We start from the raw sequence: 126331 nt of genomic DNA, 5'->3' as shown, positions 1-126331 counted from the left end.
ACATATTTCCCACATATTGCCCATCTTATCATGTTACGATCTTATCCTCTTATCATATACCTGATGGAGGTTTGCACTCCCTTGGTTTCCTCCAGTCTATTCAAATCTGTTTTGCCCTAATTTGATACTCAAACAAGAAATATTGTGGTTTAATGCTCATGCCTATGTATAGGTTCCAAATAACGAGATAGAACAATGAAGAAGCTCTCCTCTCTGGTTTCAGGAAGATGTGAAGGAAATAACATGTGGTTCATCCAAATGTGAGGTTCATCCCACACAGTCCTGCTCGGCAGAGCCATAGAGGGACAGGAATAGCTAGCATCCACCTCCACAGCTCTTGCAAAAAGCTGTTGAACAACAGCAAGCTGAGTCAGTGGTGGTTAGTCACAGGTCCCTGTGATCTCTCCCTGCTCCCAGGCTCTGTGACGCCGGGCCCCTGATAGCAGTTCCTCCCACCAGGTGTGAGAAGGGCTAAATTCACCCCGGAACCTTCTAGCAAAAGCCGGTCGCACATCACGGGGATGGGATGAGTCACATGTGGGCTCACCTCGGGAGCAGATACATGCTGGGCCCACGGGAGAGAGAGGGAATAAGATAAAAACACAGTGTTTCAGTGGACTGTGCGTATGATTGGCATAGATTGGGATACGCAACATGGTGGGTCTAACTCAACATAGGGTTAGACCCACCAAAATGCCGTGCCAAACTCTCCACGAACATCTGCTCCTTTTGAATGTAAGCGGACCCCTGCTCAAAAAGGACAGGCAGGCTGGAGAGCATGATGGGAGGGCCAGGCTGGTCCAGAGGAATCTGCTGCCCAGTTCCAACTGGAACTCTGGAATGGCCTGTTAGAATAATTAAGGGATTAGCCACTAAATGGGCAGGGTAGTAGCCATTAGCGTGACACTGGGACTTCCCCGCCGACAGCCACCATACAGGTCTCAGAGTCCTGCCGCTGAGGGCAGAGAGGACACGCTGAAGGTCGCGGGCGCCACGCCCAGCCTGGTGGCATGCTGAGGGGCTTGGTGGCCTGGCGACACTGGCAGCACGGGTGTTGCTAACGCTAGCTCCGGCGGGAGGCATTCCGGACGGGAGCGAGCGCCCACGTGCGAGTGCCGAGGCAGACAAAGAAACACCTCAGACCGGCTGCAGCCCAGACAAGCTCTGCCGCCGCGACAAACCCGACACTCCACTTCTAATGAATCTCATTAGGTGGCTCGCTGTGATCTCATCAAAATGAGCCGAGTTCCCCTGTCAGCTACGGGGAACACAGACGGAACGACGTGGCTGTGACGAGGACGCGGTCTAGCTGCCGCCTTCCAGAACAAAGACCAGCGCCGGCACCACACTCTCTGCCGCACTCCATCCTACTCTACTCTATTGTCGACCATGATACCGCCTATGTCCTGCTACGAATGTGGGGATGGTTGTCAGGCTGTGTCGTACTGTGCCAACACCCCTGCCTCGTCCCATCTGGGGAAGAGCGTTGTTTCACCCATCTGACCCGTTGTTTGTGAAATAACCATTTCTGTCATTTCCATTGGTCTGACTCTGTCGAGTGTGGAGGCTGTGTGTCTGTCACACTGTAGCCATGCTCCCTCTGCAGGGTAGCAGCACACAGGCTGTCAAACTTAGATCCAGGCTCTGGCCCTGCTCAGTTTAATACCCTGATGTTTTCTCCAATATCATTCCAAACTCCCTCCAGTGACACACCCCCCCCCACACACACACACACACACAGTGACTCAAAATGTCCTCTGTTAAACTATTCCGGTCAATAAACACTCGTCAATAACCCAATAATTTGTCAGACCTATTGTTCAATAACAAAAGCATTTTTCAATACCCCCCCAGTCACTCCCTGACCCCTCCTCTCACACACATAGACACACAAACACACACTGTGATTAGAAATAGGGCATTTGTGTGCTATTAAACTGTCTGTAGGGCCAGATGACAAGTGATAAATCAGTCCTACCTTTAGACAGTGGTCTAAAGGTAACAACAACCCCCTCAACAACCCCCTCACACCCTAACCACATCACCAGTCCTGGAGTGTACAGAGCCGGCAGAAGTCAACTGGAACAAAACACACAGAAGACCCCGCCCTTGTCACCCCCCCCACCCCCCACCCCACAGTCACCCCGTCTCTTCAACTGTCATCCCAGGAAAGGCCTCTTTCATGTGACCGCAAACTCCCCTCCCTCACAACCTCCTAAAACCATCCTGGGCCTGATGGGTGTCCCTGGGGGGCTCTGATATCCTGTCAAGAATGAATTTGGTCTCTTAAATTCTTTATGTTGTGTTTGTATTAGAAGAAAGGCTGGGGGTGCTGGTCACCAGGGAAATGTAGTAAAAGTAGGCCTGTCTTTCAGAATAGAACCATGCCTGGAGCTGGAGACTAAATGCATTGAGAAGCTCACAGTTAACAGGTTCACATCAAAATATCCCTCAGTACATTTAAAGACTGTATGTGTGTATAATAGAGGTGTGGATCTATTACTCATGCGGCCTACATGTTACTGTGAGTGACATAGACTCTTATTATACTGTAGACTGAGATTTGGCCCATGTGGCTGGGGCAACTTTTAAAATAGCCCATAAACCCTTGGCCCTAAATTTAGCCGCACAATTATTGGATTTCTAGGTGTTAGATCTGGGCTTGTCAGTTTGATTATCGGTGTGGCTGGAATCCACTATCTGGAATAAACAAGCAGCTCCTAAGAGCTAGGACAAACAGAGCTTCAGCTGAGCGCAGTGTCCACTTACAACTGGAACTAACACTATAATGTAGGGCACATCTGATTTGGTTTTAATAACAGACCTCTAACCCAACCACACTGAGGGAGTTGTGCAATATTGGACACACAAAGCCTTGGTGATACATTAGAGGTTGATAAGATGGCTTTGACACAAGATTGTTTATGAAATGATTCAGTTCATTATGGCCATTAGTGCTGGTGTAGAGGCTGCTATCTGAGACATTTCAATCAGTGACTTGTGCTGTTGGACTGAGTCCAAGCCTTCAGCACAGGATTGGAGCAGCTTTTCCAATTATGCCTGGCCACTTCCTCCCAAATCCTTACCTAGTGACTGTGACCATTCCTCCATGGCCACAAACAAAGACACTACTACACCTCTCCACACCCCATCAAACCCCTTGTCTCACACACATACACACACACAAAAGGAATTGTAAACATATGAAATGCGAGTAGACCAATTTCTACACAAACAGTGGAGTTGTGTAGAGTACAAGTTTTGTGGCAACGCCCCACAGTGAAAGCCCTCAGCAGCAGAGGCACAGCGCACATGGAACACTGCTGATTTATATCTCTGCCATTAAATCCTCCTACAGCACAATCACATGTGCCCCCCCATCGCTAACCCCAACCCCCCCCCCCCCTATCAAATACAGACTGCAGGAGTTTGAATAGAGAGGACCACTTTGTTACAGCCCAGGGATGCTGAGAAGTCCCTCCCCCTCCCCTGCCCAGCCATGCGTCTGACTGGAGACTGATGACAGCCCGGGTGGGGGGAGGGACCGGGGGAGGGACCTGGGGAAGGACCTGGGTGGGATGGGCCCTCCCCAGCTGACTGGGGCCAGGCTCCAGGGCCCATCTGCTTCTCTAATGGGCAGAAGGTAAATCACTGACTGACCCTTCCCCAGTCCCACGTCATCCAGGACAGCCCATTGTCTCAGCGAGGCTGCCTCGGCCCGCCCTCATGCTTCTCTCTACCACCACCACCACCGCATCAGTACCATACAGAACCATAACTACACTGACATGCATTTGAGTATTTTTGGGCTGATTTTACATTTCTGGGTGTGTCCACACACATTCAGAATTATCAGCAATTATTGATTATTCTGCCAATAGGCAGCCTGCTATCACAAGACATAAATCCATTCATTCAGACATCATCATTCTTCCAAGACCCTCACAACCGGTGTTCTGCTGTCAGGGACATTCAGAGACTTCCCCATGCATGCCCCTGCTGCATAGTGAAGCAGCTCACCACAGACATGTCCAACTGACACCACAGACATTAGGCTGGGTCTATCACTGATTCAGCCACACATAGAAAAGCACATAGACTTCTGATCCTGCGCAACAGTGCCGGCATAAAATTATGTCAATCCTAACATCCCTATTAGAGCTGATCTATGTCTTATCTAGTCACACTAAGCCAGTCTGAGCTGGTTTTAAGTCATATTCAAAAAGCAAAAAGTTTCAGGGCACTCCTTTTATCATTTCTAGTTATCAGAGATTGATTTAGCATAGACTGAACTCACTGACCTGACCTAAGCTCGTCAACGTCCAGTCTATTAAAAACAATTATTTGTCATCATAAGGACTTCGTTTACATTACTTGTACAACCACCTGCTCAATTGTGTTACATTCGAAATAAAACTAAATACAATTTCAAAATGATTCAATAAATAAGCAAACATCAGCGACACATAACACGTTTAAATTCTGGCGTAACTGCTTTTTACTTGTCAAATGATTTTAGACAAAATATGTGAAGCCTTGTACAGAAGATTACTTACTCACCCGCGTTGGAGCGTGTGGAGTAGAGTGGAGTGGGTGGGTGTGGATGCTGCAGGATAGCGGCACGAGCTCTCTCTCTGCCTTTGTCTGTTTCACTCACAGTCCACGGGCTGTGCCTACCTGACCGGCAGCACTGCTGGGTCCTAAAGCCGACCCCGCTGTCTGAACCCGCCCTAGCATGGCAATTGCATGGACCGGTATTTGGGGTATTTCTCACAAAAGGATGACGTAATCCCTACCATATGCACAAAATGGTTTGTCTTGAAAGCATAATAAAATAGGTCAGACCTTTAGATTTAATTTCGATGTTAGATTCGATATTTGAATTATTTATTTGTATTAGATGGTCATTAGCTTGGCTCATTAGGGGATAAAAGAAAACTTATAAAGTGTGTGTGTGTGAGAGAGAAAGAGAGAGAGAGAGAGAGAGAGAGAGAGAGAGAGAGAGAGAGAGAGAGAGAGAGAGAGAGAGAAAGAAAGAAGAGAGAAGAGAGAAGAGAGAAGAGAGAGAGACTGAGTGTCTGTGGGGAAGAGGTTGGCAGCAGAGGATAAAAAACCTTTCATCAGATAAACTTCCAAGAGTGAGAGGGGTGAGCAGTAAAAGCTGATGTCCTTCCAGATAGGAGTCTATGAAAGAGAGGGTTATTTTCCTCTTAACCACTGGTGTTTGTAGATGTATTAACCATGGGCACCTGTTTATCTCTGTCTGTCTGTTTGTGTGGGTGTGTGTGTGCGAGTCTATGCACACCTGAATATAGGTATTATCCTTATCAACAAAACAGGCCTTGTGTTGCCCCTGTGTTTAATCCACTCAGACAAAGGAGAGTCATTATAGTGCACCTTCAAGAATAATCAAGACTGACACTGTCATGCTGCCCCTCTTTAGGGAGGTCAGATGAAAGCCTGATCATCTCCGTGCTGTAGCATCTGGCCTGCTGGTTGGCCTTTGTGAAGTCTTCTGGGGGATGGGACATTCAGGACAGCCGGACAAGCTCTCTGGATCAATACAAACATGGCTTACTCAGCAGTAAACCACCTCATCTTGTGCTCGCAGGAGGGAGTAATGTAATGTCAAATAAGCATCAACGCCTCACGAGACACCCGTCCGATAACGTTTGTTGGATGCTGTCCCAACAACCCCCTGCAGAGCCGGATGTTGCTGTGAGGTGATTCTGTGTCACCGGGATGTCTTGTTAGCGTGTTCCAACCTAGCAACTGTCAGAAAACCAACACAACTCTGGTGTGGTATTGGTGTCATTCATACCACTGATAGGATAGCACAGACTTGCTGCTTGGTGTCATGGGAAAGGCGGTTGAGATGTACCCTGAGCGAGCTTATCAGGCGGGCATGCCTGGACACCTTTGTTACCTCCACTGGAGCCCGGTCCCACAGCTTCTGAGACTCACCAAGTGAGCCAGAACACAAGACAACAACATTGTAATTGATGTTCTCCATTTGTGAACCCGTCCGAGTTGGTTAGAGGCCGCTAACACATTTCCAAAGACCTGCCATCACTCACGTTCACAGGAGATGAATTCCAATAAGAACCAAGTTTCTCACTGTAAGTTATGGCCTGTGGCCTTGGTTTTCTCCCTTCCACAAACACTACCGATGCGCCCACATGACCCACCAGCGCTGCTGTGTGGTGTTTTCATGCCCTCGGTTTCTGCTGTTGTACAAAGGAAAGGGTGGAGGGTAGATTGCCTTGTATAGTTTCCACCAGACTCCATATTCCACAGAGTGGTGGTCATGTGGCCTTTATTTTTGAACGAATGGGATGACCGTTAGCTAAGCTGCAATGTATCAGGTTTGAACTCTTACTTATAGCAGTTTTCACAGATTTCACAGTGAGATGTTTCAATACAGATGAGGTCATTTCTGATCCCCCTCCAAAAAATATATGCAGTGAGTCTGTTTAAAGAGCTAGTATTAGATATCCGAATTGTTTCTTTACAGAAGGGGTCACTCTCAAATGTTTTTAACCAGACCCCTCCCTGCAGGCTCAAAAAGCCACACTTTTGAACTCAGCTGTTGTTGCCTTCTGGATCCGCTGCTGTGCATGTCACACATATCTTTAATTCACCATGACCACAGCCTCCTCACCACCACCCTCAGCTGTCTGAACCGGCCACCGCCCGCTGCCTGACGACCCAGCAGCCAGAGGGAGGGGCCAGGTCAGGGAGAACAGGCTGGGGGTACATTTGGTAGGAGGGAAGGGCACATGAAAGGGAGGGGTGGGTGGCAGATTTGGACATTACCCACTCTGTGGGGTCCAACGTCACACAATGCTGCTGCCAAATGGAACCCACACTGGGCCTCATTCAAAAGCTGTTGTGGATTAGGCCTGCATGGTTCAGATACACTTCAGAATCTCTTTGAGTACATTCATAATCTCTCAGTCCCTGAATAACCGGGGTTAAGCTCGTTTGTATTTCTTTGACTCCTTATTGTAGCAAAATGGGGGGGGAGTTGTGGAAATGACCAAGTCTGATCAGCAGTAGAGCGTGTATCTTGTGTGAGGGATGCACAAGGCAAGAGGTGGAAAGTGACAGAGAAAGTTGTACTGTTCATCTGACAGGAGAGACAGAGAGAGAGAGAGAGAGAGAGAGAGAGAGAGAGAGAGAGAGAGAGAGAGAGAGAGAGAGAGAGAGAGAGAGAGAGAGAGAGAGAGAGATGAGGAGTGTTGTAGAAGTACTGTAAGACAGAGAAGCTCACAGCTGGTGATTTGGGGAAACATGAGAAAAGGATGCAGGGTATTCAAGAGGAGGGGCTTGAGTGGTGAGTGGGGTGGGGTTTGGGTGGGTGGGGGGGGAGGGGAGGGGAGGGGGGGGGTGGAGGGGGTTGTCTGCCATAGCAACGGGTGCACAAGGATGTAAACATGGAGGCAGATGTCTACATGCAGGCTGGCAGAGATATAACCAGGCCAGGCTGATAGAGACTCAGAGTGAGAGGTGGAGAGGAACACAACTCAGACCCCGTGGTGATTGTGACACCCAGCAGGATATGACATCACAATCCACATATGCCCGCCCCAGAGTTACCACTTACCCCCACCAAAGAGTATAGGATATAAGTTCTTTGTCCTCACTACCTTTTCAGACAGCAGAAACAGAGAAAGTCTGTCAGGGAAAAGTAGAATCTGGGGATGCAAATGTGTTGTTTTCTTGGCTTGTTTACACTGGATGATGACCGGATATCAAACAGTTGGTTATTTTGGATTTGGGATGTTCTCAAAAGGATGTGATAATATGACATCAGTGGCAATAAACTCGTGAAAACAATCATATCCATTTTAGCACTGATCCAATAAGGACCCCTCAATCTAATCTTGTCCTGGAAATGGATCTTATAACTCAGTTAGAGCTGATATTTCATTTCATCAAACTGGTATGGTGGGTGTTTCTATAAAACCAGCTCCAACAAGGAAGTCAGGTGGCTGAGCGGTTAGGGAGTCGGGCTAGTAATCTGAAGGTTACCGGTTCGATTCCGGCTGTGCAAAATGACGTTGTGTCCTTGGGCAAGGCACGTCACCCATACTTGCCTCGGGGGGAATGTCACTGTACTTACTGTAAGTCGCTCTTGATAAGAGCGTTTGTTAAATGTAAAAACCTTCCCTCTTTCTCGTCTTAAACTTCTACATAGACTTCATGATGCATGACCTGTTAGGATCCTGTTAAATATTGCAGTAAGTTATGTACATAACTCTGCTTTGTTTGAATATTGATGAGATGTTGCATTTTGAGGTGTTACGCTCTAATCGCTTAATGAGAAGAGAGACCAAATCAAATTCAAATGTATTTGTATAGCCCTTTTTACACGCAAGCATGTCACAGACCACACTCCCAGACCACCTTCTGCTCCACACGGTCCACTTACTGATCGTGGTGAGACCACCAGTGATCAGAATCAACACAATCCATGAACCTCAATCCATGAACGGTCTGCAGTCTGTACGATGACCGATAATGAATCTCGTTGTCATCATCAGCAGGGCTCTGATGCAACTTTTATTGATCGGCAGTTTAGCGACTCTGTTTCGACTCAGGGAGGATTGACGGGCTGAGCTGATGGGAGGCTGAGTATGCGATAAGCGCTGTGAGAACAGCTTTCCTCGTCTTGTGTCTGAACAGATACATCAGCCCTCCTCCTCTCACTCTGCTCAGCACTCTGGGACATCACACCGCTGAGGGGCTGACTGGGGGGCGCCATGACGTCATCCCATAGACTAGCGGCCTGACAGGATATGAGGGGGGGGGGGTTGCCGTGGAGACTAGGACACTGAGGGTACAGGATCGCTTCCTGTTGATGACTGCAGGGCTATGATGTGATGACCCCTCCATAGGCTTAGACGTGAGGATCATTCGTGCCTTAGGACATGCCGGGAGCTTGGGCCAGTAACTGAGCTCAGTCACACTGCCAGGAAACCACAAAGAAGGCCAGTACAAGTGGATGACATCATCATGTGATCATCATGTGATCAAGCCTATTATATTTTCCCCTCTTAGTTTCAAGTTTCAAACTGTGTTTGCCTTAATGCTATTTGTGCTCTTGCTCAACATGAGCGTGAGTTTGTAATATTGAGCCTCTGCAGGGAGATAGCAGGTTCACAGTAAGGGTCATGCCTGGCCAGAGGTCAGAGGTCAGACAGAGAGGAGAACAGAGCCTCCCTCTGACTCCGGGAGGTAAGGAGTTACAGCGAGGTCACAGCAAGTTCACTCTGCTTCTCAGTTTTGGCAGACGGCCCCCTCCTCCCCCTCCTCCCCCTCCTCCCCCTCCTCCCCCTCCTCCCCCTCCTCCCCCTCCTCCCCCTCCTCCTCCCCCTCCTTGTTACTGTAAGGAGGGGAAAAATGAAGAAGGAATTACATAAATTCAAGACACATTAAACACAGATCTTTTAATGGCTACTCTGATTCATTTTTCCCAGCCAGACACTGTCTCAGTAAACGGATAGATGTCTGCGGCAGTAACCGGGGGGGGTGGTGGACCCCTTGCTGGTATGTGGGATGCAAAAAGCGTTATGTCCATACTTACCAAACGGTGCAGAGGAAAAGGAACAAGGGGATGGTTTGGTGGGTGGTTACAATAGATGGAGGGGCAGCATTGGTGGGGGGGGGGCTAAAGAGAGAGACATGACCTGGATTTCCTTCATCCGCTCTCCCATCACTATGGTTACCACAGCCGGTTACCTTTTTTTTGTGCAGAGAAACAAGTAGCCTTGTATCTTTAGCGTGTTTTCTAATGAGGGGGTTTTGGAGAGGGATGACAGGGCACAATGCACACCCACAGGGGAGGATGGGCCGTCAAAAGGGAGCGGGCATTATCGTGTCCCCAGGACCGCCTCAGACTGGAGCCCCCCTGCCCTGCCATCCTGCTGGCATCCTGGCACTGCCATGCAGACAGACCGGGGTGGGTGGCATTAGGCTGCAACACCCATTTAACACGCTGAATGTCAGGCCTAGTGAAAGCCTCTAATTTAGACTCAGGGAAACGCTTTGGAGGGTGGAATTATTCTACTTTAGGTTCCGGGGAAGAACTGTTTCACTTCTAGTGGCCAATAGGACAAAAGTCCCATTTACTGTAGAGAAGCCATGTCTATGACCTTGTAATGAGACGAGGCAGTTGTCTAACAATTGTCACTGACACGTGAATCTTGTTTGATGGACAGGTCTATGTTTTTCTCTTAAATGAGTGATGAAGCTCATCTCCCATATTGTACTCCCAATAATACATCCCTCAGTTCAACTTCAGCCAGACAGTGGACCTCAAGTACTCTTTCAGAGAAACCTTCTCAGCAAATACAAAAGCTTGTACTACATTTGGTGTGCCTCTGGGTCTTGCTCCACAATATTAATAGAATCAAATCTAAAGCCCTAGGATTTGATGCAGGAGGCAAACCGGAGGGTGTCCTCCATTTTAAATGCCAAACAAAAGAAGAAAAAAAACACCCTGCTATTACTGTGGCACAGGACTGGCACCCCATCGTTAGCAAGGTCTCAGCCCCCTAATCTAAACTTTCCATTGAGACGTTTTTGGAGGAAACAATGTCCTACTTTGGGCTGGCAGCTGTGTGAGATCCACCCATTCAATCCCTCATTTACTCAAATGTTATGATGTGTTTTCTTAATAAAAGAGACAAATAAGATGTTCATTACAAATAGTTTAGGGATTAAATGAATGGAAAGCTCACCGACATAGCAGGCATTAACTTGCTTCAGTAAAAGAGAAACTGTATGAATTCAGTTCTGTTTATTCAATGTATTTAAGACAAGCTTACAGACCACTAAGTCTTTGCCCCAGTACTGACAATGTGTGGATATTCCCATTGTTGTTGCACTTTAAAAACAGCTGTGCCCTTAAAAATACAAGTGGGACAAAAGTGGCCCACATACAAGGAGTGTGGCAGGTGAGCTCATCCCAGCCACACCTTGGTTGTGACCTGTATGTCATAAACATGTTTCCCAGGACGGAAACGACTGTCTCAATGGGGTGTGTTGAAAAGCTCACGACAGATCGAGCTGGGAAAGAGGATCAAATAGGATGGCCAGTGATTGTTGTCCAACTTTGTTTTTCTCTGAACTTGGGTTCTTTTTGTAACTCCAAAGGAAGAGTTCACTCTCATCTGTTTCATGTTGACATCAATGGAGGTGATCCATCAAACTTTACTGATAAGGGCAAATATACTGTTGTTGCTGTCCAATAGTAGGTGTTTTTTTTTAAGGCTCCAACTTGTGTCCACTGAACGTCCAACTCCAAAGGACATTCAGTAGGTCAATTCATCACTGGTGACAACTGTGAGACTGAGATGCCACCTGGTGGGGAGTTAGGGAACTTGTAGTCCTCGCTTTATATGAGATTCTAGGGAGAGATCACATGATCTTTTTCATGGTTATATTGGGTAAAACACATTTTTCATCAAATCTTTCATTCCATCATGTCTGTCAAAGCAATTTTATTTATTAATCAAAAAAAATATTCAGAATTTTTGTGTTCATTAACAAATGTTGTGAGTGATCTATTCAGACCAACAGTGGAGATTTGATAGGCCGTTCAGCTCATAAACAGGTTACACTGGCGCCCCCTGGTGTGAAGGTTCATACCTACAGTGGGAGAGCTACCGTTCTGTATGTTTAGATTCTGACCCCAATCCAGCACAACTAATAATTAGTCAATTGAAAAGCTGGATCATGTTTTTTATAGCTCTGGTGAAAGTGAAAACCAACAGGAGGGTAGATCTCCAGATGCAGGGAGGAACAATTTTGACCTTTAGTATTACAAGAACAAACCAGAAGCTCTCTATAGACCATGAACCAATCCCTTGTTCCAACCACACTTTAATTTACACTTTAAAAAGCCGGTTGGTAGATTGAGGCATCTCAAACCATGAAGAAATTGTAATAACACCAGGCAAAATCTATGTCCATCAACCAAGTTTGAACCTATAGAATCAAACCAGAATACATTTTTATTTCCCTGTGATGGCCACAAACATCTCTTTCACAGCTCTTATCACTTACTGTGAATGAGCGTTGCCATGGAACACCGCGGTGCAGGACCGGTTATTCACAGATGAAGGTTTTCATCTCCTTTATTAATCTGAAAAGGATGTGTCCTTTTCTATTCATGACAGGACTAAGTCTCCCATCATTTCAGCTGCTTGGTCTCACAGTGATGATGCAAGCGGCACCCCAAGGTCAGAGAGCAGGGAAAGTAATCACTGAAAGAGAGCAAGCAAATACAGCCGTCTCTGTCAGTGGAGAAGGTGAGATTGGGGTGCTTGGATAGGGACGATAAACACGGTCATCTCCTATGCTGCTGCACTGTGAAAGCCTGTCACGGTTCTACGGGCTACTTTAGAAACGCCTGCTGTTATTTTTCAGATAGTGTAACAGATTCAAATTGTATCTAAGATTTACACCACAAAAAAAATTATTTTCAAAAGAATGTGGATGTGACAAAAGGAAAATCATTTAAAATATTTCAGAATTCACAATCACACATTGAGCACATGAAACACATGAGTTTTCTACTTTACAGGAGAATTGTGGTCATTTACTGTACACACCAGAGAACAACAGATAGAGAATGCTATAATCAACATAACAGTTAAAATAGCAAAAACAAGTTACATGTTAAACAGCAAACTGACAGGAACCACACATTGTGATAGGATCTTCCAGTAGTAAAGAGAGTGCAACCAGAAAGGCACATTGCAAGTGTCTAAAGAAGTGTCTACAAAAGCAAGGCTCAGAAGGTCAGAAAGATCATTTTCCTTTTTATATTTATATTCTTTGGGGCCCTTCATGTTCATCAACACTCAGAGTTTGTTGTGACACAGACAAGCTGACGCACCTGCCTCTCTGGAACCTTCTCCAACAGCCGTCTCACTGATCACACAGGGATGTTGGACCAACGTCCTGTTATGCGAGCTACTTCTCTCCACATTGTGTCTGTTTATGAAAATATAACAAGGAAGGAGGGGGGCTTTCATCACAGAGGGTTACTCAGCCCTCAACCCAGGCTCTCTCTGTGCCCCAATTAGCTTTCATGCACTCCAGAACTGATCCATTAGCTACCCACCACATCTCCTTCAGTCAGACAGATCTAAGTGTAGTAGAGGAATAATTTAACATGAATCCCCTGTCATGGCTTTAATTAAGCATTTCATTAAAACAAGATGAAAGAAAGTGCACTTGATAAAGATGCAGCCGTCTCCTGGCCAGCGTGAATACAATGATTACCAAACTGCCGTTGTTAATAATATTGGTCCATTGTAGTACGTAATGTTTTTTTGAGGGTTTTAATTTCACCAAAAATGGCAAATGATTTACATAATAAAAAGTATTTTACTTTTGTACATACACTGGTTATTTTGATAACCATTCTGTAAACTAGCCTACATACTACATATTAAATGTCGTTAATTTATCAATTTGGTGCACTTCACGAGCTATTAACTTGGCACTTGAGTGTGAAGAATAGTATTCCTGGGTCGATATGTAATCCTACTTTTACCTAGGAATACTTCCGCAAAAAAACATTATCCTCCTGTATATTGAGTCTTGAATAGGCCTACAGGCTAGGAATTTTTAAATCTAAAATCTTGAAGGGATCGTCACATCGCCTCTGCTTTAAACCATGCTGAAGCTGTAATATTCTACCTTTGGGTTTGAAATTAAAGACTGCCGAAGCGAACAATAAAAATGAACCCAGCAACAACATTACAATATGTCAACAAAATTCTCATTATCACTGTTCATCGTCACTTTAGGCTAAACCTGTGTCGGTTCCATAAGCTCTACATCTGGGAACATCTCTGTGTGACCTGCGCTCTCCATATCCGACGGCAACGGTGCAATGGTGTGTTTCATTCGGTAAAGCATCACTATCACCAAGGCCAGTAAAAACAATAGCAGACAAACAAAAAGTCCGAGGTATGTAGATAAACTTGGTAGCCTTGGGTCTTGACGCCCTATTTGCGCGATTGTTGTAGTCCAGATGTGCTGGTTGCTGGAATTGAAAGGTGGCTTTGAATAGCCTTCGGGAGATGGAGTGAGAAAGTTCCTCCAGATGATTTCCTCGTCCAACATGGTGATCTGTATAGTCCCTTCTCTGAACTGTCGCTGTCAGTGTTGAAATATATGAAATCTGTCAGTTGCTTATGTCCCATCTGCATGGAAATGTGCTAGAAGTCCGTTGTGGGAATTATGTGTAGCTAACGGGCATTCCGAGGTTTCGAAGATACACGGTATTTTGAACGAGCGTATAAGGCTGGGTCTCCTTGTCACGCCAGAAGAGTGCGTGAGATCTCCAAGCGCTTTCTTTATGTAGGACAGCCGCGCACATCTGCTGTATCTCAAAATACACCGTGGAAGGTAGCTACAGAAATACATTAAATACATATTTTACAATAAACCTCTGATTCTCTAATCGGATCTAATGGTAAAATAAGATGTGTTTTCTTCAATATTATTTAATGGCTTTTCGCTATGGTGTTTATATATATGCTTGCCTCTTGGCGACGAATTAACAATTAATGGAGTGGTTGCATGGACGAAATAAACAGTGACAGAATGTTGGGAAAAATGTTCACAGAATGTTCCAGGCAGCTCACCACACAGATCTTGTCCACAACCCTGAGTGTTAATCATAGACTTTTGATACAGTCGAATTCAAAGCAGGTTGCTTTCATGTACTATCTTTTCAGTGTCAGGGCTTTAATGGAATGTTTATCCAATCCAAGTCTTTTCTGCTGAATCGCCATCGATCTTAGAGGGCCTAATAGACTGTAGCCCATTGATTATTCAGCCAGCACACAAGCAATGGGTCTTGATTGATACATTTAGGCAATTTGCCAAACCATTGAGAGTGGGAAAAAAACATCTTGTAATTTGAAGAAACTGGATTTCAAATCACCCAGTTTGCTGAATTATTTTTCAGATTTGACAGCCTGTTATGTAAGGGAAAGAACGATTTCTACAGCAAAAAACTATCTTCTTTTATTAATCAGTTGTGTTGATGATGTGTTGAACTGCAAAATAAGCATGAATTTTGATTTTTTTAGGCAACTAATTTTGTGTTGCATTTTTGATTAGGTAGACCTCATGCATCAATAATAGAGTGGGTAAACCATGGTCTCAACTCCAAGGCCTACAAACACAGACTAAGCCTTTGGGTTCGTAAAATGAAATGGCAAGTGGGCCTATGCTGGGTGTACCTGTCAATGTCTAATAACATGACTCTGCAATGTCCAACTTAAATAATTGGATGTAATAAATAGACTTCTGTCAGAAGTCTTTGGACTGAAGTTCTGACCAACAGTAAGAAAACTACAGAACAATAATGACTGAGAGAGCGTCCTTATCCACTTAGCGGGCCTGTTCTACCCTATTGCGGTATGTCCCCCGTAGAGCCAAATATTCCTCACAACATGAAGCCTTGTGGCAGGAGCTGTTCAGGCATGTGATGGTTCATGTTTTCCACCTTTTTGTTATTGGGACCTTCATGGCAGTCCTAATAAACTATTGTCACGGTTGGCCAGACGGGGGCGCACGGTAGCTAACGAAACGCATCGTACGCACATACTTTTAGCACAGACGCGGTCTGTGTGGGATGGTTCACTCTATCCAAACTAGATGTAAACGATTCAGAACTTTCAGACCTGCTGAAAGGAACGTGTGTACTAGCCTCCTCCGCGGATTTCGTTGGTTAACTTATTATGAAAAAATGTCTGTGAATGAAGTGTACGTTTTCCGACCGTTCAAGTTGATCGCTTTACTTTGTGTTTTTCTTGCTCTGTGTTTGGACATCGTTGCGTTATTGAGCCCCGCTTGGGTAACGGCGGATCGTTTTTCTTTGTCGCTATGGGAGGCATGCACAGAATCAGAGGCGACGATCGCATACTCTCGCTGGAGTTGCAACTCCACCCTCACATCTGGTAAGAATAAACAATTCTCTTCAAACCAGCGTTTTAAATAAATGCACACTTCTGGCTGCAAATAAAGGCGCTTTGCCATGGCCAATTAACCGATGTCAATAACTCCAGTGCCTTGACGATTAGTCTACATAAATGTTACTCCAACTTTTTTATAGCCAATTCCCAGGAATGCGATTTTTGGTTTAGAAAATTATGTAGGCCAGAAAAAGTAGATTGTCTCTGTATTATAGCTGCAAAGGGAACAAGGATGAGTATCATGATAGGTACAATCAGTATCGTGAGCCTAGGGAAACGATTTGGGAACGATTATTTTGTGGGTGGGTGCTGCGGCCGAGATAAAACAATGGACCATTATCAATTTACTGTACTGTGATTGGCATTAGCTCATTGTCCGATGCCGATGTTTTCTTTTCTGGGATTTCTCGTCCGCCTTTTTTCTGTTTTTCCGAATTACGAGACCGCGTTGATTTATCTGGGATTGCCTGCAAGTGACTAATCTATGATATCTAATAACGTCACGGTTTGTTGATCTGTTGCAATGAGTTTTTCTCTCTCAGTAAGCAGTTGCTGAGCGATTTGTCCCTGTGACACTGTGCCATATGGGTGCTCCACTGACCTCTCTAGCCATTGTGAATGCAGGTGGGTGTGTACCACCTATTGTTGTGACTCTGGTGGAGAGGGCACACCAGCGCTTTGTTATCCGTGTTACCGAGTCCGTCGCTCTCCCTTTGAATTGGGGGATGGGGCTGGAAGGGCTGAAGCACACAAAGCATGATTAGATACACCGTTTACAGCCCCTGAGAGGAAGAGTATCTTCTCAGGCACAGATACATGATACAAGACAAGACATTGAGACCAAAAGTTGCTAGGCTAAATCTAGAAAGCCCTAGAACGACCATGAAACCATCCTCTGAAGCGAATGGCATCCAGTCGGCAGCATGTCATCATCATGCTGTAACGGCCTATTGTTGCATTGTTGGAGCACCCCATTGCTTCCCTTTCCTCCCACAATTAGTCAGCCCACAACTGAGGAATGTAACAATCTCCCAGTAGCTCCGCCAGCTTAAGGGTTCCAGAAGTGTCGGTGTTGTGTTTGTGCTACCAGCAGGGAGAGCCTCAGTAGGTAACTCACGCAGCTGTCTTCATCGCTGCCTCCAGCTCAGCCCAGAGATGTCGGCAGGGAGCCTGTGGAGACAGACACCAGATGGAGGGTGGGCTCGGGAGGTGAACTCTCTCTCAGTCGGTGTCCTCTTTAACAGCGTATCATCCACTCCCAGCCCCATCCTATTGGTGCAGTCATTTCAACATTATCACAACCCTCTCATCAGAACCCAGCATGGGGCGTTATCTCTGCCTGGAAAACACCTGTCACTCTACAGACCCATGCTGTGCCCAGGGGGGGGGGGGGGGGGGGGGGCTGGGCGCAGTGACATCCTGGGGGGGGCACCTTTGCTTATTCCTCCCTGGGCCGATCCAGACCCAGGAACACTCAACATCCATCGTCAGTAGTCGTGTGGACTTCACTTGTCCCAGCCAGTCAACCAGCCAATCAACCAGCCAGCCAGTCAGCCTGCCGTCCAACCAGAAACCAGCAGCCTGGCGAAAGGGAGCATTATGGACTGGTGTGGCGAATCGTCCTCTGTTGCTGTGGAATGTGGAGGGCTGAATTGGAGGCTGGTCCTGAGGGATGAGGGGGGGCGCTAAGGGGCTTTAACACCCCAGGAGACAAAGGAGTCAGGGACCGGGGGGGGGGGGGGGGGGGCGCTGAGTCACGCAGTCACGGTTAGGCTGGCCTCATTAGCTACCTTCAGTAAACCTCTCCCGGGCCTTTGAGGCCAGCCAGTCAAGTGAGAGGGATCAGGTTGTGGCGCCCTGCACCCTGGTCCGCCAAGCCTGGGTTGGACAGTGGGTAGCAGACGGGATGTGGAATGTTACCCGGAGCTCGTCAGAATCAATTCAAATGGCATCTCTTTATGAAACCTCTCTCACACGTGTCACCCCAGCTTGTGTCATGGGTAGACTTGTCTGAGCTTGCGGGGGTCTGATCGTGAACGGGGGTCGTCAGGACGGGAGGAAGTGTGTGCTGATGGTGTGTGTTGTCCCGCAGACTGGCAGATAGCCACCCTGGTGCTGCTGCTGTCTGGAGCTGCAGTGACGCTGGTGGCCTTCCTGATCGCCCTCATCTCCCTGTGCCGGGGGACTCACAGACAGCACTACCGCACTGTGGCTGTGTTCCTGTTCACCGCAGGTGAGGCGCTCGTGTTTGCGCACACACACACACACACACACACATGCATACACACAGACACACACACCCAGACAAACCATGCTCTCGCACAGACACACAGACAAAGACAATTGGTATTTACACCCATTAGTTTTAGATTTCCATATAGACAGGCCTCTCTATCTGACTAGATTTGGTTCCGTTTTAAAGTCAGGCAAGTGTGAGTTTCCAGTAGGAGTGTGCAAGGAGGGTTGGGAGGCGGGGGTGATGGTTCTGGTTCTGGTTGAGCTCTCTCTCTCTCCCTCCCTCCCTCCCTCTCTCTCTCTTTCTTTCCCTCTCTCTCTCTCTCTCTCTCTCTCTCTCTCTCTCTCTCTCTCTCTCTCTCTCTCTCTCTCTTCTCTCTCTCTCTCTCTCTCTCTCTCTCTCCTCTCTTTCTTTCTTTCTTTCTTTCTTTCTCTCTCTCTCTCTCTCCCTCTATCCACGGTGAAGAATCTGCTGTGAACCCCTGAAAGCAGACTGCTGTGTGCCAAGACAAAGCAGCCGCAGAATTTGCACTGTTACCAATGAAGACAGGAATGTATTCCCTCATGGATAATATTGCAGGGAAAAAACACACTCTCCCACAGCTCTCTCTCTCTCTCTCGCTCTCTCTCTCTTTGTCTCTCTCTCATTTCTCTCTCATCTCTCTCGCCCTCTGGGTGTCGTGAAAGAAGACTAGGAATGACATTGCTGAGCAGCATTGTACTCATGAAAGAAATTATTCGAAACAAATTCTCTTTAATTCGTCTTCTGTGGATTGTTGCAAATCAACTAAGGTACTGCACATACCCCAAACCATTAAGGAGAGAGCATGAAGAGCAACTCAAGGAATATAAAAAGAGATGCCCTCTTTAGCTTTCTCTATCTGCCTTTCTCTGTACGTTTGTGATGGTATATGAGAGAGAGAGAGAGAGCGAGAGAGAGAGAGAGCAAGAGAGAGAGAAAGAAATAGATTGACTTACAGCCATGAGACGCGGTTTGAAAACAATGATGACAAGAAACCACAGCCTTACTTGGTTTGTGCCCAGTCCTGCCAGCCCAATATAAAACTTGATTATATAACTGACATCCTGTTATGTCATGGGTACTGCTCCCTGAGATTCCTTAACAAATCCTTACAGAAAGTGTAGAAAACGATACCATTGATACCATATCTATTGAACTATTCAATCCATCCATTGCGTCGTTTCAATTCAACAACAAAATACAGCTTCCATCTCAGGTGTGAGGACCACTGTTGGGCCTTTATATCCATGTGAGAACTGTCCAGCTAGGACAGTGCACTACACAAGACAATTCACTCTTTACAACCCAGACTGCAGCATTGACCATGGCTGTTTGTCATTAACAGAGTACCCTATGAGATGCAGTGTCCTACCGTGGTGTGTAATTGCTTTCAGACCTGGCGAGGATAAAGGTCCCCTTATGGCAGCAGAGACCTGACCAGGAGACGGCAGGGCTGGGGGGGGGGGGGGGGGGGGGGGGCTGGAGGGTGGTGTGTGTAAGTGAGTCTGAGTGGCTGAGAGTGTGTCTGCTGGCTAGAGACTCAGCCCTAGACGCTTGGGCTCCGCCTGGGCTCCATCAACACAGTCACGTTCCTGGGCTGCTGCCCCCCCCCCCCCCCCGCCGCCCTCCCTCCCTCCTCCTGACCACACCGCCATGTCCTGCAGGAAGGAAATAGGTGGAGTCTGAGAACATTACACAATGTCTCCTCTTTTAGGGTTAGTCCACATGTATACACCCCTCCCACGTGCTCATTTAAACAGTGAAAAAAAGACGAGCTATTCGCTCGGTGCGGTGTGTAGTGTTGTTTTTTATGTGTGTGTGGATTGGGGGGGGGGGGAATTGCATGCACACACAAACACTCACACGCATAGAAATAAAAGACTGAACCACAATCACAGTCGAGTCATTACCAACACTGGATCTCTTTGAATAGGTACCGTATAGGGAATGTGTTGACTAATAGGAAATGGGATGCATTATGACGACAGTGAGTCAGTGTTCCCCTCAGGGTCTGTGCAATGTGGAAATGACTAATGTTGGTGACTATGCCACAGCAGGACATTAGAGTCTGTTGAAGTGACACCGGAAGGGACCACCCTATGCCACACAGAGCTAAAAGGAATCCACATCTTCGTGTTCCAGTTTTCACACGCCGGCATAAACATTCTAGAGGGGCAGTATGACTCAATGTGTTTTCCATAATGACTGGTGTCGCCAGACATCCAACCACAGCCCAGCAGAACGCAGGATCCCTAGTAGTTAAGAAACACCACGGGCCGTTTATGTATTTGTCTAGGAAATCGTTATTGAATGCCTTGCCCACTTGAAAGTCTGCATTCCTTGGGATAGAATTCCGCAAGCCCCCTATAAGTATGTGGAAAAAAATGTATCATATTTGGTCCTTATTGATCTGTTTGTCTTTGTGGTAAATTGTGCTTTGTTGTGACTCTGAGAGTAGTAGTTTCCAAGTCTCCACAAACCCTTGTATGGGTTGATACAAGCTATTAGTAGCAGTAGGGAACAGTACGCAGCTCAACACCTACATACAGTACATTCTTGAGCACGGGCTGGTGTGTTATGCCTGAGCTTAAGCTGCTAGCTACGGGCTTCAGAAACAGCTGTTGCTTCTCTGTGGGGGGGCAGACAGGGTGTGAAAAGACCCCATGGGAGGATGGAGGATAGAGGGAGTGGGGGCGGGGGGTTAGGAGCGCCAGGGGAGAACTCCCTGGGGGTGAGGCTGTGCACATGGAGGTGTCACTCCACCTGGAGACAGGACGGTGGATCTTTTCCCTAACTTCAAAGACCGCCGCATCAGCACGACTCCGCTGGCTCCCGAGTGGCTGACATCTCACCACGGCGTGACTGTACATGACACGCCATCGTACGTGCCATCATACGTTGCTACGGTTTCCTGCCGTGGATGGGGTCTAATGCAGAGTTTCTTGTCTTCCAGTGGTTCTCCAGGCCTGCGCGCTGGTGCTCTACCCCATCAAGTTCATCGACGGTGCAGTTCTGCAGACCTACCATGAGTTCAACTGGGGCTACGGCCTGGGTTGGGGGGCCACCATCTTCATGCTCGGAGGCGGCATCCTCTTCTGCCTGCGAACGGACATGTACGAGGACGCTATGTACTGAACCCTCTTTCCTCCCCTCCCCCCTCTCTCTCTAGTTTTCTCTCTCTATGCTCTCAATCTCCCTCACTCTTTTTGAAATGCATAAGAGCCCTAGCAGACAGACAAACTTCCAGCCCCCCCCCCCCCCCCCCCCCCTCCCCAAGCCCCCACATACATGGCTTACATTAAAAAGCTTAAACACCCACATGCTGTATTTAACGAACACATACAGGTCCCCTCTGTTATTTAGAGAGTGGGTGAGCGGACCTGTCTTAGGCCAGGCTTCCTGACTGGTGGGCAGGAGAGGTGAAGTAGGAGTCTGAGCTGTGAGGAGACAGTCCCCACTGGCCCCTGGGGTCCCCGGGACCCCTGCCAGGGCCTGGCTGTGGCCACCATGTTTGAGCACAGAGAGGTTGTTGGATTGGCCACTGTAGTTGTGAACTTTTCTACAGCACATCCAATGGATCTCCATCGTTAGAGGAACCAGGAGCCACTGAGTCGACACGCTCAGGCCAGAAGTGTTGAAGGGATTGGTATATATTTCCTTTTCTTTTGTGTATTTTTGTGTAGGATTTCCTGATGACAAATCATGTTGTTAATGTATTGATGGTATCATTAAATTTGCTATCTATTCTCCCATAGGAAGATATATATTTTATGTATTGCTGTTTGATATTTGCAGTTGCTGAACACAGAAATAATCTGGGGTCAGAAGGATTCATTCCCTACGTTTTCATTGCTGAAACATATCTGGTTTTGCTAACTCCTCCTGACATTTGAAGTGTTCAATAAACAATTCTGATATGTACGCAATGCAAAATATGTTACTCTTTTGTTTGAATGATCACATTTGTTTGTTAAACTGAGCTTTCCAAACCTTGTCCTCTGTCCAGTTGTACACCATCTCCTCTCCAAACACCCTTTGTCTTGACATTCGCACAACGAATAATCACAGCACAACTCCATCGAGTTCCAACTCGGTCTGAAGCTAGCCACAAACCACCCCAGCCTATCAAGACCACTGGCTCACAAAGCTCCAATCAGTGAAGTCCTCTGACTATGGCAGGAATGTAGCAGTGCTGTGGTGGAGAGAAAGAGAGCTAACGGTAGGAGCTCTGCTGTTGAGGAAATGGCGTGGCAGAGAGCCAGGCAGCTACAGCCACTTTCTCCTTTCCGGTTCCACAGCACACGGGGCCTCACAGGCCGGGCTAGGGGAGGCCATTGCCCAGTTACGGCATCCATTATCAGGGCTGGGTTTGCTGGTCAATGAGACGTGGGAATGAAACTTCTGGGCTGGAGAGTGATGAGGTTCCCTGCTATTGGTTGGCAAGGCTATTGATGGTATCTGAGGGCTTCACAATAGTACTTCCTGTCCACAAGATGAAGATGGGGCTAAATACCACAGTCAAATAGTTCAGGACATTACAATCTGTGCTACAATGATTGAGGGCAGGTGTTTTTGTCTGAAGATTCAAGGCCATCCGTTTATTATTAAACGGATGGCCTAGATTAATTTCTTTATGAGATGTACGACACATAAAATATTATTTTCTAGATTGATTATGGGTGACTGAAGGTTCATGTCTCGTACAGTTAACACCTCTTCCTCCAAACATTTATGATACTTGTAACAGCAAAGTTTCCCTCTCCTCGGGATATTGCACAGTGGGACACTTATGTAAGCAAGCAGTGGGTGTATTTATTGGTTGTTTTTATTAGTTCCCTTGACAAAGCTTGAATTCCCTCTCTGTGACCCAGCCTGGTTCCCCTCAGGCTTCCTTCATGGTGGAGGAATGGAAGGCCGGTCTCGGCTGCTGTTTCAGCCCTGCTCATCTGGTTTTCATTCCAAGGACACAGGGGAGCGGGACAAAATTAGCACCACTACTTTTTTCTTTTTTTCTTTTAACACAAACAATGATGGAATACTCAGCAAGGGAGGTATTGAGCCATCCTGTCTCACAGACACCCAGCAGTGAGAGATATTCAGTTTGGAGCTGTATGTCCAGTAGATTTGTCTTATCACGCCCCTTTTGTCCATCTGACCCCCACTGATTTGCCCTGCCCTTCTGCCCTGCGCTTCCCTCCCCTGCCTCTCTGCCTCCCACTCCCCTGCCCTGCAGCCCCCCATTCCTCTGCCCTGCCCCACTGGCCTGCCCCGCCCTAGCCAGCCATCAGCTGTGTCCTTCCCTCCCACGCACTCTCAGGTGTCAGGTGCCAGTCGTCCGGGTGACCCCTCTCCTCTCTGCCCAGCAGAGCGCTCACTGCACCAGCTGGGTCCCATGGCCTGAAATAGGGTCATCTTCGACACTCGCTCCTCTAGCTGCTCTCGCGGTTTCTATTTTAGCTGCACCAGTGAGAACAAGGCCCGTGTTGCCGTGCATGCGGGCCTTTGTTGTAGAACACAGACGATATGGTGGCAGTCTCTGTTCTCACCCTGTCAACAGCTCCTCAATTGAGCCTTCCGGAAGCAGCCACATCATACTGTAGCAATATCTGTAGTTAAGACCTTGGGATCCACTTGGGGGGGTGTGGAGCCTAAGTCAATACAGTAGTTTTCTTATTATAGAGATGACCTCTCAGGAATGTGTGGACCGCAGCTCATCTGTTATGGGGTCAGGGTCACATGGTGTAGAGAGGCGTGGGAGCTATACATGTTCTCTATAGGACAGACCTCCATAGCATGACAGGTATCTAAACATGTTACATGTCGGTTACGGGCCTCAAGAGAGGAATTCATTAAACTTAGTGGAACGAACTGTAGATGGTTCAGAGAGGTAGGGTGAAATGAAAGCCATTTTACAATTGGTTAGTAGTTTATTGAGGTTGAGGGCACTTTTATGTCAGAATCTTCAAAGAATAGATTGTTTAAATAAAGGGTTGGGGTAGAAGCCCACAAGTCCTAGTTTGATGGTACATGAGGGTGTTGTCTTGTCTTTGCCAGCTGAGAGACGTCTTAACCATGAGAAAAACACCAAATGAATAAAAATCAACATTGTGTAACATCATTATAGAAACTTTGGCTTTCAGGAGTCATTTATTAAAAAATAGAACATATGGCTGTTAACAATAAAATCGTTGGTCCGGAAGACACAAACGAGAGAGAGTACATGTTTACTCCCAACATAATTGTGTTTCCTTCTTAATCTCCCTCATCATGCTACAACATCCCCCAGCTTTGAGGTCAAGAGGATATTTCTCAGTTTCAAGGTCTGTCTGGCCACACCTGCCTCCTTCACGTGTCTCACTTTCGCCACCTAGTGGATAAACTCTGTGGCGTCATGCTTCTGAGTAAACGAAAATGTCCGGGTTTCCCAGATTCGTTAAGAAGCTCTTAACGCTAAGAGCTTCTTAGGAACGTTCTAAGAGCGCTCTTAGAACGTTCCTAAGAAGCGCTCTTAGAACTAAGAAGCGCTCTTAGAACGTTCCTAAGAAGCTCTTAGCGTTAAAAGCTTCTTAACGAATCTGGGAAACCTGGCCAATAACATTAGTGAAGGTGGTAAAACCATGACGGTCTGTAATGGTTTCTGTAGAAGCTGTCTTCTTCGTTTGGCCCTAGGTCTCATCAACAGGATGTTTTTCCAGCTGCCAAAGCTGGTCCTGTTTTTCTGGAGGTGTTGGAGGAGGTGACGCCAGGTTGTTCGACACCTTCAGACAAGTCGACACTCTCACACCTGGCAAGGAACCCCCCGACCACCTCGCCCTCTCCTCTCCTGCTTCCCTCTTAACACCACCACAGTTCTCAGGTCAACATTCACATGTTGTTCAACGTACCAAAAGAAAAAAGTCAAATAAGAATGGTTTTGTTTCAAATAAAAGACAGCAAACAAATGCACATGACATCACACAAACCCTGACACATATTCTTCTTCTTGTTCCAGAATTGGTGTGAGTGGACAGATGTAGAGACAGGTTGTGGTTCTTGGAGGGCAGGCTGACCCCAGGGCACAGTAACCAGCCCGGCCCTACTCTGTGTGTCTGCAGGGACAGATACCAGTTACTGAGCCAGGGGGCCAGAGGGTCCGTGGTGGGCCACGGTGTGGGGGCCAGAGGGCCTCGGATGGATAGGGGCTAGGAGTCCAGGAGGTTCAGGAGTGTTTAAGGTATTTGCGGTGGTGGATTTCATTGGGGGCCAGACAGTGCTACGGCTGCCTGATAAATGTAAACTGGTTGGCATCTCTTTTCATGGAGAATCTACTTCACAACCATAGCGATACCTGAACTTTAACAGCTATTCTTAACCAAAAAATGGCAAATCAAACATATATCATTTATGCATGTGCAGATATAAAAGTACTGACCTCAGGGTGTCCGGCTGGTTGTGGAGGACTCGGGAACAGGACACGACAGCAGAGTGACGGTCCTGCACACTGAACCTCCCCTCTGAGACCTGAGAGGATGAGGGCAGCTGAGCACCTGGTCTGGACAGGACCCTCCCCTCTGATCCTACACTTCAGCAAGGCCCCACCTAAATCAAACATTAACCCAGGAGCCGGCAGAGTTCCGAATTCAGCTCTCTGTTCTGTCATTTGTAATGGTAATCAATCGCTGCGAGTCAGGATTGATTTGTAGATTCTAAATGCCTGATCAATTCAGCAGCGTGACTCTATGTGTTTGCTCCCATATTGATTACTCTCATCACCATGGCAGCAGCCACACAACAGTTAGCAATAGTCTCATCCCACCCATGCAGCACCTACCTGCTCACTGTGCTTCAGTTTGACACATCCCCTGAGGTGATCTCCTTTTCTTGGCAGACTTGTCACATCAGTGCCTCTGCTCCCCAGTGGGTGTGAGTGTGTTTGTGTGTGTGTGTGTGTGTGCGTGTGCATTTTTAGCAACACATATAGCTTATCTCGCTGAAGTAATTCACCGATTAATTCGCTGTAACGTTTTCTGGGTTGACGATAGCGGAAGGACTGGATATAATTATAACTGTTCCACCTCTACAGAACAATTGTTCTAACTCTACAACAAACATACACACACACACACACACACTCACGCTCAACGCACACACACACGTTCCACACACGAGGCTGGTTGGTGCAGAGTGTCCTTGTCCTCCTTTCATTATCGTGGATGTGGATGAAGTGGGAGGCCAGTGGTGGGAAGTAGTCAGCTGCATACCTGACCTTGCAGTGTCCATCAACCATCCAGCCGTGTGGTGCGACACGCCAGGACACACACACACCAGGTGGTCACTCTCCCAACACAGTCACTGTTCAATATGGCCACGACCCATAGAACTACACAAGTAGTCTCTGTGGGCTGTCTTTCCCTGGATAAACTGCTATTAAAAAAAGTGGCGAATTCATCGTTAGCTTAATGTACACAGAGCAGTCATTTTGCGGTGGCCATGGGTAAGTGGGTTTTATTGGCCCTAAAAGGGTGTTTCATGTTGACGTAAAGTGACACTAGGATGCCACCCAGTGGTGGTTAAATGCTCAAACGCAGGGCCAGCTCAGCCATTTAAAACCACATTCAACTGCTCTCTCTGGTTTTTTAAATTGTACATTTAGAATTCTCTTTATGTCCTCCTAATGCTTGGACCTTGTGTTTGGTTTATGAGTTGGCACTTGTCTGGGGTTTGTTCTGCTAGGACACTTAAATGGTTGCTGGCAGGCCAGCCAAGAGATAGCCTATCAATCAGAGGACTGATTCCATTTCACAGAAAAACACCTAGTTTGGGCTTCTGTGAGCTTTTATTAGGTTCTCAAAAAACAGTCCTCAGTCACAAGAGACTCACCCTTCCTTTTCTTTTGGAGTGTTTTGGGGACGTCTGATTGGCTCCTCGGCAGGCACGGAAGAAGAAGCTGCAGGAGCGAGGTCATTTCCTGAAATGACTCGGAAATACTGTTCTTGTTTTCACCTCTCGTCCTGTCCTAACCAGTGGCGAAAATCTGCTATCAATTTTGGGGGGGGACAATTATATGACATTTTCTCAAGAGCAATTCCTGAGGGGGACACCAACATTACTGCTGTAACACATAGCCTACATTGTAATAAGTTAAATGTATATTATTAATATTATATAAATGTCCTTATGTTTACAGTGATTTATTGGGGGGGACAAATCCTATTTTTCCCAGGATGGGGGGGTCGTGTGCTCCCTGTCCCCCCCGGGATTACCGCCTCTGGTCCTCACCTGTCCTCACCTGATCTCATCTGACCTCGCCTGTCCCTGTGTTTCTCTCTCACGCCCTTCAGGTGAGACTCTGTTCCTCCAAGACTTCAGTGGAATATTGTGTTTTGCACAGGTAATCCAACAAGGCTGCGCTCCGTTGAACCTGTCGGTGTGATGCAGCCCATATATGTGTCGTAACACGATACAATCTGCGGCTGCTGGCGCTGTCTGCTCAGTGTAGTGTAGAGTCTCTCGATGTTATGGTTTGTTTTGTGAACAGAACCACTGAAAACCCCTTCAGGCACGAGGGCAGTCATAGGGGGCAGCAGTGGAATCTGTGACTCATACTCTCTGCAGACGGTCACGTCGACCACTCAGGAAAACATCAACCATGCAGACAGCTGCTGAGGAGGAATGTACAGTATCAATTAATATTGGTCCCAAGGATCCCAAAGTGCTGAGCTAATGGAATTCATCTATACTTAAAATGTGAGACCCAAAACCAAACATATGAGGAAAAATTACATCTGCAGTATTCACAGCATTTTAACAGATGTTTATTATGTCACATTTGCAGATGTTACTTTGGCATGTCATTTATAACAGAGCTGAGAATTTGAAACTATATCAAAACAGTTTCCTTTTCAGCAAACATGATAAACCAAGCTAGAGTTCCAACCTAAATTTAGTTCCAACTCAATCTATAGGATCATAAAGAAATGTTCCTTGGGATGTACTCTGGACAGACAGATCACCTGAGAGAGACCATGACTCAGGTGATACGTGATTGTTCATCCTTTGATCTGTTCACGGTCATCCTGCTTCCCTTCAACCAAGTCTTATCTGTGACCTCCAAACCCCATTTTACAACTCACTAGGAGTATCAGCCATTTGCCATGTAATTCCGGCCCCTACTGAGGCAACAGACAGTGGTTTGAAAGAGTGACAATTCCATCCATTGGTTTAGGCAGGGGGTTCTCACCTGTTGAAAAATAAGGCAGAATAAAAGGAATCAGGTTTCAAACCTAATTGATTATTTATTGAGCGGGTATAGTCATAGCAGTCTAAATCTAGGAAAGGGGACTCTCAAATATCAGAAAGTTTCATATGCATTTGAATTAATGAGGCAGACAGACAGTAGCCTATAGGCTACCTGCCGCGTGGGAAGAAATACAAAGCACCGCTGCTCAACAAGTAGCCAGCCTGTGGTGTGTATAACGCCAGAGCGCATTACATTTGAGAGTAAACGATTAAATAAGAACAAGTACACATTCACGCTTTCCGACCGATGACACATTCCTTGGATAGCTTGTTGGCTGTCTTACCTTGGGCACGCTTGACATTAGATAAGTGACCTTCCGTTGTTCAGATGTAATCATTGTCGGCATCCCTGCATATGTACCAAAGGATGACGTAAAGAATGAGCAGAATGGCGAAGAGAAAAGGAGCAATGAATATGGCTTTGGTTATAGGGGAGACCATCGACTGCATGACAGGAAGGAGAGAGGAACGGAGATGCGGACCGGTTGAGCTCTCATGTTATCAAAATTCAAGGAGCGTCTCTCCAGTCCCTGTCGACTGATAACGTGCATTGACCTTGTGCGGCGCAGAGCAGGAGGAATTTGTTTAAGATAACTTCATTGATCTACTGGAATTCCTATTCCTAAGATCCTAAGACAATCTAACGGCTTTTTAAACTGTTACAATTTGTTTGTACGAAAAAATACAGCTAAAAGCTAGGCTATATATTTTTGCCCTTAATGAGCAGTAGCCTCATTAACTTAGTAAAGAAATCGACATCAACCGATTTAAGCTTGGCAACAAGCTAATGTCATATTTTGTGTTCATTTTTATTTGTAATTACTCAAACAGTCACTATTATAGGTGGAAGGTGTTGTTCTAACCGTCCTGGTCTGAGTAGTAGTACTGATCCTCTTCCCCTGTATCACTGTCCTCTTCATCTTCCCCAGTCTGGTTGGTGACCAGCCGCTCAGGTGGCTGTGGTCTGGGGAGGGTTGAGGGAGGAGGTGTTGCTGTGGGTAGAGGCCCGACCTGAGGGCCCTGGATGTTACTAGCAGCGTTCTCAGCACCCTCAGCGGGGGATGGGGCTGAGGTTGACGGCGGGGAAGGACATGGCGAGCCCTCCATGGGTTGGGCACGACCCAGCAGCATCTGCACCATTTGGTTGGCATGGTTCTTATCAGTCTTGATCTTCAGGGTGAATCTAGGATGGGGGCAATTTCCTGATCCGTCGCCTGATACAATCTCTATCTCCGTGATTTGCAATCTGTTCCAAATATAGATTTTTACAATGTAGGTCTAGGTCATTTGTACAGAGCATTGAGGTAAATTAACATCACTGCTAATGGGAAATGTAACGTTATTAACCTATTTTACCTTTCCATTGCCCTCTGATTCCTGAAGCGTTTGAAAATCCAACACATAGCAGCCAGCACCAGGAGAAGAAGTAGCAGAACCACCACAAAGACGATGAAGACGTCTGAATTCAACCACTGGGACAAGGTCCCATAACTGTCGCCCCTGGCACTCATCCCTAAAGAGTTAACAAAAATAGACACTGCATAGTAATATGTGTGTGTGTGTGTGTGTGTACGTGTGTGTGTGTGGTGGTGTTTAAACTTCACCTTTATTGACTTGTGGACACCGTGTCTCCTGCAACGGTTTTGTGAGGGGACAAGAAAACAAGCAAGTAGGTTGAGATGTCCGGTGCTCCCTCTCTGGCGGAACCTCTGTCACATCCATGTGTCAACGGCGATTAAAGATGAGACACAGCTGTGCATACTTTATTCTTTGCACTTTCTTGTGGTCTGGGTCATGTCCGCTGCCTACGCTTCAACATGGATCATCGTAACTTATTCAATCGTAAGAAGAGAAAGTAAAGGTATTGTTGGGTTTGAATACCTTGATAAATTCTCGTACAATTTCCAAGTTGGCTTACATTATGGAAAAACGTTCACATTATGGTTTATATAGGCCTATACCATACTAATGGAATCCGATGTATTAATGTAGGCCTAATTTTTTAATCAGTCCAATTTACCATTGCTTCACGCAGAGCCTTTACCCTAAAGCAAAGACTACTCAAGGAGATTTACAATGGTCGATTTGTTTACATTCTCTCGACCCATTGTTGTCACTCCATACAGTTACAGTTTTGAAAGAATCAGTCAACCAATTTATTTACGTCATAAGACGAACGTCATAATGTATTGTGAATTCCAAAGATGGAGCCATTGCACGCGGTGGCAGCAAAGACAATAAGTCAACCGAACCCTCCCTCGGGGAACCCCAGACTGTTTTGGACTGAATTAGCGATCGTAACGGTCTCAGCTGATGGAGGTTTTTTGTGTGTCAAAGGTCGGACGAGGATTGGTCGTTCCTTTGTTGTTCTTATCTTCCATATATACTAGGGATGTGCATCTCCATCACTGAGGACAATGCGATACACATCTCGATGCAACGATCCAATACATTAAAGATACATAAAAGCAACTACTAATACGATTCACCCACATTGCGATGCAGTGCGATTCAACAAGATGCGATTCAATGAGATGCGATGCGGAAGAATATGATTCTATGCAATTTAATATGGTACATAATGATTTATTTCTTTGTCAGACATCAAATCATAAATTAACTAAAGAAGTGAACGTTACTGTGTGCACTGGATACAATGTGGGATGAAATCGTGATGCATCGTTTCTAACATTTTTGCATCGGTACAATCCTATGTATTTATATAGAATCGTGTGTAGGTTGTATATATATAGATATATATATATCTATATATATATATACACATAGGATTATACCGATGGTCAATCATTGGTCACATTTCTAAATACTAAAATGTGACCAATGATTTGTGACCAATAATTTTATATTTAGATAGATTCCTTCTCTCTAACTATTTCTTAAACGTGCTCTCATCTCCACTGCTGTCAGTGGCCGATTCTCGTGAAGTCTCTCAGCCAAGTTCCTACGAATTGCAATAAATCCAATGTTTGGCAACATTTCGGATTTTCCCTTTACTCTTCCTCCGACATGATAACACTCCTCCAAACTTCACCAATCATTATGTTCCATATTAAATTGAATCGCACTGCATCGCAATAGGGGTGAATGGTATCGCATTAGTAGTTGCTTTTATGTATCTTTAACGTATTGGATCGTTGGCAGTGCATCGAGATGTGTATCGCATCGTCCTCAGTGATGGAGATGCACATCCCTAGTTGGAACGGAATGGTTTTGCCTCTCAGCAGGTGAATGGCCACGACAATGAAGCTGCTACTATTAACCACATTTAACCTTTGGTCAATGTGGTCATATACATTTGCACTTAAAGCAATAGTCTTTTTAATATCTGGAAATAAAATGCAAACCAAAATATGGACGAACATAGACAACTTTAACTAAGGATACAAATATAGATTTTTTCAAAAATAAATACCATAGGAACTTTCAACAGTTTCTGTACCAAAGAGATAACACAAATCATACTTTTAAACATATACATAGTATTTTTATTTGGTCAATTGTAATCCCGTACATTAAATGAACATTAAAAAGCATACAATAACTTGAATGTGTAATGGCAAGAACTGTGGCATTGTGAACAATAATACATACATTTTATTTAGGCAAGGAACACATTGAAAATACTGTATGCAATGCAGCACAATGTGATTTACTTGGTCTTTTTGTCTTTTTCTGTTTTATTGTAAAAACTACTGTAATCACATACTTTCAAGAGGCACTTTAAAGTACATACACACTTCCACGTTGCTTGGCAAGACCAGTGGCTTTAAGGAGTAAATAGTGAGCCCTTTACTAAATGGCATAACTGGAGCAAAGTAAAAAATACATAAGATTTTTAGGTAACAACCTGATATATTCAGTTTAAAAAGACATACAATAGAAACAATGCAGAAGTATACACTCAGAGCATGACACTCGAGACAAAGTACACATGAAAAAAAACAGATCCACAACATAGCACACAAGCAGACAGGACAACTATGACAATGCCTTATAGAAACTCAAAAAGGACTCAGGAAGGAAAATAGACAGGTCTTAAGGGAGGATTTAAATGTATCAAGGCGAGGGGAAGACCGGACGCACAGAGAAAGGCTATTCGATAGCACTGGAGCAGCAACAAAGAATGCACAAGCATCCTTTTACTTGGCATGGTATATATAAAAGCTGGTTTGACGATCTTAGAGACCTTGATGTGTGGTGGAGGCTGATAAGGTCAGAGGTATAAAGACAATGTCTTAATAACAGTACTGCAATGCTATAGTAGTCAGTAGTAGTGGTAGAGGTCAGTGTTAAGACTGCTGCACGTCTTCAGATGGGATGCTCAGTAGAATGTCCCGTCCTATGCAGAGGACAGTAAGAGTTTGGCCTTCTTCTTTTGGGACGTACACCTGGAGATCATCAACAGCGTGAGCTTATCCTTTCTTGCGTGCGTGTGCGGATGTGTGTGTGTGTGTGTGCGTGCCTGGGCATAATACTTACACTGTCCACCCTGACACCAAACACAGTGACAGGATTAATATTGTGATGCCAACCACGGCACCAACCACCCCCACATCCAGGTCTTGCTCTGGAACAACCTTCTGTATATCTACAACACACCGAAGCCACAGTCTATGCTGTCAGTATACATTATATATGCATAGGTGTCACTTCACTCAGACCAAAAACCTACTGTATGTAGGCAGAGGAACAAATGGAGGTTTACAAGTTAATACAGTGAACAGTTTGATGATGGATGAATGGATACAAAGACGAGGATAGCCAAGATAAGTCCAACACCAACTTTAATAGAGCTATTAGCACATGCAGTCACAACAAGTTTCCTGAGTCGAAAAAGTCAAAAAGGTTGTATTGCTCGACACAGGAACCGTGACCAGGATGTCCACGTCATTTTGGGCCAAGTATACGCTTCTTGTGAAAAGAAGATGGATGTTAACATCTTTTAGGATGTTAACTCCTTGTTGTGTGGGTGTGTGTATGACTACCGTACATGGGTGAGATTAGTCAAGATTATCAAGGGTGGGAAACCAGTCAGTAGAGATGATGCGTCAGGTTAAAGATCCAGGACAGAGTCTCAGATGGTTCAAGACACTGTGCTGAGGTTGTCCTGGGGAGGGTAGCTCCATTCCTGCTGTGTCCTGGGGCGGGTAGCTCCATTCCTGCTGTGTCTTGTGGCGGGTAGCTCCATTCCTGCTGTGTCCTGGGGCGGGTAGCTCCACCCCTGCTGTGTCCTGGGGCGGGTAGCTCCATTCCTGCTGTGTCCTGGGGCGGGTAGCTCCATTCCTGCTGTGTCCTGGGGCGGGTAGCTCCATTCCTGCTGTGTCTTGTGGCGGGTAGCTCCATTCCTGCTGTGTCCTGGGGCGGGTAGCTCCACCCCTGCTGTGTCCTGGGGCGGGTAGCTCCATTCCTGCTGTGTCCTGGGGAGGGTAGCTCCATTCCTGCTGTGTCCTGGGGCGGGTAGCTCCATTCCTGCTGTGTCTTGTGGCGGGTAGCTCCATTCCTGCTGTGTCCTGGGGCGGGTAGCTCCACCCCTGCTGTGTCCTGGGGCGGGTAGCTCCATTCCTGCTGTGTCCTGGGGCGGGTAGCTACACCCCTGCTGTGTCCTGGGGCGGGTAGCTCCATTCCTGCTGTGTCCTGGGGCGGGTAGCTACACCCCTGCTGTGTCCTGGGGCGGGTAGCTCCATTCCTGCTGTGTCCTGGGGCGGGTAGCTCCATTCCTGCTGTGTCTTGTGGCGGGTAGCTCCATTCCTGCTGTGTCCTGGGGCGGGTAGCTACACCCCTGCTGTGTCCTGGGGCGGGTAGCTACACCCCTGCTGTGTCCTGGGGCGGGTAGCTCCATTCCTGCTGTGTCCTGGGGCGGGTAGCTCCATTCCTTCTGTGTCTTGTGGCGGGTAGCTCCACCCCTGCTGTGTCCTGTGGCGGGTAGCTCCACCTCTGCTGAGGGTGGACGTAGAGATCTGGCCCTGAAGAGTGTTGAAACGCTGTAGTGTTGTATTTGCTTGTGTATTTTTTGCCTACTTCTTAGTAGTTGTGGACAATTAAGGTCTAGTGAACGTTGTCATGTTTCCAACAACAAACATCAGGAGGTCTGATCAGAGGTCTGACAGAAAGGGACTGATTTCAATACCGAGTAACACTTTGGAGTCAGGGGGGAGGGGGCAACAGAAGATATGTGTATGGAGAAAAAAACTGTTACAGTGTTACCTCGATCACAGGACCGTTGACTCCAGTCACTCCAGAATCCTCTGTCAGCACAAAACTGGTGCACCCTTGACCTGACCCGGAAGCACTCCCTCTCAGTGTCCCCAGTGGAGAGATATGTGAAGGTTGTGTCTCTGGTTACACTCGTTCTCTGACATGACAAAAACAGGACATGGGTTTGAGGTTCCTTTGTCAATGCTGTGGGTGGGGTAATCCAGATTAAACAACGTGACACGCAGACAACGTGCAGGTACCTGCCAGGGGCCTGAAGCAGAAATATTTATATTGCTGTTGCCATGTTAATACCATTTTGGTGATGGATGACTGTCTACACGTGGTGAAGCCTACCAGCAATAATTGTCCGTCTTTAATTTCCTCACTGATCTCCACCTCCCACTCCAAGCAGCCTTCAAGGACTCTCCCATGGGGGGGATCCCAGTGCAGCCTAACTTTCCCGTCTGGATCTGCCCAGAGATCAACCACCTCCACAGCTGCAGGCTTCACTAAAGATACACAACAGAAATGGAGGTGCATGATAAACGATAGCGTTATTTAAATTCTGTCGCCAGGAGACAATGTTGTATTCCATAGGAAGGAGTAGACACCGGAATGTTTTGATATGACAGAGATACTATAGCCATCCTCAACATGGTGGCACAAACGTTGTGTGAAGGTATATCATCTTAATACCCTGATTCTGGACTTGCAGGGAGAAGAAGGCTGGCCTCACAACCACGCCCGGAGAGGAGCTGTTCACACAGATGTTGAAATCAGTGAACTCTTCAAGAAAATCATGTGATAAATTGCAGCCTGTCCGGGCCAGGTTTTGAACAATGTAGTTTGGGCACTCCTCAGAATGTTCCATGTCACTATGCCTAGTGGTTTGGAGAAACAAAATACACAACAGTTAAACCCTGTCGTGGAAACCTTGCCAGAGCACACCTTCCTCTGAAAGTGCACACGGGTACATCAATTACTGCCATAATCTTTGTTAATACACTCCAATGTTATGCTGAGAATCTGCCTACCAGAAGTAGAGCTTGTACTGGGCCTTGGCCAGGACCTCAGGGCCATTGAGCCAGGTACACTCCATGTATTCCTGCTGATGGAACACACAGGCAAATCCCTGGACCCTGGAGCCAATGACACCTGTTGGGGATTGCAAAAAGATTAACAGAATAAACAAACAAATGACAAACAAATCAATGAATAAAAACATATGATTGGTGGGATATTGTTGCGAGTGGAAGCTACTTGGATGATGGTTGTCCCTCTCTGATGTCATTTGAACCTACCTGTGTTGGAGGGCTGCAGGGTCAGCTCTGTAAAATTGCTCTGGATCTCTGAGTAGTTAGTGGAGGCTCCTTTCAACAGCGTGTACAGTCTGACCTTGACCGCTTTCTCAAGGTCAAACTGGGCTCTGTAGCTCCTCCTCACCGTCCTGATTGCCTACAGGATCAACACACAAGACCCTGTCCTCAGGCTTCCCTTTCCTCACACGCCCTCAGACAGGAGCGATTACAGATGATGTGTCACTGAAGAGTCTAGGAGCGTGGGAATGTGCCTACCGTCCACCTGCCTTTGTATGTGTTGAGATACTCCAGCTGATACCGCAGGGAGCAGTCGGTCCTGTTGAGCAGGCTAGCTGGTGGGCTCCAGGTTATGAGGAGTTGTCCCAGACGGCCAGGGTCATGTATCTCAACCTCCTCAGGCGGAGCAACTGAAATGTGTTTCAGTTACAATAAACATACTTTCAATTAAATTAACTTGTGATTGATCAGTTCGCACATCACCGAGTGGAATTTAAGTGATTCTACATGAAATACATTGATTGTTTGTTCAATTTATTTTATTTTAAGTTTAGTTTTGTAATATTTTGAGCACTTCTGTTTTCTTTATCCATTAGTCAGCACCGTCTTGTGCACATTTCTCTGTAAGTTCACTCTACAGTAGAGAATAAAAAGGAACCTTTTCTTTCTCTGTTGTTTGAAGAAAATTAAGAATAAGCACAGTTTCTCATCTTCCTGTATGCAGGCTTCCGAAATAGTCAGCAGAAAAATTAGTCAGACCAACTAACCTGTCAATCCATTCATCTGGATAAACTGACTCCAGTGTAGAATTAGCATAAATACAACTTCATGGCCCAGTAAGGTTTTTCTGCTCAGCAACATTCTGCTAAACTCCTGAAAGACGGAAAGAATATCATTAGAATATCAACAATAGCTAATCTAGTCTCCCTTGACAACCTAAGCAACCAAGCTGATACTGACATGGCCAAATCATACAAACTATTGCTGTAAGTTACCCTATTTGCACTAAGTTACCATAGTTGTTCCACTAAGTTAGCCTATTTGTATTTTTGTACTTTTATATTTGTATTTTATACTGTATATAGCTACTTAACTTTGTATATTTTTATTTTATTCTAAATTCTTACAGCCCCATAGTATTAGTTAGACTTTGTACCGTTAGTATAGTTAGACTTGTACACCACTATTCAAGATTCATGACTCCCAATTTGTTAAATGTATGCCAAAGTAAATTCCAGTAAAAGTCTGTGCAAACTTTCCTGGCGATTAAAACCCCTTTGTGGTTCTTCTTCTGATTCTATTCCATCTTAATAAACTATTGCTAGATATTAGAAAATCCTATTTTATTGCATTTTTGTGAGCATATTTAGATTTCGTGGAGTGAAAAAAATGACTTTTATGTAAAATACATTCTACATTACAGGGTATTCATCAAATTTGGAATTTAAAATCAGTCTATACATCAGAAAAAAAGAGATGAAAAAGTTCTAAGAGGAGCGGGAGGAGGCAGTACTTACTGAGTGGTAGCAGCTAGTGAGCAGCTGTGCTCTGTAGAGTTGGAGCAGCAGGAGCTGTTTGTCCCAGACGGCTGAGGAGGCAGTGCTTTTGTGTAGCTTATTTAACAAGAGGTTGGATCTACAAAGATTTACAGTTTAGCAGCCACATGAAGGCATTTGGCATTTGTTTACAGGTGTGTAATGTGGCAGATGTGAGATGTACTGTAAATAGTTAAATAAAGGATGTACTCAAAGCTATAAACAATTCCGTTTTATTTTTGTATTTTGGCCTTGAAACAAAGTTTAATTAGTTTGTTTCTTTTGTCTTTCTTTTCTTTTTTAAGAAACACCCCAAACTTTTTACAGTGGATATATTTACAGACATAAGGTTTGGTCTTTCAGAATCATTGCATGCATTTAATTTCTTTTGATATACAAAAATTCTTATGTACAGAATACATCAGAATGTTCTTAATGGTATCATGTGTCGACAATCTTTTAGCCAAACTTGATGCACTGTGTGTTCGACATGGCTAATGCAAGGAATGGCCCTCTGAAGAATGACCTGCAAGGACAAATGCTAAAAAGAATCACATCTCCTTGTCACCGGAAACTAATATCACATGTTGAATAAAATGAGGGATATTTGGAGACAAACACATGGACAAATCAATTGTTGTTTGTTCCAGCCTTGATGTCATGCTGCTTTGATTGGTTTGTAACTTAATTAACAATGACTTCCAAGTTCATCCAAGAGAAAGTAGGTGTGAGCAGGGTGTTTCCAGAGAAACAGATCGTTGTTGGATAGGCCAGTTCTAGCATGAACGGGCTGGTAGGTGAACTGTAAGGCATTCTGCTCTAGGACGGCAGCCAAAAATTTGACATAATGAAATGTGAGCAAATAAACTTTGAAGTGAATGGGAGTACAAATTGTTTATCACAATTGAGAATCATTCAGCTTGATGAAATGTAGTTGTGAACATGATGTTTTATGGCTCATTTTCAGAATTCAATTACCATAGATATACTTTTTTGTAATAGAAATCAAAACAACTACACAGAGCCTTCAAAATCTGGTAAGAAACATCACAGCAAACAAATCAGAGCTAAAAACCCTCAGAACATTATTTAATTTGTTATCAGGGTTGAAACACACAACAAATTATACAAAAGCACAAAAATACAACCAAAAAATAAATACATAAATAATTTCCCTGATATACAGTTTCTTAGAGAGTTGTCTGTGTGTATCTATTTGCATTAAGCATACTGTTTTTGCTGTGAATCCAACTCAAATAAAAGGAACCAGTGAAAAAAAATGTACAAAACATTCTTAAGTTGCACCAAATTGTCCGACAGATAAAATCACATCAGTAAGTACATTGTACATAATAATATCCTGACTGATCAACTTGTGCTTTAAACTTGTGTTAAAACAAGCACAGAAGGTTGCATCAAACCTGCTGGGAGTCACAGTAGTCTTATGTTTACAGTCTGTTGTTTCCTGTGACTACTGAGTTTACGAGGAACAGCTCATTCCAACAGCAGTAGTCAGCAGAAGACCATGTAACACAGCAGGTGAAGTGGCTAAGCACCTGCTACAATACAAACCTTTCTGCTCTTCTGCTGAAGCCATTCTGATCATAGATACTATGTTTTTCCAAGCAAGCGTTTCTTCTAATCCCCAAACAGACTGTCAAGGTGGTGTTAGTTTTGGCTCTGGCTGGGTTTTCCCAGGCCAGAAGAGAAATAACATGAACCCAACTTCCTGCTCTGGGCCAGAATACCAGATGAAATGCAGAACCGAACATTCTTATCTTCATGATCACAAATATCTGTAGAATGCTACTTGTGTCAAAACAAAATCAAGCTACAAGTGCAAGGGCCACTTGATCTGTGTTGTGGCTGGTGAACCAGCATGCAGTTCACTTCTCTAAGTGAAAAAGTGAGTGCATACATTAAAACGGTTTTCACTTCACTATGGCGGTCTGAAACACAGAGGGGTTGGGAGTCTTGTCAGGTCAGATTTGGCTACTCCAGTCTCAACAGTCTCTGGGAAATAGCCATGGCAACTGGTCTTCCTCTTCTTCTAGGTTCCCCCTGTCGTCTGACCTTTGACCCAACTCAGTTCATCACCTCTCACAAGGTCATTGTGCCTTGTGCAGGTCACACTGGTCATACAGAGTCACACATTTTCTCTACACACATACAGTATGGACCCCCTATGGGACACAAGCTGAGAATCTGATGGAGGAGAGGCAGGAGCCAGCCGACATCATATAAGAGAGTGAGGGCCTCCCCTCTCGTGGCTCCGTCAGCTGGTAGCGGGCTCCTGTCCTTTGGCCTTGGGGGCCGTCACCCGTTTGGGTTCCCTGGTCCCCAGTGGTGAGGTCTCTCATGTGAGGGGGGGTGGAGGGCTGGGGGGTGGAGGCAGGGCCCAGCTGAGGGCTGGGGAGTGGAGGCAGGGCCCAGCCTGGTACTAAACAGCAGACAGCTGGGTGGGCTTGGAAGCAGGCAGCTCCAGCAGGGCCTGAACAGTCATTCCTACCTTCACAAGGCCACGCTCCTCCAGGATGTGGTGGGGCAGACACAGCTTGTCCTGACGGATTACGCCGACAGACAGAAACACACAAGCACACGCATGATCAATGTTTTGTCTTGAAGCCCTTGACGGTGAAAAAGAGTGTGGATAACAGTGTGTCTACCTGCGGAACGCCCAGCTTCTTGCAGGCATCAAGAAAGTTCTCCACATTCCTACGACACTTTGCCATGCTGAGCTTTGGCTGAGAAATAGGACACACGATTTACGTTACATTTTAGTCATTTAGCAGATGCTCTTATCCAGAGCGATGATTTACTGTGGAAGTGAGGTCCTCTGCAGAGGCATGTTTGCATTTAATTGCTTTGAGAGCTATAAAGGCAAAATATTTATGTACAGTACCTGTCAAAAGTTTAGAAGCACCTCGTAATTTTTGAGAGACATGCATGTTCCTGTTTTATATGCAACTAGGTCATTTAATGGTATGAAGATTTACTTGGACTAAAATGTAAAAATAATGCCACAAAAAGCCAAATTTTCATCAAACTGCCACCATAGGCAAAATGTGTAGAACACAGGTTAAATGCCCTACAGACCGTGATTGGGCGATTGATTGAGTGATTGACTTATCATGTGTTGCCACTACTGAAGAGGGAGGGCTTACCACTGCAGGTGAGGGCACATGGATGCTGGCTACAGATCTGGGACGTATGTGATTGGCTAGATGGCACAGAACAACGCCGTCCATCAGGGCCGCCCCAACATCGTCAGGTAGCAGAACCTTCAGTCTGGACTCAAGGTTCTAAACAGGACCACACCCTCACGTTAGTCATGCCTCAGTGCACATCGTTGTGAATCCCTGGAAAATCCACTTCACAGATGACACATTACCACAGTGTTTACGTGTGATGGCTGAGAGGGGTGTGTAAGGCTGCGCAGAAGGAGAGGACATTGGTGGAGGGAGTGAAAGGACCAGTGGAACTGGAATTAAGGTAGCAGTTTTGGGAATCATTTTTACAACTGAATCTATGTATGTAAACAGCCAAGTGGTCATGCTTCTTATGACAGTCCCAACTGCCTGCCTTGCTCATTGACTTTTAGCAGCCATATGACTTCAAACACATTTGTACTACTTAAGCCTTGTTGATGATCTATGACAAATACGCATTTAGCTGATGGATTTAGCTCATGTCAAATCTCGTTTATGAGCCCCACATATATTTAAGAAGGCTACATGGCTAAACACGTTCAAGTGAGAATGATATGACGGGAAACAAATATTTACATTGATCTCTTTGAGATTAACATGTCTTGGTGCGCCCTGTTGTTTTCCCTTTGGTGCTCTAAGAACTCTTTGTCTCTGTCTTTACCTGCTCATGTGAAAGTATAAAAGGCCCTTACAGCTGCTGTGAAGTCTGCCTGCAGTGTTTTCCCTTATATCCGTATGGGGAGTCAGGTGGCTGAGCGGTTAGGGAAGCGGGCTAGTAATCCGAAGGTTGCCAGTTCGATTCCCGGTCATGCTAACTGACGCTGTGTCCTTGGGCAAGGCACTTCACCCTACTTGCCTCGGGGGAATGTCCCTGTACTTACTGTAAGTCGCTCTGGATAAGAGCGTCTGCTAAATGACTAAATGTAAAATGTAAATGTAAAATGTAAATGTAATGTACCGAGTCTGTCTGCTAGTGGGCCTACAGTGTCTTGTCACTGAGTGTCCTTGTGTGTTTGTGTTTGGTTTGTCCCATGTTTTTTGAGCCTTCCGACCTGCCGTAAGATGCCAATTTGCTCCATCTCCTCTCTCAGGTGCTCCATCTTCCTCCGCATGGTGAAACTGGGGTCTGTGGAGGCGAACTCCTGGCGGCTGCTCCTGCTAAACGCTGTGGGGCAGACAGAACAGGGAGTCAGATGGCTGAGCGGTTAGGGAATCGGGCTAGTAATCAGAAGGTTGCTGGTTCGATTCCTGGCTGTGCAAACCAAATGACGTTGTGTCCTTGGGCAAGGCACTTCACCCTACTTGCTTCGGGGGAATGTCCCTGTACTTACTGTACTGTAAGTCGCTCTGGATAAGAGCGTCTGTTAAATGACTAAATGTAAATGTAGAACAGGCCGGATTCACCAGCAGACATGACACAACAGAGAGGACCCACACAGAGACACACGGCTCTGCCTGCTAGGGACGTCCCTGTACAGAGCCTCTCAGGGGCTCCAGCCTCTTTTCCAGGAACAGCCAGGGAGAGGTCAAGTGTGAAAAAAAAACATGAACTCTCTGCTCTCTGGCTTACGGCTTCCACAGAACTCCTACGGATCACAGCCGTAGAATACTAACAATGGACATCCTGTACTCCCTGAAAAGTGTACCTCAGTACTCTCTTCTACAGAGGATAAACAGCCTCATCTTTGCATGTTAACATCCTCTACCAAAAACCACTGGATAGGTTTATTAAGACAGCACTTAAGTAACCTGCTCTGGCTTTGAAACTATTTGTTGACATCTAAATCCCAAGGAACTCTACTCCACCACTTTCCATGTGAGGTTAAATCAGCATTCTTATTGATTTAGTCACTGGACCATACGTCTCTAGAAGATTTTTTTTTTTAAAGTAGTAATGGATCTCTTAGGTCAAATGCTGATAAGGTTCTCTAAAATGGATAACAGCATATCATGTCATTCTCACATATCATATTATCTTCCCAAACTGCCAGAGTTAAGCCAGAGGCCAGGCAACTGCACATCCTCACACCTCCCTTCTGCAGCAATACAAACCAAAAAAAACCCTAACCGCAACATGAGGAGGGGCCATGTTTTCCACAGAATGTCTGGGTAAAAGTCAAAGGCAATATTATTGCACACAACATTGGACATTTCGGAACAACTCACCTGATCTTGGCTTTAAACCAAATACAGTAAGGGTTGTGCTGAATTCAGAGCTGCGCATTCCCTCCTGAAAATAAAACAGGATTGTAGCAGCATGTTCAAAAACATTCACAGAATTGTGTATGGTACAGCCTAGTTCACGTATTGTTATTGTTGAAACTACCCTTCTTACCTCACACTCTTCATTACCACTTGAATTCCTCCGCGCACTCTGGCACTTGTACTGGGGAAGAGAAAATTTAAATTTAGTGTTTACGTTACCTTGGACATCTTTTCCTTTTAGGGGGTCAAATATACAGAACAATTGATAGGGATCAGTCCTGAGAAAATACCCCCTCGGGGTAGACAGAATGGAGTCCCAAACTAAAGGCATATGGCAACTCAAGCAGTTTCATCTCCATAAATCTCCAAAATCTCTATATCTATGGCAACTTTGGCAACCACAAATGTCAACTTGCTTCAGTTTCATTGAAGAGTGCTGGACAGAAACTTCTGTAGGATTTGTGTGAGTCATTGGCCAGAACAATATTGCAGTAGTCTTAGTGTCCACAGCAAATCCAAGAATTATACATTTCTGGTGTTCAGAGCACACAGAGGTCAAAGCTTTTCTTAAAATTACACTTGACCTGATGCAAAACCTTAGCACTTAATTCAGAATTCAACACTAATGGGTGTCAGGTGGCTGAGCGATTAGGGAATCGGGCTAGTAATCTGAAGGTTGCCAGTTTGATTCCCCGCAGTGCCAAATTATCTTGTGTCCTTGGGCAAGGCACTTCACCCTACTTGCCTCGGGGGGAATGTCCCTGTACTTACTGTAAGTCGCTCTGGATAAGAGAGTCTGCTAAATGACTAAATGTAAATGTGTTAAATTCATAAAAGAAATCCTCAGTAGAACATTCACACAATGTCCAGTGATAGGTGAAATTGTGAAATGTTGAGGTCCTGGTGCAAATGACCGTAGTGCAGTTGAAGTTGTTCAACTGTTGGCTTTTATGGGAGTCCCAGATTTGATGAGTCATGACATGAAATTAGTTATTTCATAGTTGAATGATAATGTGTCTTTGTCTTTCAAGATCAGAAACCAAAATTGGATCATGATTCACTGTTTATGCAGTAGGAAATGTAAATGTGTCACAACTAAAAATTAACAACAGTTAATGTTAATATTTTTCAACCAGACCATTAAAACCCAACTGCTCTGAAGTAATGAAAATTTAAAATCTACTGTTTCCTGTTCCTTAAAATGTTACATTTGATGTTCAGGATTTGCTGTACACCATCAAGAATGGAACAAAGGTTTATTGTCTGTGAAGAGCCAGCATGGTATTTAACTAAACGTATACCACTATTATCTATTAAATGGAACAAGAGCGTGAACCAACATTTAGGTAGGGATTCAGACGAAGAAGAGCGTGAATGGGCTCGTACCTTGAGATAATCTTTTCTAAGGTATTTGTTCCTCCTACGCTCCTCGTTCTGGTTGAGGACGGGAGGTAGCTCTGGCCACTTGGCCTCTGTGTCTGACTCAGATTTGATGCTGCCATCGAAAGAGCAGGATGATGACGGCTGCAGAGACACATCTGGATGAAGGTCAACATGCTGGAACATGCCTTTTGGCTAGATAACATCAGCTAAACAAACGTCCCTGGTTAATTTACTGTTAAGCCACAACGTTATCGGGAAGAAGATTATGGCTGACTTCCATGCTGATGTACCTCACATAGCGATATTCGGAAAACAAATGTGTCCTTTTCATTTGAAAATACCAAACAAATAAATATGATCTCATGCAAGAACTTAAATGATAAGCGTGAGAAGGACCAATGTATGGATGAAATGGATGACCTCAGAGAAAGGTGTGTCGTCGTCTGTAAAGTCGGGATCCTTTCCAGTGAACATGGAGAGAGAATAACATGGAAACTGAAACATGACATGGATGAATGCACTGCTGCAAACAACTCAAAATAACAGTGAAGAAGCATGACATGTTCGATCTAGTGGAACACTTACCTGTCCACCAAGTACTGATGCTCCACTGCTGCCTTCATCCAGAGAAGCACTGGAAGAGACACCAAATATCAACACCTACAGACAAGTCATCAACTGTCAGAATCCAGAATCTGAAACTCTGGAGCGGTTTAAAGCAGCTAACTGTGTTCAGACTGTGGTCAGGAACCTATGATGGCGCACTAGTGGACAGCAAACCCTTCTGGACTGCAACTTCTGGAAAGTCCACTTCTAGAGGGGAGGTGGAATGTGACCCTGTAACATCCATTAAGTGACGTAGCAGGTTGCCCTGCGGATGTGTACCCAGGGTTTGAGCGTGCGGCAGTGAGGCTGAATGCTTACCTGCGCGTGGCCTGGGATTGAGACCTCTGTTTGCTGCTGGAGCTTCCTGAGTGACTGAGGAACCTGTGGAGGAACAGGAGGTCATATGCAGGCTCGGTCACACGGCCCGGCAGAACCCCTAAACACCGCCAACGGCTCTCTGCTCTCTACGGAGGCACAACACTTGTTCACGTTCTAAACACGTGCTAGACACTCACACAAAAAAAAAAAAATACTCAAAGAAAACATGCCGTCTCGGTATGGGGGAGGGGAACATTTTAATTCCTGACTTTAACCGGCGACAAAAACTGGAACCCTCTCTCTTCACCACGCACTCTGCTTCTCTCACAGTCTCACTGACACACAGTCGCTCTCTCGCTCTACCTGTGTGCTCGTCCAGTTACCCTTCTCCGGTGAATAAGACTCTCTGCTCTACATATTAAGGAGCGCCGTCTACCAGTCAGTCATCACGTATGCACCAGTCAGGTCCAGGGAGGAGGCGGGGGGGGGGGCAGGAGATGGATGAGGCAGGAAGGGAGCAGGAACAGGAAGGAAGCAGGTAAAGAGAACAGGAACAGCAGGTGAGAGGTTAGGCGCAGGGAGGAAAAAGAGATAACATGATATAGGAGGGTGGGAAGCAATTCGGGTGCATGAGCCAGTGCTTTTGTTTAGGGATGACATCACAAAATGATCATACATTTCTGCCAGTTCTGTTCAAGAGAACCCCTGTTTCCAGGAACTGTCAGAGAATACCTATTATTCCATTACCCTGTCACGCTTTCTGGGTGGCTCTGAGCAGGAAGACACATCCACCCCCATCCCTCCTTGTCCTCTGATATCAGAAAGGAAGGAGGCGGAGGAGATGGGTGGATGCTGAGCTGAGCCACGATAAGGACACGGAGATACGTATGAGGGCAGGGGAGATATGCAACCATGTGAAGATATGAAATGAGGCAGGGCGGAGCAGCTGGGTGTGTTTGTGTGTCTGTGGTTGTGTCTGTGGTTGTGTCTGTGGACAGTCTCCCACCTGTTGTGTTGCTCCTGCTGGAGAAGCTGCACAGCGATCTTCCTCAAGTCCAGCACCTCCTTCAGCTCATCCTCCTCCTCCTCGGCCAACTGTTCCTTATCGGAGCTGGGAGCCCCAGAAAGACAGGAAATCAACACGATGAGAAAACACCTGCTAACGTCTGGTCCACTGTTTCACACTCTGGACTAGAATTTTTTTTCATGACTCATGTTGCGGCTATCTAATGTCTGAGCTAGCGTCAGACATAATCTGGATAATACCATGTCCTATCTCAGCCACTGATCTGTCTGTTCCCTCTGTAGTCTGCAGATATCAGATCCAGAAAATCTGATATCATTATGTTCTTTTCACTCTCAGAACAAAAATGATGACAAGAAAGGTGACAGATGATGATGTTTACAAAGCAGTGTCTGTCGTCTAACATGTCTTACCCAGACTCCTCCTTCCAGCTCTCCTTATCTTTGCTTTGGTGTGACTTATTAAGGACTTTCTCCAATTCCTGAAACACATGGAAAATGTATAGCCACGGAACATAGAGGCAGTGAACTCGTAGTGCAGTAATGAGATGTAGTGGACCTTTATGCAGGTGACATAAGGGCTGCTCTGCTGCATGTCGCCCTCTGACAGACCAGCATCCTCATCTGGGTTGGGCTCTATGAAGTCATAGGGGTCTTGATCTAAGGGAACAACACTATGTTTACTGTCATGCTCTATAAACCGTTCATATAAGAACAGCCGGGCTGCTGTCTTGACATGAAATACCTTTGCAGGAGTCCATCTTGGAGAGGAGTGACAAGGCGTCGGCGCGGGCCGTCTCCGACAGCTGAGAGTGCAGGCTGATAGTGTCGTCGTCCGAGGGCTGAAGAGAGGAAGAGAGGATGAGGGCGGGGATGAGGAGGGGGAGGAGCTGAGGGGGGAGCTGTTCTCCAGAGGGAAGTCTTGAGGTTCTGTTTTCACGCATAGACGTTAGGACGCTAGAGCCGAGCGATGAGCTCAGACGAGTCGGGAGAGAGAAAGTGACCTCTGACCTCTGTCGTAGAAAGCCTCTTGTCCCCGTTGTCACTGCCTATACCAGAGTCAGGGCCGTGGTTCTTGCTGGGGTAGAAGTCCTCCATGCTGCATTGAAAAACCAAGCGTGACGGTGGGCGGTGCATATGCAGGATCCTGTTGATGTGATTGGCTGCGATGCACTGAGAGGGGGGCGTGTACCTGTCTGTGAGTGGCTGGGGGAGGCATCCCCGTTTGCCTCCCAGGGAGGGGAGGTCCAGGGAGTCAGGTTTCTTATCCATCCTGCACGCCTGGATGTTCAGGTACTTGAATATGTGCACCTTTCCTTTAAGGCAGATCTAAAATATACAAATAATTGTAAATTGTCAAATAAATTTGTCTCTGTGTGTATTAAGACATATAGTAAATAAATGAAAGAATAATTAAATACATGAATACACATCCAAAGGGAACACAAGTCACCACTAGATGGCGCCATAACATAATTATCACAAAGTCTCAGCTAGGGGGACATGTTGAGCATTTCTGTATTTAATAGTCATCCTCACACAGACAGACACACACACACACCTGTGCAGGTGGAGACTGCATAGGGTTGTTGTCCAAGACTATGTGCAGCAGCTGCCTGAGTTTCCTGTAGACTGGAGGGATCTCTGTGATCTTGTTGCAGGAGAAGTCCAGTCTGATGAGGGGCAGGTCAGCCAGCTCTGGATAGAGAAAGATGGAGATGGTAAAATACCCATAGCTCACTTTGTCTCCACAGAGGATTTACTGGAGGGAGACATTCTCATGAACAAGGTCATGGAGAACCAGGTAGAATCATGTGACAGGTGGGGCCCAGGAACCAGGTGGAGTCTGACCCTCAGGCAGCATCTGAAGGCAGTTCCTCCTGATGTTGAGTTCCCTTAAGGCATGAAGCCTCCCCACCTGAGGGGGCAGCACCTGGATCTCATTACAGCTGATGTCCTACAGGGAGAGACATAGCATAGTCTTACATAGACAAACACACACAGGTCCAGACATGCATTCACACACCCACAGACCCAGACAACCAGACCCATGCACACACCCACAAATAGAGACAGACAGACAAACACACAGACACACGCATACAAACCATGCTTACCAGCTCCATCAGCTCTTTGGCCTTTCCAATCTCCTCTGGGATTGACACAAGCTTGTTGTTGCTCACAACCAGCACTTTAAGGGGGAGGTTGAACAGGTATTTTGGCAATGTTGAGAGTAGGTTCCGGCTGTAGAAAGACAAAATACAGGTAAGACCAACCAACATTTGTATGACAGGACACTGCCATGCCTCGAAGGTCAGTCTCTGTGTTCAGGTACATAGTGTGGGTGGAATATCAATGATTCAGTGAACCAGGATCTACACAGAACTCTTGACCATGTGTAAGAGAAGACCAGCTCTATTTGATATGCATACAGTATCAATGTAGCAAGACTATTCTTGTTTATGTGACAGTGTTTTGTCTGTGTCTATGCATGTTGGCTTGTTTTGGTAAGTGAAAGAGGAAATGCTTCTGCATGTTCATGTTTGTGAATTCACTGAAAGAGGAACACTGTAATGACTCATGAAACGGCAGTAAATCTGGACCTGACCCTGGTCTGGGGATTCAGGCCTCCTGTGGGGCCTACGACAGAGATCGCGTGACCCCTCACTGACCTGATGTTGAGGTACGTCAGCATCTGCAGGTTGATGATGGCTTCTGGGATGCATTTGATGCAGTTGTGGTAGAGGTTGAGGGACTCGAGGGGGGAAAACAGACACACCTCAGGAGGGATCTCCGTCAGACGGTTCTTGGACAGATCTGAGGGCCGGAAGGAGTGTAAAGACACAGCGTTACTGGTCTGACCTGGGGTTTACTTTGTAGAAGCTTCTCCATCACGAGCACACACCGAGTCGGACTGTATTCTGAGAGTGCAACTATAGCTGCTGTGAGTTGAGTCTGATTGGACTGATGTGGGAGGGTGGATTGATTCCAGGAAGTCTCGATCGGTCGATATGTCTAAATGACTGATCAATGAGAACAAGGGCTCTTTCTCAAAGTCAGGTCTGCTGTTATGGCATGTTGTCTTGTTCGTTCTGTCACTCACACGACTACAGTCTTGTTGCTCGGGTCGGATGCATCCATGCAGCATCCATCCTCAAAGTGTTTCTGGTATCGATCGAACCAACATGAGTGCTCTGCTACAAGCTCTGTCTGTCTGCGTAATAGATTTGGTGTTGACACATTCTCCACCTGGCATTCGATATCATACAGAAACATCTTCCTGTTTGGGGTGTCCTTGAAGGCAGTGCACTAAGCTGCTAATTCGATTCCGGGAGTGCTCTAATTTCATGGGTTGTGAATCAGAACATGAATTATGAACACGCTGTCATGCTCCAGAGAGAGCCCTTGTGAGGCAGCAGGACCAATGTGTGATGTGACGGCCAGTCAAGCACACTCTATCACTCCCATAAAGCCCTTCAAGTCCTGCTGACAGATGCTCCTGCCAGCCAATCAGGCGCCGTCTGGAGGGGGCGGGCCTCCACGCCTCAGAGAGACACTCGCTGCACCTCAGTTCATTCATAAATTGGACTGACACCCACAACTAGCCACACTGCGTTCACGAGCTGTAGATCACACTAAACAACCTGGCTTTGGGAGTCCAACACACTTGCACTTCACATGTCTGACATTCCTCCGATATGTGCCGTCATACATCTGTCATGATTCTGTATAGTGTAAGGCTAGTCTGTGTTACGGTGTGTTTATGGTATACATTCTGATGTCAGACTGGGTATGATAGCCTGGGTGCCTGTCTGGAGATTCACCCAGTCGTGTCTGTAGCTCTGTGTGCCTCAGGCAGCTGATCTCAGACCAGCCTGTGTGTGAAGGAGAATGTGGAGCTGCAGAGCTTCATGAAGGATTCTGTAAAGGCACTGCCGATGCCATGGCAACAGCACGGGTCCAGGAGGGAGCGGCGAGTGAATGCGTCTTGAGAGATGTCTCTGGCTCTGGGTGTTTCTGTTTGCCTCGGGTGTGAGCCTGCATTTCTTCCCGGCTCGTCTTGGACTGTGTGCATGCAGAGGAGAGTACTGGTGCTGACCTAACTGGAAAATATACTGAAAGTTCCTCAAACGGACACACAGTTGGTCCCTAATCTGGCCTCAACTGTGTGTGTGTGTGTGTGTGTGTATGTGTGTGTATGTATGTGTGTATGTGTGTGTATGTGTGTGTGTGTGTGTATTTGTGTGTGTGTGTGTATTTGTGTGTGTGTGTGCATTTTTAGCAAGGGGGGGTTCAGTAAGCAGTAGGAGTGCAGTATATGTGTCAACACAGCTGACAGTTTCCTGGTTTCCAGGTGCCCATCCTTATACTCTAAAACAAGATCATTGAGAGAGACTGTAGGTACATCCGTATAGTTCCCAATAATCTGAGTCTCTTGTAAAGTATCCTTACATCACGCAAGTTCACAGAATTGGACTGTCTTTTGCGTGCATTTGTTAAAACCCCCAATCAGTTCAATTTCAGCTTCAGTTCCCCTGCGAAGAGAGAACCGTTTCTCCCTTCCTGGTTTTTGGGGACATACCAGCTGAGCACATGAGAACGAGTGTTCCCTGAGGCGACCATCTTTTCAGATGCAGCGTGGCAGAGACGCATCATCAAAGGCAGTGAGGGAACGCTACCAACATCAATGCTAGTCAGATACCCCCCCCCCTCTCTCTCTCCCTCTCTCTCTCTCCCTCTCTCTCTCTCTCTCCCTCTCTCTCTCTCCCTCTCTCTCTCTCTCTCTCTCTCTCTCTCCGTGGAACACAGTCAGCTTGATCACACAGACCCCAGTGTTTCGGCTCACAAAGAAGACAAGCTAGTCTGGGCAGAGATGACAGAGACATCTTAAAGTAAGCCTGTGCCCGAAGTTTGACTCACCTGAAAAGGGGGACATTTCTTCATTTACAGAAAATGACGTTTTGCCTTCCTCTATTCTAGAAGTAGGCGTGTTGTTTGGAAAAGATACGTGTTGATCCACAGGGTAGTTTGTGTACACACTGCTTCCCTGCCGTGTGCAGACATGGTTGGAACAATCTGCAGGAAGGGCTTGGACCACAGGTACAGCACTTAGTATCTCCTTCAGTCACACAAACCTTTCAGGTAGCTCAATCTTCGAAAGAACACAAGTGATCACGTGACTCAATATCCTCCTATGAGGAAACGTCAACTCACCATGTCACCATCATTAACACAGCGCTAGCACAATGAGTTGTCTCCTCCGCGTTATAACTGCACACACTGAACTCTGCATAATGTGCTACAAGGTAAACCCATTTCCATTGACGGTTAAATTGTATCGAGTTCATCAGCTAGACTGTGGACAGTCCCACAGGCAGCAGTTAATCGCCTGAATTATGTGTAGTTATCCATTCCACAACATGAGGATTAGTGATGGCCACATTTGTAATCCCTGCTTCTCACCAGCCAACCAGCAACCTCCACTTTCCGTCTTCAAGAAAACCTGGGCTACCCATGAAATATTCAGATGCCAGACCATTCAGTAAAGTCCACACAGAACTGGCACGCAGGAGAGAGGTAGGGAGAGAGGTAGAGATATAGAGAGAGAGAGGGATGGAGAGATGCAGATAGAGATGAGCTCAGGCATGCATTCGGAGGCTGGCCTAGATTTGGGTCCATCTGGAGCAGGGAGAACGTAGCCAGTATCCCCCCCACGTCACAACAGGAACAGAGAGGGAAGGGGTGTCCCAACCTCAGACTACATTACCCACATGTCTGGTCTCAGTACCCCTTCCTGTAAACCGCATGCCTACATTTCCATTAATTTCCTCCCCAGCTCCAACCGGATAGTTTCTCTGCAGGGAGGAGCCCCAACTCCACCCATCCAATCAACTGACAGGATGAAATCAGAGCTCGTCCTCAGCTTGGTGGTGACACAACAGCAACAAATCAGCATGTTCTCCTGTCTGTCTGTGATGGGAAGTTTCTGTGACAGGGACATCTCTGTCAGACAAAACCAAACAGGAAGTTGACTTACATGTCAGCTCGATTGGACAACTGTATCCTCCGGCTTGGCAGGCGCCATCACAAAGACTAGCAAGGTGATATACCTGCAGACACACACAGACATGCACACACACACACACACACACACACACACACACAGAGACGCACACACAGACACACACTCAAACAGACACACATAAACACACAGACACAGATGCACACACAGACACACACACACAGACACACACTCAAACAGACACACATAAACACACAGACACAGATGCACACACAGACACGCACACACAGACACACACTCAAACAGACACACATAAACACACAGACACAGATGCACACACAGACACACACACACACGGTTCACATGTGCGACCCTGTCCAACTGTTAATGTGCTTGTGGTGAAATCCCATTAGTGTGTAATTTCACAGCCTATCAGGTGGAGGGTTAGGGTTGGTGATGATGGAGACTACCAGTCTCAGCTGCTAACCAAAAGGAGGATAACCCCCCAGCCCCCCCCCCCCCCCCCCAGACACCTCCTGCGCCCCCGAACGACCCCCCAGGGACCATCTCTCTTCGCGACGGCCAAATGGGGAGAGGAGAAAGGAGAGGGGGAGAGACAGAGCCGTAGAGAGAGAGAGAGAGAGAGAGAGAGAGAGAGAGAGAGAGAGAGAGAGAGAGAGAGAGAGAGAGAGAGAGAGAGAGAGAGAGAGAGAGAGAGAGAGAGAGAGAGAGAAGAGCGAGAGAGAGAGAAAGTGTGAAAAGGGTGAGAAGAAGAGAGTACGAGACCCAGAGAGGAAGAGAGGTGGTGGAGTAGATGGCGTGTCACACCATATTACTCCCACTCATGAGCCGCACCCCTGAACTTAGCGTGTATCATATATACACCTCCCCTGAGGCAGGTCTGCAAATGGAGCCATGGTAGGCTGCCTCAGATACACCCCTGTTGGGCTAAGTGGAGGGGGGAGACGGGGCCAGTGGACCCAAGAGAGGCGGTAACCTCACCACTACATTTTCTATTCCCACCCTTCCCTAATTTGAGGTGTCAGTCCCTGTGAACAAAACAATCTTGAGGTGAGAGGCTGCCCTCAAATGGCGTTGTGACCTTGTAGCCTAATCTCATCCACGTTGGAAGATGCTAGGTCAGCAGACACTACGACACTCGTGTCTAAGACAAGTACGTCTGGTGGGGACAGACATGTCCTCTGAAGACAAAACCAACAGCGTTCGTGAGCGGGATTCACAGTGACAGGTTGACTTCATTGTTGTATTCACGTTTCACACACTCGAGACCAAACGGAGATGGCCTCAGCACTGCGGTGGTGTCTCTGCTGAGGCGGGCGGTGCTGCAGCCAGGGCTAATCACAGACTGACAGAGCAGTTAGGAGCCCACGTGAGGAGCTGCACAACCCCTGATAAACACACAGGGCTTTCAATTACTCTGCCTCTATGGGCGTGGACATACATGCACACACACACACGCGTGCTCACACAGACATGCACACTCACATCCAAGCACACTGGATTACACAGCCACATACCTCAGTCCTGTTATTACGCACTCCAAATGTTAATACAAACTCCAAAATAGTGTCAATTAAACTATTAAGCTCTGTAATCATTGTCTTAATTGGAAACCACCTCACAGGCCAACAGGAAAGTGCCCTGTGGGAAGTAAATTTGATTCAGCAGTACGCTACCAAAAATATAGTATTCCTTTCGCTTTCAATCACGTGCCTTTTATTTTCTGTATCTCTCTCCCTCTGAGGCAAAAAGAGAGCCAGATTCACGCCAAATGATTATTCCGCACACAAAGACCAACCAACAAACAGACACCTTAATGACAAACTTCAAAGCATCCAGTCCAAATTCAGCATCCTGTGAAAAGCAATGGTGCCAGTTCTGTGCTGAGTGATCTAGCGTTAGAACATCAATCATTAATACTCAAGGCATACCACATGATTGAGCCCTGGATTGCTTTTCTGGCATGACCCATCAAAATACACTTACACTGGTTCCTGTGATGTCAGAACATAAGGAAGCGGAGGCTTAACACACATGTGTGTGTATGTTGTGTGTAGCTCTTGATCTCTGACAGGGCTTTGTTCGTTCCCATGACACAGACTCACAGAAGCCCTGCTCCAGAACGGTGATCAGAACCCAAACAGCAGCATGTGGATGACAACACCCAGACAGCTAGCTGTGTACAGAGACCAAGAGAGAGACAAATGCTTCCAGGGAGAAGAACTCAAGGGAGGACCCACGAGGACCATAGAGGCCCAACAACTCTCTCTCCAGGATGTGGACCCTAATATTACGGCGCTGGCTCCCATCTGCGTATGAGGCACAGCCCCTGCAGGGCTGAACAAAGGCCAGACCACTCCTGAGACTCCCGTTGGTTGATGGAAGAGGGGTGGAAGAGGGTTTTTTCTGTGGAGCTGTCCACCTCCATCTGCATCCCCATCCTGGCCCCTGACCAAACTCCATCTGTGGCAGGGCCAGGCTGCCGGCCGAAGCAGGCAGAGCAGGGCTACAGCTTGTTAGTTCATGGCCACAGCTAGCACCAGCAGGACAGGGTCTGCCTGGATGACTGGCTACTCAACACAGCTCCACCCAGCAGCCTCCTTCTCCTCCATGTTCACACCCAGGCTCACAGTTAAACTGTAGACGTTAACAGTGAAAGTCTAACTGAATACAAGGCTGAGTAGGGTGATGGAGTTGATCTAGGTTACCAGCAATTTGAATGTAACTGATCATTAATTAATAAAGCTTTAAATGTGTTTAGTTTGAGGCACGGTGCTATTGTCAGGAGTGTATAGGAGCTATCCATGTCTACCAAAGGGGCAATATCCTTCAGGTCCAATGGCTTGTTAATTCCTGGCTCGACCAAGGGTATTGAAGCGTAGGGTGCATGCTTTGGAGCAAAATGGCTGCCATTAATCACCAGGCCGCAGCAATGAGCCTGTGGTGGATGGTATGACACGCACAAAGACTCTTCCTGGTCTTCCCAGTTTTATTCTTAGCCTTCAATTTCTCTTCCAATGTCACATTGTCAAAGAGCACAGGCATTGAGTGGCTGGCTCCAACTAAGTGCATCACCTCAGTGTGCATGCTTAGCAGCCGGACAAAAGAGATTATGTCAGGTGATATCAAAAAGATGGTTGGGGCTCTTGGTCTAATCTGATAAGTATCTTCGCAGAGCTGGCTGCTGATAGACATGACTTATGGGCAGCGACATGCACACACACACAAACACCCTCTGCAGTGTTTACAACAGAGGTAGCGCTCAGAATTAAGCCCATTCTTAGCCATGTTCCCCACAGATAATCACATTCATTTGGCCCAAGATAAAGAACCCTAATAGAATTATGTCTGAGAAAGAATTCTCATCAGTCTATAGGAGCTCTGGAAAACACAGGATCAACTTCCTGATCTCACTGACAGGTATGGTGCTAACATGTCCACCCATGCTGGAGAATACCTGCAAGCCCAACTGAGAACTGGGAGCTTAGATGAGCAGTTCACTCACTCATGACACTCATTCAAGACCAACGCACCTGAGGGAGTAAAGGTTACATGGCTGAAGAACCAGGAAACCTCCCCAAAGCCCTGCATGGTTCCTGGCTCAGGGGAATGTTTACGGTCCACACTTCTCACCTTTGATGGCCAGGCGTTTCCTCAACCATTGTCTGTCCCACTAAAGGGTGGAATTTGGGAGGGTGGTAAGATGATAGGGAGGGTGAGGGAGGCTAGGCTGGAATTCTGCTCCCAAAGGGTGAGCAGGATGTCTCTCGTTAGCAGTGAGTGTTAGTTCCCTTGGGCCAGGGCTGAGGCATATAGCTGCACCCTAGCCTCTTGGCTCCAACATCTGGGCCAGTTGAGACTATGGTCCCCCTCTCTCCAAGGTCAGGGCATCAGCTTACAACTCTCACACATTCTCATGGGAAAACAAACTGACTGCCGACAAACTGTCAACAGCCTACAGCAAACTGACGCCACTGTGTGAGCTCGCCTTTCTCTCTCTTTGTGTCCGTCTTTTGTAAACAGCACACACACAAAGACACACAAGCTGTGTTCCCTGTTCACATACCAGCTGGGTGCAACTTTAACTGTCATTCCATGACATATTTAAGAAGAAGGTCGCAATTAACAGATGGGATTTTTGTGATGGAACTCTTTGAACACCTCCAACTAAAAGTACGAGGAATTGTTCCTAAGTCATATTAACCAAGTATTTGTGGGACATGAAACACACATCGTAGCCAGTACACTGAATGTATTCAACAGTATAAGAGCTCCATCTTGGAGGGTCCTGAATGGGAGAGTCATAGTTAGTTAGTTTGTCTAAATAAACAGTTTAGATTGTGACGGGGTTTCACTGCAGTTCTCTATTAGAGAAATATACATTTCAAAAGGAAAGTTGATACTTCTTTGTGGATAAGTGGATATGTTTAGCCAGTCACATGTCCCTGCCCGTCCACCTGCAGTATGCAGACACACTTGAGGTATTTTTCAGGTAATTATGTCATGAAATGCCCCATGACATTCCAGAACCCTGGTACTCCCGCAGACAATTAACCCTTTGTGCTGTCAAATGTGGAAACTCTTCTCTTTGATATAGCCCAGTTAATGATGTGGACATCACACCCTACCTCATTCAGCACAGTGCACGCCTGCACGAGGAACGCTCAGGCTGATGTCACGCCTAACTTCCTGTCTTGACTGATTTTCCAACTCTAGTTACTCTGTATGATTCATATACCTCATAGACCTCTGATATACTTTACCAGTGACATGTGCTTTAGTCCTGAAGCAGTGTAGGCTGATGCTATCTCCCACTGTACATTTTAGGCCAGTCATATTGTTTAGAAGACTGACTCTGACAGTTTCTGTGGCCACAAACAAAAGCACATCCTATCGCTCCAAAAATAGACGCACAAGCAGCTTGTTACTTCAGCTTGATAGGAAATACCATGTATAATTCAACTAGAGCCCTTCAAAGTAAGTTTGAATAAATCAACGTCGCTGATGCAGTTGAGTAGGCTATGTAATTCATTTAGGGATGTATGGTAGTGTACTGGTGAATTGACAATGTCATTCAAAGGATGTCAGTCATAACGTAGGTTAGTTTTTCCATAGGTCTCATGTGATCCAATGTTTTTGTTATTCCTGTACACAGCAAGGAACTATCTTAGACAAACCTACTAATTTTGCCATTTCCCGTAAAGGCCGAATGAATCACAACAAGCATATTACTTCTCTATAGCATTTACAGAGCTTTTTCCACCAATCTAAAGAACCCTAACAGACCAAGGGACAAATCTAAATATACATTGTTACTTCGAGTGACTCAGTCAGTTTATTGTTGCTTCAGATGCTAGGTGCCTTGGATTCACCAAGCAAAACAAAATAGTATGTCTGTGTGTGTGAGTGTGGTGTTGGGGGCTGGGCTATAGAGTGAAAAGAAACTGTGTGGTTTAAGTATTTAACAGATAAACACCAACTCAATCAATTTGAACACTATAAATTGGTTGTTCCTTGTTTTTCCCCTTATAAACTGGTAACATAATGTCTAAGAAGTCTTGTGAAATGACATGCAAAATGTACACACATACCAATGCTTTATTCTAAAATAGGATTAATGATGGAATCAAACTGCTCCTGATGGAACCGATGCCAGCCCATCTTAGCGCAGAGATCACTGAGCTTTTCAGCATGTGTGTGGCCTACAATCAAGAGAAAAACCTCGAGACACTGCGGTGAACAGGCAGCATGTCTAGCCTATCTTAGTGTAGGTCTCGCCTAAAAATCCCTATAAGAAAATCACCCAAACACCTTTCTTTATCATTTGGAGATGTGTGCGATTTACATGGTCGCAGAATTCTAATCAATCACTACATTTACCACTGCATATCCAGAGGAATAAAAAACGTGTATTCTTAATGAATGAAATATGATCTTAAACCAATATTAAAGAAATGGATCCGATATAGGCACATATTTCCTGTGGCAGGCAGCAAGGCACGCGCCCCCGTACTGTAGGTTAGACTGAGAAGACTCTTTTGTCTTGGGCTGTCGGGTACAAAACAGCATCTGAGTGAGCATCATGCTCCCTTAAACTGAAACGTAAAATTAAATCGGCCTTAGACAAACAAGTCGTAGGCTACAGTAGCCTATATCCCATTTGTGATATACCCTGGTGCGCATCAGCTAGTTATCGCTATCAGAAATGTAGGTTAGTGTACAACGGCTCATTCGCATTGGCTTGGGTGCGCCCGTTTCATTCATCCATATGCTCTCAACAGGGGGGCGATTGAGAGGAGGCGACCAAAACAAGCAGACAGTTGTAATCTAGGTTTGCCGCTCCATTCCAAGCACCCTTTTAAATTTAGAGACATTACGTGGAATTCCGCACATTGTTCATTGTGGAAACGAGTTGTTAACCTTGTGTATACTCACATGCCACCCCAGTGTTGCGTAAACACAAATTTAATATGCATACCGTTGTGCAATTGCGAGCAAATTCGGTAATTTTGTTTCATGCACAATAAGGTTTTACTGGCTATTTTATTAAACCAACAGAGGTTACGAGTGCCAAGCAATAGAGACCCACCTGCTTGTGTCGTATCGGTAAGATCATAGCTCATTCCAGGATACTCTCTCAGCTTCCTCCCGCTTAGATTCAACATCCCGGAGCACACGGCATCCTCCAGAGCACGGTCTAAACTACGGGCCGTCAGGAGCTGGTGCTGATGCTGGTTGATACCCGGGTTCCATTGAGGTCCGTTCGGATAATGATGGCTTTGAAGAGCCGTTACTGCTCCCACACCTCCGTGACTCGACGCCATTTTCGTAAGAGAAATTATTCTTACAATAATAACAGCGACAGTTTCTCCGCCCATGCGCATAAGGCAAAGACACACTCCAGGGACTTTAGGGGTAGGGCTTCTCTTGAGAGGGCGTGGGCGTAGGGGGAAGATTTAACTTACGCCTTTTCTTATTTCTTATCAATGAGAATAGGTTGTTCACTACAGTGAGATTGCACACAGTATCCTTAACCGAGAATGGTAGTCACGTCCTTGGCGAGCTGCAGTCTAATTCAACATGTAGGGTTATTCAGTCCCTATAGGTCAAATGGACGAGTGTAGCTTTATAGGCTTTAGTTGCTTGTCTGACTAAAAGGGCTATGGTTGTCCCAAACCGTAGGTCTGCCATCAAAGGATGTAATCACAAACATGACTGTGTTTTTGTCCTTCATGCCAACAGTCCTCTCAAGCACGCTATTTAGTCTACAGTGAGGCCTTTGACAGCGGCTACTGTTAGAGCACAGGCTATTTTTGGTTCTGTCATGCCGTTGGTCGTATACATAACGTTGAAGGGTTGGGTTGCTCTGGATATTGTGGCAGTAGAAGTAAGGAGAAGAGACTTGGTAAAATAAAATAAAAACTACAGGCTACCTCGATCATTCTAAATTAGAAGGATAAAAGTGACTTCAAATTGCGATTAGAAAAGACTGTCCCAACAAAGCTGACAGTCTGTCTTAGGTTTAATCTATCCCCGCGTTCGACACGTATAATAATGGACGACTCTTCCACCGCCACCCCAACTACAGACAACCCAACGAACAGCGAAAACCCGGACAACCCGGACAACCCGGAGCCCATGGAGTCGCTGGAGTCTCGCAACTCGGATAAAATAGACTTGTCATTGGGTTAGCGCCTGATTCGTGCATGTTTACCTTTGTTCAGATAATGTTCTTGTCAACGAGTCAAATGTATGTTAAATTGCACGTAAGAGTTGTTTCGACATTAATTGTGTCAGTGTTCAATTCTCAGCTGTTCAGGGGTTCTATATGGCCACTGTATACCACTGATGATTGAAAATCTAAACTAAAATGTATTTGCCAATTAGCTTTAATATGTGACATTATCAGCATTCGTTGTCACAGTGAGTTTCATAGTATGTTAATGTTTTCTTCATACAGTTGTTTGAATTGCTAAACAAGTATAATGACTTCTCCTTGGCATATGCCTATAAGGGCTCTTGCTTCAAAATCCATCAGTGTAAAAAAAATACACATAGCTCAGTGCTTTTTTCTGAGATGCAGTCTAAGCCCACTATTCAAATCCATTATGTTGACATGTCTCTGGGGATTTTGTAATGCATAGAGAAACTGAAATGCACCGTTAACTTGCCGCTCATTAGCTCACCTTTCACATAATGGATTCAGGCTCTCGTATGACACGAAAAGGCCTATGATTCAGAGTCTGAGGGCCTCACATGTCCGTTACCCTTTATTGCCAGATGACATCATCAAACTGAACAGGAAAGAGCAGAGAGTGAACAGGGCTACCAGCAAGGCCCGAAACCAACGGGCCTCAAACAAGCACAACGTCCTGAGGAAACTAGACAACACAGGACGCCAGCAAAGATTCCCTGCCAGACAAGGCCAAAGCCAGCAAGGTATCACCAAATCTGTTTCATTTGCCTTTGTATGGTGATGCTATTAATCATTATTTATTACCTTGTCACTCTGGGAAATAAGGTGATTTTCTATACAATATGGCCTTGTTTTAAGGCGCCTACAGATCAAAGTACATGGGACCCTCCCCTCGCTGGTTTTACAAAGTAAAGCCATTCAACATTAAAAAGGCTGTCATTGGAGCTAAAGGAGTGAGTCCTTTAAACAGGCATCCTATGAACACAAAGGTATGTTCATGACAAATTACTCTACTCTCATGTTCAGGAACCAACAGAAACCTTCTCTCGGAAAATAGTTCCAGAACTGCTACGTCAACTGCAAGAAGTGATTGAGAGATTTGATCAAATTTACCTAAATGTATAGTGGACATATTTTGGTTCAGAAAAAATGGTTCCTTAGATGAAACTATTCTATTTCTCCCCTCTAAGGCTACGGTTCAATTTGGACAACACAAACCTTTATTCAGGGGAGTGTTTTATCAGAGAAACAGAAGTCTCACAGCAGCACAGAGAAGGTACAGCTTGCTTTGATACTCTGATGTGTGATTTTGTTCATTATCCACAGAATGATTTTGTATCATATAGTAATCGCTCTTGCCTTTGCAGTGCATTCTAAAAATGCATTTTAAAATGTTACTGTAACTTTTTCTGTGTTGTGGTTTGGGTTTGGTGTCAGGCCTGCCCCTCCACCCAGAGAGCAGGGAAACCCACCATTCCAGCCAAAACAGAGACGAGGAAGTGCCCGTCCATTCGTTCTCAACAGAGGGGTACTTACATTTACATTTAGCAGACGTTCTTATCCAGAGTGACTTACAGTAAGTACAGGGACATTCCCCCGAGGCAAGTAGGGTGAAGTGCCTTGCCTAAGGACACAACGTCATTTTGCATTGAACCGGCAACCTTCTGATTAAAAGCCCAATTCCCTAACCACTCAGCCATCTGACCCCCCCTACTTACTGTTGTTCCTACATGTCAACCTACCTCAAGCATTTCCCAGTAATAGTTGTATCATTTCAACTACCCACAAGGATATTTTGTTGTGCTTTAGCCCCTAAATTGAATAATATTTAAGATTTTATATTGATTAAATGCTGAACAATTCTAATTAAACCCCCTCCTTCATTTAGTTCTCTGCCATGCAAGCCAGTGAGAAACTGGAAAGGTACCAAAGAGCTAGGAGGTGAGATAATATACTCTGTTAGCCTGGCTTTGCTTGTCGTGTATTGTATATAGTCCATATACTGAATTTATCACGTCATACTTTTCTGTGCAGTTGGCGAAAGGCGCCCTCTACTGGCTGTACCTTAACAGTGTCCCTTCCAAATGCTAAAGCCATCCCAGAGCCTGGGTGAGTACAATTATTATTTAGAGCCTATTTCACAGTAACTAAGATTTGTAATTGCCTTTTTGCGGTAATTTAGACCAATAATGTGTGTTTAATGTTTCTCAGCACCAAGGCCAAGCAGACTATGGACCGTTCTATTTCTACAGGGGGTGAAACTTCCTCTCCCAAAGGCATTCCCCTTAGATATAACCTAAAGGCCACAATCAATCAGGTAGGACACCATTAGGTTAGAAAAAATCTCTAAATTCATTGGTTTTACATGTATTATCTGTTATAAAGGAATACAGTATTTTAACACAGTCATTTAGATTAAGTCTGTGAGCGATTTGTGTTCACGAAAGGAACTAAACTTGCAAATGTATCGTTTTATGGGTTCCAGACAGGAGTGACTCTCAACGACCGCTTCACTGGTATGAGGATCCTTTCACCCCCAGGACAGGGTCCCCAGCGAGGGGGCAGCAGGGGAAGAGGAAGAGGCAGGGGACTAGGACGGACTGTTGTCTTACAGTGACCCTTTGCTAAACATAACTGTACATTATGCTGTGGACTGTTCAAAAATTTGTTATTTTGAAGTTATTCAGTGTACGGTAAACACAATGTATGTTTTTGTCCATTATTCAATTATGATTTTCCAGATTTATACTGCATAAGAGTGGTCTTAGATGGCAAGCAGGTTGATTTAGGTTGGGGACTTTTTATTGTTGTTTTTAGCCACTGTGCAATTTACCGATTTGAACTCAAAATAAATTGAATGGTTTTGAGTGCTCTGAATTATTATGTTATGATTATAAACAGATTATTGTAATATTTTTTTATTGTAAATTGTGGACAGACAGTAACAGCTATATTGAAGTAAAAGTGGCTTTCACTATGTGAAAATGTAATCACCTCACCTTACACTTCTATTCTTGTGATCCAGTTATCTCTGAATTAAACATGGCTTAATTCACTCATCTTCCCTCATATTAGACTAAAATCCACCTAATCCTTAACCATCAAGGAGTGACTTGCAGGCGTCACCGCAGGGCTGTTTGGGCATCCTTAACCAAAGCGACATACGCTTCAGCGGCTCGTTTCTTTCGTTCATTGGCTAGGTTGTGTTGACATCATTTTTCCGCGATGTCCATTTTTGTCGTAATGAAAATGGTGGAGCAATAATAAACGCATTGAACACTTCTAAGGGTAAGAAATGTGAAACTTTCAGTCTAGTGCATAACCAGTGCATTTCGCATATTAGATGTAAAATAAACATGTACTAACGTGTTGGCTAGCTAACCAACGTTAGCTAATGAACACTAGCGGGCTAGCTAATGTGCTGCAAAGGCTTGCACTTCAGTGGCTAGCTAGCTAGCTAGCTAGTAGTAACTAGCCACCCTCGCTAGCTAGGCCACTCTTGCTCCTTTAGCCACAACCGTTTCATTGGATCCATTAACCTCAATGAAAGTCTAGGTTTGCGATGTAGTTAACAAAGTAAGAAGATAAACATCTTAATAATACAACAGTTAGCAACGGTCACTGTAAACAAACATCATAGTTATTGTGTGTGTGTGTGTATGTAGGTGTGTGTGTATGTATGTGTGTGTGTGTGTCTGTGCGTGTGAGAGAGAGACACACACATTGACAAACACAGAGAGAGTTACGGGTTGTACGTGTGCGTGTATTTGGCCTGCGAACGTGCGTCTGTGTCTGGGAGAAAATAACAGTTATTGGCATTATGGATCTGAAATATTGGTTATTATTTCTCTTCCAGACTGAGCATGGCAGACAAAAAAGGTAAACCTGTCAGTGTCAAAAGAAGTTTAACAAAGAAAGAACAAGAAGATCACAAGAAAAAGGTATGAAATCCTGAAATGGAGGCAATAATAAGAATGGTAACAATGCTTGCCTTATTTGTGTCTAAAATGTAAATGTCATTATCAGGAACAAGAAAAAGCAGCTGAAGTTTTTGAGGAATTCCTAGCATCGTTTGACACTAATGACAAGAGTGGGGTGAAAACCTTTGTTCGTGGAGGAATCGTGAATGCTACTAAAGGTGAGCAGAAATATTGCCTACCGGCTGGTCTGAGCATCTGCAACTGAGTTTCATCTCATGAATGCTGTTTTGTTGTTGTTTGTTGTTTGTTTTTACAGAAGAGGAAGCAGCAGAGGTGAAGAAGAACAAGCTTTACAGACCGTCCACCAAGTTTGTGCCACAGAATGTCTCACCTGTGCAATCCGATTTCCGAAGGCCTGTGAGTTTCCTTGGAAACACCCAGGTTGAACAAATGCGTTAAGCCTTTAAATTTAGTCTTTAATATCTGTACTCTTTAATATTTGTCAATGTTTGTTTACAGAATACTAAAAAGAAGACAGAGGAGAAGAAAAAGAGCAACCTTGAACTTTTTAAAGAAGAACTTAAACAGTATGTTATTTTATGGTCTCTGTTGTGTAATGTTATGTCTTGGTATGTGTTTTTTGCATGTTTGTTTTGAAAATAACAATCTTTTGTCAGAATACAAGAAGAGCGTGAAGAAAGGTACAAACGAAAGAAAAATGAACCTGGAGGTGGATATGGAGATGTGGAACTACCATTATCCCGTCGATCAAGTGAGATTTCAACCTGTCCCGCAGTGAAAATGGCTTGAAGCTTTAAATATGTACACATTTAGTCATTTAGCACACATTGGTTGTGTTGCACAAGTCCACTTTCAAGCTTCAATATGTCTCCTTCCAATGTTTCTATCAGTATTTGATGATGACCCAGCAGTGCCAAACACAACCAACCTTTACATTGGCTGCATTAATCCAAAGGTAAATCAAGGAAAATAACGAATTAATTATCCAGCATGTGTTTGAATGTTTTGGGGGGGGGGCGATTGTGCTAACATCACACCCATGATACCTCAGATGAATGAGGAGATGCTCTGCAAAGAGTTTGGCAAGTACGGCCCGCTGGCGAGCGTGAAGATCATGTGGCCTCGCACGGACGAGGAGCGCACCAGAGTCACCAACAGAGGCTTTGTGGCCTTCATGACCAGGAAAGACGCTGAGCGAGCTCTGGCTGCACTCGACGGTGAGCCTTTACAAACGCTTTACGAAATACACCCTTTATGTCTGTAACGCCGCGTGTTCAGTCAGTCGGGTTATAACGGAGTCCTAATGGAGCCTTTTTTGTTTGTTTGTTGCCACAGGTAAAACAGTTATGGGTTTCGAAATGAAACTGGGATGGGGGAAAGCGGTTCGGATCCCTCCCCAGCCTCTCTACACGCCCATAGGGGTTCTCAAAATGGCCACTCCTCCACCCCCTTCTGGTCTGCCCTTTAATGCTCAGCCCAGAGATCGCTTCCGTAACGACTTCACCAAGCCCTGGGGCAGGTCGAAGGAGGAGTTTGACAAGGTACCATCCTCTTTACTCTAGGGTGTGTGCATGGCTCTCTGAAACATGTCTTTTTTATTCTGTAGTAAAGACCCGTGGTAAAGTGTGAGGAGTGTCTAACCTAGCAGCTATACATTTATCACAGAATGACCAAACTGGACTTAAAAGTTTGACCTGGAATTCAGAATTGCTCACAGATCCATGAGCTAAAGGCTGGATCAGTCCTTGGCATCACCGTTCTGTTTCACATTTTCTGTTTTGTTTCAGTCCAGTTGGTTTGTCCTGTGGTAGGTGTATAGATTTATTTTATGAATTCATTCTCAGCACTAGAAAGCTCACGTTTTCAGTTTAGGGAAAAGCAATGTGTACAATTCCAGAGGTGTTTGACTCAACCTGTGTTATGACGTAGTTTACCAGTGCATTACGTAATCCCAATAGCTGTAACTATAATGGAGGGTGGGATTATTTTGTATATAAAATAGTATGAAAAGGGTGTGCTATGTAGTACTGTGTCGAACAAGACATTTTCCCCCATTCAGAAATAGTTGTAGCTTTTAATGCTGTAGTCGTTTTCTATGCTGTATGTATCCTGCAGTGTTTCACCTGTATTTATACTCACTCTTTCATATCTTCACTATTTGATTTGACTTCACGAACAGACTCTGTCCGAAGCCGTAGTCAAAGTGGTTATCCCAACAGAAAGGTACACACTCTCTATCCATTCTTACTACTGCTCCTTACGACTGACCAGCCCTTCTCACACAGCTGTGTTAGTGAACAGCGGCTCTGCAGCTCCACTGTTCCTGTGTACACAGTATGTTAGCAGCAGCAAGACCCAGGGGCCTAAGTCCTACACCTGGCCTGGACTAATGGGAGTTGACAGGGCAGCGTACAGTGTAACCATCTTCATGTGCTTCTTAGTGTGTAGATGTGTTTTAACTGGTCTGCATCAAGCCATTGTCAAAGGGTCTTATTGGCGACATGGCGTCTGTTCAAGGCATTGGGAATCCCTGTGTATTAGGACTGCAAACACCTTCTGACTTATAGAGAGGCTCCTGGCCTCGTTATAGATAACATCCATTAAGTCTTGTATAGTATATACAGTATAAACATATAGTTAGGGAATTAGAAATGATATTAGTTTGGCATGGCCAGAGCTTGCATTCATAATTGAGTGCTGAACTCTGCAAGCATCAGCATCAACCATGGCTAACATCCAAGTTGGTTGAGACACTGCAGACAGATACAGCAAGAAGGCAGATGGATTATTTTGATCAATTTCCGTAGCATCTTATCGTAGTAAGTAACGCTGTCACCATCACTAACAGTGCCACTCTGATTCAATCCAAACAATGATTTAGGGACAGAAGGGGGAATCAATTTGCAATACTGGTAGAGACACATGACATGAGCTGTAACACTGCATGTGGGCTTGTTTTTAGTATAGATGCTCATTAGGTATTTACGTCTATTCTCTGTATACAAACACACAACAGTGAGGCTTCTATCAGGCTGTGACAGTGAGAGTTGAGGGACAGCGATCCCTTGGTACATGGCTTTGTGTTTCACAAACCAGACCGAAGCTCTAGGAGGTTCGAGCCTCTGATCAACTCTGCTTCTACTCCACAGGAATCTGTTGGGCCTCATTCACCGGATGATAGAGTTTGTGGTGCGTGAGGGGCCAATGTTTGAAGCCATTATCATGAGCAAAGAGAAGAACAGCCCAGACTTCCGGTACGGTCTTCTCTCTCTCCTCTCGCTCTTCTCCGATGTTGACCGTTTCACACCTGGCCAAAAAATGTGTACACCCATCTGATATCTATTGATTGTTTTATTTTTAGCTTCCTGTTTGACAACAAGAGCCAAGATCACGTGTACTACCGCTGGAAACTGTACTCCATTCTCCAGGTAGGTTCTTTCTCCCTGCCTCTCTCCTCCTCGGTGAGGACCCCATATCCCTGTCCTGCCTCACACCCGTTCCTCTGTCCCCCCCTCCCCAGGGCGAGTCCCCCAGCGAGTGGAGGACCACGGACTTCCGAATGTTCCGGGGGGGCTCCATCTGGAGGCCCCCCCTGCTGAACCCCTATCTCCACGGAGACGAGGAGGGGGCGGAGGAGGACGAGGCCGCGTCCCAGGAAGAGGAGGAGCTGAAGAAGGGGCAGCTGAAGGCTGAGTGAGTGCCCTCTGCTGGAGTGGGAGGGAGCGCTCAGGGACGCTCGCGTGTCCACACAATTTACATTTTTCACATTTTGGTCATTTAGCAGACGCTCTTATCCAGAGCTCTTATCTTTACGCTCTTATCCAGAGCGACTTACAGTAAGTACAGGGACATTCCCCCCCGAGGCAAGTAAGGTTAAGTGCCTTGCCCAAGGACACAAAGTCATTTTGCACGAACCGGCAAACTTCTGAGTAAAAGCCCGATTCCCTAACCGCTCAGCCATCTGACTGTGAACCTTGTCGAGACCGTCGTTCTGTGTTTGCACCCCCAGACACAGAGAGAGGCTGGAGACCCTGCTGAGGGGGCTTAGTCCTCGGAGGGATGAGGTTGGCGACGCAATGCTGTTCTGCCTGGAGAGGGCAGAGGCTGCAGAGGAGGTGGTGGGCTGTATCGCTGAATCACTCTCTCTTCTCCAAACGCCCTTGCAGAAGAAGGTAGATTTTGACAGCTCTTTTATCACACCAAGTCTCGTTCCTGTTGATTTCCCTGTTCGGGACTTAAGCTACATCATGCACCTCTCACTAACATCTATATTTACTCCTTCAGATTGCCAGATTATATCTGGTGTCAGACATCTTATACAACTCCTGTGCCAAGGTTTCCAATGCCTCCTATTATCGCAAATTGTAAGTTTAAGCTGTCATGTATTTCCCCGGACTACATATTTAATTCATATTGTGGTATGGTTGTATTATTACTAAATTTTGCATGCCTTTGCCTTCTTTTCAGCTTTGAGACAAAGTTGCCACAGATATTTGGGGACATTAGTGAAGCCTACAGGAACATCCAAGCCAGACTGCAAGCTGAACAGTTCAAGGTAAGCAGTGGTTATCCGTCTGACAGGTCCTGACTATTGACTTTCACAGCGCAAATCTGTTCCCATGCATCTGTGTTTGTCTTTCCTCCTCAGCAAAAGATAATGTGCTGCTTCAGGGCCTGGGAAGACTGGGCCATCTACCCCGAGTCCTACCTGATCCAGCTGCAGAACATCTTCCTGGGTCTGGTGAAAGCCGGAGAGGAGGTGATCGTCCGACCAGAGGTGAGCACGACCACGCCCTACCGTCCTCCATAGATGCCCACTGAAGTGACAGCACCCAGTGCGGCGGTGACCAGCCTGTAGCTGTGGGCAGGCATGAGAGGGAGAGAGAGAGGGTGGTGACTGCTTTCCCTCCCTCCCCCAGGTGGAGTCCCCTGACCTGGACGGAGCTCCGTTGGACGGGCTGGCGCTAGACGGAGCCCCCCTGGACGGAGCCCCCCTGGATGACCTGGACGGCTGCCCCCTGGGCTGGGACCCCTCCTCCCTGGACGGGGTTCCTGTGGACGACATAGACGGGGTGCCCCTGGGGGTCCCCATAGATGACATTGATGGAATGCCTCGTAGGTTCACCTTCCGTCGCGTACAAATGAAGGCCTTTTAAAGTGTGGTGTGGGCTTGATTCGAGTTCTGTTTGCCTCTTCCAGTGGACGACAGCAGAAACGCCCTTCACTCCAAGGTGGCTCTTTCTAAGTGGGAGAGGGTGGATGATGCTGAGGCTTTGCCCCTAGGTACCGTGCTGGAAACCCCTGTATTCATCTGTACTGATCCTTTTCAGCTGTTCCCATCCCACAGCCTGGTTAATCCTGCCTCTTCCTCTTCCAGCCAAGACTGAATCGAAATGGGACACCGTGGGCGAGCGAGACTCTGGGGATGAAAGGAATGCAAGGTGGGTAGCGTTTGCTTTCTCTTCGGGGAGTCAGGTGGCAGGAGTCAGGTGGCTGAGCGGTGAGGGAGTCGGGCTAGTAATCTGAAGGTTGCCAGTTCGATTCCCAGCCGTGCCAAATGACGTTGTGTCCTTGGGCAAGGCACTTCACCCTACTTGCTTCGGGGGGAATGTCCCTGTACTTACTGTAAGTCGCTCTGGATAAGAGCGTCTGCTAAATGACTAAAAATGTAAATGTTAAATGTTCACCTCTAGGCAGACATGTACACCAAAGAGTCTGTCCAGCAGATGGCCTTCCTTTAGTAAATCTGAATGACATGAACACATGAATATACGTGAATCTAATGACCCTGTTATGTCTCTGACAGTGGTAACACCAAGGATGGGGACAGGGATTCGGAGGAGGACAGCAGCGACGACTCGTCCAGTCCATCCAAGTACGACAGCGTCGACTTCAAGAGCTCGCTGAGCAGCTTCCAGATGTCCGAGAGCAAGAGGAGCCGACTGCGGGAGCTGGAGGCAAGCATACACCTCCACACCCTACACCTCCACACCCTACACCTCCACACCCTACACCTCCACACCCTACACCTCCACACCCTACACCTCCACACCACACCCTACACCTCCACACCCTACAGCTACACCTCCACACCCTACACCTCCACACCCTACACCTCCACACCCTCCACACCCTACACCTCCACACCCTACACCTCCACACCCTCCACACCCTTCACACCCTACACCTCCACACCCTACACCTCCACACCCTACACCTCCACACCCTACACCTCCACACCCTCCACACCCTACACCTCCACACCCTACACCTCCACACCCTACACCTCCACACCCACACCCTCCACACCCTACACCTCCACACCCTACACCTCCACACCCTACACCTCCACACCCTACACCCCCACACCCTACACCCCCACACCCTACACCCTACACCTCCACACCCTACACCTCCACACCCTACACCTCCACACCATACACCCCCACACCCTACACCCCCACACCCTACACCTCCACACCCTACACCTCCACACCCTACACCTCCACACCCTACACCCCCACACCCTACACCTCCACACCCTACACCTCCACACCCTACACCTCCACACCCTACACCTCCACACCCCCACACCTCCACACCCCCACACCCTACACCTCCACACCCTACACCTCCACACCCTACACCTCCACACCCTACACCTCCACACCCTACACCTCCACACCCTCCACACCCTACACCTCCACACCCTACACCTCCACACCCTACACCTCCACACCCTCCACACCCACGCCCTCCACACCCTACACCTCCACACCCTACACCTCCACACCCTACACCTCCACACCCTACACCTCCACACCCTCCACACCCTACACCTCCACACCCTACACCTACACACCCTACACCTCCACACCCTACACCTCCACACCCTCCACACCCTACACCTCCACACCCTACACCTCCACACCCTACACCCCCACACCCTACACCCCCACACCCTACACCCTACACCTCCACACCCTACACCTCCACACCCTACACCTCCACACCATACACCCCCACACCCTACACCCCCACACCCTACACCTCCACACCCTACACCTCCACACCCTACACCCCCACACCCTACACCTCCACACCCTACACCTCCACACCCTACACCCCCACACCCTACACCTCCACACCCTACACCTCCACACCCCCACACCTCCACACCCCCACCTCCACACCCTACACCTCCACACCCTACACCTCCACACCCTACACCTCCACACCCTACACCTCCACACCCTCGGCCCCCACACCCTACACCTCCACACCCTACACCTCCATACCCTACACCTCCACACCTCCACACCCTACACCTCCACACCCCCTCCCTCTCTCCCCCGGCCCTGCCACCTCAGCCCCCGATAACGCACCCGACCTGTTTTGTAGTGTTTCCCACCACACGCCCATCGACTCGTATTCAACTCTTGTAGGGAGTTCTATTGCATTGGTTCTGCCACCACAAACGGCCTGATGTGTAGATTCTCGCCTTCCACAGGTGAAGGTTATGAAGTTCCAAGATGAGCTGGAGTCAGGGAAGAGACCCAAGAAGTCTGGCAACTTGCAACAACAGGTGGCCACGTACAGGAACAAGCTGCTGCAGAAGGTGAGTCTCTGCTGCTGCTGCTACAATACACTCCACACCACACCTTTAGAAAGTGTTTGAAATCAAAACTATAACTCCCATCCTCCTCTCTGTTCTGGGCTGCGTGGCTCCTGAAGGAGTTCGACAAGGACGACCAGGAGAAGAAAGAAAGGTCGGCACAGAAGTCTAAAGAACGCTCCAAGAAGGAGGAGCGGAGGGACAAGGTGGAGGAGAGCGGGAAAGGACGAGACAGAGAGACACGCCGAAGAAGTCAAGACCGGGACAGAAGCAGGGGGCGGAGTAAAGACTCGGAGGAGAGGACTCAGAAGTACAGAGGCGACTCCCCCTCCAAGTAAGTCCAGGGCTTTATACTGCTGTGTCCTTTCTGTGAGCGCTGTCCTGTGTGTGGGCATTGACGCGTTCCCTCTCCCTCCTTCCTGTCCAACAGAACAAAGTCCAAGTCGCCCAAAAGGTCAAAGAGGTCACGGTCGCCCTCGCCTGCCAGGAAGGTGTGGCGGTCAAGTTCCCGCTCGCCACACCGCTCCCACAAAAAGACGAAGAAGAGCAAACACTGATCCTCAGCCTTGGACCTCACACACCCTCCCCCTCCTGCCCACCTCTAGCTCTGAGGCAGCCAGGCAACACCATGGACTGGCCCTTCACTGAGGCAGAGCCACATGCTTCTCTCCCACAATACCTTTGGACTGGCTCTCCAGACCGACTGACAGCTGTTTGTTCTCCCTCCTGTACCCATTTCCTGACTGGTCCAGTCAAGAGTTGGCACATTTTTGTATGATGAAGTTTGAACATTATTTGTACAGTTTTGTTTTATTGCTTGTTTGTAAACTCCATTCAGTCAGTTTATTGCTACCAGTCCCTGAGATTTCACGATAAATCCCTCTTGGTGATGTCTGTGTTGTCCAGATTCCAGTTTGGTAATTGGAAAGTCTAATAAATGAAAGATCTCCACTCCTGAGGTTATTTGTCCTCAGGTACCTTTCATCTAAACTTGGAAATCATAACAGGGAATCAAGAGCATTTCATGCAATATAACACTTTTTTTTAACTTTATTACTGTTAAGTGAATCAAAATGTTAAAATCAGTGGTTCCATTTATTTTCATACCAAACACCAACAAAGAAATGAAAAACAATTTCTAACAAGTAAGTTGAGTGCTAACCGTTGAACAATTATTACAGTGTCATGTTTTGCGTCAAGGATTGCTGAGAAGGGCGTCTGGAAAAGCTGTGAGCTTTCGCGGTGCGATACAGTGTGCCCTTTACACTCTGACAAGCACACAGAGGGCTCAGTGTCTCTCAATCATCCACCTCATCCTGCTTATTGGTTAAGGTTCATGTTCTGCTCCAGTAACACACAGACAATGTTTTACAGGCCCCCATCTAAGGTGCACAAGTATTCATGTAAAAAAAAAAAAAAGGAAACATAAAAAAACAAGAAATGACAGGATATCAACGAGTTGCTTCTTCCATTTCCAGTCCTCTTCCATAACCCCCCCCCCCCCCCCCCCATGTACGTCCTCCTTTTCGTCCTCCTCCACATTGACACGTTCCTCTACGCTGGGTCACTGTTCTCTTGAGGATGACAGGCGATCGATCCTCCAAGAGCACTCACCGGTAGGGGGACGCTAGTTTGGAAGTGCTGGCAGCAGGTAGCTCTGCGTCCATGGTGGGGCTTCACTGTACACACACACACAAACGTACTGACGGGTCCATATGTGAGTTCCGGCGGAAGGCTATGCCTCGACGTGGCCTTTTAAGAGCTCAGTACTTCTTGACGTTGATGAAAACTTTGATGGCGCCGGTGAAGTCGGCAGAGAGCAGGACCTCTGTGTGATCAGTCTTCAGGGCTCCTGAGGAGGACAGGGGAAACCAGGGTCACTACGGATGACTGATCCCACTTTCTATTCTCTTGATTACAGCACAGTCAATACATTAATGGTCTTGAGAAGGAAGTGATGGATTCACCAACCCCTACCTGAGGGAATGGTCTCAGAGTCTGTGGAGTCCAGGCTCTTGCACTCAGCATCGGGCTTTTCTGCCCCGGCCTCCTGCGGAACGATCAGGCCAGGGTGGGGCGCAAAGATGGCTGATGTGACAACTGCATTGTGGGCTAAAAAAAAAACGGAGAGAGAAGGATGAAGAGGTGGGGAACTGAGATGGGATCAGGTTTCCTCAGTGCGAGCCAGTCGAACTCCACAGAACTCTATCCAGTTACCTTTAATGCCCTCCCAGAAGTCGTTTCGGTCTCGCCGTACTGAGGTGAACTTGCTCAGGTCGTGGTAGGTGCTCCAGATGTACACATACTTGTCCTCTGAACCGCTCACAATGAAGGAGTAGTCGTGGCTGCAGGAGAGAGAGAGAGAGCGAGATTATCAGCCCAGGTGAACACTCACTCTGGGTGACACCCATGACCTGAGTGAAGAGGAAACTGTTCCCACCTGAAGCTGGCCTTGATCTGACTGCTGCTGTTGACGTAGCCCTTGTACTTCATGGACAGAGACAGGTCCCTCAGGTCGTACAGGCGGATCCTGGAGTCATTCGACGTCACCAAAATCTGCAGGATAAAAATCATTTGTCACCAACTGTCTGTCGTGTTTAAGAGCCGTGTTTGGTGGAGGACACGGGGGGAGCGGACACACCTTGTTCTCTCCAGGGAGAGGCTCTATGCCGGTGATTTTGCGTCCGACTCGGTTTCTTCCTCTGGTGGACCGGACGTGAATCTGGGTGTGGTACTTCAGGCGCTGGGAAAGAAACACACCAAACAAATGGTCAACCAGAATGAATGGCGCTCAAGGAAGTCGAGACCAGTTTAAACCTCCTTCTGCAGCACCTGGAAACAGCAGAGCGATGGACAGGGGGCGGTGCTAGGTACCTCTGTGTCGTAGAAGATGCAGCGCCCGTCGTAGGTCCCGATGACTGCATACTTCCCGTTTTGGCAGAAGTTGGCAGCAGTGATGAGGCGCGTCTGGCCGTCCACCTCGTTCCACAGCGCCACCTTCTTGTCTGGAATGTTCCAGAGACGCAGCTTCCCATCCAGAGAGCCGCTCAGGAAGTACCTGTCATCCTGCGCCAGGCCACACATTTACAACAGTCAAACAGAGATGACTTCCAAACAAATAAACAAGGGACATAAGATAACATTGAACTTATTCGTATACGGTTATACGTAATATAGAAGCATTTATAGACAAGCTGCAGAACATAAGGAGAAATGTCTTTGGTGAGTGGCAGAGCCATACAAGGCCCTTACTCTGGGATGGAAGGCGATGGCTGTGACAAAGTCAATGTGCTGGAAGCAGCATAGACACTCTCTCCTGGATATGTGCCACAGTCTAACCGTCTTGTCCATGGAAGAGGAGAGCAGGAAGTAGTTCTGGAATCACAGGAACAATACAGGGAAACATGAGGACCCGTGTGTGAGCGAATGAGGAAGGGGAGGATGAGGATGGGATGGGACCGTGAACTCTGACCTTTGACCAAGACAGGTCCAGCAGGTCAGCCGTGTGACCTTTGTACTTGCAGAAGGGGACTTGGCGGAAGGGGGCATTCCTGTCCTCTGTGTCAGGGTCCTCTGGAACACTGCTCATCTAGAAAAACACACAACGCACCCCGAGGTCTTACCCAACCGAACACACTGGGTGGAAAATAACATTCCCAGCCAAGCCCTCATCAACGAACAAAGGGCCTGTGTAACTAGGAGGCTGCAGGTTGCACAGATGAACCTCTGATGAGCCTCTGGTAGCATAGAGACTTGTCCTAACCTGACTCACCCCACCGTCTGTGTCGGACTTGGAGGAGCACAAGCTTTCCTGAGAGGGAGAGGGCGACACACGACCTGGGAGGGACACAACAGGGGGAGGTGCCCTGTTAAAAACCTGCTGAACATGCCTTCCTATTGACGTCAACGGCAGGCACGATGCAAAAGCTCAAAGAGCTCAGCTTTGGATGAACTGAAAGTAACGGGATTTACCTTCCGTGTTGTACTTTATCCTCATGTTGTTGAAGTAGTCAAAGGCATTTTTCAGGACCCAGATTCTTACCACGTTATCTTGGCCTGCTGTGGCCAGCAGCCTGCCACAGTGAGAGAACTTCATGGTCCACACTGCACCCTGCGTGCACGGGAGAGGTGGTGGGTTTACTGGGGTTCATACAGACACAGCCTCACATTCATGAGGAAACATACAAACATCAGGCATCCTTGTGGCCTGTTGTTCACAGTAAACATCTGCTAGACCAGAGCCCATGTCTCACCATGTGCTCTCCACTCAGATCCTGGACCACCTTGACCTGGTCAAAGTCAAAGGGGCCCTTGAAGCTGTGGGCTGCCTTAAACTTGGCAGGTCTGGTGTAGGGCATGCCCTCGTCATCGCTGGAGGAGGGGTCGTCCTGGTCTGTGTGAAAGACTGAAACAAGCCTGTAATGAGCGACCGTCCACAGACACCTCACAGCGACGAACGGAGACTTGCGCATACAGCCTTGGAGGGTTCACCTACCTTCATCACGGACACTCTTCACCTTGTTGACTGCCTTCTCCCCGTACTCCTCCGCTAAGTGCTTGGCCCTCTTCACAGACTTGCCCAGAAACTTCTTCAGTTGTGTACTGGAGGGGAGGGGGGTGGTGGGGGGGGGGGGGGGTGGAAAGAGCCGGGATGAGATGACAAAACTATGACTCACTTTCCATTAGAGAGAGAAGCAAACATGGCCGCTCCAGATCTTACGTCTTCTGCTTTAACTTGCCCCCGTCGGTGTCTGTGAGCGGAGCCTGAGCCTTGTCGTCGTCATCTGACTGTGCTGCGTCATTGCTGAGAGGGAAAACAACACAAAAGACACAATACGACTCAGGAAAATGTTCCAAGCAGGCCTCACAACTAACTTTTTTTCCCCCTCACTGTCCCAGTACCGTCCTGAAGTGCAAAATGAACCGTCCCAAACTGAGCTTGACCAGTCCCAACATGTAAATTCTTGTGTTTTTGCATTTTGACATTCTGACATGGGTCTAGGTTATTTGCAACACTATTTCAGTAATCCATCCAGTCGTGGGGCTCAAATCAATGTCTGAATTACAATATGAATACATACACAATAGAATACACTATTTTCTTTCTTGTTTCGCGATGGGGCTAACATAATTCCTGGTGTGGGTTTAGTAAAAAATAAAAATATAAATAAAAAATAAAATATAAAATCGTTATGTATAAACAGTTTCATCTATACACCAGTCTTTTAAAAACTGAGAACACAGGGGGAACCGATTTCTTTGGAGGCCTGAGGAAAGTGGCCCCCCCCCGTATATTACAGTCTGGCCATTTATAAAGCAATACAGTGATGCTGGCGATGTATCTATGTGTATCTAAGTGTTTAGTGAATTCTGCTCATCCTATTCTATTCTTTACTCACAGTTGTTCGAATGAACATGCAAAGGACTGCTGTACTTAATAATAAATGTGATTGAAACACATGAATAATATATGTCGAGACCCATTAAGACGTGAGGCAATGAGAGAGTTGCTCACGTGATGTACTCCTTGGTCCTCCTCATGATGTGAAGGGTGAGAGGGTTGATCCCTGTGGGTAGCTTCTCCTCCGCCTGGATCAGAGGGATCTCCTCCCCAGTGTCCAGGTTCTTGATCATTACACTCGCCAGGATTTCCTGTTAGATGTCACCAGACGCCCAAACAGGACAAGGTGAAAGGTCTACGTTCCCCAGAATGACATGGTATGATGGAAATGTCTTCAGAGTGGCTCATGGGTAGATGGGTGGGGGAGGATCATACAGGGCCCTTTACCTCATCGGTCAGCTCTCTACCAGAGTCGGATCGTGGGCGCTGAGGACCTGGAGTGTCCCCCCCACTGGCAGAAGAAGCTGGCTCGTCCTCATTTTCCTAAAGGCGAAAAGAAACACTATTATTAATTCTCTCACAATACTAATCGGGACTGTTAGAAGGTTATTTTTTATTTTTTTACTTTCTAGGGAACAGCCAGTGGTTGCGTATGGTGTGTCTCACTGACCTGTGCTGTCACCACCTTGTCCCCACTGGTGGCACTGGCCAGGTCCAGAGAGTGCTGCAGGTCCTTGGTGATGCTCCTCACGGTGCTGCTGGGAGACACCAGACCCAGCGGCTCCATCGCTTCAGCTGGCTCAGCCGCACACACTGGCAAGCAGGGGGCAACGGTTAACTGACTGTTAATAAACTAGTATTACATTTACGAGTATTCTTTTAGCAGACACTTTTATCCAAAGCGACTTACAAGAAACAGCTTTACAAAAAGTGCATAGGTCAAACAGTATAACACTGGTATAAAAATAATCTACTGATGTGGGGGTAAATGTTCTTACTGGCCACATGGAATGTGTCTTTGTGTCCGGCCACATGTTCTATGTAGTTTTCCAGACCCCAAAAGAACAATTCAAACACGCACTTATCAGCTTGTGTACACTTGACTTTGTGCTTTTGTGCTGCTGTAGTCAAACACAGTGTTATTTACCTTCAAGGCCGGTTGGCCTCATAGTCTCCTGGGACTTCTTGCTGGGTGGCAGCGCCGGGCGGGATGGGGGAGGGGGTCTTGGAGGAGGAGCCCCGCTGGGAGGGGGTGGGCGTGAAGGTGGGGGCTTCTTGGTGCTGGCCACAATGTCAGGTTCTACAGTGAACTGCCGTGGGGGTTTGGATGGTCCAGAGTGGTCTGACTCGGCTGGTTTGTGGTCCAGGATATCTGCCGGTCTGTGCTCCCTGTCTCCATCTGCAGCCACCCGGGGAAGGTCTGGCAGGTCTGGTAGTTCTGGCTGATTCTGGCCCAGGGCACTAGTGATGTCTGGAGGCTGGGCATGCTCCTGTGACCCAGACGCTGAGCTCGCTGGGACAGCCATGGAACAGGCCCCCTGCAGCTCTGCCTCTTCCTGTGGCTGTTCGGGGCTCCTCCCTGCAGGCTGAGGCTCCACAGCGGCACAGTCTGGCTCCCCGGTAACCATCTGGGGTTCCACAGGAGCTTCAGGCATCACGACGGCTGGGCTTGCATTCCTCAGCTCTGACTCTGGGCTTGTGTCAACATCTTTCTCGCCCAACGGCAGAGCCTCCCCTGCACCACTCTCCTTTTGGCTTTCCTCAATAATACTGTCGATGATCTAGGAGAAATAGATGATCCAGAACAGGGTCTATCCTTATACGTCTTTCAATGTTGTTAATGGAATAAAACATTTTTACTATAAAGAATTTACAATAAAAAGAGGAAATTATTATCACATTACTATTCACTGCACCAAGATCACAAGGCTGTGTGAGAATGTGGATTAGACAGTAAGAAAAGGGGATTGGTACCTGAAGGGAATCATCCTGACTCGTCTCAGGTAGGACAGGCCCAACAGTTGCATCTTGTGGTGGATTTTCTACCTGACCCTTTAAACAGGTGCAGAAAGACTTACAATGAATTCAATCTATGTACTGCAGCCTTCATATTTATATATTGATAAACTTGCTACCCTGTTCTGGACATTGAATAGGCCTCTCACAAAAACGAAAACAACTAGTAGTAGAGCTGTGTTTTTTGTTAACTTTAACCTCAATAAAACTCCAAATGGCAATCTTAATTAATGATTAAACAAAAAAAGCATCACTTTTCACTTTAGTCATGCAAAAAATGGATATGGAGAAGAACGTGCAGGGCTGTCAGCGCAAAGAATGACATACCTTGGTTGAAGGAAGGACAAACTTAGCAGGAGACCTAAACATTTAAGGCAGTCATTTAGTCACCATAACACTCGCAGACAAAATGCAAATGTTGTGGTCTGGCATAATTGTAACCTGTAAATTAGGTGTACGTTACAAATTGTTTCAAGAAATTAATTAAAGGACTCGAATTGCCTGTTTACACTTGCCTACCTGTGCTAAGACGTTAACTCACAGGCAAGATACTGTCGAATAGAATGACCATACTCGTTTTACAAAACAAGTTAACATAAATGTCGATGAAGAGGTTTATTTTCACTTGTACTTCACTACTAGGATAGGGGGTCGGTTAGTGTTGTCAAATAAGGTTTGCTAATACAGGAAGTACTAGCCTGCAAGCTAACATATGTTGTTAATCACAGCAACTACCGTTAACAGAACACAAAAATGACAACGTTATCGTTAAAAAATCACACAGACAATGCTCAATTTCGATAGCTACTTACACTTTGGGAGAGGGGGTGAAATGTACGTCTTCGGGTGCATCGTAGAATTCTTCTGTATCACTTGTATCTGACGCCATACTAGCAATCTTTTTATTCTACAATACAAGCTAGCTTGACAGCTAGCTAATTGGATACATGCAATTTGAAAAGCAATGGCCTGTCTGAGTCTGATTCGAAAATCTTGAAATCGTCTGATCTGACTGAGTACTGAGAAGCTACATACAGCAATTAAAGGTTGTAACACAAACTGCAATCTATGGCTAGACTATACTCAGAAGCAGCGAAGCGCTAGCTGGCTATGCTACGTAAGGTAGCAAGCTATCTGGATCCAGTACCACCACAACAAAGTTGTTTGAAATAATTTAGACTTGCTACTTGACACTGTACACTCTGCTTATAACGGATGCCCATAACCAAAATATTATTGTAAGAGGTCCGCAACAAATACAAATGTAGAGACAATGGACAAATAATCAGAACATATTAGCAAGTTTAGCATCTCTGCTGGTGCTTGGGCTGTGGCTTAGCTTGTGAACGTAGCCTAGCTAGCTAGAGCTAAACCTACTTGTTTTAGCTTGTTAGAACTACGCGAGAGTTGAGTTGACAGCTTGTCGCTGGCTCTTCCTCCATAGGGTTAGGGTTAGGTAGGCGTTACAGAGAATGTCTAGGCGTTCCTTCTTTTTGTCTTTTTTTTTTATCTTGCATTGTGGAGCATTGCTGCCATCAGATGGTGAACTTAGGTTTTTCAGGCTACTGTATTTGTAAATGTCATTAATGTGGCCAAATAAAAATGAGAGGATAAACTTACAATGACAAGACTCACTGACAGGACAACAAAAAGTAAAGCTTTGAATGTTTAGGATTTTTTGTAGGCTACTATAGTTGATTAGAACTATATTTCCCACTTCCATCTGGAACTGTTTCCAAAAATTAACATTTTCCTAAGTTTCTGATTGAGGTGGTGGTGGTTAGCTTGCTAGTACACAAATCAGAGTGGCAGTGCGAGGTTCTACCTCTACATAGCCATAACCATTGCTTTGTGCGTGGTGAGTAGATTGCCATGTGAAATCACCAGTAACCAGCCTGAATACTCCACCGTTCCAGCAAACGAGGTCTTGATAGGCTGGAGGATCGAGAGTTTTCAGTGGATTTGGTGTGTCGCGAAGAGAGGAAAACAAGGACGTATCCCGCAGTTGCAGGTACGAATTGCCCAGTTTGAAAGTTTATTAAGTGGGATTTAACACAGTTCAAAACTAATTTAATTGTTTCATGTACTATTTAATAGGAAAGGCTACCTATCGCTTGCTGCCTCAAAAGATTAACGTTACGTTACAGCTTTTGGTGGTTGCTACTTCTGGTGGCTATAGCTAACGAATCAGACTAGAGCTAGCTAGTGCTAGCTACCTAGCAAGTGCTAAGTTGGCTAACGTTAGGCTAGTTAGTTAGCTTGTCATGCCAAACCCGACTGCACTATAGTTATTGTCAGAAACAATCCCGACAAGTCTGTCATACTATATATTAGTATGCCACCAGCCAACAAGTTGTGTGGCTTGCTAGCTAAGTTATTTTTTAACAGTGATATACTAACAGCGTTAGCCTGAAAGTTAGCTAGCTAGACTTATAAATCTGCCATCTACTTCTGTCACTGAGACGGGAGCGTCGCGTTAGCTTCATGTCATGATTACGCTAGGTGGCTAATTTAGGCTTGTTCGGGTGAATATATGTTGACAATTGTAGAATATAGCTTGTGGCCATGTTTAGGCCGCATTACTATTTGGTTTCTAATGATGTGATCATTCTGAAGACGTCAATAGAACATTGTTTTAAAACCCAACACCTTTTAACGCTCCGAAAACCATACGACATCTTTACCATGATAGAACAGCGCACGTTTTGTAAAGGTAGTGCTTCTCCAGCCTAACTTAGACTACTTGTTGGTTAACTAAAAGTCATGCTGGTCATGCTGGTGCTAACTTGATATTTTGTCTACCTGCAATTTCACTTTTTCCATGAAGTTGATGGCTAGTTGGTAAACGTTTTCGTGTTGACAATGTTATGTAGTCTAGAGGCAAGAACCTGGTCTGCCTTCAGTAACATGACACCTGCAGCTACCTGACCTAAGTAGCTGTTCTGGATGTTTAGTTGCTCCTAAAGAAGCCGAACTCTAGAATTCTGGAAACCAAGTTGAGTGTTGTTCGAGGTGTAAATGTCATATTGTGTAGCAAAGGCAAAAGTATGTACCTGCAGCTCATTTATTGAATTGTATTGGTTATTTGCACTGTTCTAAACATGAGTAATCTCTGACTTTCACCCTGTTTGTCTGTCATCTGTCCAGTATAGAGACCGTCTTCACTAAACTGAACAATGGGCCCTTTGCCACACATTTCTTGTGGCGTTGTCAGCTGATGACTGAAAGTCGGTTTTGAATAAATCCATTGTTGTGCTTGTTTTATTACCACGAGGTCCTCAATGTGAAACTGAATACTTCACTTTTAAGTTTATTTTTGTTGAGCTAAAGTTGTAGATGCTTTTATGTTTAGTTCGGTTAACCCCACCATCACTTGTTACAATGTCCTTGAACAAGTAGCCTAGGCTTTAGTGAGGACTGTATTGTGTCTGACATTTTCTATTGCCATTCGTTCTCCTCTATGCCCTGGTCTCAGAGTGTGCCGTCCCCTTTGTGAGGCTGTGGTCATCTGGACCATGAACTCAATCCACACACGGGCTGTCCTGCAATTATCACCCCATCTGATATCCTCTGTAATCAGGACCATGTCTAACAGTGGGGTGCAGGCAGGACAGATGGCAGACAACGCCCCAAAATATGAGTCTGAAATATTAATAGAAAGACCATATGCTCACAGTCCATGAATACATTTTACTTGGGACGGATGATAGTGGAGAAGTGGATGGTGTTGCTCAAACCAGGGCTATTGCAGTTGATCTTCTATACTATTTAAAAAAAAAATCACTCAAACTGACTTGTATGAGCTCATGTTGTGTTATGTAGAGAATGTGTGAACTGTAAATTGTTTTGTTCCCTGTGGACTTTTGAAGACGGTAGCCCTCTGCGTTGTGTTTCTGTGCTTTCAGAGGTGTGGTTTGGCGAGGGCATGGAGCACCCTGTGAACAGAGGGGAGACGATGTCCATGGGACTGCACGACAGGTACTGTGCAATGTATGTCCAACTTTATTTTTCTACTCTTACCATCACATTTAACATTAACATAACACACATATTATTACCTTTTAAAATGCATGTAACTGCAACCATACGCTGTTTCCAGGTCCCCTCTGAACTAAATGCTTTTGTACCAGGTGACTAATTCATTACCTCAAGTTGAGTGGGTTTCCTCCATAAGCCAGTTAACTTGCCATTGGCAGAAGTTCCAAGGAAGTTCTATGATTAGGGGGGGAAATTATGCAGGAGATTAATATGAATATATATATATATAGTTAAAAATGTTGTATGATGGTCAGTTCTGTGTCCTCCCTGGCATGTGTGTCAGGCTTAGTTAATCCCCTGTCATTTATGCCTGTTCGCTTGTTGCTGCAGCTGTTCTGATGGATTTTGCCTGCTTTGAGGATGTCATGAAGATTTAAGAAAAGTTCTTGAAACAGAAATGCTTTTATGACAGAGAGTTACAGATTTAGCTGTGCTCTTGAACTATATGCATCGTTGCTTGTAGGCCTTACTTACAGTGTACTTGAGCACATGCACTAGTCTTTAAGGTTCACTGAAGCCATTATGCTTCACTAGTCTTAACAACTGCCAATTGCTGCTTTGGCCCCTTTTGAAATCCATCTGAATTATTTGCATGGCAAGGATGTCTGGAAAAGCCTTGTAGTCTATTTTTTCTATTTTCAAATCTTGGTTCCAGTCTTCAAATCAGTCAAGAAGTAGTTTGAGACCTCTAAACTTGCAGGCAGTTCAGCTGTCAAGCAGCAAGCTGCCTCGTTACAGGCACCAAGTAAGTGGTTGCTAGGCAATAGCTGTCTTTGTCCAGTGAGCATGTCTCTGTAGTGAGTGCGGTGCAGTGGAGCGTCCAGGAGAGGCTGCAAGTTGACTGAGGGCAAAGCGGATGATGATTTAATCAAGAGCCTAAATTGCCACTTGCCAGTAATCTTGGCATATAGCATGTACACAACATCGACCAACCCACACCAGTTTAGGTTGTGAAGAATTACTCTTTCCAACATTGTGTTTCAATGAATAAAGGGAATGATGCACTGTTGGGACAATATTGCTTTGTGATTTGTTTTGAGTGATGTTGGTCTGATAAAAGCGTGTCAATTTGCAGGAAGCAGGGTCTCGATTTGATGTTCAGATAAAAATGTACAAAGTACATCTTTTTCTATAATATAACAAGGACAAAAATAGCTGTTTAAGTCTGTAATTTCTCTGTATTTCACAGTTGATGCCTAAAATAAAAAAAATGACCTCAGTTGGATGTGTTGTTCCAGACTAATTAGCAGACATAGCAGCTTGATGTCCGTGTCTTTCTATTCTCGGTCGCATGATTGTTTTTATGAAAATAAAGTGTCGTAGCTCTATTCTATTGTCCTGATGACCATGTGACCTTTGAACTGAGGCTGTTGGGAGTAAGAGGTCCTGTCGTCCTCCAGATGAGTTAAGCTCATCCTACTTAAGGGCAGTCTCACGGGACCAATGGTGAAAGGCAACTTTCAACCAGCCAGTGAATGAGAGCTCAATAACCCTGTTTGTTGAGTGCAAAAACAAAACAACCTAAAGATTTTGCTCTGACGTTGTAACTAATTGTACCTTAACAACCAGCTCACAACAACCACTTCATGGAAGGAAGTACAGTAGTTATCCAGAAGCAGGGTCGAGAGCCTTGGATTAAACCATTAAGCAGTCATTACACCTAAGACCATCTACTAACTCTGGTCTTGGTTATCCAGATTGATTGTGAGTGAGGATGGCAGATCGTTTGTGACTGAGGCGGTGTCCTTATGTTAGCCAAATAAACAGGCTAAAGCTTGCCGACGGGGTCGACGGCAGGCCACGGCTGCATTGGCATGGTTCTATCCTCTAGTGGTTCCTGGAGGTGAAGAGTCCTCCATCAGCCCCTGCTGGAGCATTCATCACCTAGTCCTCCTAATGCTCAAGGTCTGCTCCATGCGCTCATGTATTTACTGGCGGAGTGTGTCTAAACAAGCACTTATTCAGGATTAGATTAGATAGCACTTTTTCCTTTTAATAGCAACTATACTTTATATTTTATACAATCTCCCCGGCATTCCCCCTGTGCCTTGCCCCCCTGGGTGTTGTGACTCATGCCCCGAAGTTTGAGCACCACTCTGCTAATGTTAAATATGTCATCGTTCGGTAAAGAAGCAAACCAAAACTCAAAGGCTAAATATACTCTGAAGGACACCACCCCTCTAGGTGTTCTTTCCCTCCATCTCCAGTCGTTTGATTTGATCTGCCATGCCCTGTGGTCGCTCTCATAAACATCTCCTACGTGTCAATTTAAAGCCCCGTCACTCTTGAGGTGACAGATGTACAGGATCTTAGACTCTGCCCGGCAGAAGAGGCAAGATCGTTTTTTATTTGAGTGGTGAAGGAGGGAGACAGCATAAGATTCCCCTCTCTGCAGTGACTGCACCCTCTATGTGCTGCTGACCGCTTGCTGGGAAAGCCACTCGGACAAGATTCGGACGACCAAGTTCCTCCTCCAACCAGTAGATGGAGGGTGTTTGTGTCACCCCGCAGTCAGGACGGCTGTCTCTCTAGTCCTGATGTCTCCAGGCGCATGCTTCAACGCACTGTTCATGGTCTGCGTAAATGTCAGACAAAGGCTCGGTTCACAGAAGCCAATTAATTGGATCCAACGGACAATCGTGTATGCATCCTCTTCTCAGCAATGTCTTCTGTCTCTTCTGCAGTGTAGGTTGAATCCGTTTCTTCAGTCATAGGGATCGTGTGTCGGTACTTGGTATAATGGAGTGTGTGTGTTTTTGATTAGTTTACGAATCGACACTAGTAGTATAGTCTACGACGTTGATATAGCAGTGCCTTTCTGTCCACAAAGGGAGTGCGTGTGATCTTGCCTGTGGCCTTGTCATTCTTGGCCATGCTGCATCCTTCAGGTTTATCACCAAGGAAGTACACCAGTATAAATATTCCTCAATATGTTCTACAGTCTGTTATCGAGACAGAAGTGTGTCTGCATAGGTGTTAATTGAAAGTCGGCAGTGTTGTGTTGACGGAGTTTCATAATTGGTTTCTCGTGTTTATTTTTCTCTCGAAAGTTAGCGCCGCCGGTGTGTGTATTCATACAGTGAAGAAAAAATAGCGTATTCGTCAAAAGTATTGTACCAGTGTTAATTCTCTGATATAAATATCAGTTCTTTTGTGTTTTTGTTAATGGGCTCACATCTGCCTGTGCTCTCGCACCACTCATCTGACAAAGGGTTTTTTTATCCCCTCGTTCCCTTTTGTCTTTGTCCCTACCACCTTCATCCACTTCAATTCGGGCCCGGTAAAAAAAAAAAAGACAATGTCGTCTTTTCGAGTCCAGTTCACAGAAGAAAGCAACCATGGGCCACTCGTGCACATCTGTGTCCTCAGAGGGGAAGGTGTGGGCTGGAAGATAATGACCGGAAGCCTGGGCTGAGGCTTTGTCTGCAGAGGCTCTGCTGTTGTGAGGCCAGCATCTTGAGTTGTGGAGTGTAATCCTACACGGTGAGGAGCTGGCAACATGGAGAGATGGTGGTTGGATGTTGTGGCCTGTCTGGTCGACAGATAGAGATGGCGGTTGGATGTTGTGGCCTGTCTGGTCGACAGATAGAGAGATGGCGGTTGGATGTTGTGGCCTGTCTGGTCGACAGATAGAGAGATGGCGGTTGGATGTCGTGGCCTGTCTGGTCCGACAGATAGAGATGGCGGTTGGATGTCGTGGCCTGTCTGGTCGACAGATAGAGAGATGGCGGTTGGATGTCGTGGCCTGTCTGGTCGACGGATAGAGAGATGGCGGTTGGATGTCGTGGCCTGTCTGGTCGACAGATAGAGAGATGGCGGTTGGATGTCGTGGCCTGTCTGGTCGACGGATAGAGAGATGCCGGTTGGATGTCGTGGCCTGTCTGGTCGACGGATAGAGAGATGCCGGTTGGATGTCGTGGCCTGTCTGGTCGACAGATAGAGAGATGGCGGTTGGATGTCGTGGGCTGTCTGGTCGGCAGACAGAGAGACGGGGAAGGAGACGTGAGGAGGATGATGGCCAGGGTTCATTCTGCGTGTGTGAGATTCTATAAGTGTTCTTGTGCAAAGGCGGAGAAAGTACTTGTCAAAAGAACAAGGTGCACTGGAAGCCTGGCCTTAAACGTTCTTGACGTTGTCCTCAGCTGTTGTTGGACGAGAGGGAGCCTAATCGCAGAAACGAGCACAGCGCCCAGCTCTCTGCCTGAGTTGTTCTGCTCCCAGGACTCAGATGGAAATTGTTCTGTACACGAGGGTGGACGTTTGTGTTTTATCAGGATGAGCTGTTGTTTCCAGGCAGGGCTATGGCTGGCTGCACACCTGCAGTCTTCCAGCTCGATTCCAAACAGCTCCGTCGCTTACTGTGTATTAAGGGCCCAGTCAACCACTTTGGGAGGATCTTCCTAGAAGTGTTATTCTTACATCCCCACCATTATCTGTCAACAAACTCTGATCAGCACCTTACACCAAATACATGTGCGACATCTAACGTATTACACGAGCAAGTGTCATCAGAGCTATTAGTAGTGGTGTTAATTTGCCGGTTGAAAATTGCAAGTTATTTATCCAGTGTAAGCAAATGTTATTTTTGGGCAGTTCTCTCAATGGGAAAGGGAGGGGAGCATGCTACTGTGGTCTAAGCCCCTGCTCAGTGCTTTGTATGTACATGTCCCTCCCTCCCTCCCTCTCTCTCTCTTACTCCTCCCTCTCCTCTGCCTCTCCCTATAACAAGCCGAGCACTGCAGTCGCCTGTCCTTTAACAAGGTGGCACTGTTGTTGAGTAGCTGGGCCGAGTCGTCAGAGGCCGCAGGACTGGAGGGCTCTCCAACAGCAGGTGACTGAGAGACGCGCACTGGGCCAGTAAGCACCGGGGGGACAGGATTCTCCCGCTGCCGCCGCTAGCTGTCTCAATCCTAGTCGTTAGCCTGGGCTGCATCCTCCACTCCACGGCTGTTGTCCGCCTCGCTCGCTCTCTCTCTCTCCTCCCTCCCCCCTCGATGCGTGTGGGCAGAGTGGGATGGAAGACCTCGCTGGAAGCCTGTTCGTGGAAATGCTCTTTGCTGTTGATATCGCTGTAGCGCCGCGCTGGTGACAACAACATGCCGTTAAAATGGAAAAGTGGTTCCCCGGTCAGCTGGAAATTCCCAGTGCCAGTGCTTAAGACCTCCAGGTCCTCCCCACTCTCACCTGCCTACATGTGAGTACGGAGAATTCAGCAATTCACAGCATGCTACGGTGGTGCTGGGGGGTTTCGACCGTTTTTTCTTTGGGGGTGGAGAGGTGTGTGTGTGGGGGGGGGGGGGGTTCATTACAAAGATTTTTTTTGAGTACATGGAGTCTCCCTTCGTTTCATTGATTGCAGCCTAATTGGGCAGACTATGACGGGAGCATTGTTGTGTGTCGAGAGCGCTTGATTTAATAACCTCCTTTGTGCGCGCTGCGCGCCGACCAGCCAGCTAGCGGAACAGTGTCTTCCAGAGCAGTGTGCCTCATTATCTCCGGCCCATTTCAGTGTTAGGTTAGGCAGGACCCATGTCGATTGGCCTTCCACCCTGCCTGAGGCTGTGTTCCGCTACAAGGACTCCTGGCCAGGGCAGTTTGGGAGGAGCCGGCCTGCCTCTGCTAGCCTGCCTGCCTTTGTCAGTGCTCCTGACGTGCCCTGGTTTAGGAGCTATTGTCGTCTGCTGCTGTGGAGGGGGGAAGGGCAGAATGCTGAGGGGGCATTCGGGGCTCAGTCCTGCCTCTCAGTCTCCCCCCGTTGTGCGAGGGAGATGTCTCTGTCCTCCATCCCCTTCTTGGATGCCTGCTGAGGGGTTTGTTGTTGGAGGTCTCTCCCTGCACAGTAACAGGTCTGGGACAGAGGAGTGGCAGCAGGCTAGTGTTGAATGAAAAACAGGACATTTCGACGTGATTTTCCTTTTCCTTAGTGACAGTTTACCGTTTAAGTCTTTAGACTTGGCATTAGAAATATGGGTTACTTGTTCTCTCAGTGCCAACGGATATTCAGATGGATTGGATCCAAACTGAATCGGCTCCCAATCTTCCGTGTAACCTTTGCCGTGATTAATGATCTTGACCCCTCTCTGCCTCCTCTTGTAAGGTTGGGTTAAGCTGGAGCAGCAATCTCTCACATGAGATTTAGCTTCACGGTCTGTGTTGATATTGTGTCAGCTAAACATCATCACATGGTCTGTAATGCAGTGTGTCGTATAGTTTTCACAGTATGACCGAACCCAATTTCTCTTCATTCTGACCCATCTTTTTAGCTCTTTTTCACCCCATTAAAAAAAACAACTAACCTCTAACTGAGCCCTGCCCTGCCCTGTCCAGGAAGAACAGTTTCTATTTAGACTTTACGTTGTGTGATGTGTTTTTTGAGAGGCTGATCTGAGAGCTCTGATTATAGGTTTCTCTGTGGTCTCTCTCGGAGGAAGGGAAAGGAACTGTGTTTCCATGGTGCCCTCTGAGCGAAGCCTCTACCCTTGTCGTGGGTTTGGTCTGGTCCAACTTTGAGATGTAAGCATATGGAGTGTGTGTGTGTGTGTGTGTGTGTGTGTGTGTGTGTGTGTGTGTGTGTGTGTGTGTGTGTGTGTGTGTGTGTGTGTGTGTGTGTGTGTGTGTGTGTGTGTGTGTGTGTGTGTGTGTGTGTGTGTGTGTGTGTGTGTGTGTGTGTGTGTGTGTGTGTGTGTGTGTGTGTGTGTGTGTGTGTGTGTGTGTGTGTGTGTGTGTGTGTGTGTGTGTGTGTGTGTGTGTGTGTGTGTGCCCTGACATCTAAACAGGGATGTAGGGATAGTGGGGTATTTTAGGATGAGCTGGTGTGTGTAAACGTGTGATGGTATCTTTGCTGAAGATTATCATGGTGTGTGTATTTGCCTACAGTGATCCCACACAGGTTTAAATATAGCTTAGCTGCCCATGGTGCAGATTTCATGCTTGGGAGGAATGGCAAAGGTGCCTAAAGACCTACAGAATGACTTCAGGTTCGCGTGGAGGTCTTTGTTTATCTTTGAACCCCCCCACCCAGTCCCTTACCGTTAAATACACCCTTGTTTCAAGGACACGGAGAAGCCATCCACCAGCAGATATTCACTGTTGTCTTATATTGAAACAAGTGATCTGGTTTCCGTTCTGGTGTGGGGAAGTTTGGATGTCAGCGATGAAGGTCACAGGATGGTTGGCTTCCATCCCTGTCCATCTTTCTCTTCTCTCGACGGCTCTCGTTCTGCTGCTTCCAGACCAGACGCCAGGGTCCCGTTTGACTCGAGTCACGACCATCCTGATCTGACTACCAGGAAGGTGGCGTTGCCAGCCTGTCGGCCAGTGCAGCAGTGAGGGAACACGGGATGGTACCGTGTGTTTGTCTGGTTTGTTGGCCCTGGTAGGGCAGGGCCAGTAAGTCACGAGGCTGCCAGGTTCATAGAGCAGCTCTGCCGCACCCCGACACAACCACAGATTCTATCTCCTGTCGTTTGTGGGCAGTTCAAGGTTTTCTACCTAGGAGGAGCACTGTTCTCTGCCCCTGCCAGGCCAGGCCATTTTAGTTATGCAACCAGAACACTGCATCCTCTAAAATCCAATGTGATTACGCAATACTTCATTTGAAAACGCAGTAATGACGCCGAGATATATTTTCCGGCGTCCACTCTAGGTAATGTTTCCTGGCGGGTAGGCCCGTACTTCGCCTTTCACGTAATGCTGATAATGAACCTTTTGGTGCAGAGATGGAGATCTGGCTTCCGGGGCCAATATCAGGCCTGCTTGGATGCAGGTGTGTGTGTGTGTCGTGGTCGTGTTCTCTGGAACAGTGTTGCTCTTTCCCGAGCAGCCAGCCGTGTGAAAACGCTGAAACCATGGAGACGTTCTTCCGTTTGTGCCTCCTGCTCACACGCGGCCCGAGGTTTCAGCTCTGTTCATATTCCTCTTCAAATGAGAAATATGTGGATGATACCTGCAGGAGAAGCCTACACACTGCGGGACGTCTTATGATGTCTCGTCTCACAGTAAGCGCATTTTGGTGCATGATGCGGTGACTCATGTTGCGTGACAGGAAAACCTTTTGGACGCCTCTTCCTCCTCAGTGCATCACAGAAGAAGACGGCTCATCTCAACAGGCTAATCATACATGTCCAAAAGAACTGGAGGTGGTAGCGTTCTGCTCTTGGTGTTTGTGAATGGCCCAAGGCTGTTGTCGGGCTGTTTCGTAATGTCACCTGCTGTCTTCCAAAGATGTTTGAAGAATGAGTTTTCTACCTTGCTGGTAATAATGATGGGTCACTTTCAGTTTGAACGCCTGTATTTTGCAAAAGAAGCAGCGCGATAGGGGGGCATATTTCTAGATGTTCTGTGTGCATAAACAGCTATCAAACATTCATTCTGACTTTTTTTGGCAACATATATATTTTCAAAGGAATGCACCTCCTCTGTTTGATCGTGCTTCTCTCTCAAAGCTTAATTAAGACACGGGCGCACAGTACGACCCAGTTGAAAGGGATGTTGGGTATTCAAAGATGAGGAGGTACGAGGGTCAGTCCCACCGTGAATTTCCTTCTCAGGGAGACGAAATCTGGCACAGCATGAAATCACATCCCAGCTGCTCCTGCTACCTGCAGCACGGCTACACCTCATTAGCATCTCAAATTAGGCGGGGGGAAGGGGGGGGGGGATCTGTCGTGGTAATTCAGTGTTTGGGGGATTGGGATGGAACCCTTTGCTATGTCCAGGATTCACAGAGGAGGGTGGTTACACAATGTGAGCTAGAGGGCTCACTGGGTGAATTGAATGTTCTCTAATGTATTGCAGCAGTCGGTTCTATTCTTCAGGGACTTGGGAATCAGACACAGGAGAAAGTGGATTGGTGGTGTTTGGGGTCAATGTAGCCTAACTGATAGCAGGTTTGTAGCTGGCACCACATTTTGGACACTGCCTAGTGCAGTGGTTCTCAACCCTGGTCCTCAAGTACCCCCTGTCCTGCTTGTTTTAGATGTTTCCCTGCTCCAACACACCTGATTCAAATGAGCGGTTCGTTATCTAGTTCTGCAGAAGCCTGCTAACGACCATTCATTTGAATCAGGTGTGTTGGAACAGGGAAATATCTCAAACATGCAGGACAGGGGGTACTTGAGGACCAGGGTTGAGAACCACTGGCCAAGTGTGTCTGGGGGCCGAGAGTGTGGTCTTATTGGAGGTGTTTGTCGTGGTTGTGATGTTCTATTTGTTTGTTCACCTTTTTTTCCCTCTCATTCCCTGCCCCTTCCCCTTTCCATGCTTTTACATCTGTAAGAAGCATTAAAAAGCACGAAGGAGCGTGAAGACATTGTGTGTTAACGTCTCTTTGATTAAAGTTGCTGCTGTTCTTAAGATGCAAGTTTTCATTATAGTGATCATCCAATTTACAAAAGCAATTAAGACTCATCGCACGCCTACCCCTATCCAATTTGACCGATTTAATTAAGTGTTCCCTGGTGTTTCTCAGAAGTGGTTCACACTATTTATTTCTCGTTTCTCCCAAGCAGCCGGTTCACGTTGCAGCTTCTTGCTAATAACACAAATGTCCTTCCCGACTTCTCACCACGGAGTAGTCAGACCCGTGTACCAATTGTTGGACTGTGTCATTCATAACTGTCTGTCTGCCTCTCTGTCTGTCTGCCTGCCTGTCTATCTGCCCGTCCGCAAGCACGCGGCTGTCCCCGTGTGTCCGGTACGAGTGTGCGTGTTTACGCAGAAAGAACGTACCGTTCACCTCGGAGACGTCGGAAGGCCCTCCTGTGTGTCGTCTGTCTTTCTGCTGTCTGTGAGGCGTTTCTGTCTCTGGGATTCTTCTAGCTTCTCTCTCTCTCTGTTTCGTTCCCGGCAGCCACCAACACTCCTTTGTGGTTTGGACGACCCACTCTCTCCTCGCTGCCTCCCCGGCTTACCACCTGACGGGGTAAATGAACCAGTAGCTTCGCCGCCTGTGCTGTCTGTTACTGTGACTGTGCCCACTCCTGTAGCCATGAATACTCCTCAGCATCTGCTAGCGTGGACCCTGGTGTCCCGCTAGCGGCCATCCACCATCACTCCGCCTCCCCCTCCCATTCCCGCCTCCCAACTCCCATGTATTAATTGCCTCCTGACTCGCTCGTCTGCATCAGTACCCTTGCTAAGCCTCACCTCCCCAGGCCTGGAGGCTGGGTATGGGGCCTTGCACGGTGTGGTGGTGTCTCCGTAGCCTCTTAGTTAGGCTGTCGTGTCGGCTAGTTTGTTTACCTGTGGTGGTAGTTTTAGTAGCTTTGGCACCGTTGTGACTGTGTGTGTGTGTGTGACGGGTGCTTTGAGGAGACGGATGCTAGGCCTTGATCATCTTGAATGGTCGTGGCGTCTAGCTCTAACCCGGTGACATGTGAGGAGAATCATAATTCGAATGCGATTCCTGATCCTCCTCCCCAGTGTTATTGCAGCCTTGGTTCTCTTTTGAAGTCAAACGTTTTCGATTCTCGTTTTAATGCAAAGTGATCTGATGAGAAGCGCGGGAGACAAAATCTCTTCAGCTCTCGCAAACAACTGGCCTTTTTTTAAAATGTATTCTAGAAATGCTCGTCTGCAGTTTGTCTCCCGCGCGGCGTGAATGGAATGATTGCGTCGTCCGTGTTGTTTTTGTCGCTTTTCATCGTTGGGGCATGAAAGTCAAGGCGGGAACGCAAGAGCTCCAGCGATGGTCTGCGTCCTGTTCCTCTCCATTATGATAATGAACGGGGAAGCGCTGTCTCGTTAGCTGAAGACTGATACCCAGGCACAGCTGGGAGCTGGGCCTGGGCCACGCCCCGCAGAGGAAACTCCACCTCTTCCAGTATCTCCACATCATTTGACGTGGGTGGGGAGGGGGGGGGGGATACCAGTGCCTTGTCAAATGATCTGTAAATTAGTGTTACAGGTGCCTTGTCATCTACCTCTTCTGAGTGTGTGTGTGTGTAGCAGTTGGAAGATGCTGGGGAATTCATGTACTGTGCTGTGGAATAGAACCGTACAAATAGACCTTCCCTTGTTGTGTTATTGCTGTGTTACTTCTCTTTTGAGACATTTGAGCTTTTCCTAGTTTTGGCATTCCACAGTCAGTTGGTAATGTTTCTTTACTTTGACACTAATTATGAGCTTATCTGCCTGTCTCTCTGCGCCTCTCTCCCTCTCCCCTGTCTCTCTTCCTGTCTCCTCTCCCTCTGTCCTTTCGCAGATCCCTCGTGGAGGACGACGATCCTCACATGAAAGTGTCGCTAGGGTGTGGTGACATGGGCGTCTCCGCCCACCTGCAGGCCTCCAAGACCGGAAACACCCGCTTCTTCACAAGCAACACCCACAGCTCAGTGGTCCTGCAGGTAAGGGGCCCACTCCCTCCCTCACTAGTCCCTACCTGCTCGTCAGACCTCCAACCACTTGAAGCCTAGCGATTCTGCTGCACGGCAGACCTCCAACCACGTGAAGCCTAGCGATTCTGCTGCACGGCAGACCTCCAACCACGTGAAGCCTAGCGATTCTGCTGCATGGCAGACCTCCAACCACTTGAAGCCTAGCGATTCTGCTGCACGGCAGACCTCCAACCACGTGAAGCCTAGCGATTCTGCTGCACGGCAGACCTCCAACCACGTGAAGCCTAGCGATTCTGCTGCATGGCAGACCTTTCCCAGCCTAGAGTGCCAGGCCACGGGTCGCTGTGTTGCCATGCCACCCTCGGAAGATCCGGCTCCCTGCCCTGTGCCCGGCATCTGTCCCCGCTGAAAGTTGTCGTGGCGTGGCAGGCCTGGCAGAGCTGCCTCCCCTGGCAGAGGGTGGCACAAACGCCTCAGGGCCCGTCGGCGCGCGATCCCTCCCCACTCATGCAACGGCACGGTCTCTTCTGATGGTGATGGGTTTCGGTTTGACAGGATGTTTGAGTGGTGCTCCGTGATGCCACCATCCTCCTCCCCTCTCTTTTCACGGTCAAACCGTTCTCCTGGCCCCCGCGTTTTGAAGGCTGTTCAGAGCAGCCGCGTGGGTGTGCCAGCACGTGAGACTGCACATATACCCACACAGCCCGCCTAGTCCGCACAAAGGCATCGCCTGACAGCGTCGAAGATTGTCAGGCCGTTGCTAGTTGCGTCTAATTGCGGTGGGCTATAATCACAGCCCGCCTCTTAGAGGCCACTGAGTCATTTATTGATGGATTGTAGCTTCTGTTTTTTTGTCTCTAACAGAAAAGAAAATGTACAGATGTAATTTCCTGTGACGTCAGTCGAACTGTGTTTTCAGCCATTACGTGCGGGTGTCAAACCCGATCACGCTTGTAATAGCCGCGGCTGTTTTAAGGGTTGTCGCGGTAACGGCCTGAGTAGATGCCACCGCTGCAGACTAAGGTTCACAGTTCATGGAGAGATCCTACCCCGCACAGCCAGGCCCTGCCAAGATACTCTGTACCCCGCAAGAGACCTAAACATCATTAGGATGTGTGGAACACATGCCGGCTACCCAGGGCTGCCTGCTAAGGGACTGCTGATGAAGCAGTCAGCGTTGTCGGAGCATGGCGCCGGATGCTGATGGGCTGCACGGCGTCTTCATAGACGTTTCAGCGCACATTTTGATCAGCACTTTTTCCTCAGCATAGAAAGGTTAGGAAAAGGGCGTAGCGCTGGAGAGGGGATGTTTGGAATCTTTGTACCGTGCTGTGGCATTAATCTTGATACTTCTGTTGTGCAAATAAAACTGTTGCTATTCTGATCGCATTCTCTTTCCAGATAAGTTATTTTGTCCAGTACCTCAATGTTTTTTTTTGAGAGGAAAACAGTTTAGTTTTTTTTGTCTGTTATGCCAGTTAGTCTGTTGTTACTTAAACCCAGTCTTACTGACTGTGCTGGACTGGGGCCCAGGTTCCAGGGGCCCAGGTTCCAGGGGCCCAGGTTCCAGGGGCCCAGGTTCCAGGGGCCCAGGTTCCAGGGGCCCAGGTTACAGTTGTAGTCTCTTCCCTGCTCCACCTTGCTGCAGTCTCTAACCTGCCAACCCTGTCCTCCTCTCTTCCTCCCAGGGATTTGACCAGCTGAGGATAGAGGGATTACTATGTGACGTCACCCTGGTGGCGGGGGACGGTGACGAGGCCTTCCCTGTCCACCGTGCCATGATGGCGTCCTCCAGCGACTACTTCAAAGCCATGTTCACAGGTAAGCCCCGCGTCAGCCACCTGCTAGCGCCAGCCACCTGCTAGCGCCAGCCACCTGCTAGCGCCGCCACATGCTAACGCCAGCCACCTGCTAGCGCAACCACATGCTAACGCCAGCCACATGCTAGCGCCGCCACGACGCGGGAGCGGGGGAGGAGCCGAGGCGGCCTCGTTAGCGCTGATGAACAGCTACGGTGGGATTAGCTCTCCGGAGCACCACAGCTGCTAACCGTGTGGGGCTTTCAGTGGTGGCAGAAATCGCAGAGCTCCGTAGGCTGTGTATGTATTTCTGTGTGTGTGTTTGAACTAGCAATAGAAAAATCAAAGGGGTACTACTTGATCGTGTCTGTCTGGTATCGGCAGCGTGGTTGAGAAAAACATATTATGAGGTTGTCAATCTCCCTCGAAAAGATTTGTGTTGCATGGATTCTCTTTGATTTCAAATCCTTTGTTGTGTATTTTTACCACCATGTCTCTTTTTCTTGCCTTCCTATTCTAGTTCTGTAATCGTGGTATTTCAACCAGTATTATACACCTGATGCCATAATCTATCAAGACAAATCCCACCGAAGAGTGTTTTTGTGTGCTATTCCGTAAGAGGGGCAAATGAGACATTCTCACTAACTCAAGGAGGTTAAACTGCTCTTAGATGAGAACCTATACAAGAGGTTTAAAAGTATTTTCGTGTTGAAGTGGCCATGTTAAGAGGGGGACGTGAGACTGTATTTAAGACGCTAATAAGTAGAGTAGGCTTGTGCTGAGTAAATGCTTTTCCCTTAGACCCCCAGTCCTCAAGTACTATCCTGTAGTCTCCAGGCACTGCTCAAGACATTTCCTTTACATGTAGACATAATGGTGGATGGAAGACTGCGTTTCACAAGCTTACGTTTCCTCCATTTAGACTCGATTGTCAAAGGCGCAGTGAAATCAAACAAATTAGACTCTTAAATGGCCTTTTCAAGCAAAGAAAATTGAGTGGAGCTGACGCCAATCTTCCGTCTTTTGTTGTTGTTGTCCGTCAGGTGGAATGAAAGAACAGGATTTAATGTGCATCAAGCTGCACGGCGTGAACCGAATAGGTTTGAAGAAGATCATCGACTTCATCTACACGGCCAAGCTTTCCCTCAACATGGAGAACCTGCAGGACACTCTGGAGGCAGCCAGCTTCCTGCAGATCCTCCCCGTGCTCGACTTCTGCAAGGTCTTCCTCATATCCGGGGTAAGGAGCCTGTTCTAGCCAGCTCAGCTCCCCCCGTAACCAGGCGAGGGGGGGATTAGAACCTACAGCTTAGCATGCGTCTGACGGCTGCTTCTGTCCTTATTGGCTTTCAGCGATGGTCTGCTCCGTTTCGACTAGCTTCTCAATGTGTGTGTTTGTCTGTGAGGGTTTGTCCATGTGCATATGTTTGTTTGTTTGTTTGTGTGTGTGTGTGTGTGTGTGCCTGACATTTGAAAGTGCGCGTTTGTTTCTTAGGTAGCGTAGAACGGACGGACAGTAGGAGAATCTCACGGTCTCCTTTCCCCCCCTTGCAGGTGTCTCTGGATAACTGCGTGGAGGTGGGGCGCATCGCCAACACGTACAACCTCACCGAGGTGGACAAATACGTCAACAACTTCATCCTCAAGAACTTCCCCTCGCTGCTGGGCACGGGGGAGTTCGTCAAGCTGCCCTTCGAGCGGCTGGCCTTCGTCCTGTCCAGCAACAGCCTGAAGCACTGCAGCGAGCTGGACCTGTTCAAGGCGGCGTGCCGCTGGCTGCGCTACGAGGACGGCCGCATGGACCACGCCCCCAAGCTCATGAAGAACATCCGCTTCCCTCTCATGAACCCGCAGGAGCTCATCAACCACGTGCAGACGGTGGACTTCATGCGCACGGACAACACCTGCGTCAACCTCCTGCTGGAGGCCAGCAACTACCAGATGATGCCCTACATGCAGCCCGTCATGCAGTCGGAGCGCACGGCCATCCGCTCGGATAGCGCCCACCTGGTCACGCTGGGCGGCGTGCTGCGCCAGCAGCTCGTGGTCAGCAAGGAGCTGCGGCTGTTCGACGAGAAGGCGCACGAGTGGAAGGCGCTGGCGCCGATGGACGCGCCGCGCTACCAGCACGGCATCGCCGTCATCGGGAACTTCCTGTACGTGGTGGGCGGCCAGAGCAACTACGACACCAAAGGCAAGACGGCGGTGGACACGGTGTTCCGGTACGACCCGCGCTACAACAAGTGGATGCAGGTGGCGTGCCTCAACGAGAAGCGCACCTTCTTCCACCTCAGTGCACTCAAGGGGCACCTGTACGCCGTGGGAGGGCGCAACGCGGCCGGGGAGCTAGGTGAGCTGGGGTTTTCTAGTTTGCACGCTTCTAGAAGTCTCTAACTCTACAGCTTTAAACATCTGGAAGGGATAAGATGGGTAAGCTAAGGAATCCATGAGTAGTCAACATTTAACACACTAGTTCCACTGATTCTGTAACTTTTTACATATGTATCGACACCCAAGTTTCGCGACGCGCTGACGTAGCACAGCCAGCCCTGAGATGAGAAGTGATGGAGCATACGGAAGCCGTACAGGGATCATGTGACAGGCGGGACATTTGAGTCTAGACTCAAATGTTCACAGCCTAACAGGACGTTGGTTTGACGTCAGTGCCCAGCCCAGCCCATCAGCAGCCAGACTGCACCCCACTGGGTCGGCACCCAGCACCTAAATGCATAATGCGATAGACTAATGCGTTCTGCGGAGAAGGGAGACTGGCGTTGGTCACGGTTTGGAATGAAAGGGAGAAATCAGGACAGGAGTAACAAAGCGGCTCGAAAACATTTTTGTAGTAGTTAAGGCGGCAGGCGTGTGTTGCTTGGGCGGCCGCCTTAGCTGCAAAGTGCTACGGGGGAACCCTGCTGTAATTGCAAGGCGCAGGGGCCAGCTGTTCCACTAACCCAGGTCGTCTGGCCACGGGCCTTAATTAGTCTAGTGGGACAAGCATCACTCCTCGAGGTCCAGCCTGTCCACTGCTCCACTCTGCTGTTGGGTAGTTTGGTCTTTGTAGCTGGATTGTTTGGTTGCGGCGTGCGTAGCTGCCATGTTGAATAAAACCAAACAAAGTCACCTTGTGTGAGGCGGAGTATTGCTGCCTCTCTCCTCCTTCATCCCCTGAAGGGTCACTGTCACTCATCCCTGTCTAAACTTGACAATTTGTCTGTAATGCATCAGTTTCTTTCATACATAAATCTGTTTGATGTAACCCTGTGAAGGTGCGACGAGGGGAGAATGGTTTGGGACTTTGATATGCCACCGAAGGTCTGTCAGTTTGCTGTAAAAGATTTAAAGAAGATAAAAGGCTTGGCACAGTCGGGGTAGTTTGAGCACAGGAACTGTCCGTGCCCGTGTCCGTGCCCGTGCCCGTGTCCGTGCCCATGTCCGTGCCCATGTCCGTGTCCGTGTCCGTGCCCATGTCCGTGCCCATGTCCGTGCCCATGTCCGTGCCCGTGTCCGTGCCCGTGTCCGTGTCCGTGCCCATGTCCGTGCCCATGTCCGTGCCCATGTCCGTGCCCATGTCCGTGCCCATGTCCGTGCCCGTGTCCGTGCCCATGTCCGTGCCCATGTCCGTGCCCATGTCCGTGCGTGCAAGGTGCAGTGACATGTTGTAACTGGAGTTATAAACCATCAGGCGTTATATTTTCAGGAATTCTCCCCTCTACCCCCCCCCCCTCCCCCCCCCTCTCTCTTCAAACATCCATCCTGTTAACCTCTCAGGCTATACTCCTCCATAACTGTCAGTCTAAACTCCTGTCACCATAACTCACTGCAGTGGCACAGCCGAAGAACAAACATGGAGGAACAATGACGGTGACGCTGTCTCTGTTTGGATCATTTATTTATACGACGCTGTCGTAAATATAGCTGCATGCCTTTGCGTGGTTTTTGAACAGTCATTTGCATTTATACCTTAAAGCATATAGTTCCCCAGGGAGAAGTAGACATGCATTGGGTATAACTGTGTGGCTGTTACTTAATTCAAATGGGGGAAAAAATATATATAAAATATATATATATATAATTTTTTTCATGCTTTCTCACAAATGGTTTATTATGCAGGAAGGAGATGGAATAGGCTACACAGACACATTACACAAAAGTGTAATTGCTTGGATTTTAATGGCTTTCTCTTGCCACCAGTTTTCCTTTTCTTTTTCTTTTTAGAAAATGTGTGAAAGGATTCTTTCATTCTGGCTGCAATTAACTGAGCACTGTCTGTGACCAAACATCCTGTCAAAAACAGTGGAGGAAGTGAACTCTCCACAGAGGGGGCTGAGGGCTGTGGGCTTGTCCTCAGTCTGGGGCTGTGGGCCTGGCCTCTACTTGGGGCTGTGGGCCTGGCCTCTACCTGGGGCGGTGGCCCTGGGCGTCCCTGAGGCAGTGGCACAGGGGAGGATAGTAGGGTGCCTCAGGACTAGAAAAGATACCCGTCAGGTTGATGCTCACACCGTGCCAACAATCCCAAGGTCGGCAAAGCAGAATTGTCCAGGTGTTTAGGCCCATAGCTTACATTAGTCAAATGTTTAGTTCAGGTAAGTAGGTTAAGTGTCGTCAGAGAAGGGTAAGACGCCTGGGAGTTGTTGTTTGGTGACTATGGTAACCGTTCGGTGAAGAGCTCCACCTGTGGAGATCCAAGTTGTTTTGATCCAGGGCCTCATGTCGAGTTGTTTGCTACTGGCAGAAAATCACTGAGACACACACACACACACTTGTGCTCTCTCACACACACACACACAGTTGTGCTCTCTCACACACACACACTCGTGCTCACACACACACATACCGTGACACTCCCGTTTAGAACTGGGTCGACGAATCGATGCAGTCATGCGGCGCGACGCCGCCACGTGACAGAGACAAAGGAGGATCTGCGGTTTGAGCCGATCACCTGGACAGGTGGCGCGGGCTTCCTCCTCCCCCGGCCGCCTGCATGTCACGCCCGGGATGAGCAGATTATCATCCAGCTCTGAATATTCCTCTTAACTGCTGAGTGTCAGTCAGGCCTCCCACAACTCTACATGGATGTGTTGTCTGAATGACAGGAGCTTGACTCCCCGGCCCACACACTGGAGAGCGAGATCATTGTCGGGTCAGTTGAGTTTAAACCCAGGGGTGTGTTTGTTTTTTTTAGATACCGGTGCCAAATCGCTACTTTTAAAACGGTTCCGGTGCACAAACGGGGCCTGAACCAAAGAATTTTTTTTTAAAAGATGCACAAAACGACGGTGGATGACAGTAAAGGCTTTTTCTTGAACAAGCTGTGTTATTATGTAACGAGGTAATTGATGCCCCCCTCCCTGAAATGTTCCGTCTTGTCGAGCCACTGCAGTGTGTGCTGGGGGAGGTAGAAGGCTGTGGCGAGGGGGGTGTAATGGAGGGGTGGGGGCTCTGGGGGTGGGGGGGCTAAGTCCCTGAGACCTTCCAACGCCTCATTTGCTGCTGTTTGTTCTTCTTAGTTCTCACTTGACCTACTTTCCTCTAATGCTGTGAATCCCCCCCCCTTCTCTCCCCCCCCCTTCTCTCCCCCCCCCACCCACCCCCCCACCCCCCCACCCCCCCTCCGTTCTCCCCCCAGCCACTGTGGAGTGCTACAACCCCAGGACAAACGAGTGGACGTACGTCGCCAAGATGAACGAGCCCCATTACGGCCACGCGGGGACGGTCTACGGAGGCTACATGTATATTTCAGGTACGGCTCCAGGGTCCTCCCCAGCAGTGTGGCGGCCGTGCTCGTGGACGCAGGGCCCAGTCGTCTTGGCTGAGTGTGTGTTTCTCAGTATCAGCGCACCAGATGGTAGGGTTCTGTAGGCGCCCCCGCCCTACGAGGCGAAGGGTGGGTGTGTTTGAGGAGGGTCACACACAATCTGCTCTCCAGCTCGCAAGCTTCTACAGGGGCCCACGCGAAGCCCTCCCCAAAGCCCAAGGTCATGCAGCGGCTCTGCCTGGGCCTTCTCCTGCACCCCCACATCATGGTGTTGCCTGGGGGACGGGGGACGGGGGGGACTCGTGAATCTCTCCTTGTCAGAGACTTGGGTGCAGCTAATCCTCTGTTGCTCTGTAGGAGTCAGCACCGTGCTTGTTCACTTCATAGGATTGAAAACAAAATCCTGCCTTATGGAGATGAGCCCTAGTTTCTCAACGTGTGACTAATGCAAAGTGATGCTGTACACACACACAGAGAGAGAGAGAGAGAGAGAGAGAGAGAGAGGAAGATGGATGAGAGGGAGGGAGGGAGAGGGCTGGGTGACTGTGTAGGAGGTGCGCCATAAATCTCACGGGAGGAGAGGTTGTGTTCATCCAAACTGGCCGCTCCACACAATGTACACAATCAGAAGACGCACACACACACACACACACACACGGCTCAGCCCTGTGGTGGGAGTCTGGGCCTCTGCAGCCTCTCTGCAGTGCTCAAGCTTTACAGCTGACGGGGCTCACTGCCTCTGCACCGCCCGCTATTTCTGTCACTGGTTGGCATGTGGCTTATGGTCAGCCTGGCACTTAAACAGCCCCTCTGACAGGAGGGAGGAGCAGTCGGACGCGATCCTCCTCCGTCACTCCAGAGGTGCGTGTCCAGGGGGCGGAGCTACGTCAGCTCAGCAAACGCTCAGGCCAGACAGCCCCAACTCTGCACGTAGAGAACAATGACATTACACCTGCTCGCAACCAGCCCCGGGGGTTAAGCACAGGGGTCAGGGGTTGGAATGTGGAAATGAGCTTGCCTAACAGCGGGCTGGGGGGGGGGGGGTCTGCAGGGTCAGATGGGGCTGAGGCGCGAGCTGGCCCACGCGGAGGTGCAGGTCAGGGCTGGCTGTCGGGCCAGATCAGGCCCCGCTGCCTGGCTGGGCTGCTGGGCCGTCTGAAGGCATCACGTCAGCTGTCTGGAGCTGACGCACACGCTCAGGCCCACAGCCCTCCTCCCACGGTGGGGGTCCTCACATCTGCCCACCACACCAGCAGCTCCCCGCTGCTGGAGGAACTGGGGGAGAATGCCGTGTCTTTTTGTTTGGAAAGTTTTCGAGGGTATCACGTTCACCTCCCAAGTCTGATTGGCCGTGATCTCGGGCGCTATTTTGAGCTGAAAGGACGCGTGCTCCTTTTCTTCCCATTGAAAAAAGTGTTCCGTTTCAGCGGAGCTATCTCAGACGAACAAACTGCCTCCTTCAGCGAATCTGCCCTAAGCCATCGGTGTACTCAGAGACTAAGGATAGATCTTCACAGGGTGACATTGGAGCTTACATCTGGCCTCTCTCTCTCTTTATCACCACGGGGGTATTTTGGGAACGTGCTGACCCATTGGTTTTTGTTTCGCTCTTCTGCACGCGCCCCCCCCCCCCCCCCCCCCCCCCCCCCACTCCACTCCGGGTCTCGTGTTGTGACAGCGCCGCGAACCCACCCAGCACCTCATCCATTTTTACAACCGGTCGCCGCCCTGCTCAGTTTTATCTCGTCCAACAGACGGATGAATATAGCGGCGGCGTGGCGATGGCGATGGTGGGGAGATATGGGCAGGTGCAGCGCACACACGGCACAGACGACAAGCTGCTGTCTGACAAGACGAGCGTGTATGTGAGGTCGCCACGGGAACAACTGTCTTCTTCTTCTTTCTTTTTTCTTAAGGAACAAAAGTAGGTCTTTGTTTAGTTTTTCAAGAGGCATTCATTACGTTGACATCTCCCACTAACCTTGGGCTGTGAGGTGCAAATTCAGCTGATCTACTCCCATGTCAGACCGGGTCACTTCACTGGGGTGGATGTCTGCCTTGGAGTCATTGTTTTAATGGACAGTGGCTCACAGTTAAATAGAGAGAAGGGAACCTCTGGCAATCTCCGTGCTTGATCTATCCATCAGCGCAGGGGACTCAGATCGTCCCAGAGGAGCTGGCATCAGTCTCCTGATCGGCCAGGGCCACAGCATATAAATAGGCCTGTAAGTATAGATTAATGGGTCTTGGAAAGAGGGAAGCGGAGAGAGAGAGAGAGAGAGAGAGAGAGAGAGGGAGGGAGACAAAGAGAGGGAGAGAGAGGGCTCTGGGCGGCAACAGCAGAGCAGTGATTCCGGCTCCTCTCGGCATGCACTGCAGATCCTTTCTGTGCTGTGTTCGCTTCCAGCCACTCTGCACAGGGAGGGCGGGGGGAGGGGGGGCGGCTGGCTCCCACTCAGATGCATGCTGGGATTGTGTTCCTCTTTATTTTCAGCCTTCCCTGTAGACATGTCCTGTTTAGTTTTTCTTTTTTTTCCACTCCGCCCCCCCCTCCCTCCCTCCCTCCCTCCCTCCCTCGGCTTTGCTTGTCCCATCTCCAGCACTTCTGTCTCCACCAGGGTGTGTCTGCGCACAATCACTTTACAGTGTGGAGCACTTAGTAGCCTCCTTCTCCCTCTCTCACGCTTGTTTTCTCAGGGAGGAGCGTGTTTGTTATTGTTGGTCCTTAATGAGCGTGGGGCTGATGACAGGCTGCTGCTGAAGGCTGTGTCCCGGGGGGAGATGCTCAGAGGGCTGGATGTGGGGGACACTGAGGGGTGTGGAGGGTTTCTACAGAGTGGCCTCTGTAGAAACCCTCCCTGGGGCCTGGCCCTCCCTGGTGCCTGGCCCTCTCTGGTGCCTGGCCCTCCCTGGGGCCTGGCCCTCCCTGGTGCCTGGCCCTCCCTGGTGCCTGGCCCTCCCTGGTGCCTGGCCCTCTCTGGTGCCTGGCCCTCCCTGGTGCCTGGCCCTCTCTGGTGCCTGGCCCTCTCTGGTGCCTGGCCCTCCCTGGTGCCTGGCCCTCTCTGGTGCCTGGCCCTCTCTGGTGCCTGGCCCTCTCTGGTGCCTGGCCCTCTCTGGTGCCTGGCCCTCTCTGGTGCCTGGCCCTCTCTGGTGCCTGGCCCTCTCTGGTGCCTGGCCCTCTCTGGTGCCTGGCCCTCTCTGGTGCCTGGCCCTCTCTGGTGCCTGGCCCTCTCTGGTGCCTGGCCCTCTCTGGTGCCTGGCCCTCTCTGGTGCCTGGCCCTCTCTGGTGCCTGGCCCTCTCTGGTGCCTGGCCCTCTCTGGTGCCTGGCCCTCTCTGGTGCCTGGCCCTCTCTGGTGCCTGGCCCTCTCTGGTGCCTGGCCCTCTCTGGTGCCTGGCCCTCCCTGGTGCCTGGCCCTCTCTGGTGCCTGGCCCTCTCTGGTGCCTGGCCCTCCCTGGTGCCTGGCCCTCTCTGGTGCCTGGCCCTCTCTGGTGCCTGGCCCTCTCTGGTGCCTGGCCCTCTCTGGTGCCTGGCCCTCTCTGCCCAGACTGGCCAGTCACAGAGCTGTTGCCTGGCCATGTGACTGAGGGTCCTGGGGCGTGTCCAGTCCTGCCCCATGCTGTGCAACGTGCCAGGCTGTAAAGTATGTCTGGGCTGACAGGGGGGAGGATAGAGTTCCCCATTAGGTCGAGTGTACAATTGGCTCGCTCCGTTAAATGCTTTTTGATTAGCGCCCGGGGCTATTTTAGAGAAAACCCGAGAGAATCGATTACACGGCTTGTTTGTGACCGCTGTCGTGTTGTGTCCGTTTTGCAGGTGGAATCACTCACGACACTTTCCAGAAGGAGCTGATGTGTTTCGACCCGGACGCAGACAAATGGACTCAGAAGGCGCCCATGACGACGGTGCGCGGCCTGCACTGCATGTGCACGGTCGGCGACCGCCTCTACGTCATCGGGGGCAACCACTTCCGCGGCACGAGCGACTACGACGACGTGCTGAGCTGCGAGTACTACTCGCCCGCCCTGGACCTGTGGACGCCCATCGCCGCCATGCTGCGGGGCCAGAGCGACGTGGGCGTGGCCGTGTTTGAGAACAAGATCTACGTGGTGGGCGGCTACTCGTGGAACAACCGCTGCATGGTGGAGATCGTTCAGAAGTACGACCCCGAGAAGGACGAGTGGCACAAAGTGTTCGACCTCCCCGAGTCGCTGGGCGGGATCCGAGCCTGCACCCTCACAGTGTTCCCCCCCGAGGACCTCACGGGCTCGCCCTCCAGAGAGTCGCCCCTCTCAGCACCTTGAGGATCGAGGGGGGGGGGGGGGCGGGGCAGGGGGCCACCCTGCTTACACCCCCACAGACCCCCCCCCCCACACACTATAGACATTGTTTGCACTTCCCCTTTTGGACTAAATCTGTACTGCATCCCGAAGTACCCTTCCCCCCTCCCCCTCCTCTCCCAAAGCTGTGCAGAAACCCCCCCGTCCCGTCTCCCTAGTGATGAAATCCACGTACCGATATGGTTTGGCAACCTAATTACATGTTAATGTTGCATATTCGGTATATTTTGGCAGGAAATACATTGACTTGAAGAGTGACTTTGCAATTCAACTTTTCTACCTGATGTCGTTGGAGTTTTATGATGTCCTGTTCCTTTAGACGTTTTACCAGGTGAAGACCATCGTGTTGGTTACCATGCTGACTGTCTCTTCTAGTCTATGCCAGGTCAGGGCCTGCTAATCCCCAGGGGGGTCGGATGATCACATGATCAGCCCCTGCCACGTGGTTTTAAACTCAGGGGTTGGCCCACGCCCCCTCTCTCTCTCTCTCTCTATCTCTCTCTCCCTCTCTCTCTCTGTCTCTTTCTCTTTCTCCCTCTTTCACTTTCAGTTGTTTCCTGCTATTGCTATGAAACCGTTAACAAAATGGTGTTTTCTAAATTTAATAAACAAGATTTTGAAAAAAATATAACATGATGATTTCCTCGCCGATTTTCTATTCTTCCCAGATACCTGCTTGTTTCTACTGTGAGATATGGTTTCTATTCCTGATATATGATGTATATGGTGTGAGTCCGGTGAGCAGCTGTTCAGGTCAGTGGTCCTCTCACAACAAGCTACAGCGGATCTCAAGGGGCCAACTGTCTCCTACTCGCTTATACCACAGTTCCAGCTCAGGATTGGTTGTACCACATGATCCTCCCTGAATCCGCTCCTGAGCCGCGCCCAGGGGAGACTCTCCCCTCTCCCGTCCTGTCCTCATCTGGCACCAAGACAAGCGGTAAGGTCAGTTGGTCTGCCCACCTGGCCCTGGCCTATTAAAACCTTGCTGGCAGCATATGGTGTCCAGCCCTGAAATCTGCTTCACGTTAAAGCAAGGAAAGGAGGCTCACAAGCAGCTGTTCTAGGTGAGGTTGGTCTGTGTGTTTTTATCTGAGAGAAGAGAAAAAACCTGCCTTAGGTAGAACACTGTTGTTCATCATTCTGACTTTGTGTGACTGGCGTTCTAGAGGACGTCTAGTGCCGCCGTGGGCAGTACATCTGAACAGCCTCCAGCAGGGCTGGCTCATCCCTGCACCTTGCCCTCGTCACTCGCGTCTCCTCGGGCCACCACTGCACCGGGGTCGGTTCAGCACAGCAACGAGCACTTCCAGTTCAAGGACAGGCTGTTGGAGGACCTGGAGGGGCCTGGGGAAGGAGAGAGCTGGGGAAGGAGAGAGATGGAGGGAGCTGGGGAAGGAGAGAGATGGAGGGAGCTGGGGAAGGAGAGAGATGGAGGGAGCTGGGGAAGGAGAGAGATGGAGGGAGCTGGGGAATTGGATTCCTGATGGATGCTTCTTGCCTCATCGACAGCCGGTCTGAGTAGTCCTGAGATGAGAGTGTCTGTCTGAAGTGCTTGCCGTTGTTTACAGAGACGTCAAGAGGGAGTGCTTATTCTCTCTGCTATCGATACTCACTTTGGTTGATTTACTCAGGCTTAGCTGCTATGTCCTTGTGTCATGTCATCAGAAACTCAAACACACCCAGGCACACAGAACCAGACCCTGATGTTGGCATTTAGATCACTTTCGTGAGCTTTCAAAATGAAAACATTTTAAAGCTGTGTAAAAAAGATTCCCCCCCCCCCAAAAAAAAAATGCAAGCGCAAGATCATATATCAGGTTGTTTACTCAAGTTTGATTTGAAATGTTAAAAGACCGTGGAATCCCAGTGTTCGTTTTTCCAGAGTGCTGGAGAGTGCTGTGCTTTATTGGGTGACTGTTTCTCTCTTCAGTTTGTCCCTGAGTGGTGTTAAAATGGGCCAAGGTGACCAAATGGAGTTTAGACGTTCGCAGAGTGCTTTGGTATTGTCTGTGGACCGGGATATGGTAATAAGGCCTTCATTGATTGAGAGGCTGTGAGAGGAAATGATGTTGTGCATTTTTTGTACTGATAAGAGTTAAGCTCTGATTAATTACATCTTTTCGGGGGAGTTATTTTTACGCCGAGAGGGAGAAAACTAGATGGCATATTATTGAAATGCTTATGTGGCCTGCTGTTGCCACCATATGTGTAAGAGGATATAACACAAGTGATTTGTTCGTTTCCCTTCTCCTCGTGTCTGTATTTGACCTATTGATATTTCTCCTCCTGTATAGCCGTCGCTCTTTCCCATAAGCTATGGTTGTAATCATCTGTCTCCTTTCATTATCCCTTCTATACTCAATGTTCACACATAACTGACTGTGAAAAGGTCAGCAGATTCACAGTTTCGTGGAGGGGGGGCTTGGGTCTGTTGGGATGACTGTTTACCTCCGCGAGCCTGTCATTTCCCCCGTCGCAAGCAGGAGAGGCGGATCAGATGACGGGGGATTTTGCATCGACACCATAAATTCATCCTTTTAGCCGTCCTCTTCAACGTTCTTTTTTTTTTCTTCCTGAGGCTGACACACCACAAACTAATTCATGTTCCTGTTGTTCTCTAGTGGTTCTTATTAGTCACTCTCAGGACTGGAGTGTAGAACCTGGCAAGATGCATCCTCCAGTCTGTAGTGTTGGGTTTTTAATGAGGGCTGCGTTGCCCTAAATGCTAATCCAGCGAGAAAGCAAAGAGAAGTGGAGCGAGTTTGAAATGTCCTCATCCGTCTCTCTCTCTCTCTCTCTCTTCCATCTCTCTCTTTCTCTCTCCTATCTCTCTCTTCTATCTATCTCTTCTATCTCTCTCTTCTCTCTCTCTCTTCTATCTTTCATTTCATGTTCTTCCCTCCTCACTCCCAGGATTTCAGCCCCATTTTCCGCTTTCAGTTCTGTGACAGAGGAGTTGGAGAGAAGTGTGGATTACAGTGTGAGTTTTTACAGCGCCACTTTCACACATGTATGGCTTTACATATCTCCAGGGGAGATTCTGGTCCCCGGCACCAAATGACCCAGATTCTCCTGGCAGCTGTGTCGGCGTGTACAACACTCGGGCGACATTGTCAGTCAAAATATTGCTCGAGTCAGATTAAGCAAAGGACAACAGTGCAGGGTGGGTAGTTGACTTCCCAGGCTTGTTTCTTGTTCTTTCATCCGAAGGAAGGGCGCTGCAGCTGGCAGCAGTGTGTCAGCAAGCAGGTCCGGGCAGCGATGGCGATGAGGAGAGAGATTTACATTGTCATTTAGCAGACGCTCTTATCCAGAGCGACTTACAGTAAGTACAGGGACATTCCCCCCGAGGCAAGTAGGGTGAAGTGCCTTGCCCAAGGACACAACGTCATTCGACACGGCTGGGAATCGAACTGGCAACCTTCAGATTACTAGCCCGACTCCCTCACCGCTCAGCCACCTGACTCCCCTGAGATTGATCCGAGGGCCGTGCTGTGAGCTGACAGCTGAGTCGGGAGTATGGTAAACAATACAGAGGCCTGCCTGCTCACTGCTGGTACACTCCCTTCGCTCTTGACGTGTCAATAGAGCCCTGTTGATTCTGTTTAAGGTTGCGGTGCAGAGGGGCTTCATGCGGTGCAGAGGGGCTTCATGCGGTGCAGAGGGGCTTCATGCGGTGCAGAGGGGCTTCATGCGGTGCAGAGGGGCTTCATGCGGTGCAGAGGGGCTTCATGCGGTGCAGAGGGGCTTCATGCGGTGCAGAGGGGCTTCATGCGGTGCAGAGGGGCTTCATGCGGTGCTTGATTAAAGGTCACGTAACCGGCTGCATGAAGGCGTCACAACGTTCAGGTCCGTTCTCCGGATCATCCGGTTATCCCCAACATGTCTCCTTCACAGTTTGGACATTTTATTGTACGGGGTACAAGTGGGCAGTTGTTGTAATCTGAGTCATCCATTTATCAATCACCACACGTTTTTCTGTAAATTTTACATTCAGGGGAGGGTGTATTCGAACCTTGATCTGCAGTCAAATGCTCTTGGCTGAGCTCCACTCACCCCTCGCTCGTTCTCCGCTCTCTCCCCCTCTCTCCGCCTCCTCTCTCCGCCTCCTCTCTCCGCCTCCTCTCTCCGCCTCCTCATCTGTTCCAGGGTTGTGTTCATCCGTCTGATTACTCATTGCGTGACCAGTGTCCAGGAGACTTTTTCATCCCAGGGGGTGGGGGTGTGTGCTCGGGCTGTCACTGTCCTCTGAGGTTGCCATGTCGATGCAAGAACTCCCGGAGACGACACGCGTGTGGCGTGACATGGCGCCGGCCGGCCCCCCGTGGTGTCTGACCGAGCGCTGAACAGACCGACACAAACACACGCAGAGGCTCTGTGGGATTCGTTTTCTTTTAGTTTGAACCTGGGAGCCTCTCCTCTGGTGCAAGAAAATCCATCCCCGGACCGGGCAGGATGAGGATCCGCTGAGACGGGGAGCTAACTGTGAGCTCTCCCTGTCTCTGGGTTAAATACTGTTCAGCTTTGATGTCACTCCAGAGAGAAGTCTGCAGCATTATAGATTCATCTCACGTACACCTGATGTGAACTAGGCAGATTGAGGCAAAACGTTTCATATCAAATTTCCAGCTGCTATAGTCAAGGTTGAGACTGGTGTAATTTTAAACAAGTGCTTAACTGGCACTAGTGTTGGGCGATCCAGATGGTTCTGTTTGGTAAACATACAGGGAGAGAATTGCTTGTCCTAAACTATGTTCAACCTGGCAAGTGCTATGTTTGATTAAATCCAATTAAGATATATCTATCAATAAAAAGAATTCATACAGAGACATCAAAGCAAATGTGTACTGCAGAGTTTTCACACTACTGGAATGTGGCTCTTGGCAAGAAATTAATTCCTGTAATTATTTCATGTTAATGAACATCAAAAACAGCTTTATTATTTAACTGGCTCAGTGAGAGCTCGAGGTCTGAGTTGATGACCTTGAATTGTTCGCCAAAAACTTTTTTGCTACTGTAAATTTTTAATCTTTACTGTTGCGAAATGTAAAACAATTATGCTTTGGCTTTCTTAGTGACTGCTGTTTTCCTTACACTCTTTTGAAAAAGCTCACTTGTCATTTATACAGTATATAAATATTGTAAAATCAGCTGAGTAAATATTGCATGATGCTTTTGGATAGATATTAATATTTGTTCAAGGAGCTGGCCATGAAGTGGTCTGTGTCTTAATACGGTTGTGTTTGTTTTATTGATGTTCTGAAGAGCCGGAGAAGCTGAGTGGGGAGTTGGAGTGCTGCAGCCCACTGCTGATAATGTCTGGAACAGAGTTGAGACGAGGTGCCAAGTCTGCTCCATAGCTCCTCCTCCCCCATCCACCCAGCTCTGCCTCCACTCCCAGCTTTGCCTCCACTCCCAGCTCTGCCTCCACTCCCAGCTCTGCCTCCACTCTCAGCTCTGCCTCCACTCCCAGCTCTGCCTCCACTCTCAGCTCTGCCTCCACTCCCAGCTTTGCCTCCACTCCCAGCTCTGCCTCAACTCTCAGCTCTGCCTCCACTCCCAGCTCTACCTCCACTCCCAGCTCTGCCTCCACTCCCAGCTCTACCTCCACTCCCAGCTCTGCCTCCACTCCCAGCTCTGCCTCCACTCCCAGCTCTGCCTCCACTCCCAGCTCTGCCTCCACTCCCAGCTCTGCCTCAACTCTCAGCTCTGCCTCCACTCCCAGCTCTACCTCCACTCCCAGCTCTGCCTCAACTCTCAGCTCTGCCTCCACTCCCAGCTCTACCTCCACTCTCAGCTCTGCCTCCACTCCCAGCTCTACCTCCACTCCCAGCTCTGCCTCAACTCTCAGCTCTGCCTCCACTCCCAGCTCTACCTCCACTCCCAGCTCTGCCTCCACTCCCAGCTCTGCCTCCACTCCCAGCTCTGCCTCCACTCCCAGCTTGGTCTGTACCTCCTGTCTGTGTCCCAGTTCTGGCATCACCCTGGACCACAGCTCACCACAGCACTATCTCACCCTTCCCTAACACCTACAGCCCAGTCATTTATCATCCCCCTTGCCAAGTCCCAACACAGTGCCCGCTTCACAGTTTGTACATCATGCACACGCACACACACACACACACACACACACACACACACTCAGGCTCTGTCCTGAGTGTCTGCCTACTCACCATCTCCATTAGGTGTGACTGTACACATTTGTGAGCAATTATGGAACTAAACTCCAGAGGAGGAAACTAACCTTGTGTCTGACTGACCAGACAAACAAGTCCCGGTTGTTTTTCTCTTCGTGGAAAGGCTGTTGTTTACTGTGGTGTAATGGACTGAGTAGTACGGCAATTTAAGTTTACCCTTGACAGACACGGCAAACCATGAATACTTGCGAACTAATGGTCTAATTCTCGGAGGCGAGCCGCTATCTGGAGTTTTCATCAGAATGTATCATTTCTGATAACGTTCTGTTTTCTTAATCCTTGTTTTTGATAGGTTGCTTCGGACACGTTCCTTAGAAGCCTGGCAACAATGTGAACTCCTTTATAAGGTGTTATAATACAGTATGTGTATGAACTACTCTGTTGGAACATTTGATTCGTATGGTGTTCACACAGCTCTAAATGGAGCATCACCTTGGGGGAACTGATGCAGAAGTATCTATAAGGTGATTAAGTGCTGCGCTTACTGCATAAGCACGGCAGGGAATGTGGGCTGGCGTTAACAATTCCCGGTAAGTAATTATCTGTGCCTGGGTAGAAATATCTGCTGCATAGGCTAGAGTAGCCACCCAACAAACACATGCACACACACATACACACGTACACACACAATTAATAACAAATTGACAGATGGCAGCTTTATGGTGAGCTTTCGTGATCTTATCTAATTATCATGATAGATACAATTTCCAGTTCCTCCATGTCTCATGATGAGTTTTTCTTTTTTTACTACTGGATCACTCTTGAGTCTCTTTTGTCGCATTTCTTCATATTTCAAACTCAAATGTGTCAGAATTGTACCTCTCTCCTTCACTGTTTAAGACGAAAAATATATATATATATATCGAAAACAAGCTATGCTTTTAACAATGGCATTTTACAGTCTTGCGAAAAATGTTGCATGTAAGAGATCTGAGGCGTTTTAAAAGCTATTACAGTCATGAAGCCTTATTTAGACTTGACTTGGACTATGCCAGAGCTTATGCACAAATACCTCCCCCTCCTCCCCTCGGGGTCAAACTGCCAGCTCTGCCAACCAGGCCACAGACTCCCGGGTCAGCAGCCAGCTGTGGATCAGAATCAGATCAGAATCAGATCCAGATCAGAATCAGAATCAGAATGGGATCCAGGACACAGTCAGTGCAGCTCGCCACCACTCACCAGAATGGAGCTGTTACCATGACGCCTGCCACTCGGTCATCCAGCTTCTGGCTGCCGCTCGGCCCGAGTGACAAAATGGCCGTAAATTATTAAATGGCAAAATTGGCTGTGTGGTTGGTGAGCTTTGCTGCTACTAAAGTCACACACTTTAACAGTTCCATACTGTCCAACAGTAGGTTTAAGCACAACATTAAAGACATTATGAGTATAATTCGTAACGGAATCGGAGAAGTATAATTCAACCTTAACCCTCCAAATGTGCAAAACACTTCAAGGAGATAACTCGAGGTTTTCTCATTTGTTTGTAAGTGCAAAATGGTGTGTTGATTGGTTGAGATGACTTCTTTCGTGGCCCATTCTATTCCTGTCAGCTTGACTAATGACCTCAGCACTGTTGCAAAGCAAACTTTCAGATTCCCTTTTAGATGGTAATGGAGAGGGCAGCCAGCACCGCCCATGCAGGCTGCAGCTACAAGGTTTGTTTTGACACCGGATTCTAGGTTAGAGGGCCAGGAAGTGCTGAGGAAGCTGATTTCTCAGGACTCCAGCGCTCCAGCAGTTCTCCTTTCTCATCGCTGATGTCACTTCCCCTCTGAGCGGAGCGTTGGCCTCACATCAGGAGGAGCAGGGAGCATCATTCCTGTCCCAAGACGAGGGTAGCGGGAACAGCATTCTCTGATAGGACTCGTTAGATATGTGGGATTTAACCACTAGTCTTGTGCATGTGTGTGTATGTTTGAGAGAGAGATGGAGGGAGAGAGAAAGAGAGAGATGGAGGGAGAGAGAGATGGAGGGTGTGAGAGTGTGAGGGGGGATATGTAGGTTGGCACAGCGTGTGTGTGCCTGTGCAAGAGTGATTTATACTCCTGTCTCAATATCAGCCTCCTCAGCTCTCTCCTGCATACTCGTACAGTGCCACTGGTTGCCATGGTTACCAAGCCCCTCATACTGGAAATAAGACGACCAGATCTGAGATTCTTCTCTGTTAGCACCCATCCCAGCAAATTTTTCATGAAAGGCTCTTATTCAATTACCTATAAGCCTCTGACCCATACACAGACATCCCAACCTGCAGAGACTCATTTCAGGGAGGTGGCTCTCCCTCCCCTTACCCCCCCCCCCCCCCCGGGACGCAATACGGACGCAAAATGTACCCCCTAAAACAGCACGTAACCCCCCCCCCCCCCGCCCCGCCCCCCCGAGACGCATTCAAAACGCACGATTTGCACCTGTCTCTACCAGAAATGACCATTGGACAGTCTCTCGCTTTTTTTTTTGCATAATTTACTAAAGCGGTTTTTGTGAATACGACATACAGTGCAAAATGCACATTCACAATTTGAAAAACCTACCATAGACTACTACAGCCTTTTCCGGTGCAAGCAGAAACACATTTTGACTTTTAACTGATGTTCAGTCAAACACAATATCGCAGGGTCTTGTTATTCTGCATTTATTCTCTGTAATATCGCCATCTAGTGGTGGGCATCTAGTGGTGGGCATTAACAGATCATGTATTTAGCAATCACACTTCTGACACAACAGCACAGGAAGGAATTAACGTTGATTGTACAAGTGTTTTCGGGCAACGTTAGCGGAGAGTCCGTCACTCCTACACAAGAAGAGCCCGTTAATGAGCAACGCCGAAGATCCGTTTCCAGTTCCCAGTTCCCTCTCTGGGCCTTTCCTAGAAGAGAGAGGTGTGGGGAGTGACGTGCTTTGCGGCTGTGGTGAGTGACGTGCTTTGCGCCGGTCCAGCTGTGTGCCCCTGTGCATCCCATACTGAGACACTGTGTCAGCCCGTCAAACTGGACATATCAAATTGTCAGTCGGCGCCCTGGCCGGCTAAAGTTACACTGTCAAACCCTCTGGGAGACCATGTGACTTGTCAGATTGTTGCCCACATTGAGGTAACCAAGCAGAGGGTAGCCCCAGGCCCTCTTTTAACACTTCTGCTTGCTGTTTTTCAAAATGTTGCAATATACTCAGTATCCAAACAACCGATCCAAATTTTCATTGAATATTTATTGCGTCAATCCTAATTTATCGTTAAAAATATATATTATAATTTTTTCCCTCCTTGAATACTTTGAGTGCTGATGTTCTATTTCAACATGAATGTTTTTTTTTATCCACCTCTGGAGGTAGCCTAATGAAATCTCCAAGATCCTTCACCTGTGTTTCCATGGTTACTGCTGAGTAGGAAGCTGTAGGAGCCAACACCGTCAGATCTGGAGGTTTGACATAAGGAGCAGGAGTCAAATAAATAAATGGCTAAAATAAATAAATAAACCCAGGTATCTGATTTTTTTTTCATCCAGGATGAAGTCACACCAAGCTCTATATGGATCATGGAAAATACATTTATTCATGGCTGAGAGGCTAATGGTAATTAAAAAAGCCATAATGTTATTAATTCCATGCAATGGGATATTGACAATAATGAATGCCGAAGAAAGTGATACATCACAAGCTGTCTTCAAAAGCTCTCCTCTCCCTCGAGTCCTCTTTCCTCCCTCTCTGTGGCTTTGATGTGTGCATTTGTAGACCGCTCATAATTAGTTGAGCTAATATCTAATTAGCCATAGGTTTCTGCTTCACTTCATCATGCACCACCTCTAGCTAATGAATATAGAGACACCTGGTGGTTGTGCACAGCATTATGTAGCAGAGAACATACATTTAGTCATTTAGCAGACGCTCTTATCCAGAGCAACTTACAGTAAGTACAGGGACATTCCCCCCGAGGCAAGTAGGGTGAACTGCCTTGCCCACAACGTCATTTGTCACGGCCAGGAGTCGAACCTGCAACCTTCTGATTAATTCCCTAACCGCTCAGCCACCTGACTCCCCACTCACCATGAATGTAGCAGAGAACTTGATTTGCAGAACGGGTGCACGGACACAACCCACATAAACAGTTTTATCTAAGTCGGCGGTGTGGATGTGGTTTGGTTGGAAGCAGGCAGCAGGAATGTGCTGCATGTTGCCAAAGGTATGAGTCAGATGGAGTGACGTGTGTGTGGGTTCTGTGGTGTGATTCAACATGACTGACCTGAATGAGACACACCAGGCCCTGTCACCACCAGGCAGATCTATGGCAATCGATACATTGCCCGAGAGCCACCAGCATCCGCTCTGTCCCAGTGTTGCATCAAGGTTCCTCTAACCGACCAGTGAGGCCTGTGTGATCTGTGTGACCTGTACTTTTGTCTCATGTCCTCTTCACTCTGAAACAAAGCTCATCTCAAACCCGGCTTGAAGTGTTTCAGTCGAGCTTTTACCTCAGTCAGGTCAGCATTCCTGGGAAGTGGGTGAGTCTTTTCCTGTGCGACTGTGTTCCCGCTCGTTCAGCCTTGAATAACTCAGTTGCCAGATCTAGCTTTCTGCTTGTGTTAAACCCAGTTTAACACAGAACGCAGGACACTCAGACTGATCTTTTGGACTAGCGGGCTTCATTTCTGTAATCCCAGCAGCCCCTCAGAAATCCAGGATGTGGAATAAGGGCGTGCTTCCCGACAGCTGGTCGCAGCCCTTATTACCACACTGCCTAACTGTAAACAGATGTGGAGAGAGGGAGGAATGGGGATGAAGGGAAGGAAAGGAAGCAGAGGGCAAAGGAGTGTGGGGCAGATGAGCCGAGACAGGAAGGATGAGAGACATTGAGAGGGAGCAGAGCAACGCTCAGAGGTTATTAACTGGGTCAGGGAGAGATATAGTGTGCAGCTCACAGACTTGACTGCTGAATTCTTGAATGCTAACCCTCTAAAGCCAAGATTCTAGAAAAATCCAACAGTTCTAACAAGGGTGGGATGAACACTGTGAATTTCTTCGCTCACAAGGCTTAATGAGCTCAAAAGTGACCTTTGGAGTCTACACGGTTCCCACTCAGTACAAGATTGAGAATGTTTTGACCAAAAAAGTCAATCTCCACATTAAGACATCAGTCCCAATGGACCAACAGAGAGGCAGAGGTCATCTTGGAAACCCCGATCCTTCCTATCATCATAGGAAAATAACATTTTCCCTTCTGTTTGTTTTAGACAACCCACCTGCTTTGACAAGTGAAAACATGCACCCCATTTACTATGAGAAGTGTCTCTCTTTCAGTTTTTACACTCAGAGATACTGAAAAGTATCAGTGTTTGAAGGGTTGGGTTCCACTGGTGTGTATCCAGGATGAGGTATTGCTATGAATCACTGCAGGGACTCATGTACATCCGATTGAATCTAGAAGGCAGACAGATTCATTAGTGAATAGGACCTGCTCTAAAAAAAAAAAACTGCTAATGCCAACGGAATGCAATAAGAGGGTCAGACACACACACAACGAATCCACCATGAAACAGAGAGAGAGAGAGAGAGAGAGAGAGAGAGGAGAGAGAGAAAGAGAGAGGAGAGAGAGAGAGAGAGAGAGAGAGAGAGAGAGAGAGAGAGAGAGAGGAGAGGAGAGAGAGAAAGAGAAAGAGAGAGGAGAGAGAGAAAGAGAGAGGAGAGAGAGAGAGAGAGAGAGAGAGAGAGAGAGAGAGAGAGAGAGAGAGAGAGAGAGAGAGAGAGAGAGGAGATCAGCTCCACAGCAGGCTGGGGCAGAGAAGTGGAAGGGGGGAGGGCAAAAAGAAGGAGGTGATTGTTGGAGTTTGGTAGAATTATATAAAGAAGGCCAGAGTGAGGGGGGGGGTAGAACGAAGCTAGCAGAGCAGAACTCCCAACAACGCAAAGAAGATTTTTATATTCGGAAGCGAGGGCCAGGTAATGTTTTACTTCAAACTATCTTTTTATTGAAATAGGACAGAAATGAATACAACTGTGTGATTTTAACTTTTTTTCGACTGGCACACAGTACCTGTCTGTTTACGGTAACAGTAACGGCAGAATCAAAACTTACAAACAGTAATTATGTTGTTTTGAGAATCTATTTCTTTTGAAGTTAGTATGTTTATTAAACTTTTTGTGCCTATTTAACACAAAAAGTTGAAGAAGAATGTGTTGATGTGGAGTATAATGGAGAAGGCTAGGGCAGCTCTCTGGTAACTGGATCCAGCTGACTCTGCTGCTATGTGTAATGGGTGTGGAGCTCTGGTCTGTTGTGCAATAGCCAGGCATTCAGTATTTATGCCTTCGTGATTCAAAGTTCTCTACAAATGTGACCCATAAGGGCAGCTGTGTATACAAACATTTAGCTTACTAGCATAAACACATCCATGGGTCATCAGCTGAATTAATTGGGCATTTTGCATGTCTTGATCTTTATGAGTATAAAGACCTGTCATGAAGTAAATATGACTTATGGACACAGACTTTATTTTGTGCAGGTGTATGTGAGATATCTATGGATGTTCGACACAGTTTCATCAGACATGGAGCAAGACATACATACAGTCAGATGTATTGAGGGCTCTGAGTATATATAGCCTAAAACGTTCAAAGAGGAAACATGACGGGTCTAATTTGTCACATAACTTTATGTTATCAGCAGATGCCATGGCTGCAGATTGGAAACCAGCTTTTCACATGCTGCTCCTCCTCCTGGTTGATCTCAGTGACGGCTCCTCCCTAACCACATCCCAACAGGTCTCCACGACTCATCCCAACACTTCTCTGACTCTGAGGCCACACAGCAATGGGCCCCAGCCCACGAACCTCAACTCTGATGACTACGAAGACGCGTACGCTGATGACACGGTGCCAACCAGAGAGCCTGCTCTTCCGGGGAACACAGACCTCGAGCCCTGTGACTACGACCCCTGCCAGCAAGACCAGATTCCCTGCCACCTTCTGTCTGCGCAGAGAGACTGCCTTTGTCCAGGCCTGACTTCATACCTGGAGGTTCCCGACCCTCCATCCCTGATGGTCCTGTCCCAGGAGGGGTCTGAGGTGGTGGTCCAGTGGTGTGCACCGTCCTCCCCCGTGAGCTCTTACCTGGTGACGGTGGATGAAGGGAACACCAAGGTGTTTGGGCAGAATGTGAGGAGAGGCTCCATAGGGGAGGTGCCGCAGGGGGTGAAGGTGTGTGTGTTGGCATTGAACGACTCAGGCCTCAGTGATCCTGCAGGGGGGTCCTGTGCGACCTTCCAGCCTTCTGGGAAGAGCAGTACGGCTCTGAAAGCGGGGCTGATTGGAGGGGCTCTGGGGTTCCTCTTGCTCCTCTCCCTGGCTCTGCTGCTGTGGAGGCTTCGGGCTCGCAGGAAAGCAGGCACCAGGATCTCTACACATGACACACTAGAAACCTTTTGAGAAGACATGCCATAAGTATCCTGGATGAAGATGTTATTTTATACTGTAAAGTTCACAAAATGATGAACTTTCCAGACAGATAACAATAGACTTTCATGAAGCACTCAGCCAGAACAGACTGTAACATATGACTAAACTGTGTGTTGTAAATAATTGTCAATGAGGCAGGAAAGTGAGTAACAGAGAGGTAGGGTTTTTACAATAAATGACTCAGTTCATGACTGTTTAAATACTATTACTGTCACCATATATTATGAGAGTTAACCTATAAACAATTCATTTGCAGCTTATCCAGTCACAAATATATACTTTTTGGGTAAAAGTCATTTAGAAAGACGAAGAAGATTTAGGCATTGGATTCAGTTTTTGAGACTTTGGGATTTGTATTGCTTTAAGTACTATTGGTCACTGGACCCTGTTTGTTTAGACAAGGAAATGCTGCCAGACACTAAACGCTGTATACCGACCTCTCCACCCCCCAAAGAGGAACTCATGTCCCAGTACAACAAGAACAGTATTTTTGATTCATCCCAGTGGAAAACTGAAATGAGGATCTTTTTTGGTCAGAATACTTGTTTCCCAAAAAGAACCAAACTTGGATATTGATCGCAGAATGCTATGAGTGGAAGGATACATGCAGAATGCAACCTTAACTAGTAATGTCTAGTTTTACTGATTGTGATAACATAAGCACATAGGGAATACCATTTCTGCCACACCATACAAACATTTTTCCATTTGAAAAAAGCGTTGCAACGGCAGCGCTGAAAAAGCTTTATTTCGCCATCACTAGGCTTGAAGCCCACATGTGGGAGGCAGGTGGCTGAGCGGTTAGGAAATCGGGCTAGTAATCTGAAGGTTGCCAGTTTGATTCCTGGCTGTGCAAAATGATGTTGTGTCCTTGGGCAAAGCACTTCACCCTACTTGCCTCGGGGGTATGTCCCTGTACTTACTATAAGTCGCTCTGTATAAGAGCGTCTGCTAAATGACTAAATGTAAATGTGCCTTACTTCATGTGCATTTCACCAAACAGCAAAGCACCCACTACAGCGTATATGCCTAATTGTCAACAGACTAATGAAAATAATGCTGTTGATGAAGTTCAGATTTCTAGACGCTCTGTCTTTTTATTATTGTAATTTTCTTTTTTCTGACACTGTTTGACAATCGCTACACTAGGCCTTATGGTGGATTTGTTACTCCTGTGGGCATTCCCAGGTGTAGTACACCAGGTACACCACTATGTGGCAGCAGATCTGCAGGTTCAGTTGTGGACAGCTAAGCAAATCAGAGAATACCATCTCTAGTGTCTGTGGTCTTCAACCCTGGTCCTCAGGGACAATGCATCTGGTTATAGGATAATAAGGACAACTATAGCAGAGTAGGTGCTCAAATAAATGAATTAAATCGTTTTATATTTTGTCAATTTAGATGAGCTGGTTTAGAAATTAGTTTGGGCTACATGTCTCATCTTCTCAGCATCTCTGGGAAGCACAGCTATCAAAGCCCTTGGGACAAATTACTTCCTATTTACAGGAAAATTGGGAATATCTCAGAATTTAAGGGCTGTAAAAGATGGATGATTGAAAGTGGTCTTGACTTCCATGATTCTTTTTGTAAGTATGCCAAATTCCTGTAGATCCACGTTGGTTGTTTGTGAATTGATAAAGAATTATTTACAATATGTCTCACCCTATAATGACATCGACATGCCATAAAACTGATAAACTTCGAAAAAGAGATAGGCTACCCATACACATAAACTGCACTCAGAAAGGCAATTATTTTAGGCATTCACAAACACCTTGAGAAGATGAGAATATTAAAAGTTACAGTTTTATATATTATTATTTTTGTTATATTTTCATCGACTTATTTTGCAACCGATGAGCCAACGTCATTAATGTGCGACTGTCTCAGCGAACCTAACAGCTTCAGTACAAAGATTCTAGAAGTTTTCTAAGACAGTCCACTTTGTCACCAGTGCAGTAGTGTGAGCTTACGCAAAATGTAAAAAATCCTACATTTTCATTTATGGTGACAAACAACAAGTAACTTAATTTAAATCTTAAATATCCGTTTTGTTATCACGCAGTCATAATTTTATGATTAGGGCTTATGTAAAATAAAAAATGGACACAATTCCACATTATGTTAGGTTACTCAATCTTTAAAACATATTGCCAAACATGTATAATAATGATATTTTCTTTATTAAAAAAAATAATATTTGGACTTTTCTGTGTATTTGCGAACATTGTCACCATTGACTGGTGACAAAGTGGACCTTCTTAGTAAACATCTACAATCTTTATCAAATGCCTCTATTCTCAACGATTCATTTCTCAGTGCAGCATTGGGGGGCGGGGCTTTATTTTTTGTTCCCATTTCTTAACACAGTACAAGTTTCCTCTTAACCGGGGCAACCCTTCGTCACAAAACATTCAACCCTTGAAAGCAGGAGTAGTTAGCCAGCAGTTGCTAGCTAGCTAGCTAGCTAGAAACCACAGCCATTTACCAGATACGTGCAAATTGTGGCAGCTCTGTCAGGACCTATCTCGTGTTGTTAGCCAGGCTAGCTAGCCAGGAACAACGTTGTTTGGAAGTCGCCGGTAATAAAGGGTAATGTTGTATTACTAACGTAAGTTAATAATGTAAGTTTCAGCAGTCTAGATAATAACCGAACTTGCAAGTGGAATCAAAGTTAACTAGATCCGGCTAAGAAGATACATTTAGCTAAGGAGCTGCACAGTTGGCTAACGTTAGCCAACAATCAAGCCACGTAGCTAGCTTGTTAGCTAGCGTTAGTTATCTTGGCAACATCCATCTCGCGCTAACTTGCTTGTGTAACCTGCAGGCGTTATTTCAATTTAATAGCCTGGAACATAGACTTACAGTAATGAAACATTTTGGGGCCTGCTGAAAATATACGTTGCCGCTTCATCCTTGAGCAACCCGAAGAAGGCTAACTAGCTATCTTATCTAGCGAACATCGTTATCATGACTTCCAGGCGGAGTAATGTTAGTTGTAGCGGCGACATGCAACCATCTCCCTCAGGTAGTAATAGTACAAGCAGCAGTGGTAATCGTAAACAAAGTATAATCCCCCAAAACAGAGTTGTTTCAGACTCTTATTATGATCGCAAGGTAGATAAGCCTGGGTACGGGAATTCCTTAGCCTCACAGGTCAAGAACGTGACAGTATCGTCTTTAAAGACACGTTTAGCTCCGACCATCCGATCTGCATTAACCGTAGCAGTAGATACCCTCTTGGGCGAGGTAGTTCTAGTATTGAACGAGACTCAACAAGAATTGATCAACAAGGAGCAGGAAAATGAAAGACTCAAAGTTCGCCTCGAGGTATCCGAGAGAGAAATGAGGACTTTGCAAGAATGTCTGAGCAGTGCGCAAAAATTGATTGATCAGCTTCAAATACCGTACTCGGGCTCCCAGACTGTAAATCAGTCAGTCTTCGCACCCTCAATGTCCTCTATTGGGTCCATGAATACTTCTATGGACAGGAACAACCAGAGCCCCCAGAATGTTAATGGGTCCGATGCCCGGTGTGTAGCTGGGGTCAACCTTGGGCTGGGTGGCCCTTTGGATGAGTCTCTTCATGGATATGACAACAGAGATGACTACAAAATGTGTCAGCTTTCAATCCAACCAGATGGTTCTGTGACAAATCACTCTCTGGATTCCTTTGGTACCAACCCGTCTATCTGCTCTGACTCCAGGCCAGGTAATTGTATATCCCCTGCTGTTCTACACCTCCATTGTGTCCTACACAATGTCTAACGTGTAATAAAGTTGCCTCACTTCATTTTTGTTGAATGTTATACGCCACTAATTGTTTTCTTTCTGCTTGCTGATAAACACAGATGATAGGCAGTCCCAGGGGGCAAGCGGAGGGTCCAGGTTTGAGGTGAAAGAGGAGCAGGGGCCTGGTCTAGGACCGAACCAGCCCTGCAGGAGAGGGCCAGGGCCCCGGGGAGACGGCAGGGCAGGTGAACCAGAGCAAACAGCCCAGAGTGTGGGGGACCTGGGCCACATCCACGTGGTCGAGGAAGACGCAGCTGCCCGCTCCCTCAGCTACCCTCTCCGCCACCCAAGACCCGTGCGACCACGCTCCGGCCCTGGCGCTGATGGACTGAAACCAGTGGCCAGGCCTCCGGGGCCTGTGAGGTCGGACAACGTGTCCCCAGGGAGGGCCGAGGAATCAGCGGGTCCGTCGACCTCTGAACTGGCCGTGGACCCGGACAGAGATCGTCCACACCACTGCCTGGAATGTGGGAAGACCTTCCGCCTGATATCCAGCCTGAAGAAACACATTCGCATCCACACGGGAGAGAAGCCCTACCCGTGTGGCGTCTGCGGCCGGCGCTTCCGCGAGTCGGGGGCCCTGAAAACCCACCTCCGGATTCACACCGGGGAGAAGCCGTACTCCTGCTCCGAGTGCGGCAACAGCTTCCGCCACCTAGACGGCCTGCGCAAGCACCGGCGCACCCACACCGGGGAGAAGCCGTACGTGTGCGCCATCTGCGGCAAGCGCCTGAGTCGCCTGCAGCATCTCAAGCACCACCAGCTCATCCACACCGGGGAGAGGCCCTGCTCCTGCCCCTTCTGCCACCGCAGCTTCAAGGAGCCGGCGGCCCTCCGCAAGCACGTCCGCACCCACCGCGACGAGCCCGGCCATCTGGAACCAAGCATCGGCACCGGGGAAGAAATAGACCCAGACGCCATGGACGACATGAACAACCTGCACCCGGCTGCTCCTTCCCCCCAGATGAGGTTTGGCGAGTGGGGACCTGAAGGGGAAGACGGCTCGGTAGTGGACTGTGTGTAATGAGGGCCTGAGGCGAGGGCCTGAGGCGAGGGCCTGAGGCGAGGGCCTGAGGCGAGGGCCTGAGGCGAGGGCCTGAGGCGAGGGTCAGGGGCGAGGGCCTGGGGCGAGGGTCAGGGGCGAGGGCCTGAGGCGAGGGTCAGAGGCGAGGGCCTCCATCATGCTTTCGCCCGCTGAGTCGTGCATACTACAGTAGCGACAGAGCAAGATCCGACTCTGTCTTCCTATACCATTACTGTTCATCGTTCTCTTCAATTTAGCCCCCCCATATCTAAATATATCCATGTATACAGACGCCGCACACAGCCTTAGAGTGTTCAGTAATCAGGGTAGCTCAACATGTCAGAGACACTTCCGTGTGCCTGCCCCCGGACATCTCTTCGTGCTATAGAATCTTTTAGATGTGAAAATAGCTTTTAGAATATCAAGTGTACAACTTCTTTTCTCCCAGTGATTGCTTGTAATCTCCATCCTTAAATGTACAAAAAAAAAACAAACGTAAAAAAAATTACTACCTAGGCAATGTTTGTTGAAAACATCCCTTATGGTGCTCATTGTGTATGTTGAGATGGAATGGAGATATATGCAACCATGTCCAAAGATAATTATTTGGAAATGTACCGGTTCCTTTTTAACGATTAATACTAGTGTTTAGTGTAAATATGTATTTATCAGCATCTTTCTGTATGTTAGGCAGAGGGGCAATACATATCTTCCTTGCCTGTGTAGGTCAGAGTTGAGCTGTTCACTCCTAAAGCACTCTGGCCTGATCAGTGTGTGTGATCTATTTGAATCCTTGTACAATTACTGCGAGAAAAAAGTGCACAAAAAAGCCTGTTGATGAGGTAGTGATGCGTACAACCCAAAATAAAAATGATTTTAAATGGGCACCTGACCTGGAGTTAATCCTGGCATACACTTAGTGGGCTCTCCTGACCCACGGTAACAGGGTACCGCATTCTGTGTGTTTTTGCACGTTGATTTGAATTGAAATGTTAAATATTTGACTTGAATTTAGTATGAAATGTCAAATGATTTGCCTTTTTGACTTGATCTGTGTTGTAAATGTATTTTTTATTCATATGATGCATCCAGTTAACCTGTCTTAATGTCATACTATTAAAGGCCCTTTCTTGATACTGCTTTCGTATTGAATTTAAGACATCCTTTCAAGCAGCAGGGTTTTACGATGTGTGAGAGGTGTGGTCAGTTGCAGTCCTATACGTCATACATAGCTTATTACATAATATACTTCTTCTGTTCATGCATTTCAATTCTACAAAGGAGCGTGGGCATAGTAAATGTCCTTGTTAGCAGATGATACGGTCTCTGGTGTGGCCAGGCTGGTGTTGTGAAGACAGCCCTTCGTCTGGGATCCACTCATTTTCCACACGCAACTGGCAGTGCTACCCAACAACACTCCCTACCGGATATGGCAGTAAGGACACACCCACGCCCACAGACAGCTTACAAACATTGACACATAAAGGCCCTATGTCCAACTGGCTTGATTATAGTGGGATTTGCATGACTACACAAAACCCACTGATGCTGCTCTCGTCACAGAACTATTAATGCAGCGTTAGATGGGGTCACAGGC

General features: G+C 47.5%; 9 protein-coding genes across 19 annotated transcripts; 6 read left to right on the top strand and 3 right to left on the bottom strand.

The window, feature by feature from the left end:
- The first annotated feature begins 15727 nt into the window (after positions 1–15727).
- LOC136963313 (transmembrane protein 47-like) lies at positions 15728–22197 on the top strand. The gene is made up of 3 exons (XM_067257412.1): positions 15728–15992; positions 18100–18240; positions 21218–22197. Exons 1-3 carry the CDS (start codon positions 15782–15784, stop codon positions 21397–21399), a joined length of 534 nt encoding a protein of 177 aa, XP_067113513.1. The 5' UTR covers positions 15728–15781; the 3' UTR covers positions 21400–22197.
- A 9863-nt stretch (positions 22198–32060) lies between these two features.
- il13ra2 (interleukin 13 receptor, alpha 2) lies at positions 32061–37599 on the bottom strand. 2 transcript variants are annotated; one of them, XM_067257386.1, is made up of 10 exons: positions 37592–37599; positions 36842–36947; positions 36333–36484; positions 36060–36213; positions 35793–35913; positions 35455–35639; positions 35113–35267; positions 34768–34915; positions 33043–33151; positions 32061–32951 (listed from the first exon to the last, which is right to left on the bottom strand). In XM_067257386.1, exons 2-10 carry the CDS (start codon positions 36933–36935, stop codon positions 32903–32905), a joined length of 1167 nt encoding a protein of 388 aa, XP_067113487.1. In that variant the 5' UTR covers positions 36936–36947; positions 37592–37599; the 3' UTR covers positions 32061–32902. The 2 variants fall into 2 exon arrangements, with proteins under 2 accessions (XP_067113487.1, XP_067113488.1); XM_067257387.1 differs by lacking the exons at positions 32061–32951; positions 33043–33151 and adding an exon at positions 34021–34663.
- An 889-nt stretch (positions 37600–38488) lies between these two features.
- On the bottom strand, positions 38489–59280 carry lrch2 (leucine-rich repeats and calponin homology (CH) domain containing 2). 2 transcript variants are annotated; one of them, XM_067256620.1, is made up of 22 exons: positions 58986–59280; positions 49026–49170; positions 48471–48597; positions 48205–48310; positions 47915–48051; positions 47546–47682; positions 47365–47452; positions 47099–47195; positions 46913–47013; positions 46768–46835; positions 46337–46441; positions 45694–45762; positions 45331–45393; positions 44992–45040; positions 44827–44865; positions 44410–44547; positions 43154–43204; positions 42985–43048; positions 41871–41983; positions 40774–40911; positions 40276–40353; positions 38489–40169 (listed from the first exon to the last, which is right to left on the bottom strand). In XM_067256620.1, exons 1-22 carry the CDS (start codon positions 59278–59280, stop codon positions 40050–40052), a joined length of 2328 nt encoding a protein of 775 aa, XP_067112721.1. In that variant the 3' UTR covers positions 38489–40049. The 2 variants fall into 2 exon arrangements, with proteins under 2 accessions (XP_067112721.1, XP_067112722.1); XM_067256621.1 differs by lacking the exon at positions 44827–44865 and having other exon boundaries at positions 58986–59220.
- Positions 59281–59730: 450 nt separating this feature from the next.
- On the top strand, positions 59731–62962 carry si:dkey-17o15.2 (UAP56-interacting factor). Its single transcript, XM_067256628.1, has 9 exons — positions 59731–60083; positions 60677–60835; positions 60951–61081; positions 61283–61368; positions 61530–61620; positions 61981–62033; positions 62127–62201; positions 62304–62409; positions 62578–62962. Exons 1-9 carry the CDS (start codon positions 59951–59953, stop codon positions 62707–62709), a joined length of 966 nt encoding a protein of 321 aa, XP_067112729.1. The 5' UTR covers positions 59731–59950; the 3' UTR covers positions 62710–62962.
- A 350-nt stretch (positions 62963–63312) lies between these two features.
- On the top strand, positions 63313–72606 carry zgc:163098 (uncharacterized protein LOC100037380 homolog). Of its 2 annotated transcripts, XM_067256824.1 has the most exons (24): positions 63313–63380; positions 63949–64033; positions 64119–64230; positions 64329–64429; positions 64532–64599; positions 64690–64784; positions 64924–64988; positions 65085–65250; positions 65369–65574; positions 66213–66256; positions 67183–67287; positions 67395–67461; positions 67554–67726; positions 68043–68205; positions 68318–68397; positions 68501–68588; positions 68682–68810; positions 68953–69148; positions 69233–69316; positions 69411–69474; positions 69840–69990; positions 71544–71651; positions 71768–71982; positions 72079–72606. In XM_067256824.1, exons 2-24 carry the CDS (start codon positions 63956–63958, stop codon positions 72203–72205), a joined length of 2685 nt encoding a protein of 894 aa, XP_067112925.1. In that variant the 5' UTR covers positions 63313–63380; positions 63949–63955; the 3' UTR covers positions 72206–72606. The 2 variants fall into 2 exon arrangements, with proteins under 2 accessions (XP_067112925.1, XP_067112926.1); XM_067256825.1 differs by lacking the exons at positions 63313–63380; positions 63949–64033; positions 64119–64230; ... (4 more) ...; positions 65085–65250; positions 66213–66256 and having other exon boundaries at positions 65377–65574.
- Positions 72607–72683: 77 nt separating this feature from the next.
- Positions 72684–80371, bottom strand: wdr44 (WD repeat domain 44). 2 transcript variants are annotated; one of them, XM_067256822.1, is made up of 20 exons: positions 79818–80371; positions 79333–79366; positions 78964–79041; positions 78137–78770; positions 77660–77802; positions 77437–77532; positions 77164–77300; positions 76369–76452; positions 76144–76250; positions 75902–76053; positions 75621–75759; positions 75412–75485; positions 75121–75237; positions 74901–75023; positions 74523–74714; positions 74290–74391; positions 74089–74204; positions 73866–73993; positions 73626–73760; positions 72684–73500 (listed from the first exon to the last, which is right to left on the bottom strand). In XM_067256822.1, exons 1-20 carry the CDS (start codon positions 79892–79894, stop codon positions 73412–73414), a joined length of 2757 nt encoding a protein of 918 aa, XP_067112923.1. In that variant the 5' UTR covers positions 79895–80371; the 3' UTR covers positions 72684–73411. The 2 variants fall into 2 exon arrangements, with proteins under 2 accessions (XP_067112923.1, XP_067112924.1); XM_067256823.1 differs by having other exon boundaries at positions 75421–75485.
- Positions 80372–80974: 603 nt separating this feature from the next.
- Positions 80975–106895, top strand: klhl13 (kelch-like family member 13). 6 transcript variants are annotated; one of them, XM_067256624.1, is made up of 9 exons: positions 80977–81016; positions 82911–82983; positions 92894–92965; positions 94247–94388; positions 96068–96200; positions 97222–97418; positions 97733–98528; positions 101808–101921; positions 105752–106895. In XM_067256624.1, the coding sequence occupies exons 2-9, from the start codon at positions 82931–82933 to the stop codon at positions 106237–106239; spliced, it is 1995 nt and encodes a 664-aa protein (XP_067112725.1). In that variant the 5' UTR covers positions 80977–81016; positions 82911–82930; the 3' UTR covers positions 106240–106895. The 6 variants fall into 6 exon arrangements, with proteins under 6 accessions (XP_067112727.1, XP_067112725.1, XP_067112724.1 ...); XM_067256623.1 differs by having other exon boundaries at positions 82911–82995; XM_067256626.1 differs by lacking the exon at positions 92894–92965 and having other exon boundaries at positions 80975–81016; positions 82911–82995.
- An 11377-nt stretch (positions 106896–118272) lies between these two features.
- Positions 118273–120107, top strand: LOC136963641 (LRRN4 C-terminal-like protein). 2 transcript variants are annotated; one of them, XM_067257796.1, is made up of 2 exons: positions 118273–118403; positions 119131–120107. In XM_067257796.1, the coding sequence occupies exon 2, from the start codon at positions 119136–119138 to the stop codon at positions 119886–119888; it is 753 nt and encodes a 250-aa protein (XP_067113897.1). In that variant the 5' UTR covers positions 118273–118403; positions 119131–119135; the 3' UTR covers positions 119889–120107. The 2 variants fall into 2 exon arrangements, with proteins under 2 accessions (XP_067113897.1, XP_067113895.1); XM_067257794.1 differs by having other exon boundaries at positions 118302–118403; positions 119128–120107.
- Positions 120108–122439: 2332 nt separating this feature from the next.
- Positions 122440–125870, top strand: si:ch1073-224n8.1 (zinc finger protein 79). The gene is made up of 2 exons (XM_067257188.1): positions 122440–123630; positions 123770–125870. Exons 1-2 carry the CDS (start codon positions 122889–122891, stop codon positions 124732–124734), a joined length of 1707 nt encoding a protein of 568 aa, XP_067113289.1. The 5' UTR covers positions 122440–122888; the 3' UTR covers positions 124735–125870.
- Positions 125871–126331: the final 461 nt, after the last annotated feature.

This window comes from Osmerus mordax, chromosome 19 (assembly GCF_038355195.1).
Source record: "Osmerus mordax isolate fOsmMor3 chromosome 19, fOsmMor3.pri, whole genome shotgun sequence".
Lineage (NCBI taxonomy): Eukaryota > Metazoa > Chordata > Actinopteri > Osmeriformes > Osmeridae > Osmerus > Osmerus mordax.
This window is presented reverse-complemented; position numbering and strand designations above follow the sequence as displayed.

What these genes read in the sequence shown, in the direction of transcription:
- zgc:163098 (XM_067256824.1), top strand. Translation starts at nt 63,956, where the DNA reads ATGGCAGACAAAAAAGGTAAACCTGTCAGTGTCAAAAGAAGTTTAACA. An exon ending in AAGAAGATCACAAGAAAAAG is followed by an intron (nt 64,034 to 64,118) that starts GTATGAAATCCT and finishes TGTCATTATCAG; the next exon opens with GAACAAGAAAAAGCAGCTGA. An exon ending in GCCTCCTATTATCGCAAATT is followed by an intron (nt 68,398 to 68,500) that starts GTAAGTTTAAGC and finishes CCTTCTTTTCAG; the next exon opens with CTTTGAGACAAAGTTGCCAC.
- LOC136963313 (XM_067257412.1), top strand. Translation starts at nt 15,782, where the DNA reads ATGTCTGTGAATGAAGTGTACGTTTTCCGACCGTTCAAGTTGATCGCT. An exon ending in CAACTCCACCCTCACATCTG is followed by an intron (nt 15,993 to 18,099) that starts GTAAGAATAAAC and finishes GTTGTCCCGCAG; the next exon opens with ACTGGCAGATAGCCACCCTG. An exon ending in TGTGTTCCTGTTCACCGCAG is followed by an intron (nt 18,241 to 21,217) that starts GTGAGGCGCTCG and finishes CTTGTCTTCCAG; the next exon opens with TGGTTCTCCAGGCCTGCGCG.
- wdr44 (XM_067256822.1), bottom strand. Translation starts at nt 79,894, where the DNA reads ATGGCGTCAGATACAAGTGATACAGAAGAATTCTACGATGCACCCGAA. An exon ending in GAAGAGTGTCCGTGATGAAG is followed by an intron (nt 76,054 to 76,143) that starts GTAGGTGAACCC and finishes GGCTTGTTTCAG; the next exon opens with TCTTTCACACAGACCAGGAC. An exon ending in CCATCGCCTTCCATCCCAGA is followed by an intron (nt 74,715 to 74,900) that starts GTAAGGGCCTTG and finishes GGCCTGGCGCAG; the next exon opens with GATGACAGGTACTTCCTGAG.
- si:ch1073-224n8.1 (XM_067257188.1), top strand. Translation starts at nt 122,889, where the DNA reads ATGACTTCCAGGCGGAGTAATGTTAGTTGTAGCGGCGACATGCAACCA. An exon ending in CTGCTCTGACTCCAGGCCAG is followed by an intron (nt 123,631 to 123,769) that starts GTAATTGTATAT and finishes TGATAAACACAG; the next exon opens with ATGATAGGCAGTCCCAGGGG.
- si:dkey-17o15.2 (XM_067256628.1), top strand. Translation starts at nt 59,951, where the DNA reads ATGGACGACTCTTCCACCGCCACCCCAACTACAGACAACCCAACGAAC. An exon ending in CTCACAGCAGCACAGAGAAG is followed by an intron (nt 61,369 to 61,529) that starts GTACAGCTTGCT and finishes GTTTGGTGTCAG; the next exon opens with GCCTGCCCCTCCACCCAGAG. An exon ending in AGGTACCAAAGAGCTAGGAG is followed by an intron (nt 62,034 to 62,126) that starts GTGAGATAATAT and finishes TTTTCTGTGCAG; the next exon opens with TTGGCGAAAGGCGCCCTCTA.
- LOC136963641 (XM_067257796.1), top strand. Translation starts at nt 119,136, where the DNA reads ATGGCTGCAGATTGGAAACCAGCTTTTCACATGCTGCTCCTCCTCCTG.
- klhl13 (XM_067256622.1), top strand. Translation starts at nt 88,140, where the DNA reads ATGCCGTTAAAATGGAAAAGTGGTTCCCCGGTCAGCTGGAAATTCCCA. An exon ending in ACAGCTCAGTGGTCCTGCAG is followed by an intron (nt 94,389 to 96,067) that starts GTAAGGGGCCCA and finishes TCTTCCTCCCAG; the next exon opens with GGATTTGACCAGCTGAGGAT. An exon ending in AGGCTACATGTATATTTCAG is followed by an intron (nt 101,922 to 105,751) that starts GTACGGCTCCAG and finishes TCCGTTTTGCAG; the next exon opens with GTGGAATCACTCACGACACT.
- lrch2 (XM_067256620.1), bottom strand. Translation starts at nt 59,280, where the DNA reads ATGCGCATGGGCGGAGAAACTGTCGCTGTTATTATTGTAAGAATAATT. An exon ending in CCAAAGAGCTGATGGAGCTG is followed by an intron (nt 48,311 to 48,470) that starts GTAAGCATGGTT and finishes CTCTCCCTGTAG; the next exon opens with GACATCAGCTGTAATGAGAT. An exon ending in AAATTGGCATCTTACGGCAG is followed by an intron (nt 40,912 to 41,870) that starts GTCGGAAGGCTC and finishes GGTCCTGTTTAG; the next exon opens with AACCTTGAGTCCAGACTGAA.
- il13ra2 (XM_067257386.1), bottom strand. Translation starts at nt 36,935, where the DNA reads ATGTTGCTGAGCAGAAAAACCTTACTGGGCCATGAAGTTGTATTTATG. An exon ending in CCTGCAGCCCTCCAACACAG is followed by an intron (nt 35,914 to 36,059) that starts GTAGGTTCAAAT and finishes AATCCCCAACAG; the next exon opens with GTGTCATTGGCTCCAGGGTC. An exon ending in CCTGCAAGTCCAGAATCAGG is followed by an intron (nt 35,268 to 35,454) that starts GTATTAAGATGA and finishes GTGTATCTTTAG; the next exon opens with TGAAGCCTGCAGCTGTGGAG.